Source organism: Hyperolius riggenbachi, chromosome 6, assembly GCF_040937935.1.
Source record: "Hyperolius riggenbachi isolate aHypRig1 chromosome 6, aHypRig1.pri, whole genome shotgun sequence".
Classification (NCBI taxonomy): domain Eukaryota; kingdom Metazoa; phylum Chordata; class Amphibia; order Anura; family Hyperoliidae; genus Hyperolius; species Hyperolius riggenbachi.
Genome location: NC_090651.1, coordinates 363,455,769 through 363,599,947, shown reverse-complemented (window position 1 = coordinate 363,599,947; position 144,179 = coordinate 363,455,769). Strand labels below are relative to the sequence as shown.

The 144,179-nt window shown below is 47.9% G+C and overlaps 2 protein-coding genes across 2 annotated transcripts in view; one reads left to right on the top strand and one right to left on the bottom strand.

Annotated features, from left to right (window-relative positions):
• LOC137522271 (proproteinase E-like) overlaps positions 1 to 21,630 on the top strand; it is a 97,976-nt gene extending 76,346 nt beyond the window's left edge. Inside the window, exons 4-8 of the mRNA XM_068242299.1 lie at positions 46 to 174; positions 10,323 to 10,459; positions 14,029 to 14,171; positions 18,179 to 18,331; positions 21,489 to 21,630. Coding sequence (XP_068098400.1) covers positions 46 to 174; positions 10,323 to 10,459; positions 14,029 to 14,171; positions 18,179 to 18,331; positions 21,489 to 21,506 — 580 coding nt within the window. The 3' untranslated portion in view covers positions 21,507 to 21,630. The remainder of the gene's footprint in view (positions 1 to 45; positions 175 to 10,322; positions 10,460 to 14,028; positions 14,172 to 18,178; positions 18,332 to 21,488) is intronic.
• Positions 21,631 to 28,164: 6,534 nt separating this feature from the next.
• On the bottom strand, positions 28,165 to 94,583 carry FXYD1 (FXYD domain containing ion transport regulator 1). The gene is made up of 8 exons (XM_068241788.1): positions 94,323 to 94,583; positions 66,840 to 66,901; positions 58,667 to 58,705; positions 53,750 to 53,824; positions 40,846 to 40,882; positions 38,737 to 38,780; positions 33,965 to 34,034; positions 28,165 to 31,434 (listed from the first exon to the last, which is right to left on the bottom strand). The coding sequence occupies exons 2-7, from the start codon at positions 66,892 to 66,894 to the stop codon at positions 34,012 to 34,014; spliced, it is 273 nt and encodes a 90-aa protein (XP_068097889.1). The 5' UTR covers positions 66,895 to 66,901; positions 94,323 to 94,583; the 3' UTR covers positions 28,165 to 31,434; positions 33,965 to 34,011.
• Between the last annotated feature and the right edge of the window lie 49,596 nt (positions 94,584 to 144,179).

Sequence of the window (144,179 nt, the reverse complement as noted above, 5' to 3'; positions counted from 1 at the left end):
CTTGAGATTGTTAGGTGAGCCTCATACATCTCTCTCTTCCTGCAGAGCCGGCCGGACGTACCAGGTGGTTCTGGGGGAACATGACCGCAGCACGAAGAAGGGAGGAGAGCAAGTTGTACCAGTGAACAATGAAGACATTTTTATCCACAAGGAATATAAGCATGTGCTCTATGGGTCAGTCCCCGGCCTATGGTCTCGTTCACAAGGCGACCATGACTACCAGTGGCGTAGCTAAGAAGCTGTGGGCCCGATGCAAGTTTTACAATGGGGCCCCCAAACTCTCAATACATAACAATTGATACGGCGCACCAAAACCTGCCAATGGCAACTACCATGTCAGAGCCTGAGGTGCAAGAAGGGAATGGGGAACAGTTTGTTAATGATTACCACTATTCAAAGTATCTATAGAAGTGATTATTATGAGCACAGGACCAATAGAGAGCTAATACTGTAGTTGAGGTAGGGCCCTTCGGGCCCCCGATGCGGTCGCAACCTCTGCAACCCCTATTGCTACGCCCCTGATGACTACACTATCTGTACAGTGCCAGTCCCCAGGTCCCACCCCAGGTGGGATACAAACTGCATGACGGTTGTATGATCGAGTACCAGATTTAGTGCTAGAAGGCTGCACATCCCTGACCTAATACTACAGTTGAATGGTTAATCGCTGTGGCGTACACCGCCCATCCTGGACTAAAAATGCACGCCCCGCATCCAAACAATGCAATACTGGTTTATGGAGAAAGTTTAGCTTCGATTATAGCTTGCATGCAAAATACAATTTACTGGACATCTGCACCAACGTTGAGGTAATTATCTAGAGCAGATGTCCTACACTATCTCACATAAGTTAAAAGCATATGTCCTTACCTTGGCAGCAGCTAAGCAAAAATGTGTAACTTACATTCAATATGGACAGCAGAGAATAAAGCCAGCGCTCACCGCATGGGTTGCATTTGAATGACTTATTGTAACGATTGGTGTAGCAACACAGACGTCTGATTATGTGTGATCTGCAGAATCACCAATAATACAGACGCTATACCCAGGGCCGGATTTGTACTTCTTACCGCCCAAGGCCGACTATTACCAGCCGCCCCAACCGAAACCGTATCCTACCACCTCTCTCCACACACACCCATCCAAAAATTTTTTGGCCGATGGTGTCCACTATTGGGGCTAGTGCCAAGGTCTCCATGGCAACGTGAAGTGAATCAATCAAGTCACACGGGGGAACTGGTCAATCAAGCGTCTACAGGTGATGGGCGTGGTGGGAGCGTTCCACCACACACACATAGTCAAAAGTGGCTCACAATTGGACATTGTGTGGGGTCAGCAACACGTAAAAGTGAGTCCTGTACCCACTGCTGTCTCCAGGGTAACAGCGCTGGCCAATCAATAATTAAGAAATGGGTACTGTGATAGGCTGCTGTAACGATCGGTGGGCGCAGAGAGTATCTGATTACTGGTGATCAGCAGTATCACCGGAAATACAGATATATACCAGATTATAAGTGATCTGCAGTCTCACCGATAATCCGATATACAAACTAACCTCTGTTCGCCTGAGTAGAGTGTAGTGTTTTGGTGTAACAGTAACACTAGGAGGCCTAGGCCTCAGTGCAGCAAGGAGAACTGCACGGATTCCTTCCGCAGACCTGAGCTCTCCAAGACGGGAGGAGTCAGACTGACAGTAGGAAGGAAAGTCCGAGAGTGACACTCAGGAAGAAGTGTCACTAACAGGACTGGGAACCGCCTCCAATCGTGAGGTCGGTTCTCGAGGTCGGACAAGCCAGGTCGTACACACACGGACAGATAAAGTACAAATACAGTAGGCAAAGGCGGAGTCAAAGTACAGGCAGGGTTCGGCAACGGGGTATCAGATATATCGGGGTACAAAATCAGGAGGCAGAAACAGAGTCTAGGAACGAGCCGAGGTTCGGTAACAGAGTATCAGAAATATCGAGGTACAAGGTCAGAGTTCAGGAGGATAGTCGAGGCAGGCAAAAGTCATAACAGATAATCACAATCAAACTAGTACTTTAGCTATCAATAATCTAGCTAAGTGTAGGATTACAGCTCCAGCTGGTCCCGGCACACTTAAGGATCTGACTACGGATCTGGGTGCTCCCACATATGTGATCGCACGCCAGACAAAGAGCAAGTGAACAACCAGCAGTATATATACTCTAGGACCTTTCCAGGACCTCCCTAATTGCTGGTCCAATGAGAGCAGTGGAATTTGTCAGCTGACCCCGCTGGTCAGCCGACACCCTTCTAACTGCTATTTAAACTCTGCCTCTCTGCTCGCGCGCGTGTAAGTCTGAATCTTGGTGGACTATCAGTCCCAGCCAGGGCCGGGCCGAGGCATAGGCTGAAGAGGCTCCAGCCTCAGGGCGCAGTGTGGAAGGGGGCGCAGAATTCATTCAGCTGTCATTCCTAATTGTGTTTGAAGCAAAAAGAAATAGGAAAAGGGGATACATGGCAGTGACTGAAAGCCATATAACTAGATATTAAGGTGTTGGTGAGGTTGTGGGCCCTGTGGCGCCTCTTAGTCTAATAGCAATCAGTGTGTGATGGCTGGGGTGGCAGGGATGGAGGGGCGCATTTTGGTGTCTCAGCCTTGGGTGCTGGAGGACCTTGTCCCGGCTCTGGTCCCAGCCACACCAGTACTGTCATGCAATGTATCTAGTGCGGGGGCCGCCTCTGATGCGGATTCCGCCGTTCCCAATGCGGATTCTGCCGCACTGCCTATGCGGCATGCAGCGTTTTTTCCGCGTTGTGACGCCATGCTGGACGCGGAAACAGCCGCCTTACCTTGAAAGACGGCGGCATTTCCGCGTTTCCTTACAGCTGCCTTCTGTATTCTGTACTATTTGCTGGTACTGCCCCTGGTCCTTTCATCCCCCACACCAAGTGTGTGAGACCCGGCCTTCTGTAACTGCCTGCAGCTGCTGCTATGTCATTGGACAAGGTCTGGCTTTTTGCTAGTCACACACTGTTCACAAACGTTTGGTTAACGGACTGCAGCTGCCTGTAGCACAGCACAGGCAGATGCCAGCTGGTACTAATAGTGCAGTTATCCTGACCACTTTCATTTGTTTGGACACTTGCAAATAATGCCCTGCATATAATGCCCACTGTCTGCAGGCTGCCCCTTGTTTATCTGGTGCCCTAGGCCATGGCCTATGCAGCCTTGCCAGAAATCCGGCCATGGCTATACCTGATTATGTGGTGATCTGCAGTATCACCAATAATACAAGTATAGCTGGCAGAATACAAGGTATGTAGTGCTTGGTGCAACAGTAACGGAATAGTTTTAGCTAGACCTCACCAGAGGAGCTGGTGGGCACTATTGGTACACAGCAACTGAATAGTTTGACTAAACCTCATCAGAGGAGCTGGTGGGTACAATACGAGCACTTTACCAGTGACAAGGGCTCACTGGTGAGTAGAAAGGTCAGACAGGCTAGGTTCAGCAACAGGCGGGCAGATACAGTACAGAATGGCAATGGACGGATGAAGCCTTTGACCAAGTTTTCTTTGATGTATTCCTGCATGGCAAGCTTTTCAGGCCCAGAAAGATTATATAAATGGCCCCTAGGGGGCATACAACCTGATCTCAACTCAATAGGACAGTCAAAAGCCCGATGAGGAGGAAGCTTGTCTGCGGCCTTAGGGCAAAACACATCTGCAAAGTCAGAGTACTGAGTAGGCAATCCCTCCACTTGAGGCAGGGAACACACTTGATTGTTTTCGTGCGCGTTTTCTGCACAGAAAAACTGAGAACTCATGTTAATCAATGGGCTAGTACACACTTACTGTGTTGTTCGCGCGCAGAAAAAAAACTGACATTCTGCATCCTGATTCTGCACATTTTGTCAGTTTTCTGTATCAATTACATCAGCTGCTATGAAAAAACGCGCGCGTTTTCATGCATGGAAACACACTTGGTGTGCAGAAAAAGTATGCAGAAAAACGCGCGCGGAAAACTGAAAGTCAAGTGTGTTCCCTGCCTGAACCTTGGTAGCCCATATCATTACTTTCTCCAAACCATGATGATGACAATAGGAGGACCACGATAACAACTGTCTGGAACGCTAGTCAATCTGAGGGGAGTGCTTTTGAAGCCACGGCATGCCAAGGATCACAGTGGAGGTAGCCATCTTAATGACCAGAAATTGTATTTGTTCTTATGCAGAACCCCAATCTGACATAACAATACAGGAGTCTGAGAGAAAGATCGCTTCCCCTGCAGTGGTGAATCGTCCACTGCAGTGACAACGAGCTGAGGTTCCAAAGACGTGAGAGGGAAACCAAACTTTACTGCAAAATCATAATCCATAAAATTAGCCACAGAGCCCGAGTCTATAAAGGCCTGAGTGGTCTGAACCCGATCTTCCCACGTAAGAGAACATGGGAGAAGTAGGCAACTATCCCTTAACCTCCTGAGCGATAATCCCGAGCTGAGCTCAGGGTACATCGCGCAGGAGGATTTCTCAGGCCCTGGTGGGCCGATTTGCATAATTTTTTTTTGTTACACGCAGCTAGCACTTTGCTAGCTGCGTGTAACTTCCGATCGCCGCCGCTCGCCGCCGATCCGCCGCCGCTCGCCGTGCCGTGCAGTCCCCCCCCTCCCCGACCCCTTGCGCAGCCTGGCCAATCAGTGCCAGGCAGCGTTGAGGGGTGGATCTGGACTCCCTCCGACGTCACGACGTCCATGACGTCGGTGACGTCATCCCGCCCCGTCGCCATGGCGACCGGGGAAGCCCAGCAGGAAATCCCGTTCTGAACGGGATTTCCTGCTTGCTCTGATCGCCGAAGGCGATCGGAGTGGGTGGGGGATGCCTCTGCGCTGCGGCTATCATGTAGCGAGCCCAGGGCTCGCTACATGATTTAAAAAATAAACAATTTAAAAAAATAGTGCTGCGCCACCTCCTGGGCGATATAATTGTATCGCCCAGAGGGTTAATGAAGAGCCTGGGTCACCTAGAGTGGCACTGCCGACTATCACTGAACGGTATAATTTCTCGGAAGCAGGAGATTTGGGCGCATGAGACAAGTGGACAAAAAGGGCGCCCCATTCACTCCCATTATAAATATCGTTTAATGGGCGCCGAACAGGGAAAAAAAAGGCGCCGGAGATTATTAACGTTTTACAAACGGCGCCCGGAGATTTTTAAGGTTTTATAACTGTGCTTGTGATTATTTAACTTTACAAAATGAGCCTGTGACGAATAACGTTTATAAAGATACTAAATCACTATTTGTAAAACATTTCTAAAACATTATTATCCACCCAAAAAAATTATTTACATTTTTTTATTTAATTTTTTTATTTATTAATGTTTGTAAAACATTATTATCCATAGGGGGTCTTAGGTTTAGGCACCACCAGGGGGGTCTTAGGTTTAGGCACCACCAAGGGTCTTAGGTTTAGGCACCAACAGGGGGGTCTTAGGTTTAGGCACCAACAGGGGGTCTTAGGTTTAGGCACCAACAGGGGGTCTAGGGGTTAGGGATAGGTACAGGGAGGGTTTTTAACAAATGTAAATATAAGTTTCAGTTTAGAAACAGGGAAGATTAACGTTTTAAGAATTGCCGATTTCATACACATTATTTAATGATTTATAAATTCTTAAAACACTATTTGTAAACGAAATTCTACACAATATTTCTATAAACGATAATACTGCTTATCATTTACACCACGCGCCCTTTTTTCCTGACGCCCTTTTTTGATGTACGCAATTTCTCTGTCTTGACGAGAGAATCTGGAACCATACATCCTGTCTCAGCACAATGTACCCGTTTCCCATCTTTCTTCACCTTCGTGAACCTAGCCTGAGCAACTTGCATCGGCTCCGCCTGAGGAGGGGAAGAAGCACGACAAGTCCTAACGGAAGATCTCTCAGGTACTTTACTGCGAGTCTGCTAATTTTGTAACTACCAGGCTAGCAGCTCCCATTGTGCTTTCCTGTTTGTATGGTAAGTATTTAGTTATGCATATGTTTTGCATCTGTCTGATTGCTGAGTGTGTATTTGAGCTGTATAAGTGGAGCACATGGGGTGATAAGTCATTCAGATGCAGCCCATGTGGTGATCGCTGGCTTTATTCTCTGCTGTCCAGATTTAGTGCTGCTGCTTTGGGGCCGGGTTGTGCCGCAAGAAAAAAACGTTGGTAATCCACATTAATGATATTTGTCTATGTACTTACCCCGGTATTCATTCTCACTTGAACCCTCCCCTCCTAAACCTAACCCCTCCCCCCACACTCCGAATTCCAAGCATTAACCCCTCCCCACCTAATGCCTTATGGATCATCCACCAGGCAACCTAGGCAATTCCCTGGGCCCTAGTAGGTGTTAAGGGGCCCATCTGCCACCTTATTTGACCTCTCTTCACTTCAGCTTATCAAAAAGGCCACAAGGGGGCCTTAAATCTACTACCTTGCTTAGGGCCCCATTGCATCATAATCCATCTCTGGGGAAAAAATAACTTGGGAACCCCACCAAACCCCCACCACCTCATCAAATTCACCCCCAGTACCCCAAGTGCTGCTGCTTCAGGTCTCCCTTGCCTAAAACTAAGCCTAAAACTAAGCTAAACCTCCTAATTTGTAACACTAACCCCGGGGCCCGTACAACCACTAGTTGTAGCTGATCACCCACGATCCACTATAACGATTATTTCATATGTAGCAGAGCAGGGGTACCCAAACGTTTTAGGTTGAGGGCTGGGTGAACATACTACAGACTGCTGGGGGGCCGGAGTATACATAAAATGATGTAGAAGTCTGCGGGCCAGACAGTGATGCGTTCCCAGGTGACAACCTGCAGTCCAATTGGACAGCAGTGTTACCTGATGTGGAATTTGATTGGGAACCAGCGAATTACTGCTTTCTGGCTTCCATGTGGATGGGTGGTGCCAGCACTGCTAAATCCATATTCGGACCACCAACATTTAAAGATGTAGCTGACCGCATCTATAAGTAATACATTTTGTGCATGGGGGGGCGGTAAAAAAGCCTCAGGGGGCCACATTCGGCCCGCGGGCCTTAATTTGAGGATCACTGTAGTAGACGATCAACGCGTACATAGAAAACGTGCACGTAAATTTGTGCGGCCAGTAATGCCGATAGTAAAATATCGGTATTTAATACCAATATTTTACTATAGCTAAACCTAACCCCACTCTCACACAGAACCCTCCTCCCTAATGCCTAACCTTAACCAGTTCAGGACCACAGGCTTACACCCCCCTAGTGACCAGGCTATTTTCATTTTTTAATTCAGGCCACTGCAGCTTAAAGGACTTACGAGGAGCTTGCCGCGGCTGCGCAGTCCGCATAGACAGGAGTGCAGCTGCGCAGCTCTAGGGCCTCCCTCCCCGATCCACTCGCGTCTATGCGGACTGCGCAGCCGCGGCAAGCTCCGGCGGCCATTTTACTGGAGGCATGAGAGCCCGACCCGGGCTGTGGGGTCGGGAGCCAGCCCGGGGGTCTGTTAAACAGCGAGGACCCGGCGGAACTACAAGGAGGGCGCGGAGGGGGGCGTCCTCCGAGGATTCTAAATTGATGCAGGTACTTAACTTGTTTTTTTGTTTTCACCTCGTAAGTCCTTTAAGTTGTCGTAAGTAGCTCACTGCAGAGCCACACAGCTTAGCAGTGAATACCCTCCCCTTTTCTGCCCACTTTCTGTTGGTGGGCTCTGATCGCTGGTGACATGTTTATTTTATGTTTTTATTAATTAATTAATTAATTAATTTATTTATTTATTTATTTTTAATAAATTGCTGAAGTCTCGTTTTTCACCTCTTTTCTTCATATAATCCTGTTCTGCATAAATGCCCCAATAGATTCGCCGCATCCCCGCGGCAGATGGGTGATTTATTACTGTTTTCACAGCCCTGCAAACCTCCGCAGCTTTTCTTCCTGGAGAGGCAGAGCTTTCAACTGTAGCTCTTCCTCCTCCGCAGTCAATCTCTGCGGATCGCCGCCTCTCACCGGCCCTCTCAGTCTTCTTTCACTGAGAGGGGCGGGGAGGAGGCGGAGATTGATTGCGGAGAGGCTGAGCTACAGCCTAAAGCTCAGCCTCTCCAGGAAGAGAAGCCCTGCATGTCAGGGCAGCATAATCTACGACCTGCAAAGTCGTAGAACTTTGCAGGTCAATTACACAGCAATAAATCGCCCATCTGCCATGGGAATGCAGCGATTCAAGGTGGGCATTCATGCTAAACAGGAATTTATGAAGAAAGCAGGTTAAAAAAAAACGAGACTTCAGAGTCTCTTTAAGCTTCGCCCTCACAAACGACCTGTCTGACTCCTACCCCTAAACCCTCCCACATATACAAACTACCTGTCTGACCCCTAACTAGCCCCCCCTCCCGCACCCACCACCTGCCTGAATCCTAACCCTCCCCCCCTCACACCACCTGCCTGACCCTCCTCCGCACACACTACCTGTCTGAAGCCTAAGCATCCCCCCCCCACACACACTATCTGCCAGACTCCTAAACCCCTGCACACACCACTTCTCCCCCCCCCCCCCCGCTCACACTACCTGCCTGACTCCCCCCCCCATACACACTACTTCTCTGCCCCCCGTGCACACTACCTGCCTGACTCCCCCCCCCCCCCCCCCTGCACACACTACCTCAAACATAACCACCCCCCACACACACTATCTGCCTTACTCCTACCCCCCCCCCCCCGCACACACTACCTACCTCAAACCTCAAACATAGCCACCCCCCACACACACTATCTGCCTTACTCCTAACCCCCCCCCCCCCCCGCACACACTACTCCCCCCCCCCCCTACACTACCTGCCTGACTCCTAACCCCCCGCACACACTACCTGCCTCAAACCTCAAACATAACCCCCCCTACCACACACACTACCTGCCTGACTCCCCCCCCCCCCCCGCACACACTACTTCAGCCCCCCCCCCCCCCCCCCCGCACACACTACCTACCACAAACACAACTATCCCCCCACACACGCTATCTGCCGGACACCTAACCCAAACCCCGCACACACCACCTGCTTAATACCTAACCCTTCCCTTCCCTCGCACAATCTACCAGCCTGACGACTAGCCACCCCCTTCCCCCCCCCCCCCCCCCAAGAAAAAGGGGAAAAAATTAAGTTCTCTGGTGCCGCCATCGGTGCCCATAGAAATATCGACATTGAAATGTAATTTGGGTGCCTGATAAATAGCGGGTGCTGTACCAGGTAACTTCCAGCGCTAGTGGGCACCCAAATTGCATGCTTCTGCCTACTGTCGGCACCTAACTCCCTGCTTGGGTGCCCGATTACCAATTATTAGCACAGATGTCTAGACACCTTTTAGACATATGCCTGCCAATCCTCATGTCCAAATGATCTCATCCGTGTATGATCTCCCAAAGCATGTGCGGGTTTCCTCCGGGCACCCCAGTCGGTGACCTCACCGATTGCATTCAGCACTGGTCCGTGACATTCAATAGGCTCTAAATAAAGTGCAGGGAATTTAGCAGAAGCAGAGACGGGAAAAGGTCCTCCAGCACCCAAGGCAGAGACACCAAAGTGGGCCCCTCCATCCCTCCCACCTCAGCCATCACACACTGATTGCTATTGGACTAAGAGGCTCCTCCTCCATCCCTCCCACCCCAGCCGTCACACACTGATTACTATTACACTAAGAGGGCCACAACCTCCCCAACACCTTAATCTCTAGTTATCTGGCTTGCAGTCACTGCCATGTATCCCCTTTTCTTATTTCTTTCTGCTTCATACACAATTAGGAATGACAGCTGAATGAATTGTGCGCCCCCTCCTACACTGCGCCCTGAGGCTGGAGCCTCTCCAGCCTATGTCTCGGCCCGGCCCTGCGGTGACCTCACCGATTACATTCAGCATTGTGACATTTAATGGACTCTAAATAAAGTGCAGGAATTTATCAGAAGCAGAGCCGGGAAAAGGTCCTCCAGCACCCAAGGCTGAGACACCAAAGTGGGCCCCTCCATCCCTCCCACCTCAGCCGTCACACACTGATTGCTATTAGACTAAGAGGGCCACAGGGCCCACAACACCTTCATCTCTAGTTATCTGGCTTGCAGTCTCTGCCGTGTATCCCCTTTTCTTATTTCTCTCTGCTTCAAACACAATAAGGAAAAGATAGCTGAGTGAGTTGTGCGCCCCCTCCTACACTGCGCCCCGAGGCTGGAGCCTCTCTCGCCTCTGCCTTTGCCCGGCCCTGAGCAGGAGTAAAGCTATTCTATCATACAAATGAGTGACTGTTGGTGGATTAATGTGATGTTTCTGTCCTCTCTTTACAGATATGACATCGCTCTCATAAAGCTGTCTCGTGCGGCTGTACTAAATGACCAGGTGCAGTTGGCCTGTATACCTTCGGCCGAGGAACTGCTGGCCAATAACTACCCCTGTTACATCAGCGGTTGGGGAAGCCTGTCCAGTATGTATGAAGGGGGTGCAGACTGGGGGACGTATGAATTTACCATAAGGCACTGTAGGCAGGGGCGTGTCTAGGTTCCTGGGAGATCCGGGGCACCAAGAGGGAATGAGTGTGCGGCGCGCCTCGGCGGAAAATGGGTGTGGTCGTGCCATGTAAAGTGGGCGTGGTCATAGGTGGGGCCAAATGTACATGAACATAGCAGTGGCGTAACTTAAATATATTCAATAGGCAGTATTTCACATATATAAGCCCCTCACCTGACTTCTGTCTTGTCTACGGCTGGCTGGCCTGTGCGCTGTACTCGGCTGGCGGTTATGCTGGGCTGCCAGGCTGGTGGTGATGCTGTGCTGGCCTGGCTGGTGGTGATGCTGTGCTGGCCTGGCTGGTGGTGATGCTGTGCTGGCTTGGCTGACGGTGATGCTGTACCAGCTTGGCTGGCGGTGATGTTGAGCCAGCCTGGCTTTGCTAGGTGACTTGCTGGGGGCTTTGCTGGGCTGGGCAATTTGATGGGGGCATTTTGGGGGGCTTTGCTGGGCTCTTCTTGGCTGTATGTAGATATCTTCCCCCAGTATAGGTTAGATAGGTAGGTGCCTCCAGTATAGGTTAGATAGGTAAATGCCCCCAGCATAGGTTAGAGTTAGATAAGTAGCTGCCCCCAGCGTAGGTGAGATAGGTAGCTGCCCCCAGCGTAGGTGAGATAGGTAGCTGCCCCCAGCATAGGTGAGATAGGTAGCGGCCCCCAGCGTAGGTGAGATAGGTAGCTTCCCCAGCGTAGCTGAGATAGGTAGGTTCCCGCAGCGTAGCTGAGATAGGAAGGTTCCCACAGCGTAGGTGAGATAGGTAAATGCCCCCAGTGTAGGTGAGATAGGTAGGTTCCCGCAGTGTAGGTGAGATAGGTAAATGCCCCCAGCGTAGGTGAGATAGGTAGGTTCCCGCAGCGTAGGTGAGATAGGTAAATGCCCCCAGCGTAGGTGAGATAGGTAGCTGCCCCCCAGCGTAGGTGAGATAGGTAGACGCCCCCAGCGTAGGTGAGATAGGTAGCTGCCCCCCAGCGTAGGTGAGATAGGTAGCTGCCCCCCAGCGTAGGTGAGATAGGTAGCTGCCCTTAGCGTAGGTGAGATAGGTGGCTTCCCCAGCGTAGGTGAGATAGGTAGCTGCCCCCAGCGTAGGTGAGATAGGTAGCTTCCCCAGCGTAGGTGAGATAGGTAGCTGCCCCCAGCATAGGTGAGATAGGTAGCTTCCCCCAGCGTAGGTGAGATAGGTAGCTTCCCCCAGCGTAGGTGAGATAGGTAGGTTCCCCCAGCGTAGGTGAGATAGGTAGCTTCCCCTAGGGTAGATTAGAAGATAGGTAGCTGCCCCCAACGTAGGAGGCGGGAGTAAGGAGGCTGGAGGGGGGGAGTGGGCAGTTAAAAACTCACCTCCAATCTCCGCAGATAGGTAGGTAGCTTCCCCCAGTGTAGGTGAGATAGGTAGGTAGGTTCCAGCAGCGTAGGTGAGATAGGTAAATGCCCCCAGCGTAGGTGAAATAGGTAGCTGCCCCCAGGGTAGGTGAGATAGGTAGCTGCCCCCAGCGTAGGTAAGATAGGTAGCTGCCCCCAGCGTAGGTGAGATAGGTAGCTGCCCCTAGCGTAGGTGAGATAGGTAGCTTCCCCCAGCGTAGGTGAGATAGGTAGGTTCCCCCAGCGTAGGTGAGATAGGTAGGTTCCCCCAGCGTAGGTGAGATAGGTAGCTTCCCCCAGCGTAGGTGAGATAGGTAGGTTCCCCCAGCGTAGGTGAGATAGGTAGCTTCCCCTAGGGTAGATTAGAAGATAGGTAGCTGCCCCCAACGTAGGAGGCGGGAGTAAGGAGGCTGGAGGGGGGGAGTGGGCAGTTAAAAACTCACCTCCAATCTCCGCATGTACAGCCTCCAGCTTCTTCCGCCTTCCTCCCCAGCGTAGTTCGCATTGGTAACAGGGCCCCCTGTGATGATATCACAGGGAATGCTGTAACCAAGGTGACGGACGCCGGGGAGGAAGTCAGAAGAAGCTGGAGGCTGTACATGCGGAGATTGGAGGTGAGTTTTTAACTGCTCGCTCCCCCCTGCCGCTCCGCCCAGTGCCCCTTCCTGCCAATCAATGGATCCGGGGCACCATGGCAACAGGTTCCAGGCCGGTGCCCTGGATCAAAGGCCCTAGTGACGCCGATGACTGTAGGCACATGCCTAAAGGCGCCTGATGATGAAAAGGCAGCTCACTCCCCTCCCCCAGTGCCTCCCTCCCTATGCAGAACTCCAAATGCTGGGGGCATTTTGGGGGGCTTTGCTAGGCTGGGGGCTTTACTAGGCTTTTCTTGGCTGTATGTAGATATGTTCCCCCAGTATAGGTTAGAAAGGTAGGTGCCTCCAGTATACTTTAGATAGGTACAAGAGAGGTTACTCACCCTGCTCTCGACATTCCACTGATGAGTTCTCCCTTCAGTCGGGGGCAACTCTAGCTACTTAATAGTGAGGGTACCTGTGGCTACATAATGCTAAGGGACACCTGTATCTATGATGGGCAATGGAAGTAAGGGAGTTTATAGGTTCATGGAGGGCCAAGTCTAGGCAGGGACGGATCTAGACCAAGTTTCCCCAAGTTGCGCCTGGGGCAAGGTCAGGTTTTGGCGCCTAAACTGCCATTCCCCATCCAAATTTTGCCGCCTTTTTAAGAATTTAAAAAACTGCGCCTGGGGCAAGAGACCCGCTTGCCCCCCCTAGATCCGTCCCTGAGTCTAGGGGGTGCCAGGACATCTGTGCCTATAGGCTCCTGTGAGATAAATCCGGGCCTGTCTATACTTGAAATAAGAAAGAGGGACATCTTAAAGCGGACCTGAAGCCACAACTTCATCTCTGCTCTAAAAGATACAAAGCAGCATAATAACCTTTAAAGAAAAAAAATGTATTTGTTACAGCTGGTGAAAAACCTGCAATAAATCTCCAGTGTGTATACTTCCTGCTTTCAAGGAAGCAGACATAGGGTTAACATCCTGTGTATCTAAAATTAGCTGGTCTGCCGAGGCAGCCAGCTGACACAGCTGAGAGATCAAATTACAACTTTTGCTTTAAAAAAGAGTAACACTGGTCTTTTGGACCATTCATTGTCCTTGATTAGAACTTTAAAATATATATATTTGCTTGCCTAGGGCACCATTTCACAATAATCCATCTTTGGACGCACAGGGGGGCACAGGTGGCACTGGGGAACCGAAGTGGGCACAAGGAGACAGAAGGAGGCACAAAGGGCACACAGAGGGAGACACAAAGGAAGACAGAAGGAGGCACAGGGGGACAGAGGGACACACAGGGAGGCAGAGGTGGCACAAGGAGACAGAAGGAGGTATAAACACTTGTGAGGGTGTGGCTTCGTGTAGGAGAAGTGGCTTGAATTGGGCAGGGGTTTAGTTCAAGGGGCGTAGCTTAATCAGGAGGACCAGGACCAATGGAACTCCAAGCACTGCCCTGCAATGCCTATGTCTTAAAACTCCCCTGGTTGTGGTGCTGAAGCGATAAATGTAAGTTCTAGAAATATCTGCTCTGTATTCCTTCTCCACAGCCGGCGGGAGTGACACAGATGTTCTCCAGCAGGCCCTTCTCCCAGCGGTGGACCACGCCACCTGCAGCCAGAGGGATTGGTGGGGCTCTACTGTCAAGGCCAATATGCTTTGTGCCGGGGGAGATACCAAATCTGCCTGCTATGTAAGCTCAGCCCATTCTCTGTCGAATTTCATAAGACTCCTGCTTTACATTCACTTTTTTTTACATTCAAGTGTACTGCTTTTGATCTCAGTCGGTAGAACTTCTTGTGCTGTAAATTCTTGGAATGCTTTCATTTCTCTCTACTAGCTGAAAATGCAGAAACTATAAGCAGAAGTCCTTTGTTATTGTCTCACACTGTCCCCTATGGAATACACAATACAACAGTGCTAATTAGAAGCAGGGAACTGTAACAAATAAGAAATAAAAATGTACTAAACTAAATTGGGTTGAAGCTCTTGCAAGCCTCTAAATCAATTGGCTGCTGAAGGGTGAAAAAGATCGGTTGTATAGAAAAAAACAGAATGTTTATTTATTGTGTTATTTTGAAATTGAAAAATGTGATCGCGTTATTTGTTTTTTCCCCCATTATTTGTCGATCAGCCACATTGGTAAATTCAGATTTTTATGGTCCCTTTCACACTGAGGCAGTGCGGTGTGGTAACTTTACTGCACCCCACCGCAACCTACTGAAAGTCTGTGGGGGAGTTCACGCTCCTGACGTTGCGGTACGCTGCGCGTGAAGTGCCCTAATGCGCGTCCATACCTAAGTTACCTTGCGGTGACCTGCGGCAATCTGCGTTGGACCGGAAGTCATATAAGTCTTTGGCAACGTGCATGTATTAAAAAAAACGCTGCAGTTTCCAGCCTCATGCATGCGCAGAAGCATATTTTAACAATATACTTCTGCGCATGTCATCGTTTGGCCAACAGGAAGTGAGTGCCACTTCCTGCTTGGCCGGATGCCAGACGGGGATTACCGCTTCCTATTGCAGTAATCCCTGAAGGCATGTTTTTGGCGCCAATCTGCAGTGTGAAGCCAGCCTGAGAAAGTTGAATGGTGTAGGACAGGGGTCCCCAAACATTTTGGGTCGAGGGCCGGGTCAACATACTTCAGACTGCTGGGGGGCCGGAGTATACATAAAATGATGTCTTTGCGGGCCAGACAGTGAAGCATACCCAGGTGACAACCTGAAGTCCAATTGGACAGCAGTGTCACCTGATGTGGAATTTGATTGGAAACCAGAGAATGACTGCTTTCTGGCTTCCATGTGGATGGGTGGTGCTTCTATATGCGGACCACCAATATTTAAAGATGTAGCCGACAGCATCTATAAGTAATACATTTTGTGTATGGGGGCCGGTAAAAAAGCCTCAGGGGGCCACATTCGGCCCGCAGGCCTTAGTTTGAGGACCACTGGTGTAGGATATATTGTAAATTTCTTGATTTAAAGGATAATGGTGGCCACACGCCATATATTTTTTTTTTTTACATTTCTTTTCAATTCAAGATTAACAATCACATTTTTTTCTGATTGATTGTAACACTTAAAAAATCTGACCAATGTACCACATACGTGTGTTCAATTTTTCTCTAATTATGAAAAAAAAAAAAAAATTCTGAAAAAAATGCTTTTCTTTTCATCCTTTTTCTAGCACAGGCGATTCTTAAAATTAAAATCGCCCACAGAACGCTTGTGCAATGAATCTATGAGAAGGTCCATATCAGCGCGGTTCGTGCGCTGTGCATGCAGCAAAGCGGTGCCTGCACCATTTTTGGGCGATTTTTGCCTCAATGGAAGGTATAGGAAAAACACAAATGCTCACAGAATCGCTTTGTGCAGCGATTGCGTTTGCATTTTTAAAAATAAATACATTGTGTTTGTTCCTTTCTGGGTCAAAGAGTTCACTTCCTGACTTGCGTCAGGGAGTGAATAAAAAAAAAACGCTTCGGAAAAGCGCTTTCAAAAGCGTTTTTCACAAAAAAGCAACACCCAGCCAAGCGCCGCTAATCAAAAAAATTGCTTCAAAAAAACCCTAACACAAACACTAATGCGAGCGGAACGCAATGTGAACGAGGCCTTACATTACACAATGGTCAGTCTACCACACACCATACAATCTTGCAAAAAATTGATCAGAAATTTACGCCACTCCCAATCGAGAGAAATTGAAAAAACAAAATTAAAATCCGACTGGAATTTTCACTTGAATAATAAAAAAAAAAGCTTTCGATTAATCTGTAGAGTAATTTTTATCAAATTGCTGTAAAAACACAATGGGGGAAAGAGGCGCCCTGGTATGATAAAAGCATCTAAAAACAGCTTAAAAACGATAAGTAATGTCAAGTAGCTTACCTCAATGACGAAATCTCTGTAAGTAATACAAAAGATTTTTATTTAGCACAGGCAACGCGTTTCGCAGGTCTGAGCCCGCTTCCTTAGGCCAATAGCAGTGCCAAATGATAAGAACCAAGCCAGCAGAGAGGCTCCCTATGCTTGACTAGCCTAGATGGGCTAGTCGAAAACCTGTCAGTTCTGTCAGATTTTAGCTGCTTAGTTTTTTTGTTGGAGTGGTCCTTTAAAGCTAGCGCGATTGTTTGTGGTTATTCCAGGTGAAAATCTAGTGTGTGTGCTGGTCTCCCACGACGTTGGTGACCTGATCAAGTTGGATAATACTCACCTGACAGCAATTGTAGTTCTCACTGCAGCTCATGGCGGGGTGCCTCCTGTGTGCCCCCCTCCCCCTTTCCATAGGACAGAACTGGCTGTCCAGAAGAGATTGCACTGTGCCCATAAAACTCTTCCACCCATCTGACCTGCCCTATCCTCCTGTTACCGCCTCTCAGATCTCGCTGCTGAGGACTGTAGTGAAGCGGCGCAGGCGCGCATGTGCGAGATCTGAGAGGCAGAGAAGGAGGTATATAGGATACAAGGGCGGGGCCAGACAGGTGAAAGAGGCGTGATCAGGGCCGGATTTATACTCGTTACTGCCCAAGGCCACTGCCACCAGCTGCCCCCCTTCAGTATAGATAGCGAGACGACCTCTCCCCCCTTCCCTCTAGTATAGGTAGCCTGATGACCCCTCCCCTGTCCCTCTAGTATATGTAGCCAGATGACTCCTCCCCCTTTCCCCTCTAGTATAGGTAGCAAGATGACTCCCTTAATCCCCCCCCCCCCCCTTTCAGTACAGGTAGCCAGTTTGCCTTCACACTGCAGCAGCCATCAGTGACACTCATTTGTCCACTCGTGTCCAGTGCAGAAGCTTCCTCTTCCTTTCCGTCTCCAATTCTGCCCAAGTCCAAAGCCACTGGCCATAATGTAAACGTGCACAGAGAGCAAGGTGGCTGCTGCACAGACAGCTAGCAGCAGAGTACCCAGGTCAGGCGCTCGCCTGATCTCCCTGCATTGCAGCATTTGCAAGCTTGCAAATGCTGCACCATTTTAGCCTGCTGCTTTGGTGCCCTTCCTCCCGTGGTGCCCTAGGCCATGGCCTGGGAGGCCTTGGCCTAAATCCGGCCCTGAGCGTGATCTAATCTTCCATACTGCTCTGATAAACAGGGAGAGCTGACCAGTCCACTTAGGGAGAGGGAGAGCTGACCAATCCAACCAGTCAATCGTCTGTATACTGTTATATATTGGGTATCAAATACAGTACAGCGCCAGTATCTGTTCATACAAAGCACCAGTTTATTATTTTTATTTTTTTTATTTGGTGTGTGTTAGAAGAAGGGTAGTCTTATACAGCTAGTATATCCCAAACCCTATATTTTAAATGGAAAAGTTGGGGGGTTGTCTTATACGCCCAGTCGTCTTATACGCCGGAATATACGGAACGTACAATAATATGTGTCAGTATCTTCAGTGGTAGTCAGCAAAGTCTGTGTGCGGAGTTCCCCCTGTATTGCTGCAGGTTTCCTCCGGGCCCTCCTATTACCCCCAGGGTCCCATAAACATACTGGTAAGCTAACTGACAGGTCCGATCATTTATTTTGATTGATTTTACGATCACTTCTATATAAAATCGATCAGAAAAACGATGGGAAAACAGATCAGACCTGTTGGGAATAATCAATTCGGCCCATCTATCTGACGGGAAGTTGCATGGTGTGTGCCAGGCATTAGTCACTGCAAATGAATCGGACTGACCCCTTCTCTTCTGGTTTCCAGGGTGACTCTGGCGGGCCTCTGAACTGCCAGGCTAGCGATGGTAGGTGGGTCGTACATGGCATCACCAGCATGTTGCCCGCCTTCGGATGTAACGTTCTGAAGAAACCGACCGTGTTCACCCGAGTCTCCGCCTTCAGCGACTGGATCAATGACGTGAGTACTACAGAGATACTACAACTCCGGGAACAGTGCTACGCTGGTGGACTCCAGTGTGCACCCAGTGTGCACAGTATAAGCTGTTACTTAACCACTTGAGGACCGTAGGCTTACACCCCCCTAGTGACCAGGTTATTTTTTACTATTTAGGCCACTGCAGCTTTAAGGCCTCGCTGCATACAACTCAGCACACAAGTGATTCCCCCCCCCCCTTCCCTTTTCTTCTTTTCTGCCCCCCCACCAACAAAGCTTTCCATTGGTGGGCTCTGATCCCTACCGGCGTGTTTTGCTTTTTGTTTTTATTTCTTTCTTTTTTTTATATAATAAATTTCACTATTTTTTAATTTATTTTCTTATACCCCTCCCTCTCCCTGGCAGCCAATCCCAATGATCAGCCTATGAGAGCCGATCGCTCTCTGAACCTCCTAGGAGGACAGCTGTGTCACTCGGCTGTCCCCAGTACAGTGCTGCCGTAGATCGCAGAGCTGTGCAGTGTAAATAGACAGCTGCTGGGAGACTGATGATGGAGCGGAGCATCGACGCGCGCGCAATCTTCTGCAAAACACGCGCCAGGACTGCACGCAAATTGGTGTTAGGCGGTCTTGGGCCTGCCGCTGTGTCCACGCCAATTGGTGTGGAGCTGTCTTTAGGCAGTTAAAGTGAACCTGAACCGAGTAAAATTATTTAAAACTAGCTGATGGCCCGGCATTGCTCGGGTAGCTGATTGGCAATGGCTGTGGCTCCACCCCCTTTTCTGAATTTGAACCCTAGTCACCCAATGACCAACTGTACCAGGTTTGAGGCTTGTGCCATTAACCGTGCAAGAAGGACAGCAAGGAAATATTCCCCTTGAAAAGAAATAGGTGAATTTTGATTGGCTTTTGTAGGCTCCACCCACTTTCCTGAATATTAATCCCAGTCACCCAGTTACTAACTGTGCAAAGTTTGAGAACCCTGCCATTAACAGTATAAGAATGGCTGCTGTTTACATTTTCCCAGTGAAATTTGTATTTGTCTCCGTCCACGTTTTAGTTATGGGAATAAAAAGTATCCTATATGTTATTCCAGGTAATGTACTATGTGTTTGCCAAATTTCATTCAAATCCGTTCAGCCAATGTTGCGTGATTGAGTAACAAACCTCCAAACTTTCGTATTTATAATATTAGTAAAATAAACACTTGATGTAGCTGCTAATGAATACTACATACTTACCTCGCCATCAGTTCCTCTCAGAACCTCACCATTTTCTTCTCATAACGATTTCTTCCAGTTCTGACAAGATTTTGTCAGAACTGAAATATATCAGTTGCTGTCAGTTATATATCAGTTGCTGTCTAACTGTAAGGGCAACTGATGAGCAAGGTAATGTCCATGTTTCCCTATGGTTCAAGTGGGCGATATTACAATGTGCTGACCCGCAAGCTGTTACGGGGTCATCACCATTTTCAAAATGGAGGATGGAGATTTCCATCGATCACAGTGGACACAGGAGAGGAAGACATTGAGGAGTAGACTACGCAGGAGGTAAGTATGACGCGTGTATGCTTATTTTGACTTTGACCTTTAAATTATTGACCGTCGATCTAAAGGTAAAGTTGCATGGTCTGTACCATATAAATTTTGGCTAATTAGCCCGCTGTAATTATTCTGGGAGGTGAGCTTACACTTTTTATAATTTTAATTTTTGGGCACTTCCTTCCTTTGTAGCAATTAGTTCTCCTCATTATACCTCTGTTGAGAAGAAAATGTATTAGTGACGTCGTAGGCACAACCGCCGACTTCTAGAACTCTTGTGTCCCCCTCCCCATTAGATTGTACGCTGACAGGGGCAGGGCTCTTTTGTTCATAATCAGGGATGGTCAGAAATGCTGATTACCGACTCGGGTAGCAGGAAAAAAGGACGCCGGCTGAGGGTGGACGAAGCAGAAAAAAAGGGTTAACAACATTAGAAAATTAAAGTTTTTGACGTATGTTATCGTTTTAGAAGATTGCAACGTTATAGTTTTTGTCATATTACTTTGTTTGTATGTACTGATTTTACGCTATAAAATATATTATCATTTCTATGTGTGTAAGGATGTTTGTGCAGGGCGAGTGGTTAGGCACCACCAGGGGGAGTGGTTATGGTTAGGCACCACCAGGGGGGTGGTTAGGGTTAGGCAACACCGGGGGGGGGGGTGCTTAGGCACCACCAGGGGGGGTTAGGGTTAGGCACCACCAGGGTTTAGGGTTAGGCACTACCGGGGGGTGGTTAGGCACTACCGGGGGGTGGTTAGGCACCACCAGGGGGGGTTAGGGTTAGGCACCACCAGGGGAGTGGTTAGTTTTAGGCACCACCAGGGGAGGGTTCTGTGTGAAAGTAGGGTTGGGTTAAGCTGTATTGTTGAATTATGTAACAATTTTTAAAGTTAATATCTTTTCGTTTTCATCTCCTGTCTGTTTTAAAATGGTATTTATCATTAGCCAATTTCGTTAACAATGTTTACCGTTATTGAGATTTCATTATCCACCGGCACCAACTTATTATCAAGCAGGGCCTTTTTTCCTGACTCCCTTTTTTCATGCATCCCCCAATTCAGATTTCCAATTTTGGTTTTCCAATTTCTGAAGAGTCTTTTTTTGGCCAAGTTTTGCATTCTTTGATTGGCTAAACAATTCCGAATTGCCTCCGCATTCTCTGATTGCTCCAATGCTTCCGAGTCCTGGGATTGGGCTAAAATTACCGAGTTGTGGTAATGCGGTATTTCCGCAGAAATCCCATTTCCGAATTCCATTTGGAAATGCCGATTTCCGATCGGAAATGCAGAAATTTCAATTCCGCCAAAAGCGAAGGAGCATCCCTATTCATAATACTACATTAGTCTCTATAATAACTGTCTGCCAATTCTGTATTATGTACCAGTGTCTATATTTGGTGTACACCATTGTCTGTACCCTTGTTTGTTTCTTACTGTGTACAGCGCCATCGAATATGCTGCCCATTATAAATTATTATAGTAATTCGAGAGAAAAACGTACCCACTCCCGCGAGGCACTCCCCTCAGAAAACAATTTATATTTCCTTCTATTGTAAAAGCTAGTGCATGTAATAATCCAGACTGCCGAAAACTGCACTAAACACAACTTGTTTATCTCATTTCCATGTCTTCACAGATCATCAGTAAGAACTGAGCGATGACGGCCACATGGAGGCGCCACTGATCCCACTGCAGGTCTCCAGCCCAAAGCAGACTAAATCACTGTCTGTATGTCCTGTATTGCTTCTTCCTGTAATAAAGTCATTGATTCTCATGAACATGGCCTCTGTATTGCCTCCATCACTAGAGGGCGCCAGCAGCTACGCTGGGATCTGGTCTTGGGGTTCAGGGATGTAACTGGGTGTGATGAGACCCCGTAGTGTTGGTCCATCTCATGTGGCGCACAAATCATCTGCTTTGTATTAGATTGTGAGCTCTGCTACACAGCAGATTTTACCTCTGTAATGTTTGTAGAAAACAGGAGGTGCCAGCAAGTATAAAATGAGCTAAGGTAAATAAAAATGAGAGACACAGACGACTCAGCAGATAGAAGTTGGTATAGCAATAATAATCTTTTTATCTCTTTACTCCATAAAAAGGGGGATATGGGAGGGGGCGGGCTGGTGTCGTACTTTGTTTTCTGGTTGAAATCGATGGACAATATATGAGCAGGAGGGCCCAGTGATTTCTAGTTACGCCACTGACCGGGGCCCACAGATTCTTAGCTATGCCACTGACCGTAACCTATCTTACTACACCATATTGAGATCTCGATATTGTCCCCCTTTTTGCCTTTCCCTCCGTAATGTTCTCTGTAAAGCAGCACAGAAAATGTGTCAGCAATCTCTAGAATGAATCATAAATAATAGCAGTCATTACGCTGCATGTCAACCTACTGTTTAAACACAAACTGCATCTAAAAATGTTAAAAGAAAAAAAGAAACGTTCTTACTACTTCAGAAATGCCGCAAAAAGAGAAACAGAATCGCACTGCTACCTGTATGGTGTGTATGGTTGGTTCCGTTCCACAATGGACCCCTGGCCGCTCTAACATAACCCCCCCTCAAAAAGGTGTGTATGCCCCCTGGAAACGTGGTGCGTGTTGCATGCTCACCTCACCTGTCATACTAGCATGAATGCTTGCCTCGTGCTGTGAGTCTTTTTGAAATGTCACTGCGAGCGTCTGTGCTGTGTGGCAGCACGGCCACGGATGTCACTACATGCCCAGGTGTCACATGGTGCTGGTGCTCGCAGTGGCAATTCAAAAGGACACCGCACACAGGAGGGGATGAGGAGTGACAAAGGGTGTCAGTTTTTAGGCAAACAGTCTGCAGTATTATGTGGCCATTGTATGTTTATCATTGAAGTGGTATTCGCAAAGGAAGATTCCACAGACAAGGCTCTCACCAGTGGCGTGGCTATGGAGCTATGGGCCCCGGTGTGAGTTTTTCATGGGGCCCCCTTAAGTACTCTATATGTAACACTTGATACGGCGCAACAAAACCTGCTAAGGACAGCCACAGTGTCAGAGGTGCAAGAAGGGGATGGGGAACAGCTTGTTAATGATTACTAGTATTCAAAGCAACAATCTCTACTTTGTTGGCACAGTAATTACTTAACTACAAAACAATCAGAAAATTGTGTCCCTTGAAAATGTGTCTTCAAGGGACATAATATCAATCTTTCACTGCTTTTTGTTATTTTTTTATTATTATTATTTGCTGCGTTTAATGTTTTAGAGCAAAAATGTATTTTTGAGTTTACGCATCAAGTGGTATAACCTACAATAGGGAGTACCTGGCCACTGCAATTATGAATACGGGGTAAGGGCAGAGCTCTTTCTGTTACTATCCTCCAGCCATCTGAACAGTGTATCGACAAGGCAAGAAATGACTCCACCCACATTACCTGCTGTTATTTCCTTCAGTTGAGCTGCTTCAGATCAATAAAACGGCATGTTAAGCACCAGATTCTTCATTTCTTCCCTCTCCATGTTAAACATAGCTGTTTTAAAGTGTACCTGAGATGAAGAGGGGGAAAAAATGTATACATACCTAGGGCTTCAAGCCCCCTCCTAACTTATCTCTCTCTCGCTGTCCTCCTCGGGAGCGCCTAACGGGGGCACACTGGGACAGGAGGCAAAGGAACGATAAGCCTGGAGGGAGCCTCAGGTATATATACACATTTTCCTCACCCCTCCAGGTTTCCTGTAGGCCGACTTCACACTGCTAACCGGTGTCTTTAGTGCGGTGTGTTGCCAGGGTTTCACCCCACCACCAAAAACCAGCCTGTTATCTGGCAGCAGACTAAGTAGGAAGTGAGGCTCTCTAGCACTCGAGGGTAACATAGGTATGCGCTCGCGTCGGGAATGCGTTGCAAACGTCACTTCCGTTGCATTGCGTCGGTATGAAAGGCCCATAGACCTTCATTGCTTAGCATTGGCCTGTGGCGAAAGTAGGCCAACGCAACGCGCCAGTGTGAAAGAACCCTTAAAGGACAACCGAGATGACATGTGACATGATGAGATAGACATATATATCGTGCCAAACACACAAATAACGAGGCTGTGTTCCTTTTTTTATTTCTCTGCCTGAAAGAGTTAAAAATCAGGTATGCAAGTGACAGTTTCTGTCCGGGTCGGGACCCGATCGGACTGGGTCAGACTATAGCATAACCCTCACTGATAAGTAATTACAGCCATAAAACACTTTACTGTCAATAAATGGCTTCTGAGAGCAGGAAAAAGATAAAGAGGGTCATTCATAGATTTGAGCTCTGACATACTTCAATCATGGCTGGATTTTTGGGCAGGCCCCATAGGCCCGGGACTAGGGCGAGGCTTGAGCTGGGGCGTTGTTACAGCTGTCGGCAGATCAGCTGTTCTATAAGTACATATTTGTGCAGCCCTGTCCTCTTCCTCCTCCAGTCTCTCATGCAAGCTCTGTAGTTGGTTCTGCCCCTTTCCTCCACTCCAACACTGAGGGGTGGGGCTGACAGCAGAGCAGAGCGGAGACTTTAACCTTCCTGGCGGTAACCCCGAGCTGAGCTCGGGCTATGCTGCCAGAAGGCACCGCTCAAGCCCCGCTGGGCCGATTTGCATATTTATTTTTTTTGCTACACGCAGCTAGCACTTTGATAGCTGCGTGTGCAATCCGTTCACCGCCGCTACCCGCCGATCCGCCGCTATCCGTCGCGCAGCAGCCGCCCCCCCCCAGACCCCGTGCACTGCCTGGCCAATCAGTGCCAGGCAGCGCTGTGGGGTGGATCGAAATCCCCTTTGACGACGGGGGAAGCTCTCCAGGAGATCCCGTTCTTTGAACGGGATCTCCGATCGGAGGGGCTGGGGGGATGCCGCTGAGCAGCGGCTATCATGTAGTGAGAGCTTGTCTCGCTACATGAAAAAAAAAATAATAAAAAAAAACGGCTTTGCTGCACCCTGGCGGATTTTAATAAACCGCCAGGAGGGTTAAGAGGGTATGAAGAGTGCAGGCATCTTAGACAGGTATTTACTGGAACTTTCTGTCCCGGGCTGTCTCTTCTTCCCTTCTCGCACGGCATCTAGAAGGAAGGCTGTCCTGATACTAGTAATTGCAATGGAAGTGTGGTGATTTAGGAGAGATTTTAGTAAGCTCTTGTGACTCACCTAGTTAAAGAAATGTATTACTGATTTGGAACCATTAAGAAATGTGAATACGTTTCCTTATCTGGAATGTGACGCTCTGAAATATATATATATATATATATATATACAGGATCTTCTCAAAAAATTAGCATATTGTGATAAAGTTCACTATTTTCTGTAATGTACTGATAAACATTAGACTTTCATATATTTTAGATTCATTACACACAACTGAAGTAGTTCAAGCCTTTTATTGTTTTAATATTGATGATTTTGGCATACAGCTCATGAAAACTCAAATTTCCTATCTCAAAAAAATAGCATATTTCATCCGACCAATAAAAGAAAAGTGTTTTTAAAACAAAAAAAAGTCAACCTTCAAATAATTATGTTCAGTTATGCACTCAATACTTGGTCGGGAATCCTTTTGCAGAAATGACTGCTTCAATGCGGCGTGGCATGGAGGCAATCAGCCTGTGGCACTGCTCAGGTGTTATGGAGGCCCAGGATGCTTCGATAGCGGATTAAGCTCATCCAGAGTGTTGGGTCTTGCGTCTCTCAACTTTCTCTTCACAATATCCCACAGATTATCTATGGGGTTCAGGTCAGGAGAGTTGGCAGGCCAATTGAGCACAGTAATACCATGGTCATAAACCATTTACCAGTGGTTTTGGCACTGTAAGCAGGTTCCAGGTCGTGCTGAAAAATGAAATATTTATCTCCATAAAGCTTTTCAGCAGATGGAAGCATGAACCAGAGGAGGACTGGCCAGGGGGGAAAGGGGGAGATTTCCCCCCAGGCTGCCTCTCATTTAATGATTTAGGGCTGGTACAGTGCCTGTTGCATTCAGGTTTTTGTATAAGGCAATGTGAAACATTAGGCTGGCTGAGAGAAATAAAGGTGCAATTACGGAGCAATTAGAGGACGGGTAAGCTGGTTAATGTTCACAGCAAGATGCAGAGCAGAGGCTTGCCTACAGGGTCCATAGAAAAAAAACCTCTGTCTCTGTGTGTGTGTGTGTGTGGGGGGGGGGATCTTGGGGAATTAATATGGCCATACATCTGTTGTCTCAGCGATCAACCAACTGTTTTGATAATTACTATCGGATTGGGTGAAAATCGGTGCAGCAACAAGCATGCCCAATTGACGATTTGACTGATTTTGGTCGGAAATTGGTTGAGTCTGAGATGCTGGGAAATCTCAGGCCGATGTGGTTGATTTGGTGCGCAGCGGTAACGACGTGCGGTAATCATGAACGCCGGACACAATGGAAACCCTTTGCTGTCATCCCTCCAAATGTATTATGTGACCCCCGGTGCCTGTGCAGTTATACTTTACCTGTCACACTGCCCTGAAAGTGTCCTTGCTGTATTTCCACATGGGCGCCCCACATGACTACCAGCATGTAGCACGTGGTGTGCGTGTATGATGTCATTTGGGCTGGGGCTGCTATGGAAATGGGCCTCTAGTTGGTGTTTTCCCCCCAGGCTGAAAGGTCCCAGTCCTCCCCTGGCATGAACCCACTTTTGAACCAGAAACAGCGGCAGTGGCGCCTGACCTGGGCTACAGAGAAGCAGCACTGGACTGTTGCTCAGTGGTCCAAAGTACTTTTTTCGGATGAAAGCAACTTTTGCATGTCATTCGGAAATCAAGGTGCCAGAGTCTGGAAGAAGACTGGGGAGAGGAAAATGCCAAAATGCTTGAAGTCCAGTGTCAAGTACCCACAGTCAGTCTGGTCTGGGGTGCCATGTCAGCTGCTGCTGATGTTGGTCCACTGTGTTTTATCAAGGGCAGGGTCAATGCAGCTAGCTATCAGGAGCTTTTGGTGCACTTCATGCTTCCATCTGCTGAAAAGCTTTATGGAGATGAAGATTTCATTTTTCAGCACGACCTGGCACCTGATCACAGTGCCAAAGCCACTGGTAAATGGTTTACTGACCATGGTATTACTGTGCTCAATTGGCCTGCCAACTCTCCTGACCTGAACCCCATAGAGAATCTGTGGGATATTGTGAAGAGAAAGTTGAGAGACGCAAGACCCAACACTCTGGTTGAGCTTAAGGCCGCTATCGAAGCATCCTGGGCCTCCATAACACCTGAGCAGTGCCACAGGCTGATTGCCTCCATGCCACGCCGCATTGAAGCAGTCATTTCTGCAAAGGATTCCCGACCAAGTATTGAGTGCATAACTGAGCATAATTATTTGAAGGTTGACTTTTTTTGTTTTAAAAACACTTTGCTTTTATTGGTCGGATGAAATATGCTAATTTTTTGAGATAGGAATTTTGAGTTTTCATGAGCTGTATGCCAAAATCATCAATATTAAAACAATAAAAGGCTTGAACTACTTCAGTTGTAGTGTAATGAATCTAAAATATATGAAAGTCTAATGTTTATCAGTACATTACAGAAAACAATGAACTTTATCACAATATGCTAATTTTTTGAGAAGATCCTGTATATATATATATATATATATATATATATATATATATATATATATGTACCACAGCCCCCCACTTCACCATCTTATGTCCTGTGTTGTATTTAATAATGTGCTCTACTATTGCACATGTGCAAGTTCTATTTAAATTTACAAGGGGCACTTGGTGAAAGTTAAAGGATACCCGAAGTGATAAGAAATTCCAACTATAAACCACTTTCCTAGCAGAAAATGGCTTCTGAGGGCAAGAAAGAGATAAAAAGGGGAATTTCTTATCAGTGAGGGTCACACTGTAGTCACTTCCTGTCTGAGTCAGGACTGAGTCAGCCACTTACATACCTGATATTTAACTCTTTCAGGCAGAGAAAGAAAAAAAAGGAACACAGCATAGTTATTTGTGTGCTAGGCACTGTACATACCCATGTCCATCTCATTATGTCACATGTCACTTCGGGTATCCTTTAGGCCTAGGGTAGTGAAAAGTACAAATCCGGCCCAGACTTCAATGCAGAGACAATGAAACCGTAAAAACTAGATTTAAATATAAAATAAAACTGTGGGATATCTAAAAAATTTCATTTTTTTAGGATAAGGAGGATCATGGATACAATTGTTTTTCTTATCAGTTTATTTTCACCTCGGGTGTCCTTTAAAGTCTGGCCTGATGACATCACAGTCCCAAAATAATGATTGACTGCGCTGCAAATATGACACTTTTATGTCAGCAAATGAAAACACAACACGCAGTTCTTCCAAAAAGAGATATGTGACTATATTGGATGCAGCATACTACAGGGTTTTGGCACGTTTTTCATCGTGAAGCGTGGTTGCGATATAACGGTATTTACTTTATCAAAACTTTTTCTTATAACAGTTCTGAATCTGCAGATTGCAAATTACACAGGATACAATCTATACATCAACACTATGGATACAGGAACCATATATATGAATTCCAGTCAGTAATATTTTTTATATATATATACACATACATTATATGACAGTTCCTAATTTTTTCTAACAATCACGATCTGTGAGATACTTTGGACGTACTTGATTGGGGGTTTGGGGGGAGTCCTAAAGATTTTTGGGACGTCTTTTGAAAGCAAAACAGAAAATTTGGGGTAACTCAAACATGGACGCTGATATTGCAGAACCCGTTTTTAAAGCATATGAACAGTTGCATAGAATATACCAATTTCTCAAAAAGCGCTCAACTTTTATGAAACATAATCTGCAATAAGCCACTAAATTAACTGGTTCGATCCCAAGAAACGGAATCAACCGTACATACCATGCAACCACCTCTTGCTGCACTAAGAGTAAAAATTCACAAAAAAATGGTATGTATGGTGGATTCTGTTAGAATACAAGTGGAACACTTTTTTTTAAAGGACTCCGAGCACCTCTCATGGGCATGCCTTTAAGACAGACGACTTCCAACAAAGTCATGCTATGACCCCTCTGGAGGAGCCTCTTGCAATGGCCATGTGTGTCACTTCCTCTTCCTGCTTCATTCAGTGATGCACTTCTCTAACAGAGAAAACCGGGGTGACCCGGAAGTTATAACATAGCCAAGATGGCAGCCGCGATTTTTAAATTGAAATCAAACGAAAACTATTTGGTGTACAACGGCAATTCAGGAATCCAATGAAAGAGGAGAGCACAAGCTACAGAAAGGTATGCATCTTTAAGTACTTTCTAGTACTGGTTGGAGTCTTAAAGGCATGCCCATGAGAGATGCTCGGAGTCCCTTTAAAGGGGTTCTGTGGGGGTTCCTGAGAAGAAAAACAGACCCTTACCTTGGGCTTCTATCAGCCCCGTGCAGCGGTAATGTCCCACGCCGTCCTCCTCCCATCTGCTATTCTCCGCCGCCGGCCCCGGTCTAAGCGGCATGGGATCCAACTGCGGCTGCGCTACAGTGGCCGCGCACCCACTCGCTTCCGCCTGCGTCATCGGAAGCTTACTGCGCAAGCGCAGTACAAGGCTCCGTTGTACTGCGCCTGCGCAGTAAGCCTCAGATGACGCGAGCGGAGGCACGGCAACGCGCATTATTCGTCTGTGTGACAGCCGAATAATAGCCCGGTGCCGGCTGCGGGGAACGGCAGATGGGAGCAGGACGGCGTGGGACATTACCACTGCAGGTGGCTGATAGAAGCCCAAGGTAAGTGGCAGTTTTTCTCCTCAGGAACCCCCACAGAACCCCTTTAAGCAAATTGTATTTTTAGCAGCCCCAGAAAAGCAACTCAGCAGGGTTTACAAAACATCTGCATGGGAGTGTACTCTTTCCTCTCTCCCTTTTCCGACTGTCCGCGGCTCAGGAACTGCACAAAAGGGGCGCAGGAAGTTTAGACGAGCAATGTTAGCAGTAAGGCCGTCAGCGCCTCCTCTTGGCTGGATATTTTCTAGAGTCTATTCATTATAAGCGTGGGCCATTTCTGCGCAAGGTAAATACGAAAAACGTCTCACCCTGCTCCTGCACAACCTGCTGGCCCGCGCTGATTACTATTCCCCTCTGAGTTGTAGCAACTCGGTGGGGGAAATCATTTGGGACCCAGCCATTGGGCTGGAAATCCGGGCGCCCAAATCAAGCTTGCAGCGAGGTGGGGAAAACAGCTGCCTCGATTTTCAAGACTGCAGCGGGGTTCTCACTTGAAATTTGAGCACTGTTTAGTCACATGAGCATGCAGGGTGATTGCTCTGTCAGCAGAAGCCACGCCTCTCTGGCTGGGAGTGGGCAGGCAGCTGTCTTTCGCTGAGGAGGAGATGAAGAGCTAGCTACGCATAGGGGAGGTTGGCATTTTGCTTTGCCTTTTTGCAAAAGCTACACCTTTTTTAAATGCAGCATTTATAAAAAAAAAGAATGATGTCCTACGAGTTGCAGTAAACATAAAAAGAAAACTGTGCATGAGGTGAAGCATCAGGTTACAAGTGGGCGGGGCAGAGACTGACCTCTCTGAGTACATTGTAGGCTGTGGCTGCAAAGGTCTGGTACACTGAACAGTTCATGCCAATGACTGTCTCTCTCAGGAGCATTTAGAACACTGTGAGATGGTGTCAATTGCGGCTTAAAAGTCTGGGATGCATTATTTCCTGTACTGCACTGATGCTTTCATAGCTAATTATAAACATACTTATAATAAAAGATAATCAATGAGATACTAACAGGGCTGTTTCGGAGCATAGGCCGTCTAGGCAAAGGCATATCCCAGCTTTCTATGGTTCCGCAATGTATTCCAGCATTCTAGAGTTTTCTGAAATTTTTCTGAAATCCTCAGCTGATGCTATTGTGCTTGTCCTCCGCCCCCTCCCCTCTCTATAGAGGGTGTGGTTATGTTGTGCTTGTCCTCCGCCCTCCCCTCTCTATAGAGGGTGTGGTTATGTTGGGGGAGGGGCACATGTTATCTTGCCTGGGACACCATATAGATCTGAATTGTCCTGGATGCTAAGATTTACACTTTCTTGCAAATGTTATGAAGATGGATTTGTGCCAATCAAATGCGTTTTCAGCCAATTTTGATCGGCCCAATTCCATTCTGCATAGAATTTGCATGTAATTTGCATACAAGCCAGGATAATTAGATTCGTAATGACAATCTCTGGCTGTGATCATGCAGGCACTATACATTTTTCAGCTTAAAATTCCTACTACATTAAAAAAAAATTACACCATTATTATATATCGAAAAATTAAAATCGTATGCAGATACAGGCGGGGCCAAAGACAAGGCCACAGACTTAGTGATAATGTCCCCGTGGCAGAGAGTCGGACGGAAGACCACCGATCTGAAATGCAGCATGGCCTCTATGGTTGAATGACTACTCTGTAGCACGCTATCGCTATGCGCTGCAGGCGGAGAGCTTGCACTGGCGGTCTCTGGTGAGTATTGTTGCGGCTGCTTTATCTCCGGTGAGACGGCGGGAGGGGTGGGGGGCGGGCACATGGGACCAGCGTGCGCTGTGAAAATGTGCGGCAGCGTATCTTATATTTTTCAAAGCCTGCAGCAAATCACACACCTGCCAAACAAAAACAAAAAATAATGTAAAAACAACTTTGGTTTAAAACCCAAATAACCCTAGGAAAAAATATACTGAAAGCAGTGCATAGAGGCATATTGCTTAATAGTCCCTTAGCTACACAGTTCACTGCCCACCTCATCTATACTTAGTTTTAAGCAAAAGAGATGCCCTAACAAGGCAAGAGGGATTACATATTCTGACATAACCCCGCTACATCCCAGGGGCATATAGAATTGGCTAAAGGCTTGTACACACTTGCAGCTTAAAGGATACCCGAAGTGACATGTGACATGATGAGATAGACGTGTATGTACAGTACCTAGCACACAAATAACTATGCTGTGTTCCTTTTTTTCTTTCTCTGCCTGAAAGAGTTAAAATCAGGTATGTAAGTGGCTGACTCAGTCCTGACTCAGACAGGAAGTGACTACAGTGTGACCCTCACTGATAAGAATTTCCCATTTTTACCTTTTTCTTGCTCTCAGAAGCCATTTTCTGCTAGGAAAGTGTTTTGTAGTTGGAATTTCTTATCAGTGAGGGTCACACTGTAGTCACTTCCTGTCTGAGTCAGGACTGAGTCAGCCACTTACATACCTGATGTTTAACTCTTTCAGGGAGAGAACAAAAAAAAGAACACAGCATTGTTATTTGTGTGCTAGGCACTGTACATACACATGTCTATCTCATCATGTCACATGTCACTTCAGGTATCCTTTAAAGTGGACCTGAACTCTTGCACAGGACAGAAGGAAAACAGAGAGAAATGCAGCCTGTATGTATTTAGACAGTTTAACCTCTCTAATTCTCCCTCATCTGTGACTAATCACAAGGTGTAATTGAATCTCTCAGCTTTGTCAGCTCAGGAATCACCTCTGCCGTGGCAGAGCAGCTAATTTGTAAACACAGGATGTTAACCCTATGTCTGCTTTCTTGAAAGCAGGAAGTAGACACACTGCAGATTTATTGCAGGATTTATATCAGCTGTAACAAGGAAATGTTTTTCTGTAAGGGGTATTATGCGGTTGTTTGCTTTTTAGAGGAGAGGAGGAAGTTCCGAGTTCAGGTCCACTTTTATGCAGGACCAACCACACAACATGATCAGCTGCACGACTTGTTTACATGACAATACGTAGACATGCGCTGATCAACTACACAACCAACCTAGGCAGGCTGATCCGCCGGGTGGTTCAGGCAAACCGCATGTATCAGTTGGACGTCTTGTCCTTTGCCAGCGTACACAAGCCCAACTATCGTCCAACAGACCAAGTTTAGACAATAGTTGGGCGGGATAGTTGTGAGTGTGTACAAGCCTTAAAGAGAAACTTCAGTGAAAATAATGTAATAAAAGAAGTGCTTCATTTTTCCAATAATTATGTATAAATGATTTAGTCAGTGTTTGCCCATTGTAAAATGTTTCCTCTCCCTGATTTACATCCTGACATTTATCACATGGTGACATTTTTACTGCTGGCAGGTGATGTCTGTGGAAGGAGCTGCTGCTTGCTTTTTAGCAGTTGGAAACAGCTGTTATTTCCCACAATGCAACACGGCTCCCACAGTGTGAGGTCAGGACCTCAGAGCTGTGAGGCGCTGACATCACACTGTGGGAGGGGTTTCACCACAAAATCAGTCATACAGCGCCCCCTGATGATCCGTTCGAGAAAAGGAAAAGATTTCTCATGGGAAATGGGGTATCAGCTACTGATTGGGATAAAGCTCAATTCTTGGATATGGTCTCTCTTTAAGAGGCCCCTGTCCAATACTGGGGCAAGGGTTCTTTAAGAGGAGGGGGTGCTTTGGTGCCCTCTCTTTACAAAGTAATAACGGTCTTGGTGCGTTCCCCCCCATAGCTTCTTGAAGGCTGCTTTCACAGTGAGACGTTACAGGCGCACGTTAGAGCAGCCTGTAACGCAGCCCCACCGCACAGTAATGAAAACTCAATGGGCTGTTCACAGTGCCCACGTTGCGTTAGATTGTAACACAGCACATCCGTTGAGAATGCTGCATGCTGTGCGTTATATTAGACTGTGCGCACATGCTCAGTAGTATTGAGGAGGAGCGGAGAGCGGCCAGGCACATGGCTGATTAATATTCACTGCACTCAGTGACGTGCAGTGTTTACTTCCTGGAGCAGCCGCTCTGTGCAGCGATTGGCCGGGCGGGACCACGTGATGCCGCATGCGTCCAAGAGTACGCATCACAGTATCACAGACGCCAGAGTGAGCTGCACAACGCGGCTCACTCCGACGTCCACATCAGAGAGCACCAGGTGTTGCGTTAGGGGCACGTTATGTGCCCTATAACGTCCCCTAAACGCAACGTCCTGGTGTGTAAGTAGCCTAAAAACAAAAAAAAACAACAAACAAATGTACACTGTAGCTAACATAAAGGGGTTTTAGGAGACAAGTGTGTTAACTATCAATACCATTTATGGACCATCTATCTGATCGGATTGTGTAGAATGACCTGCAGATACATGGTGGAGGGGCAATGAACAAATTCACCCAGCTGAAAGTTAATTACTCACTTTAATAAAAGACTGACAGCGACCCCTTTACAGCAGAGCTCCAGAAGCTATAATCTCCTGGTAGACAAGCCTGAAAGAAAGAAAAAAACAGAATCATTTAGAAAAAAAGAAAAAAAAAATATTCCTCCGTTCTCTTTTCTTTCTCCTCCCTGCGCTGTCCGCGGAAATGCTCGGATGCACCCGATCCTGACTAGTGGTTACAATCACGGCTCCACCCACTTCCGGATCAGCCGTGATCATAATTATGGATGGAAACAGCGTTCCGAATTTGAATGCAGTCAGGAGTCGAAATTACGCATTACATCTGTAATTACATCTGTGATCACGAGATGGAAACTGGCAATTTTAGTGGTTAATAGCAAAGCACCCGTATGTAGGAGAAACACCAACGTTGCAGGGTATGTTAAGTAGATTGTGTAGCTATTGGACAAGCAGCATGTACTATACAGACATGTTGTTTAGCTATTGGCCAAGCAGTATGTACCATACAAGCGACTCAATTTTACTCTACGTAAAGGCAGGGACGAATCTAGGGGGGGCGGGGGGGCAAGCGGGTATCTTTCCCCAGGCGCAGTTTGTTGAATTCTTAAAAAGGCGGCAAAATGAATGGCAGTTTAGGCGCCAAAACCTGACCTTTAGGCGCCAAAACCTGACCTTGCCCTAGGCACAACTTGGTCTTGATCCATCCCTGTTAAAGGGGAAGGTGGAGGACTAGGGGAAGTGAGTTCTGACTTTGTACAACAATAGCAGTTAGGCATAAGTTTCCAGCATATGCCCTATCGCTAGCCAGCATTACTGATAGACTTTAGGAGACACCAGTACACACTGGAAGAGGACACCTGAAACAATCACAGCTTTTTGGGGGGAGAGTTAGAGATGAGCGTAATGACCTAATTACGATTTTGCGAAATTTCACGTAATTAGTGTAATTACGATTATGGCCGTAAGTACATAATCGTAATGAAGAAGGATTTCGCGAAATTTCGCGTAAGCGTAATTTTCGCATTACAGTCGTATCATGCCGTAATTTCGCATTAAACGCTACCGTAATTTCGCGTTAAACCGTAACGCTCCGTATAATATAAAAAAGCCGCCGACTTTAAGGGTTAATAGCAAAGCCCCCTTAAATGCTAAGAGCCTCAAATTTGGAGAATATATTAAGGAGATCAGGAGGAATAAGTGGAAAATTTTTTTTTTCAAAAAGACCTTATAGTTTTTGAGAAAATCGATGTTAAAGTTTCAAAGGAAAAATGTAAACATTTAAAAACCCGCCGACTTTAACGGTTAATAGCAAAGCCTGCTTAAAGTTTAGGAACACCAAATTCCCAGGGTATATTAAGGGGATCAGTGGGAATAAGAGGAAAAATTTTTTTTTCAAAAAGACCTTATAGTTTTTGAGAAAATCGATTTTTACGTTTCAAGGGCGAAAATGTCTTTTAAATGCGGAAAATGTCAGTTTTTTTTGCACAGGTAACAATAGTGTATTATTTTCATAGATTCCCCCAAGTGGGAAGAGTTTTACTTACTTCGTTCTGAGTGTGGGAAATATAAAAAAAAAAACGACGTGGGGTCCCCCCTCCCAGACCTCTTTAACCCCTTGTCCCCCATGCAGACTGGGATAGCCAGAATGCGGAGCACCGGCCGCGTGGGGCTCCGCACCCTGACTATACCAGCCCGCATGGTCCATGGATTGGGGGGTCTCGGAAGGGGAGGGGCAGCCAAGCTTTCCCCTCCCCCTCCGAGCCCTTGTCCAATCCAAGGACAAGGGGCTCCTCTCCACCTCCGATGGGCGGTGGAGGTGGAGGCCGCGATTTCCTGGGTGGGGGGTTCATGGTGGAATCTGGGAGTCCCCTTTAAAAAGGGGTCCCCCAGATGCCCACCCCCCTCCCAGGAGAAATGAGTATAGAGGTACTTGTAGTACCCCTTACCCATTTCCTTTAAGAGTTAAAAGTAAATAAACACACAAACACATAGAAAAAGTATTTTAATTGAACAAAAAACATAACCACGAAAAAAGTCCTTTAATATTCTTAATTAACCATTAATACTTACCTGTCCCTTTAAATAAATGATCCCACGCAATATCCTCGGAAATGTTCTATCAGTTACAATGTAACAAAGTTATTATGTAACAACTTTGTTACATTGTAACTACGCCGCACCCGACGCCACTCGCCGCTCAGCCGCCGCATACGCGTCCGTGCAGGACGCTAAGGCCCCGTTCACACTTGCGGTTTAGTAAAAACCGCACCGGATGTCCGGACCGCACCGTATCCGGACCGGACCTGATCCGTACGGTTCCTATCCGGATCCGGTCCGGATCCGGTCCGTTTGCATCCGGTTTCCGTGCGGTGTGAACACGGTTGCGGTCCGGATCCGGTTTCTTAAGGAGATAACATCCTGTAAATACCTGGGGTCTGGGAGGTCAGCAGAAGGGTCTGGGGTCATTGTTGGAGACAGGTGGACGTGTGGAGACCATCCGTGGATACAGAGACTGCAGTTGGGACCATGGATCCAGGCATTTTTTACTCGTAAACCTGGGAATTCTCTCCTTCCTGTTGTTCGCCTCCTTGTCAGACATATCAGACATGTTGCTGCCAAAAAGAGCTCCAGCATGAAATCGCTGCTGCCCCACTCTTTGAACGCTGGGCCCATGTGGTCCCCATCCAAAATGCATAGGAAGTGGGGTAGAACGTCCGGTTTTTGTAGCCAGTGTGTTGTGCGCTCTCTGGCTCTCATTGCTTTGTATTGGCCGGATGGTGCAGTCCGGCTCCGCTCCGGATACGGCTGCCGGAGGAGCCGGACCAAAAAATAGCGCATGTTGGAACGGACGCCGGAGTCCGGATCCGGTCCGGCTCCGGTCCGGCTCCGGTCCGGCAGAACGGACGCATGTGAACGGACGCATAGGCTTTCATTGCTATGCCGTGCGTCCGTTCCGTCCGTTCTGCAAGCGGTCCGGCTCCGGCACGGCGATTCCGGACGGCCACCGCTAATGTGAACCGGGCCTAAGTCCCCGCAGCTCCCGCTGTCCACCCCGCCCACATCTGTCACCCACATGTCACCCACATGTGGGTGACATGTGGGTGACATGTGGGAGAGGCGGGGAGGGCAGCGGAGCCGGCGGGGACTTAGCGTCCTGCACGGACCCGACAGAGCTCTGAGCTATATAGCTCAGAGCTCTGAGAAGCATCTTTGTATTTGGGCTCCAAGGAGCCCCATTGGTCCTTAGCAGACCAATGGGGTTCCTTCAAATCAGAAGGAACCCCATTGGTCTGCTAAGGACCAATGGGGCTCCTTGGAGCCCAAATACAAAGATGCTTTCGAGAGCTCTGAGCTATAGCTCAGAGCTCTGTCGGGTCCTGCAGCGCAGACGCGGCGGCGGCGGCGGCGGTGAGTGACGTCGGGTGCGGCGTAGTTACAATGTAACAAAGTTGTTACATTGTAATAACTTTGTTACATTGTAACTGATAGAACATTTCCGAGGATATTGCGTGGGATCATTTATTTAAAGGGACAGGTAAGTATTAATGGTTAATTAAGAATATTAAAGGACTTTTTTCGTGGTTATGTTTTTTGTTCAATTAAAATACTTTTTCTATGTGTTTGTGTTTTTATTTACTTTTAACTCTTAAAGGAAATGGGTAAGGGGTACTACAAGTACCTCTATACTCATTTCTCCTGGGAGGGGGGTGGGCATCTGGGGGACCCCTTTTTAAAGGGGACTCCCAGATTCCACCATGAACCCCCCACCCAGGAAATCGCGGCCTCCACCTCCACCGCCCATCGGAGGTGGAGAAGAGCCCCTTGTCCTTGGATTGGACAAGGGCTCGGAGGGGGAGGGGAAAGCTTGGCTGCCCTTCCCCTTCCGAGACCCCCCAATCCATGGACCATGCGGGCTGGTATAGTCAGGGTGCGGAGCCCCACGCGGCCGGTGCTCCGCATTCTGGCTATCCCAGCCTGCATGGGGGACAAGGGGTTAAAGAGGTCTGGGAGGGGGGACCCCACGTCGTTTTTTTTTTATATTTCCCACACTCAGAACGAAGTAAGTAAAACTCTTCCCACTTGGGGGAATCTATGAAAATAATACACTATTGTTACCTGTGCAAAAAAAACTGACATTTTCCGCATTTAAAAGACATTTTTGCCCTTGAAACTTAAAAATCGATTTTCTCAAAAACTATCAGGTGTTTTTGAAAAACGTTTTTTCCCTCTTATTCCCACTGATCCCCTTAATATACCCTAGGAATTTGGTGTTCCTAAACTTTAAGCAGGCTTTGCTATTAACCGTTAAAGTCGGCGGGTTTTTAAATGTATACATTTTTACTTTGAAACTTTAACATCGATTTTCTCAAAAACTATAAGGTCTTTTTGAAAAAAAAATTTTTCCTCTTATTCCTCCTGATCTCCTTAATATATTCTCCAAATTTGAGGCTCTTAGCATTTAAGGGGGCTTTGCTATTAACCCTTAAAGTCGGCGGCTTTTTTATATTATACGGAGCGTTACGGTTTAACGCGAAATTACGGTAGCGTTTAATGCGAAATTACGGCATGAACGAAACACGAAATTTCGCGTTGAAAATTACGCTTACGGTATTTTCAATTACGATTTTAATGGCAATTTCGCTACGCTAATTTCGCATCGTAATCGCAAATTTCGCATGCGTAATTATAGTAATGCGAAATTACGAAAATTTCAGCTCAACTCTAGGGGAGACCTAAGATGCGAGTGTGTACAGGCCTGGAGAAGGACATTGTATTCAGAGGATACATACGTCTGATGGAGGCACGCAGGGATGCTGGGTCTTCTTCCCCAGTTCTGTAGAAAGGAAATTGCATTAATGAATGAATCACCATCACACAGAAAATATCTCATTCTCTAACACCTGCTACACTCATTCAATTCTGATAGGCCAATTATACCTCTTCCATGTAGCATGAGAGCTTACGTCCACAATTTGTTCGTATTATTCAAAGTCTGTTGCCCCTCATACTATATGGAGGTGGTAAAATTGGTCAGTGATTGGCCAATTAAAATTGGATGTGTATGCACCCTAGCTCTGATACCTGTGAGACAATGGACTTGATACAGGAACTTGCGGTAATATTGCATTACACAAACATCACACGTCTTACTACTCGGACTTTGTACCGTAAGTTGCTCTATGGTAGTGCACGTTAAGGTTACTAATGGTAACACTTGTTAGTAACATGCATAACCATAGCAACGGTCGCACTAGTGGAGAACGACGGGTTGCTCTAATGGAGTAACTCACAGTACACAATGCCGGTAGTAGTGGTAATATTGCCCCTGCTGAGGAGTGAGTTACCAAATGGCAAAACCCTATATGGAACAGTTGGCTCAAAATACAAACTTAGCGTTAGGCATGGGTAGAAGGTGGTCTTTGGGTTAGGCATCTATAGAGGGAGGTCTTAGGGTTAGGCATCGGTAGAGGAAGGTCTTAGGGTTAGGCATCGGTAGAGGGAGGTCTTAGCGTTAGGCATCGGAAGAGGGAGGTCTTAGGGTTAGGCATTGGTAGAGGGAGGTCTTAGGGTTAGGCATTGGTAGAAGGAGGTCTTAGGGTTAGGCATTGGTAGAGGGAGGCCTTAGGGTTAGGCATCGGTAGAGGGAGGTCTTAGGGTTAGGCATCGGTAGAGAGAGGTCTTAGGGTTAGGCATCTATAGAGGGAGGTCTGAGGGTTAGTCATCGGTAGAGGGAGGTCTTAGGGCTAGACATCAGTAGAGGGAGGTCTTAGGGTTAGGCATTGGTAGAGGGAGGCCTTAGGGTTAGGCATCACTAGAGGGAGGTCTTAGGGTTAGGCATCACTAGAGGGAGGTCTTAGGGTTAGGCATCGGTAGAGGGAGGTCTTAGGGTTAGGCATCGGTAGAGGGAGGTCTTAGGGTTAGGCATCGGTAGAGGGAGGTCTTAGGGATAGGCATCGGTAGAGGGAGGTCTTAGGTTTAATCATCGGTAGAGGGAGGTTTTAGGGTTAGGCATCGGTAGAGGGAGGTCTTAGGGTTAGGCATCGGTAAAGGGAGGTCTTAAGGTGAGGCATGGGTAGAGGGAGGTCTAGGGGTTAGGCATCGGTAGAAGTAAGTCTTGGGGTTAGGCATCGGTAGAGGGAGATCTTAGAGTTAGGCATCAGTAGAGGGAGGTCTTAGGGTTACGCATTGGTAGAGGGAGGTCTTAGGGTTAGGTATCGGTAGAGGGAGGGCTCTGTGTGAGAGTAGGGTTGGGTTAAGACATAGTAAAATATTGGCAAAGATTACTGAAATTTTACTATAACAAGTAGTAGAATACACAATAGGTAATTGTTCTGGTACTCTACCAGCAGCAATCCCCCACGCCTTTTTTTTTTACAAGTACCTGTTGAGATTATGCCCCTCTACTGTACACTCTGCAACAAATTTAGCTCATGCCACAACCCACATATTTACTCCCCTGGAAGGGGGAGACTTGGGGGTCCATAATGCTGGCTCTGGGGCCCTGGGCAGTTGCCCGGTTTGCCCCAATAGAAGAGCCGGCCCTGTTTACTCTTGCCAAAACATCCAAAATTATAATGGCACGCGTCTCTATCAGAGCAGGATCATTCTCACGGCAACCTAGGTGCCTGAGGTCTAGTTGGTGTCACAGGGCCCAATTGCTACTTTCTCTGCCCCCCCCCCCCCTTCCCCCCAACCTCCTATCTCAGATTACCAAAAGGGTCATAAGGGGGAACAGAAGGTACTATGTTGCCCAGGGTTCCTTAGTTCTGGCCTGTAATAGCGTATTCAGATATAATATTCCATATAGGACTCTCAGAATAGAAGCGCTGTCAGCGGCGCTCGGCAGGAAGTGGAAAATAAAACTTGCGTGGGTGGCGGTAATGAAATTATAACTTTACCTTGGGTGCTGATTGAATTTGCAGCGGCATTTCCTGCCTGGAAGAGAGAGAAGCAGCGAGAAACAGAGAACGTATTAGACAGGCAGTTTAGGAAGGAGGATTTGTAACTGTTCACGTTCGTAAAACGTTTCCCGCAGCCGGCGAGGCAGCGACTCATCGATCGCATAACGTTTCCTCCGAGGCTCGCTGCTAATAACCACGGTAACAAACAACGCTGACTGCTCACGCAGATGTCACTGTCACCTACACTGGCTGTTTATGATTGGAGCAGACATCCCCAGACGAAGCAGGAAAAAAGGGCACTTTCGGAAATAAACGGCGCTGCCATAAGCGTCTATAATAAAAGTGGCATTTTGCACCATGGCAGAGAAATTTGGGCACACCGTGGCGGCCGCTATCGAGCACCGAAATGTACCTTCTTTGCCGCAAATTGCAGCTTTTAGAATGGCCCCGATTTGCACCAAAGAAGGTAAATTGAGGAGCCTGATTAGCAGCAACGGGGTAAAATAAGGTAAATTTCAACTCCAGGAGGTGCCAGATTAGAAGCAAGAGGGTGAAATTTTGGTGCCCAGAGGTCGCTGATAGAATCACAGACGCCGGTGGCTTGCGGAAAACCAAATTGCGGCATTGCATAGCGCTACGAGGGGGGGGGTTAAGTTTAGGCACCTCCAGGGGGGTTTAGGGTTAGACACCACTAGGGGTGGTCTTAGGGTTAGACACCACTGAGGGGCATAGGGTTAGGCACCACCAGGGGGGTGGTTAGGGTTAGGCACCACCAGGGGGGTGGTTAGGGTTAGGCACCACCAGGGGAGGTCTTAGGGTTAGGCACCACCAGGGGGGTCTTAGGGTTAGGCACCACCAGGGGGGTGTTTAGGGTTAGGCACCACCAGGGGAGGTCTTAGGGTTAGGCACCACTGAGGGGTCTTAGGGTTAGGCACCACCAGGGGGGTGGTTAGGGTTAGGCACCACCAGGGGAGGTCTTAGGGTTAGGCACCACTGAGGGGTCTTAGGGTTAGGCACCACCAGGGGGGTGTTTAGGGTTAGGCACCACCAGGGGAGGTCTTAGGGTTAGGCACCACTGAGGGGTCTTAGGGTTAGGCACCACCAGGGGGGTGGCTAGGGTTAGGCATTACGAGGGGGTGGTTACATTTAGGCACCACCAGGGGTTGTCTTAGGGTTAGGCACCATGGGGGAGAAGGGGGAGGGGGAGAGTCTTAGAGTAAGCAACACCAGGGGGGGCTCTTAGGGTTAGGCACCACCAGGGAGGCTCTTAGGGTTAGGCACCAGCAGGGGAGTTAGGGTAAGGCACCATCAGGGAAGGGTCCTATGTGAGAATAGGGTTAGGTTTAGCCATAGTAAAATATCAGTAAATATTACCGATATTTTACTATCAAAATCCAGAAGCAGATTGTCACTAATTTTATTGATATTCTAATAGCGACAACCCTCTGCACCCTTTCTTCATGCACCTTTTTTTTGTGTATGCTCGCAGACGCCATTTTCTTGTGTTTTAGCAATCACAGGGATACCTCGATTATCGGTGTAATTGGGATACCCCCTTCCCCGTTCAGTCTGTAGTAATTCAACACAATGCGATTCTAAAATGAATGCAAATATTGTGCATACTGCAGTTTTCCTGCATTTGTGTTTACGTCTACGGGAGCGCTCGAAGATCTCCTAGCAACCATGGTACTATGTGATTTCTCTTGCTAATTTCCTGTGTTGCATGACACCCTTTCCCCATCATCAAAAAAAAAAAATCACAATTGCAAGGTGGACAATGAAGACTGCGGGGAATAACAGCACCCACAATGTTGCATTCATTAGATAGTTGCAAGTTGTAATCAGATCGCAGTTTGTAATCATGATCACAATTTGCAGTGAAAATGGCTCTTAGATTACAGGGTTATTTAAACTGTATTTAAAGGTGCCCAGCCGTTGACAGTCAGTACAATATTTTGCTCAGATCCAATCATTCGATCAGATTTGTACGATCAACTCAGGGCAGAGGGCGAGGCAGAGGTGAGAGAGGCTCCAGCCTCAGGGCGCAGTGTAGGAGGGGGTGCATGGCCGGGCTGAGGCAGAGGCGAGAGAGGCTCCAGCCTTAGGGCGCAGTGTAGGAGGGGGCGCACAACTCACACAGCCATCATTCCCCTATTGTGTTTGAAGCAGAGAAAAATAATAAAAGGGGATACATGGCAGTGACTGCAAGCCAGATAACTAGAGATTAAGGCCTCTTTCCCACTAAGACGTTGCGTTAGATGCGACGTTATGGTCGCATAACGTGCCCCTAACGCAATGCATGGTGGTGTTGAAGTTAGACGTCAGATTGAGCTGTGTTATGCGGCTCTTGATGCGTCCGTGATGCCGTGATGCATACTTTTTGACGCATGCGGACCAAGTGGTCCCGCCAGCCAATCGCCGCACAAAGCGGCCGCTCCAGGAAGTAAACACTGCACGTCACACAGTGCATTGAATATTAATTAGCCATGTGGCTGGCCGCAATAGCGGACTCTCCCCCTCCTCCTCCTCCAACATTACTGAGCATGTGCAAACAGTCTAACGCGGCTTAGTCGTGTATAACGTACTGCATGCAGTTCTTTCACTTAACGTGCAGCGTTACACTGTAACGCAACGTGGGCACTGTGAACAGCCCATTGATTTTTCATTACTGTGCGGTGGGGCTGCGTTACAGGCTGCTCTAACGTGCGCCTGTAACGTCCCACTGTGAAAGCAGCCTTAAAGGACAACTGAAATGAGAAGCATATGGAGGCTGCCATATGTATTTCCTTTTAAATAATACCGGTTGCCTGGCTATCCTGCTGATCTATTTTGCTGCAGCAGTATTTTGAACAACAACTGAAACAAGCATGCGGCTAATCTTGTCAGATCTGACAATAATGTCAGAAACACCTGATCTGCAACATGCTTGTTCAGGGGCTGTGGCTTAGGCCCTGTTCAGACTGTCAGCGTTTGTAGAATGCGTATAAATTCAAAGAAATGCAAGTTGAAAAACGCATGCGTTTTTCTTGCGTTCGAATGCGTTTTCTATTGCGTTTTGCACACACACGTGACCCTGGGGAAAAAAACGATGGGAACCGCAGAGGGAAACATACGCTAAAACGCAATAGTATGCGTTTTTGATACACGTCCATAGACTTTCATAGAGTCCGTTTCTGGGCGTGACACATAGAACTGCGTGCAGCAATGCGGATGAGAAACGTATGCGTCTCATACGCATACATGTGAACGAGGCCATTAGAAAACATTAGTAGCCGTTTCTATGCGTAAAATCTTTCTGTATGCGTTCTGTAAAAACGGCTAGGAACTCACATAGTCTGAACAGGGCCTAAAAGTATTAGAGGCAGAGGAGCAGCAGGACAGACAGGAATTCTGCATTGTTTAAAAGGAAATAAATATGGCAGCCGCCATATCCCTCTCATTACAGTTGCCCTTTAAAGTGAACATAAAGCCAGGCAAAAAAAAATGAGATGAACTCACCTGGGGCTTCCCTCAGCCCCCTGCAGCCGATCGGTGCCCTCGCAGCCCCGCTCTGACGCTCCAGGACCCGCCGGCGAACACTTCCGGTTTGGCCGTCACCGGCCGACAGGCATGGGAACGTGAGTGATTGTTCGCGTTCCCAGCCTGTATATCGCCCCCTATGCTGCTATTGCGGCCTCCTGCCTGGCTTTAGGTTCACTTTAAAGGATACCCGAAGTGACGTGTGACATGATGAGATAGACATGTACAGTGCTTAGGTATGTACAGTGCTTAGCACATAAATAACTAGGCTGTTTTCCTTTTTCTTTCTTTCTCTGCCTGAAAGAGTTAAATATCAGGTATGTAAGTGGCTGACTCAGTCCTGACTCAGACAGGAAGTGACTACAGTGTGACCATCACTGATAAGAAACCCCAACTATAAAACACTTTCCTGGCAGAAAATGGTTTCTGAGAGCAGGAAAGAGATAAAAAGCATCCCAATAGTTCATAGATTTTAGCTCTGGCATACTTCAATGAATGTGTCCTTGAGCAAAAACAATAAAACAGTTAAAAAACTTAAAAAGTAAATTTAAACATAACATAAAACTGTGGAATATCTTAAAAAGTTATTTTTAGGAGAAGGAAGATAGATACAATCATTTATTTAGTTAGTTTATTTTCGCTTCGGGTGTCCTTTAACCTCTTGACGACCAGCTAATGCCGATTGGCATAAACTGGTTGTCTGCGGGTTTCCATGTCAGTTCACGGAGGGTGTCTCCGTGAACTGCCTGCGAGCCTCCGATCGCGGCTCGCAGGCGAAATGTAAACACGCGGGGAAGAAATCCCTGGTGTTTACTCTTTACGGCGCAGCAGCGCCGTAAAGGAGATCGGCAACCCCCAGCCTCTGATAGGCCGGGGGGGATCGCCGCCGTCTGATAGGCTGAAGCCTATCAGAGGCGGTACAGGACGTATCGCCGTCCTGTACCGCCCACAGAGCCAGGGAGAGGGAGGGAAGGAGAGGGAGGGGGGAATAGAGCTGCGGAGGGGGGCTTTGAGGAGCCCCCCCCCCCCCCCCCGCAAGGCACAGCAGAGCGGCGGCGATCAGACCCCCCCCCCAGCAGGACATCCCCCTAGTGTGGAAAAAAGGGGTGGGAAGTCTGATCGCCCTGCCTGCAACACGATCTGTGCTGGGGGCTGAAGAGCCCACCCAGCACAGATCAATGGGAAATCACTTGGTCGGCAAGTGGTTAAGGTGTGGGGGGCCCTGGGGTGCCTCTAACAATCAGTGTGTGACGGCTGGGGTGGGAGGGATGGAGGGTGGATCAACTTGTACAGTATGCGAAGAAAATCAATGTGAAAATTCTATGGTAGGTTGGATGCAGAATTTAGGCAATTCGAATGTTGGATTTTACGATCGAATGTGAAAGTGAAAATGCCCTAATCAGCCAGATAATTGGAAAAAAATGATAATTACCTTCCGATTACTTACGATCCTTAAAATCCATTAAATGATCACGTCTAAGGAAAATATTGTACCGTTATTGGGCACCTTGAAGAGGAACTCCAGTGAACATTTTACTGTTGGCAGGTGATGTAGCTGCTGCATGGTTTTTGGCAGTTGGAAACAGCTGTAAACAGCTATATCCCAGAATGCAACAAGGTTCACAGACAGGAAACTGCCAAAAGTACGTACTTTTCTTGTTTCTTGTGGGAGGGGTTTCACCACAATATCAGTCATACAGCGCCCCCTGATGGTCTGTTTGTGAAAAGGAATAGATTTCTCATGAAAAGGGGGTATCAGCTACTGATTGGGATAAGGTTCAATTCTTGGTCGGAGTTTCTCTTTAAAGCGGGCCTAAGACCTCAGAACTTCCTTTCAGCTATAAAAGTTAAGCAACAGCTTAACAACTATTAAAGAAAAATATTTATTTGTTAAAGCTGATACAAATCCTGCAATAAATCTGCAGTGTGACTACTTCCTGCTTTCATGGAAGCAGACATTGGGTTAACATCCTGTGTTCATAAATTAGCTGCTCTGCCATGGCAGCAGAGATTCCTGAGATGACACAGCTGAGAGATCAAATTACAGTTGTGATTAGTCACCGATGAGGGGGAATTAGACAGGCTAAACTCTCTAAATATATACAGGGTGCATTCCTCTATGTTTCCCTTCTGTCCTGTGCAAGAGTTCAGGTCTACTTTAAAACTCTAATTTATTTTAAAAAAATGGTATAATGTGTACAGTATGTCCAGCTTTGGTTACATGTTGTGGCATTTCAATTATTAGACTTCAGCTCGACTTGAAAGAGGGACAAAATTAACCACTTGAGGACCACAGTGTTAAAGAGGAACTCCAGTGAAAATAATGTAGTAAAAAAAAGTGCTTCATTTTTACAATAATTATGTATAAATGATTTAGTCAATGTTTGCCCATTGTAAAATCTTTCCTCTCCCCGATTTACATTTATGACATGGTGACATTTTTACTGTTGGCAGGTGATGTAGCTGCTGCATGCTTTTTTGGCAGTTGGAAACAGCTGTAAACAGCTATTTCCCACAATGCAGCAAGGTTCACAGACAGGAAACTGCCAGGAGTACCACAGTCCTCAGAGTTTCTTGTGGGAGGGGTTTCACCACAATATCAGCCATACAGCGCCCCCTGATGGTCTGTTTGTGAAAAGGGATCGATGTCTCATGTAAAATGGAGAATCAGCTGCTGACTGGGATAATAGTAGCAGTAAGGCCCCGTTCACACTGCACGCGTTTCCAGCCGCGTTTTGGAAACGCGTGCAGGTGGCTGACACGCACGACATCAGACATTGCATGCAGTGCAATGTCTGATGTTCACACTGCATGCGTTCCGGACCTGTGCGGTCCGGGAACGCATGCTGCACGCATTTTTTGTAAAAACGCGTGGCTGTCCCATTCACTTTTCAGTGATGGGATCAGCCACGCAACGCATACGAACGCGGATGGCATGCGTTCGTACGCGTTGCAGTCCGCATGCGTTGCGGTCCGCGTTCTGCAGTCTGAACGGGGCCTAAGGATCATAGACTGAGAAAGATATTCCCTAAACCTCCCACTCTTGTCATATCGGCAACCACACAATCTAAAACAGATGATTGTCAGGAGTTCTTTGAATAGGCCTCAACAAAACAGAACATCACCCTGCCGACAAAAAAGATGTGGGACCTGCAGACACATTTACCTCACTGACAGGGTAACGATACCAGGTTCACAACAGGAGTACAGAGTACAAGGTACATTTTCCTGTGGGTCCACCAATCTGGTATATCTGATCATGTGTGCTAAATGCCCCAATGTTGTGTACGTGGAAAAAAATTGGCCAAACTCTGCGCAAACGTATGAATGGACACAGGCACACTATTAACGATACCAAATCTGAACTCCCAGTTGCTACACACTTTAGTTTCAAAGGTCACAGCATGTATGATCTTCGGGTCACTGCCCTGAAGGGTGGCTTCAAAACGTCAAATGATCGATTAATAGCAGAAACAAAATGTATAAATTGGTTCAAAGCAGTGGAGAAGGGCTTGAATAAGGACAAAAACTTTTTATATTGGTATGAGGCTGATGATATTTAAACTCTTTCTCAGCCTATATACAGTGGTGTGAAAAACTATTTGCCCCCTTCCTGATTTCTTATTCTTTTGCATGTTAATCAAACTTAAATGTTTCTGCTCATCAAAAACCGTTAACTATTAGTCAAAGATGACCTAACTGAACACAAAATGCAGTTTTAAATGATGGTTTTTATTATTTAGTGAGGAAAAAAAACTCCAAATCTACATGGCTCTGTGTGAAAAAGTGATTGCCCCCCCCTTGTTAAAAAATAACTTAAAGGTGGTTTATTACACCTGAGTTCAATTTCTGTAGTCACCCCCAGGCCTGATTACTGCCACACCTGTTTCAACCAAGAAATCACTTAAATAGGAGCTATCTGACACAGAGAAGTAGACCAAAAGCACCTCAAAAGCTAGACATCATGCCAAGATCCAAAGAAATTCAGGAACAAATGAGAACAAAAGTACTGTAATTGAAATCTATCAGTCTGGTAAAGGTTATAAAGCCATTTCTAAAGCTTTGGGACTCCAGCAAACCACAGTGAGAGCCATTATCCACAAATGGCAAACACATGGAACAGTGATGAACCTTCCCTGGAGTGGCCGGCCGACCAAAATTACCCCATGAGCGCAGAGAAAACTCATCCGAGAGGCCACAAAAGACCCCAGGACAACATCTAAAGAACTGCAGGCCTCACTTGCCTCAATTAAGGTCAGTGTTCACGACTCCACCATAAGAAAGAGACTGGGCAAAAACGGCCTGCATGGCAGATATCCAAGGCGCAAACCACTTTTAAGCAAAAAGAACATTAAGGCTCGTCTCAATTTTGCTAAAAAAACATCTCAATGATTGCCAAGACTTTTGGGAAAATACCTTGTGGACCGACGAGACAAAAGTTGAACTTTTTGGAAGGTGCGTGCGTGTCCCGTTACATCTGGCGTAGAAGTAACACAGCGTTTCAGCAGAAGAACATCATACCAACAGTAAAATATGGTGGTGGTAGTGTGATGGTCTGGGGTTGGTTTGCTGCTTCAGGACCTGGAAGGCATGCTGTGATAGATGGAACCATGAATTCTACTGTCTGCCAAAAAATCCTGAAGGAGAATGTCCAGCCATCTGTTCGTCAACTCAAGCTGAAGCGATCTTGGGTGCTGCAGCAGGACAATGACCCAAAAGACACCAGCAAATCCACCTCTGAATGGCTGAAGAAAAACAAAATGAAGACTTTGGAGAGGCCTAGTCAAAGTCCTGACCTGAATCCTATTGAGATGTTGTGGCATGACCTTAAAAAGGCGGTTCATGCTAGAAAACCCTCAAATAAAGCTGAATTACAACAATTCTGCAAAGATGAGTGGGCCAAAATTCCTCCAGAGCGCTGTAAAAGACTCATTGCAAGTTATCGCAAACACTTGATTGCAGTTATTGCTGCTAAGGGTGGCCCAACCAGTTATTAGGTTCAGGGGGCAATTTCTTTTTCACACAGGGCCATGTAGGTTTTGAGGTTTTTTTTCTCACTAAATAATAAAAAACATCATTTAAAACTGCATTTTGTGTTCAATTATGTTATCTTTGACTAATAGTTAACGGTTTTTGATGAGCAGAAACATTTAAGTGTGACAAACATGCAAAAGAATAAGAAATCAGGAAGGGGGCAAATAGTTTTTCACACCACTGTAGCTAAACTTGTGAACTCAGAATTTATGATACCTCTGTTTCAGTCCAACTCCCAGGTCTGTGAGCATGGTGTAAACAAGGATCCTTATCTCTGCTACCCACCTCCCACCCCATTTAGATGTTCTGTTTCACTTAAGACATCTTAATGACATGTATTTATGCTTGAAAAAAAAATCCATGTTTTCCCTTTTGATGTTGCATGTATAAAGCTGTCTGTACCATCAGCTTGCAAGCATACAGGATTGTAAGCCCGACGAAGGCTGCAAGGCCGAAAGCTTGCTTATTCTTATTCTTTTTAGTTAGCCAATAAATGGTATCATCCTGATTTAAAACTTCTTGATTGGGATAAAGTTCAATTCTTGGTCGGAGTTTCTCTTTAAACCCCCCTAAAGACCAGGCCGTTTTTTACTAATTAGGCCACTGCAGCTTTAAGGGACTCGCTGCAGGGCCGCACATGTCACATGTCAGCACACAAGTGATTCCCCCCCCTTTTCTCCCCACCAACAGAGTTCTCTGTTGGTGGGGTCTAATCGCGCTTCCCAGATGTTTGTTTTTTTATCAATATTTATTTGTTTTATTTTCGAATAATTGTGCTTTTTTTGTATTTATTTTATATCCCTCCCTCCCTCGCCAGCCAATCAGCGTGATCGGCTGTCATAGGCTTTTCAGCGCTGTACGGCAATAAAAGACAGCGGGGTGGAGCTCTGCCTACTAAGTGGAGATGCGCACGCCAATCGGCGTTAGGCGGTCCTGTGGCTGCCGCCACGCTCATCGGCGTGACGCGGTCAGCAAGTAGTTAAAAAACAGAGAGCCAGTAATATAAAATGTTAGAGCTGCCACGATTGGCAGTTGTCAGTGGCAATAACTCAACCGCTCACCCATTGATTATTGGAAGGTTCCACACCCACCCCATCGGCAAAACCGCCATAGCGTTTTTTCCGAAAGTATACTGAAGCTGGTGCCACTCCCACCTATCGCCTCCAGCTCGGTAGCCACGCCCTAATAGGCAGATACTAAGCTGGGCGGGCTGCAGCAACGCAGGTGGGAGTGGCCACAGCTTCGGAAGATTTTGGATAAAAATGGCGGTCTGCTGACAGGTCCCGCTTCACGATGGGGGATCTTCTGCCCTTATTTATAATCTTTCTTCCTCTTTCTGGCGACCTCTCTAGCCCAGGATATATTAATGCTTTTCTGTGTTTATTATACAGCTCATAGTTTACGCAATCCGACACCAAACGATACATTGTATAAATAAAACTGACAACTGCAATAAACACGGGAGACAAACTCACTGCAAAAAGCTCAAAAGGAAGAAAAAACAGCCATGAAAGTGATTTTGGTGAGAACAATTTTGGCAAAGTATAAACTATTTAGTGAGACTGCACATATGGATTCCTTTGAGTACACCAGGGGTCCCCAAACGTTTTGGGTCGGGGGCCGGGTCCACATACCTCAGACTGCTGGGGGCCGGAGTATACATAAAATGATGTAGAAGTCTTTGTGCTCCAGACAGTGAAGCATACCCAGGTGACAACGTGCGTTCCAATTGTACAGCAGTGTCACCTGATGTGGAATTTGATTGGAAACCAGCGAATTACTGCTTTCTGGCTTCATTCTATATGCAGACCACCAATATTTAAATGATGTAGCTGACTGCATCTATAATACATTTTGTGTGTAGGGGGCCTGTAAAAAAGCTTCAGTTGGCCACATTCGGCCCGCGGGCCTTAGTTTGAGGACCACTGGAGTACACAGTATACATTTGTGGAAATAACTGCTTTGGGCATAATGTTTCTCTTCTTCTGGGTCCCAATTAATTAATTATGAACCTTAAAGGACACCCAAGGCAAAAAAAAAGAAAAACTATTGAAATAAACAGTTGTATCTATCTACCTTCTCCTAAAAATGACTTTTTAAGATATTCCACATTTTTATTTTATGTTTACATCTACTTTTTCAGTTTTTACTGTTTTATTGTTTTTGCTCAATGACACATTCCTTGACGTACTGTATGACACAGCTAAAATCTATGAACTATTGTCCCTTTTTTTCTCTTTCCTGTTCTCAGAAGCCATTTTCTGCTAGGAAAGTGTTTTATAGTTGTAATTTCTTATCAGTGAGGGTCACACTGTAGTCGCTTCCTGTCTGAGTCAGGATTGAGTCAGCCACTTACATACCTGATATTTAACTCTTTCAGGGAGAAAAAAGAAAAAAAGGAACACAGCATAGTTATTTGTGTGCTAGGCACTGTACACACACAAGTCTATATTATCATGTCACATGTCACCTCGGGTATCCTTTAAGGCTGGTTTTTAGACCTGGCCGGTGCTTTGTGTTTGGTGCCCTGCCCCTGTCGCATTGCACCGTAACACACAAAATGATAATCGTATGACCCTGCTGCAGAGTGCGGCGGCAGGGTCACATGCATAGCGCCGCCCCTTCCCCTCGCCCAGTTACATACTCTCTGCTGGACAGGAAGTACCTCACTGGTATTCCCGGGTTTCCCTCTCGTATTACCGTCGTTCTGCGCATGTTTTAAATTCTTGCATCGCCCATCGACTTACATAGCTTCCACCGCTGTGGCACCGCAGTGTAAGTCCGACGGTAACGCGCTGTTGATTTTGCGGCAGCTCGGCAGCCAATCGGGTTCCATTGCCTTTGCTTTACCTTGTGGCAAAGTAAGGTAATGCAATGCAGATTTCTAAGGCAAGCGTAAAACGGGCCACAAAGCAATGGTGTAACTAGAAATCACTGGGCCCCCCTCAAGCCAACCTGGGGGCAGGGCACTGTACAGAAGAGCCTTCTGCCCACTGAATAGGGATGGTCTACAAATCTTTGCACCACTTTGGATGACTCCTGCCTGCCGTATGGATTATGCAGTAATGCAAGTCAATAGGAGACGCAGGCAGTGTGCGCGATGGGAGCGTGGTGCGACGCAGCGTGCATGCACGGACCTACAGGAATCCCAGTATCCTACTTCCTGCCCAGCAGGGATTAGATCACTAGCCGGGGGGGCGGGCCCATGTATATGACCCTGTCGTTGCACAGTGGCGCAAGGTCATATAAGGCTCATATCTGCAGTGTGATGCACAAATCTAGTGTAAAACTTGGTCTCAAGTACACCTGAGATTGAAGTAAAAAGTTGACTTTCACTGACCTGAGTCTTCTTTCAGCACCCCCATAGTCTTTGAGGTCCCTCAGTGTATTTTGTACCCCCTCTCTTGTTCTGCTGTCACCAAAATTAAAGCCTGCAACCCGCCCCTGTCAATCCTTGTGGCGCATGCGCTGTCCCGGCCACGCACCTCCTTAATCGTGCCTCCACTCCCGGGTAGTGTTCAGCACATGTGCAGTTATAAGTCTTTCATAACTGCACATGCGCAGAATGCTCAAGGCCACGGGAGCGCAATCGAAGAGGCGTGCAGCTTGGACTGCGCATGCTCCATACTGCGTGTCTCAGCCTTTTATTGGGGTGACAGCAGAACAACGGAGGGGACACTAAGGTCCCGTTCACACTGCACGCGTCGTCCGTATTTCGGCAACACGCGCGGGAGGCAGAAACACACGACATCAGAAGTGCATAGACTGCACTGTCTGATGTTGACACTGCATGCGCTCCGGACCAGTGCGGTCCGCGAACGCATGCTGCATGTATTTTCTAACAAAACGCATGCTGACCCATTCAGTATAGTGGTCCCCAGCCACGCAACGCATGCAAACACAGATGGTGTGCGTTTGTACACATTGCGTTCCGATCGCACGGCCATCCGCGTTTCATATTGTGAACGTGGCCTTAGGTCTCAAACACTACCGGGAGCTGGCAGATCTGGCACCCAAATTTGTGCGCACCTCTTTAGATATACCCTTCTGATGGGTGGGGAAAGGAGGGAACCAAAGCACTTATGGGTCTCTGTCATTTAATAATCTGTAATGCTTGTACGCATGCTGGACTTCCGACCGAGAAGGCCACGAACACCCGCAGCATGGAACAGTCAACTCAGCAGTAGTTCTTAGCACTGTGGCTTTATCAGGATCTGTGTTATAAGCTAAGTACCCACCAAAGCCAGAGCACAGAATATCTCAGCCCTCATCTGTGCCTGTCTCCGGTGACAGACGCCAACGCGCGCGGCCACCGCCACCCCCCTCCTGCCACCAACCTATCACTCACTCAGGATGATGAGAATTCCCAGAATGAAGAGGACTCCGGCAAAAACCAGACCGCCGATCCTCAGGGTCTTGTAGTCTGGGGGGAGAAGAGACAGCAGCGGTTGTCATACTTGTAACTCCACAATAGGCTGAAATCACATACAGTAATATTATCACTATGTTAAGGTCCAAGCTCAGACTTTTTTGTAACCATATTTTAAATAACGTTGTATATAGATTAAAAAAAAAAAAGTTACAGCCTTTGCAAAATAGAAAAAAAATTACTCCTGCAACACTTCTTTGGTCTCTTTATCATGAGCAGCTGACAGGCGGTGAATTCACCACCTGTCAGCTGCTCCCGTCCAAATGGCAGTAGGGCAGGAGCAGAGGGCAGGTGAGTAGGAGAGGAAGGTAAGGTAGATGGAACCTGAATGCCAGTATGGTTGGAACAGAAGGCAGGTGAGTATGAGTAGCAGGTAAGGTGACTGGTGATGGAATGCCAGTAGGGCAGGAACAGAGGGCAGGTAAGTATGAGTGGCAGATAAGGTAGATGGTGTCAGAATGGCAGTAAGGCAGGGACAGAGGGAAGGTGAGTATGAGTGCAGGTAAGGTGGCTGGAGTCAGAGTGGCAGTAGGGCAGGAACAGAGGGCAGGTGAGTATGAGTGGCAGGTAAGGTGGCTGGAGTCAGAATGGCAGTAGGGCAGGAACAGAGGGCAGGTGAGTATGAGTGGCAGGTAAGTTAGATGGAGTCAGAATGGCAGTAGGGTAGGAACAGAGGGCAGGTAAGTATCAGTTGCAGGTAAGTTAGATGGAGTCAGACTGGCAGTAGGGCAGGAGCAGAGGGCAGGTGAGTATGAGTGGCAGATAAGGTAGATGGAGTCAGAATGGCAGTAGGGCAGGAGCAGAGGGCAGGTGAGTATGAGTGGCAGGTAAGTTAGATGGAGTCAGAATGGCAGTAGGGCAGGAGCAGAGGGCAGGTGAGTATGAGTGGCAGGTAAGTTAGATGCAGCCAAACTGGCAGTAGGGCAGGAACAGAGGGCAGGTGAGTATCAGAGACAGATAATGTAGATGGAGCCTGATTGGCAATAGGGTAGGTGAGTATGAGTGACAGGTATGGAGGCTGCCATACTAGGCGTGACACGAGACTTATTTCGCTGCTGGGTAAACCGTATAAAATGTTACCAAACGCTGCCGTTCCGCTGCATGTAACCACACCTGAATGGTGCTTGTGGCCGGCAGCCAGGCTTGCTCAACAAAAAGCAGTTCAGCCATCCGTGGAAGAGAGGCCTAAAACAGGCTAAATCTGCTACATTGCTTTCTTCAAAGTGATCTTCATAGAATTCAGTTCCATTATCTCTGTGAAAAGCAACCAAACCCTCAGATCCTCTTTAAGCATGCCTGAATCTGATTGGTCAACATGAGTCAGCCCTGATGACAGGGGACTCAGTGGATGGCATCCTCATGGGCCCGGTGACATCTCTCCTCCCGGTGGTCAGTGAGGGGTCATGTTTCCTCCCGGTGGTCAGTGAGGGGCATCTCTTCTCCCGGTGGTCAGTGAGGGGGCATCTCTCCTCCCGGTGGTCAGTGAGGGGGCATGTCTCCTCCCGGTGGTCAGTGAGGGGGCATCTCTCCTCCCGGTGGTCAGTGAGGGGGCATGTCTCCTCCCGGTGGTCAGTGAGGGGCATCTCTCCTCCCGGTGGTCAGTGAGGGGGCATGACTCCTCCCGGTGGTCAGTGAGGGGGCATGTCTCCTCCCGGTGGTCAGTGAGGGGCATCTCTCCTCCCGGTGGTCAATGAGGGGGCATGACTCCTCCCGGTGGTCAGTGAGGGGGCATGTCTCCTACCGGTGGTCAGTGAGGGGCATCTCTCCTCCCGGTGGTCAGTGAGGGGCATCTCTCCTGCCAGTGGTCAGTGAGGAGCATCTCTCCTCCCGGTGGTCAGTGAGGGGCATCTCTCCTCCCAGTGGTCAGTGAGGAGCATCTCTCCTCCCGGTGGTCAGTGAGGGGCATCTCTCCTCCCGGTGGTCAGTGAGGGGCATCTCTCCTCCCGGTGGTCAGTGAGGGGCATCTCTCCTCCCGGTGGTCAGTGAGGGGCATCTCTCCTCCTGGTGGTCAGTGAGGGGCATCTCTCCTCCCGGTGGTCAGTGAGGGGGCATGTCTCCTCCCGGTGGTCAGTGAGGGGCATCTCTCCTCCCGGTGGACAGTGAGGGGCATCTCTCCTCCCGGTGGTCAGTGAGGGGCATCTCTCCTCCCGGTGGTCAGTAAGGGGCATCTCTCCTCCCGGTGGTCAGTGAGGGGGCATGTCTCCTCCCGGTGGTCAGTGAGGGGCATCTCTCCTCCCGGTGGTCAGTGAGGGGCATCTCTCCTCCCGGTGGTCAGTGAGGGGCATCTCTCCTCCCGGTGGTCAGTGAGGGGCATCTCTCCTCCCGGTGGTCAGTGAGGGGCATCTCTCCTCCCGGTGGTCAGTGAGGGGCATCTCTCCTCCCGGTGGTCAGTGAGGGGCATCTCTCCTCCCGGTGGTCAGTGAGGGCCATCTCTCCTCCCGGTGGTCAGTGAGGGGGCATGTCTCCAACCGGTGGTCAGTGAGGGGCATCTCTCCTCCCGGTGGTTAGTGAGGGGCATCTCTCCTCCCGGTGGTCAGTGAGGGGGCATGTCTCCTCCCGGTGGTAAGTGAGGGGCATCTCTCCTCCCGGTGGTCAGTGAGGGGCATCTCTCCTCCCGGTTGTCAGTGAGGGGCATCTCTCCTCCCGGTGGTCAGTGAGGGGCATCTCTCCTCCCGGTGGTCAGTGAGGGGCATCTCTCCTCCCGGTGGTCAGTGAGGGGCATCTCTCCTCCTGGTGGTCAGTGAGGGGACTGCGGACCATGTGTGGGAATTTTATGGATCCTGACAGAGCTGCTGGCAGGACTTTCTCTGGAAGGGCTTCACAGATGTGGGGAAATGTTTGCAGATGGAAAGACTCACGCGGGAACGATTTGCAGGATGGGATGAGCTGTGTCTCTATTTTTCTGGAACAGACGAGAGAGAACTCTTCCCAGTGGGTGTCTGCAATAAAAATCTGAGCTTCCAGCTCTTGCCAGCACCACCCAAAACCTAAAGCTGAAAACATAATGTCTATGGAATAGGTTTCTGCTGCAACGGAGTGTAAAAGTGGCCCTGGAGTGAGGCTGAGTAATCCAATCAGAGCTGGACATGTGCTTCCCACCCAACTGTGGGATAACTCTTTTGTGCCACCCCCCCCCCCTCCCCCCCCCCCCCCCACACACACACACACACACTCACACACACACACACACACTTTTACATATAGCAGCCCCAGTCTGCCCATGTGCAGCAGCCCCTTTTCTCTGCCCTTTCATGATTCCGTGTGCAGCAGCCCAGCCCCCATCGTATCCACCATGGAACAGTCTTCCCCATGTGTAGCAGGGCTTCCTCCATGCAAAGGTGGGGAGGGATGAGGTTAAGGCTAGGCACTTACAGGGAGGGATAAGGCATTAGGTAAGGGGGGGGGGGTTATTTTTAGGTACTTGTAGGGGGGGGGGGGGTAGGATTAGACACCTACAGTGGAGGGTTCACATGAGGATGGGTGCCAGGTAGTGCATATTACCATATTTTGATCTGCATACAACATGCATTCAGTTTGCATACAAGTTGTAATGATTTGTATCATTGCGAAAGAGGTGCTTTCAGCACCCAGCAATGGCTGCGTAGCACCTGGCCACCGTTATAGTGCTATAGTGCGCTCCCCGCGATCACCGGAACGCAAATTACTTCTCCCTCCCAGTTGCTATGACTCGGAGGGGAAATAGTATTGCCGGGAATTTGAGAGATAACAGCCTAATTCTGCTCACTGTGCGCCAGACTCACCGATGGCGTACATGTACCTACATTCTCATTGACCATCCCTACAACTTAACAGTCAGTAGCAGCAGCCCAAACATAAGCTCACATCTCTCCTATATATAACACGATTCTCTCACCGTAGTAAGAGTGTAAAGGTGGGTACACACAGCAGATAAAAGTCTTTGGAAAATGAAAGCTCACAGACCAATTTTACCCCCTTTCATGTAGCATGAGAGCCATACTCTACACAGTCTATTCTATTGAGCTGAACTCCCCATCAGATAAAAATCCCAAAGATGCTGCACACATGCAACAGATCTGTATCTGCAAAAGATCACTTCCTGCAAAATATCCGTTCCTGCAAATTTCATTCATAGTCTATGATATCTGCAGATCATCATACACACCTTGTTTAACTGACATTCATCTGCAGATCAGATCCACCAGGATGGATCTTCAGATCTGCAGATGATTGTCAGATCTGCAGATAAATGTCTGGTCGTGGATTTTGCTGCCCGAGGAGGCAGAGCTTTGAGCTGCAGCTCTGCCTCCATGCGCGTCAATCTCCCGCGGATCTCCGCCTCTCCCCCACCCCTCTCTGTGAAGGCAGATTGAGAGGGGCGGGGAGAGGTGGCGATCAGTGGGGATTGACGCGCATGGAGGCAGAGCTACAGCCCTAAGCTCTGCCTCATCAGGAAGTGCTCCCCTGACTTTGCAGAGGAGATTCGGAGGGGGTATAAACCCCTTGTTTTGCCAGCGGGGATGCACTATCTATAGTGCTTTACAGTAATTACATGCTTTAAGACTCGCTTCAGAGAATAGTGGGCACTAGTCAAAAAAAAAAATCTCAAAAAGATCTTATAGATCTTGTAAGTCGGCACAAAATTATGCGAAAATTACACGAAAATGTATGCAAAATTACGAATAATTACAATTACAGGCAAAATTAATTAAGATTTTTGCATTACGATTTTGGCATGGTTATTGTGAATTTTGAAGCGAAATTAGGTCTACATGAAATTTGTGCTCATCACTAATGCATAATATGTAAGCACTTTATAAATAAAGTTAATAATAATAATACTAATGACAGTCTTACCATAGTAGAAGGGATCGTGCTGTTCCTCCGCATCAGATCCTGACAAGACAGAGGTTGGATGTTAATGAAACCAGCCTGCCAACAAACAATATTTCCAATATAAAGCACTTTAACCCCTTCACGGCTCCTGACAGAGTACCGGCTGCTAGCAGCGGGAAATTACGTTTACCCCGTTGTTGCAGATCTGACCCCAAACTCCGCAAGGTTCTATGAATGGAGGATTTGGACTGGAAAGCGGTTTAATAGCTTTTTTAACGGGTCAGTTGACGTGGCTAGGTGGTGACCCGCTCGTGCCGGTAAAGCGCTGGGAATGAGCCTGTTGTGCGTTCACCTGACACACGGCTAATAGCTGGTCACTGACATCAATATGTGGCAATGAATACAGCTCTGGCCAACTGCTGCCTTTATCAAGTCCTGGAGGGACTGTAGCCATTTTTGTAACGTCCAACTTCCTAACTGGCTAATGCTTTCTGGGTAGTATTATGGTGGCCATACACGGTACAATAAAAACATTTCATTTTCCCCTTTAATTCAACCAAAGGCATCGAATTAAATGAAAGTTGAAGATAATCTCTTTTTAGGATCAAGAAAAACAAACAATTGTTCCATTTGTTGTTGTTTTTTTTTTTGGTAATTTTTTCAATAAAAATCCGAGCGGATATGTTGGAGAAATCTTTATTTTCGAACAGAATAATTAAATATTAAAAAAAAGGGAAAATTGTACCATGTATGGGCACCATTAAAGAGACTCTGAAGCGAGATTAAAAAATCACTTTTCACCTTATATTCAACATGGGCATGTTTGCCCCAGCTAAAACGCCGCTATCCCGCAGCAGAACGAGGGGTCTTTACCCCCCAAATACCCTTCGTGGTGCCCGGGGAGCGCTTCCTGTTGAGGCAGAGCTAATGGCTGTAGCTCTGCCTCTCAGTGCGTCTATCACCTGGCGGATCTCCGCCTCTCCCCGCCCCTCTCAGTGAAGGAAGACTGAGAGGAGCGGGGAGAGGCGGCGACCAGCGCTGATAGACGCGCTGAGAGGCAGAGCTACAGCCATTAGCTCTGCCTCAACAGGAAGCGCTCCCTGGGCACCACGAAGGGGATTTGGGGGGTAAAGACCCCTCATTCTGCTGCAGGATGGCAGCGTTTTAGCTGGGGCAAACATGCCCATGTTGAATATGAGCTGGAACCCACAGGAGCGCTTTTGGCAGCGTTTTGGCAGCGCTGCGATACGCTAGCACTTTGCCAAAACGCTGGGCTAATGTTAATGGATGGGGCAACTTCCACAGGAGCGTTTGCGTTTCCCAGAAACGCAAACGCAGGACCTGCAGCATTTTGGGAGCGTTAGCGCTTCAATGTAAAGTATTGAAACGCTAGCGGAAACGCTCAGTAAAACCTAAACTGAGCGGTTTTGCTAGCGTTTTGCGGTTCAACACACTGTAACAAAATGAAAAATAATTCACAGGACCAATCAGGATAAAAACGCGAAACGCAAAACGCTACGCAACCGCTGAGCAAACAAATACAATGTTGCAAAACGCGACCGAAAACGCGCATGAATCCGCTTGCAAACCGCTCAGACAAAACGCTAGCGGTAGCGTTTCGCGTTTGCTGATTTCAGTGGGTTCCAGGCCTCTAAGGTGAAAAGTGATCTCGCTTCAGAGTCTCTTTAAGGTTAGTTCATCGTGCTCACAGAATAATTCTGCATGTCAGCTCACTACCCATACAACTTTATGGGCCTGTTCACAGTACTGTGTTGTAACGGATCGCATTATTCTAACTTGCTGCATGCAGGCTTTGTATTAACCCCCTTGGCGTTGTGGTTCTTTCTGGATTTCAGGGTCTAAAAGCGGTGAAGTTTTTTTGCAGGCTTTTAGATCCTAAAGCCTGGAAAAAAATCATGCTGCTATGGAGTTCTGCAGCAGCCCAGCACTCACTCACCTCCCTGGGATCCAGCGCTGCAGTTCTCCCTCTGTCCTCCAGGTGGCGCTGTAACACTATAGTGAGATTGAGAATTATTATGCAACGTAAATGACCAGAGCCTCAGGCTACGTTCACAGTGCCAACGCACGTTGCGTTGCTACAAAAGGAATCTAAAACGCAACGCAAAGTAGCAAGTAATGTGGTTGCGGTGGGAAGTGATGTAACGGAGGCATAGGAATAAAAATTGCATCATAGATGTGCGCCATTTGTGTCACACATTTGAGAGTATAAAGCCCCGCCCATTTAAAAACAGATGTGCGCATGTGCAATGGCTACAACGTAGTGTGACGCAGCGCAAAAATTCAAACATGCCAGCGTTATCACAGATTAACATTAAGCGCATCAACAAATAATTTTCATAAACGCAGAGCAGGATCTGCATTATTTTGCGTGCCACGTTGACGCGCATCGCACCGCATGCACTGTGAACGTCGCACCGACTTTTCATTGCTGTGTTATTCTCCATTAAAAAACCTCCGTCATGACGCAACGTAACTAATCACTGCGAGCGCAACCTAAGGGCTCTTAACACTTAATGCTTCTTAAAGGATACCCGAAGTGACATGTGACATGATGAGCTAGACATGTGTATGTACAGTGCCTAGCACACAAATAACTATGCTGTGGTCCTTTTTTTACTTTCTCTGCCTGAAAGAGTTAAATATCAGGTATGTAAGTGGCTGACTCAGTCCTGACTCAGACAGGAAGTGACTACAGTGTGACCCTCACTGATAAGAAATTCCCTTTTTTACCTCTTTCTTGCTCTCAGAAGCCATTTTCTGCTAGGAAAGTGTTTTATAGTTGGAATTTCTTATCAGTGAGGGTCACACTGTAGTCACTTCCTGTCTGAGTCAGGACTGAGTCAGCCACTTACATACCTGATATTTAACTCTTTCTGGCAGAGAAAGAAAAAAAGGAACACAGTATAGTTATTTGTGTGCTAGGCACTGTACATACCCATGTCTATCTCATCATGTCACATGTCACCTCGGGTATCCTTTAACCACTTAACGACCAGCTAATGCCGATAGGTGGCAGCTGGTCGTTTGTGGTTTTGCATGGAAACAGATGCTCGTTCGAGGGTGTCTCCGTGAACAGCCTGCGAGCCTCCGATCGCGGCTTGCAGGCTAATTGTAAACACGCGGGGAAGAAATCCCCGCTTTTACATCAATACGGCGCTGCTGCGCATTAAAGGAGATTGGTGATTCCCGGCCTCTGATTGGCCGGGGATCGCCGCCGTGTGATAGGCTGAAGCCTATCAGAGGCGGCACAGGAGCGAAGGGGAGGGAGGGAAGGAGAGGGAGGGAGGAATTGCGCTGTTGCGCTGCAGGGGGGGGGGGGCTTTGAGGAGACCCCCCCGCTCGGCCATATAGAGCGGCGGCGATCAGACCCCTCCAGCAGGTCATCCCCCTAGTGGGGGAAAAAAGGGGGGGAAGTCTGGTCGCCCTGAACAGGATTTCCTTTAGGGCTTCCCCCGTTGCCATGACGACGATCGTGATGAGTCCCGATCCACCCCTCAGCGCTGCCTGGCACTGATTGGCACAGGGGTCTCGGGAGGCGGGGGGGCCTTACGCGGCGGGTAGCGGCGCATCGGCAGCGATCGTTCACAACACGCAGCAAGCAAAGTGCTTGCTGCGTGTTTTACAAAAAAAATTATAAAAATCAGCGTCCTCCAGTGGTCATGGACGAGCTGAGCTCGTCAATACCGCCAAGGAGGTTAAAGTCTATGTCCAGTCTCCATTGCGATTCACATACATTTTAATGTTTGCGTCATGCATTTAACCACTGTGAATCTAGGTTGCTGAGAGGAGGGGGGTTGCACTAAGGGGGAGTGATTTCCAGGCGGGGCCAGTGCCCCAGCATGCTTCAGTGTAGTGCCACCACTGCCTGGGCCATTGTCCATCTGACCTTTGTACATAACCTGATCTGTCTGAACTTTGCATTGGGCAATCATAGAGCCAGCTGGAGCTGCAGGAGAATCTCCTGTGTAATGTCTGGCTGTTCAGAAAACCCACTCAGGGCTGGTGCCCACGAAAGCTGTTCTGGAGCGTTTTTAAAAACGCGAGCTGTTTAAAAACCACTTGGCTAATATATTTCAATGGGCTGGTGCACACCAGAGCGGGTCGTTTTTTTTCCACAAACACAAACTCGGGGGCTGCAGCATTTTTTTGATTTCTGAGGCGTTTCTCAATGTTAAAGTATAGGAAAGTGGAAAACCGCTCTGAAAACCGCTAGATTAGAGCGGTTTGCCAGGCGTTTTTGTTACAGAAGCTGTTCAGTAACAACTTTACTGTAACAATATCTGACATCTGCTACACAAAAATGCTCCAAAAACCGCTAGGCCTTTTTAGAAAACCTCTCTAAGGCCCCATTCACACTTGAGCATTTTTGCCGGCGATTTCGGCAAAACGCTCAAACGCTAGTGCTTTTCAAAGCGCTAGGGTAATAAAAGTCTATGGGCCCGTTCTCATTTGGGCGATTTGCGCTAATCTCCACAAATCGCCCAAAAACGCTAAACGCAAACGCGTAGCCTGCACCATTTTCAGGCGATTTCCCAGCGATCGCGTTTTAGTGCTATAGAAGCGCAAAACGCGATTGCTAAAAAATTGCCAGGTGTGAATGGTGATTTTTTTTGGTGATAATCGCCAAAAACTGCCAGAGCAAAACGCTTGCAAAATCGCTTTGCGATCAGCAAGTGTGAATGGGCCCTAAACATGCCTAAAATCGCTCTGAAAATCTGCTACAAAAACCTCTAGCGGTTTCCGGATCTGCTAGAGGTTTTTGGTGTGCACTGGGCCTCATTACTGAAAGCGTTGTTTGAATGCCCCCCCTCCCCCCTTGCGGGGAGAGGCCGGCCAACAGGAAATTAGTGGCCTCTCTTTAGTTTTGGCTCCTTAAACAATTTGCTGTCCTGAAATATGATTCATGTAAGCTGCTAATTTTTTGCAGATGAATTTGCTGGAGAAAAATAAGAAAAAAAAAGGGGGTAATTAGATGTCAAGTGACTTCTGAGCCTTCAGATATCTGCCATTGTGTGTGGGGTTTGAGGGCTTTTTCAGGACAACTGTAGTAAGAGTTATATGGAGGCTGCCATATTTATTTCCTTCTAAGCAATACAAGTTGCCTAGCAGTCACGCTGGTCTATTTGGCTGCAGTAGTGTCCAAATCACACCAGAAACAAGCATGCAGCTAATCTAGTCAAATTTGACAAAAATGTCAGAAACCCCTTATATGCTTGTTCAGGGTCTTAACCACTTGCCGACCGCACGCTTATACCGTGCGTCGGCAAAGTGGCAGCTGCAGGACCAGCGACGCAGTTCTGCGTCGCCGGCTGCAGGCTAATTAATCAGGAAGCAGCCGCTCGCGCAAAAGGCTGCTTCCTGTCAATTCACGGCGGCGGGCTCTGTGAATAGCCTGCGGGCCGCCTATCGCGGCTCGCAGGCTAAATGTAAACACAAGCGGAAATAATCCGCTTTGTTTACATTGTACGGCGCTGCTGCGCAGCAGCTCCGTAAGGCAGATCGGCGATCCCCGGCCAATCAGCGGCTGGGGATCGCCGCCATGTGACAGGGGACAGCCTGTCACTGGCTGCACAGGACGGATAGCGTCCTGTGCAGCCCGGATCACCAGGGGGGCCAGGTAGGAGAGGGAGGGGGGGGGGGATTTCGCCGCGGAGGGGGGCTTTGAGGTGCCCCCCCCCTGCAACACCCGGCAGGCAGGAGCGATCAGACCCCCCCAGCACATCATCCCCCTAGTGGGGAAAAAAGGAGGGCGATCTGGTCGCTCTGCCTGCACCCTGATCTGTGCTGGGGGCTGCAGAGCCCACCCAGCACAGATCAGCTAAAACAGCGCTGGTCCTTAAGGGGGGGATAAAGGGTGGGTCCTCAAGTGGTTAAGCTTCAGATACAAAGGATCAGAAGGATAGCCAGGGAACTGGTATTGCTTAAAACGAAATAAATATGGCAGCCTCCATATAACTCTCACTACAGTTGTCCTTTAAGGGAACCTAAACTGAGAGGGATATGGCTGTTTCCTTTTAGGGCCTCTTTCCTCTACTGCGGAAACCGGGCCGAATCCGCAGAGTTTCCCGCGGGCGAATCGCACGGGGTAACTCTGCCATAGGGAGTAATGGAGCTTACGCTAGTGATTCGGCCGGCTTTTCCATCCGAAGTTGTGTGGGAGGCTGCGAATCCCATAGCCGGATTCGTCAGTGTTAACCGCAGATCCGGAAGTACCGCCACACGTCTCGCAGACGCGTGCGGCTGCAGTGGAAACAGGCCCTTAAAGGGCAACTGAAGCACGAGGGATATGGAGGCTGCCATATTTATTCCCTTTTAAGCAATACCAGTTGCCTGGCTATCCTGCTAATCCTCTGCCTCTAAAGCCTCATCTACACAAGTACATGAGGCTCCGATCCGGCGGCTAAATTAGCCGCCGGATCGCCTCTTCCGCATCCCCGCGTGTACCCGCCGCGTCCCCACTCGCTGCACGTGCGCCGGATTCGATTCCCCGCTCGTCCCCGCCGGCGCCGCTTATCTTCCGCTCGATTTCCTGCCATCGTCCCCTCGCGGGGAGCGAGCAAGGAATCGGCGGTGGGGAGATCCGTCCTGTCGGATCTTATCAATCGAGCCGCATTAGCGGCTCGATTGATAAGGAACATCGCCGCCGCATCTACGCGTATAGATGCGGCTTAATACTTTTAGCCATAAACCCTGAACTAGCATGCAGCAGATCAGGTGATTCTGACATTATAACCAAATCTGAAAGATTAGCTGCATGCTTGTTTCTGGCATTATTCAGACACTACTGCAGCCAAATAGAGCAGCAGGGCTGCCAGGCAACTGGTATTGTATAAAAGGAAATATGGCAGTCTCCATATATTTCTCACTTCAGTTGTCCTTTAACCACCCTGGCGTTCTGATTAAATCGCCAGGGTGGCTGCGGGAGGGTTTTTTTTAAATAAAAAAAAAACTATTTCATGCAGCCAACTGAAAGTTGGCTGCATGAAAGCCCACTAGAGGGCGCTCCGGAGGCGATCTTCCGATCGCCTCCGGCGCCCAGAATAAACAAGGAAGGCCGCAATGAGCGGCCTTCCTTGTTTTGCTTATATCGTCGCCATAGCGACGAGCGGAGTGACGTCATGGACGTCAGCCGACGTCGTGACGTCAGCCGCCTCCGATCCAGCCCTTAGCGCTGGCCGGAACTTTTTGTTCCGGCTACGCTGGGCTCAGGCGGCTGGGGGGACCCTCTTTCGCCGCTGCTCGCGGCGAATCGCCGCAGAGCGGCGGCGATCAGGCAGCACACGCGGCTGGCAAAGTGCCGGCTGCGTGTGCTGCTTTTTATTTCATTAAAATCGGCCCAGCAGGGCCTGAGCGGCAGCCGCTGGCGGTGTTGGACGAGCTGAGCTCGTCCAGACCGCTCAGCTGGTTAAACAATACCAGTTGCCTGGCAGTGCTGCTGATCTCTTTGGCTGCAGTAGTGGCTGAATCACACACCTGAAACAAGCACGCAGCTAGTCTGACTTCAGTCAGAGCACCTGATCTGCATGCTTGTTCAGGGGCTGCAGCTGAAAGTATTAGAGACACAGGATCAGCAGGAGAGTCAGGCAACTGGTCTTATTTTATTTGATTCATACACACAACTGGCATTGTTTAAAGTGTACCTGAGATGGGAATAGTTGTGTATTTATACTTACCTGGGACTTCCTTCAGCCCCATAAGGTGTGTGGGTGCCCTTGCTGTCCTCTAGGGGAGCTCTGTTCTCTCGTTATTACCGCCGATAATGTCGCGGACAGTAGTGCTCTTATGCGCATGAACCAGCTGCGAGTCAAAACCCTGGATCAAGCATATGACTAATCCAATAAAAGCTGAGTCAGAGTACCTGATCTGCTGTAGTGATGGTCAAGTAAAGTCAATGTTTATGCAAATGTATGGGGCTTGAAAATAAACCAATCAAATTTTACCTCAGCGGGATTTGATTGGTTCATTTTTAAGCTGTATAAATTTGCATACAAATTTGCATATATCTGCATCAACTCGAAGTTATTTGCATCTACTTGACCATCACTAATCTGCTGCATGCTTGTTCAGGGTCTGAAATAAAAGTATAAAGCTACGGACACACATACGACTACGATCGTTTGTTGTGAACGACAAACGATCTTTTAATTGATGAAAGAACGACTTTACCACATACCAAACGCCGTCCTGATTACAGCGGAGCAGCACACAAGGAAGAGCGCAGTCTCCATCGCTGGGCTGTGGGGGGGAAAAACACACACGTAAGAGGGTCGGAAGGGGGTGTCACTCGTTTCTGGTCATTTTAGTGCCCCGGACGAGGATTTTTTATTCCACCCTCCCCTCTCCCAATCCCCCCCCACCAATCAAAATGAAATGATTTTGCTGGCACCATTAACAAATTGATAAATGATACACAGGAATTATGTTCTTTCTCCAAATAGGTCTACAAAGGATACATAAATAATTACCTTGCTCTCTGCTTCATCCTTCACTGCTCAGCCTGCTTGTTATCAGCCCTGATAAAATCCCCGACTGAGCATTCACTCTGGCTTTGCTCAGGAATCATTATAGCTGACTCATTATACCAGAGCCAGAAGGGGGCAGGCTTGGGCTTGAAAAGACATCAGAGAAGACAGACTGAGCTATAATGATTCCTGAACAAAGCCAGAATGAATGCTCAGTCAGGGATTTTATCAGGGCTGATAACAAGCAGGCTGAGCAGTGAAAGATGAAGCAGAGAGCAGGGTAGGTGTTTTTCTCTAATGTTCCCACTGATATATATGGTAAAATACATGAGGATGCTTCATCTCTGGTTCACTTTAAGGGCCAACCATTTTGAAAATCACCCTAAAAGCTCTTGTGCAATGATTGTTTACATCTGCGCGTTTCGATTGCTTTCCGCTTACCAAAGCGATGCCTGTACCATTTCCTGAGTGCTTTGGCTCAATGGAAGGTATAGGGAAATCGCTAAGCGATTGAGAAAGCACTTTGCATAGCGTTTTCCCGAGCGCTTTTAGGAATAAAAACATTGTATTTATTCTTTTCTGGGTCAAAAAGTTCACTTCCTGACTAACGCCAGGAAGTGAAAACCGTCATCGCTCATCAAAAGTGCTTAGAAAAGAGCTTACACAAATTTGCCCAATGCTCAGGAAACGCCGGGAATCGCTAGAAAATTTTGCGCACAAAAACGCTTGTGAAAGCGCTGGCCAATTCATAATGTGAGCTAGGCTTTACCAAATCCACATACAAACATTGCCTATACAGTGGGATGCGAAAGTTTGGACAACCTTGTTAATCGTCATGATTTTCCTGCATAAATCGTTGGTTCTTACTATAAAAAATATCAATTAAATATATCATATAGGAGACACACAGTGATATTTTAGAAGTGAAATGAAGTTTATTGGATTTACAGAAAGTGTGCAATAAGTGTGCAATTTTTTTTATCGTAACAACCAACGATTTATACAGGAAAATCATGACGATTAACAAGGTTGCCCAAACTTTCGCATCCCACTGTAATTACTATTAGGTGTGTACCACTTTATAAAGGCATTAGACTGTTTACGTATAGCCTGGGGCTTTATAGGTCGAGAATGCAAAAATAAATACAGACTAGACTTAAAACAATTACTGCTTAAAGGACATCCGAGGTGACGTGTGATATGATGAGACAGACGTGTATGTACAGGGCCGAGCATAAAAATAACTAAGCTGTGTTCCCTATTTTCTTTTTCTGCCTGAAAGAGTTAAACCTCAGCTATGCCGGAGACAGTTTGAGTCCGGACCAGATCAGACTATAGAGTAAACCCTCACTGATATGGAATTAAAGCCATAAAACACTTCCCTGGCAGTAAATGGCTCCTGAGAGCAGGAAATGGATAAAAAGTGTCAACAGTTCATAGATTTTAGCTCTGGCATACTTCAATGAATGTGTCATTGAGCAGTGCAATTATAGTTGCTCAAATTGAACAAATCTAGTCCACACTAAATTAATATTGATGTATTTATATGGCACTGGCATCTTCCACAGCGCTTTACAGAGTACATAGTCATGTCACTGACTGTCCTCAGAGGGGATTGGCACACACTGCAGTTAGTTTACTATCAGTACAGACACAGTAACAGCTTATAATGTGTATACAGGGGGTAGCAGAGATCAGCACCAGAGGCGTATCTAGAGGGGTACAGGCATGGCTCATGCCATGGGCGCCACAGCAACATGGGTGCCAAGCTTGCTCCTGTGCTGCGCCCCCATGCTGCACCACCATGCCTGCCCCCATGCCTCCCTATCACTCAGGCCTGAGATTAGATTACTTCTGTAATCTGAGGAGCATGGCTACTTAACTTATGTATGTAAGGTGCACTTGGCTTAGTGTTAGTAAAGAGGACAGATTGGGAACAGAGATATTTCCATAAAAGTACCTTCAGCAATATCCAAGCCATAAAACACAGGCAACCATAACACATGTAGGAAAAAAGGATGCTGTGTTTAGAGGGGGAGGGGCTTTTTAGAGGGGAACAGGGCTCTGACTGGGAGGGGGGGTGCAATTTTAGTGTATGCCATAGGCTCTGTATTACCCGGATATGCCCCTGATCAGCACACACTACTGCTAGTTTACTATCCGTACAGGCACAGAGTAACAGCTTATACTGTGTATACTGGAGGCAGCAGGGAATCAGCACACATTGCAGCTATGCAGCTAGTTTACTATCAGTACAGGCACAGAGTAACAGCTTATACTGTGTATACTGGGGGTAGCAGAGATCAGCACACACTGCAGATAGTTTACTATCGGTACAGGCATAGGGTAATAGCTTATACTGTGTATACTGGTGGTAGCAGAGATCAGCACACACTGCAGATAGATTACTATCAGTACAGGCACATAGTAAGAGCTTATACTGTAAATACTGGAGGTAGCTGGGATCAGCACACACTGCAGCTAGGTTACTATCAGTACAGGCACAGAGTAACAGCTTATACTGTACATACTGGGGGTAGCAGAGATCGGCACACACTGCAGCTAGTTTACTATCAGTACAGGCACAGAGTAACAGCTTATACTGTGTATATTGGGGGTAGCAGAGATCAGCACACACTGCAGATAGTTTACTATTGGTACAGGCATAGGGTAATAGCTTATACTGTGTATACTGGTGGTAGCAGAGATCAGCACACACTGCAGATAGATTACTATCAGTACAGGCACATAGTAAGAGCTTATACTGTAAATACTGGAGGTAGCTGGGATCAGCACACACTGCAGCTAGTTTACTATCAGTACAGACACAGAGTAACAGCTTATACTGTACATACTGGAGGTAACAGAGATCAGCACACACTGCAGCTAGTTTACTATCAGTACAGGCACATAGTAACAGCTTATACTGTACATACTGGAGGTAACAGAGATCAGCACACACTGCAGCTAGTTTACTATCAGTACAGACACAGAGTAACAGCTTATACTGTACATACTGGGGGTAGCTGGGATCAGCACACACTGCAGCTAGTTTACTATCAGTACAGGCATAGGGTAACAGCTTATACTGTACATACCAGATGGTAGCAGTGATCAGCACACAGTGCAGATAGTTTACTATCAGTACAGGCATAGGGTAATAGCTTATACTGCACATACTGGGGGTGCAGAGATCGGCACACACTGTATACTGGAGGTAACAGCGCACACACTACAAACTTTTAATTTGCCTTGTTTTCATGTAGCTCCCCCAGCCCTCTGCCCACTGGGACCACAGACAGGAGCCCGGTTTGGCTGATTAATGGCGGGTGAGATTGCGGAATAATAAGAGCCTGTATGAGTTAATGTTCCTCTCTCTGCGCAGTGTCTGTATCAGAGCGTACCAGGGGGTGTGCGCGCAGAATTAATGTCCCCCCAGGCACAACTGTTTATTGTACAGAAACAGGAGGGAGCCGGTTTCACCAGCAGAACAAATGATAGCTTTTTCTCCTGAGGATGGCTTGTTGCTTATGTCACAGCGAAACCAGGCGATCATATATCTTCCTGACATTAATCTATGTTACTGGCCCACATATAGCGCAGATTAGGATTCACGCCGCATTATATCATGCTTATTTCATTAAATATTACTGTTAAAGAGCCATTATATAGATTGACATGTACCTAATCATCTCTAAACAGGGAGGGCTTGTCTCGGGACCTCCCATTGAGTACACTGTTAAAGGGAACCAGAGGTGAGAGAAATATGGAGGCTGCCATATTTATTTCCTTGTAAACAATGCCAGTTGCCTGGCACCCCTGATGATCTTCTGGCATAAGAAGAGTCAGAACCCTGAAACAAGCATATGGCTAATGTAGTAAAACCTGAGGCAGCTACCTGATCTGCTGGCTACATGCTTGTTCAAAGTCTATGGCTATAAGTATTAGCCATAGGATCAGCAGGTCTCCCAGGCAACTGGTATTGCTTAAAAGGAAATAAATATGGCAGCCTCCGTATACCTCTTACTTCAGTTGTCCTTTAAGCAACCAAAAAGCATAATTATCCGTCATCATCAGCCAATACCCATCAGTGTCGTATTACCAAGACTCTACTGTATAATGTAACATAAGGCGTGTGGCTGTTCCTCTCTACCTGTATGTATCCTTGTGCAATCTGGGCCCTGGATACCTGAATGACTTGTTCCAACTGCATCAAACCCCCTCCCCCCCCCCACCCACAATCTTCGATCAAAAGGATGTAATACAGGGGTGAGCCTGGGGTGCCTGGCACCTGGGTGCAAGATTTTCTCTGGCGCCTATGGGAGTGGTTAAATTAACCACGCCCAACCACATAACCACACCCATGTCCTTCCTAATCACACCCACACCTTCCACCTCTTTATGCATGCATGTGATACCCCATTCCTACCCCTCTTCCATGGGCTTGCTCCTGGCTGGCTTTGGCTTCCTGTGAGTCTGCTAGTCTCTGGACTGACTCAGGCTGAGAGGCTCTGCGAGTGCGATGCAGTCACACACTCCATATTTATGGCTGCCTGCGACCACCCTACTCTCGCTCGCTGACGTCGGCTCCTCCCCCCTGCCAAGCCCAAGGTGGGCTGCCTGTATCTTTCCCGTTGCGCCACACAGCCTGCCAGTGTTGCCAACCTTTCACGTTATTTTTTACTGACAAATACCTAAAAATTTACTGACAAAAGATTTTTACTGACAACAATTCCCCACTAAATGCACATAAGAGACAGCTTTTCCCCATGTAAATGCACATAACGAGAGACTGCTTTTCACCAGCAAATGCACATAACAAGAGACTGCTTTTCACCAGCAAATGCACATAACAAGAGACTGCTTTTCACCAGCAAATGCACATAACAAGAGACTGCTTTTCACCAGCAAATGCACATAACAAGAGACTGCTTTTCACCAGCAAATGCACATAACAAGAGACTGCTTTTCACCAGCAAATGCACATAACAAGAGACTGCTTTTCACCAGCAAATGCACATAACAAGAGACTGCTTTTCACCAGCAAATGCACATAACAAGAGACTGCTTTTCACCAGCAAATGCACATAACAAGAGACTGCTTTTCACCAGCAAATGCACATAACAAGAGACTGCTTTTCACCAGCAAATGCACATAACAAGAGACTGCTTTTCACCAGCAAATGCACATAACAAGAGACTGCTTTTCACCAGCAAATGCACATAACAAGAGACTGCTTTTCACCAGCAAATGCACATAACAAGAGACTGCTTTTCACCAGCAAATGCACATAATGACAAACAGCCAGTGTCCCCAGGATATGTGCCCGGGATAGGTAGCCAGGGGGTATATGTGCCCGGGATAGGTAGCCAGGGGGTATATGTGCCCGGGATAGGTAGCCAGGGGGTATATGTGCCCGGGATAGGTAGCCAGGGGGTATATGTGCCCGGGATAGGTAGCCAGGGGTATATGTGCCCGGGATAGGTAGCCAGGGGGTATATGTGCCCGGGATAGGTAGCCAGGGGGTATATGTGCCCGGGATAGGTAGCCAAGGGGTATATGTGCCCGGGATAGGTAGCCAAGGGGTATATGTGCCCGGGATAGGTAGCCAGGGGGTATATGTGCCCGGGATAGGTAGCCAGGGGGTATATGTGCCCGGGATAGGTAGCCAGGGGGTATATGTGCCCAGGATAGGTAGCCAGGGGGTATACGTGCCCAGGATAGGTAGCCAGGGGTATACGTGCCCAGGATAGGTAGCCAGGGGGTAATATGTGCCCAGGATAGGTAGCCAGAGGGTAATATGTGCCCAGGATAGGTAGCCAGGGGGTAATATGTGCCCAGGATAGGTAGCCAGGGGGTAATATGTGCCCAGGATAGGTAGCCAGGGGGTAATATGTGCCCAGGATAGGTAGCCAGGGGGTATATGTGCCCAGGATAGGTAGCCAGGGGGTATATGTGCCCAGGATAGGTAGCCAGGGGGTATATGTGCCCAGGATAGGTAGCCAGGGGGTATATGTGCCCAGGATAGGTAGCCAGGGGGTATATGTGCCCAGGATAGGTAGCCAGGGGGTATATGTGCCCAGGATAGGTAGCCAGGGGGTATATGTGCCCAGGATAGGTAGCCAGGGGGTATATGTGCCCAGGATAGGTAGCCAGGGGGTATACGTGCCCAGGATAGGTAGCCAGGGGGTATACGTGCCCAGGATAGGTAGCCAGGGGGTATACGTGCCCAGGATAGGTAGCCAGGGGTATACGTGCCCAGGATAGGTAGCCAGGGGGTATACGTGCCCAGGATAGGTAGCCAGGGGGTATACGTGCCCAGGATAGGTAGCCAGGGGGTAATATGTGCCCAGGATAGGTAGCCAGAGGGTAATATGTGCCCAGGATAGGTAGCCAGGGGGTAATATGTGCCCAGGATAGGTAGCCAGGGGGTAATATGTGCCCAGGATAGGTAGCCAGGGGGTAATATGTGCCCAGGATAGGTAGCCAGGGGGTAATATGTGCCCAGGATAGGTAGCCAGGGGGTATAGGGTCCCCGTTTAGGTAGTGACAGGAGCGCACCCAAACCTCCCCTCCCGCCGCTGCTGCCTCTGCCGCCGCCGCTCCCCCCTCACCTTGCAGCAGCTTCAGACCTCAATCAGCGGGCGACCCGACCAGTAAGAAGGCGCCAGGCGCACCCGCTCTATATGCGGAAGTGATGTCACTTCCGCATATCAGTGCGGCGTGCTAGGTCCTAGCGCCCGCCCGCCTGATCGAGGTCTGACGCGGCGCCGGCGGCTAGAGGGAGAGAGGGAGGGAGCGAGCGAGCGGCGGCGGCGGCGGCGGCGGCGGCGGCCACAGGGGGGAGAGCGGCGGCCGGGCGGCGCCTCTCAGAGGCAGGCGCCTGGGTGCATTGCACCCGCAGCACCCGCCCAGGCTCGGCCCTGATGTAATACCTTGGTCACCCCCAGAGTCCACCTCAAAACCTTTGAAGACAGAGCCTTCTGTCATGCTGCCCCTACACTTTGGAGCTTCCTTCCACAACAAATCAGGACAGCTCCATCCCTGGAAGCATTTATGTTCAAATTAAAAAGCCACCTCTTTAGTCTGGCATTCATGAACACCTGATTATTTCCTCTGTAACACAGTCCAGCCTGCAACCCTGTATTAATCTGAGCTATATCTATGCGCTTTGAGTCCTATGGGAGAAAAGCACTTTACAAATGTAATTGTATTGTATTACTATTGTATTGTATGTATGGAGGAGGACATGGTGTGATCAGTGCGGAGTGATAGGTCCTCTTCAGCTTCGCAGATCTCTCTGCTCTCAGCTGCTGTGATCAGTGTGGGGTGACAAGTCCTCTTCAGCTTCGCAGATCTCCCTGCTCTCAGCCGCTGTGATCAGTGCGGAGTGACAGGTCCTCTTCAGCTTTGCAGATCTCCCTGCTCTCAGCTGCTCTGATCAGTGCGGGGTGACAGGTCCTCTTCAGTTGCACAGATCTCTCTGCTCTCAGCCGCTGTGATCAGTGTGGGGTGACAGGTCCTCTTCAGTTTCCCAAATCTCCCTGCCTCAGCCGCTGTGATCAGTACGAAGTGACAGGTCCTCTTCAGCTTTCCAGATCTCCCTGCTCTCAGCCGCTGTGATCAGTGTGGGGTGACAGGTCCTCTTCAGTTTCACAGATCTCTCTGCTTTAATCCTCTGTGATCAGTGCGGGGTGACAGGTCCTCTTCAGCTTCCCAGATCTTTCTGCTCTCAGCCACTGTGATCAGTGCGGGGTGACAGGTCCTCTTCAGCTTCCCAGATCTTTCTGCTCTCAGCCACTGTGATCAGTGCGGGGTGACAGGTCCTCTTCAGTTGCACAGATCTCTCTGCTCTCAGCCGCTGTGATCAGTGCGGGGTGACAGGTCCTCTTCAGTTGCACAGATCTCTCTGCTCTCAGCCGCTGTGATCAGTGCGGGGTGACAGGTCCTCTTCAGTCTCACAGATCTCTCTGCTCTCAGCCACTGTGATCAGTGCGGGGTGACAGGTCCTCTTCAGTTTCACAGATCTCTCTGCTCTCAGCCGCTGTGATCAGTGCGGGGTGACAGGTCCTCTTCAGTCTCACAGATCTCTCTGCTCTCAGCCACTGTGATCAGTGCGGGGTGACAGGTCCTCTTCAGTTTCACAGATCTCTCTGCTCTCATCCGCTGTGATCAGTGCGGGGTGACAGGTCCTCTTCAGTTTCACAGATCTCTCTGCTCTCAGCCACTGTGATCAGTGTGGGGTGACAGGTCCTCTTCAGTTTCACAGATCTCTCTGCTCTCAGCCGCTGTGATCAGTGCGGGGTGACAGGTCCTCTTCAGCTTCCCAGATCTCTCTGCTCTCAGCCACTGTGATCAGTGTGGGGTGACAGGTCCTCTTCAGTATCACGGATCTCCCTGCTCTCAGCCGCTGTGATCAGTGCGGGGTGACAGGTCCTCTTCAGTTTCACAGATCTCTCTGCTCTCAGCCGCTGTGATCACTGTGGGGTGACAGGTCCTCTTCTGTTGTACAGATATCTCTGCTCTCAGCTGCTGTGATCAGTGCGGGGTGACAGGTCCTCTTCAGCTTCACAGATATCTCTGCTCTCAGCTGCTGTGATCAGTGCGGGGTGACAGGTCCTCTTCAGTCTCACAGATCTCTCTGCTCTCAGCCGCTGTGATCTGTGCGGGGTGACAGGTCCTCTTCAGTCTCACAGATCTCTCTTATCTCAGCCGCTGTGATCAGTGCAGAGTGACAGGTCCTCTTCAGTTGCACAGATCTCTTTGCTCTCAGCCGCTGTGATCACTGTGGGGTGACAGGTCCTCTTCAGTTGCACAGATCTCTCTGCTCTCAGCCGCTGTGATCACTGTGGGGTGACAGGTCCTCTTCAGTTGCACAGATCTCTCTGCTCTCAGCCGCTGTGATCTGTGCGGGGTGACAGGTCCTCTTCAGTTGCACAGATCTCTCTGCTCTCAGCCGCTGTGATCTGTGCGGGGTGACAGGTCCTCTTCAGTCTCACAGATCTCTCTGCTCTCAGCCACTGTGATCAGTGCGGGGTGACAGGTCCTCTTCAGTTTCACAGATCTCTCTGCTCTCAGCCGCTGTGATCAGTGCCGGGTGACAGGTCCTCTTCAGTTTCACAGATCTCTCTGCTCTCAGCCACTGTGATCAGTGTGGGGTGACAGGTCCTCTTCAGTCTCACAGATCTCTCTGCTCTCAGCCGCTGTGATCTGTGCGGGGTGACAGGTCCTCTTCAGTCTCACAGATCTCTCTGCTCTCTGCCGTTGGCAGCCCAGCACCGGCGGTATTTTTAGCCGCTGGCAGAGGCGGTGAGGCCTTTATATTTATATAAACTTGTTCCTGACTAAGAATGTGTGCCCTTCCCATCCCCGACGCCGAGAATCCCCCCTCTCCTCTCCGCAGGGATCGCCTCGCTCTCCCCACCCCCCACCACAGATTCCGGCCAATCCAGGCGCTCGTCATACATTCCCAAATATTAAAGCGTCTTCTGATAGTGAATATGAGTATGTTAAAGAGGAACTGTTGCAAAAATCTTAAAATGTAAAACAAACACATACATACTGTATAAGAAGTAGGTTTCTTCCAGAGTAAAATGAGCCATAAATTACTTCTCTCCTATGTTGCCGTCACTTACAGTAGGTAGTAGAAATCTAACATTACCGACAGGTTTTGGGCTAGTCCATCTCTCCATGGGGGATTCTCAGCATGGCCTTTATTCTTTATAAAGACACTCCCTGAAAAAGATTTACATAAAGATGCTGGCCAGCCTCCCTGCTCACTGTACACTATTTGGCAGTTGAACAAAGCAACTTCCATTCACTAAGTGCTTTAAAAAAAAAAAAAAACTGAGATTGCCCCATGAGAAGATGGGCTAGTCCAAAATCTGTCGGTAATGTCAGATTTCTACTACCTACTGTAAGTGACAGCAACATAGGAGTAAAGTCATATATGGCTCATTTTACTCTGGAAGAAACATACTTCTTATTTGTATATGTTTTAAATGGTAAGATTTTGGCGACAGTTCCTCTTCTGTCATCTGTGATCAGGGTATACACAGTTAGGCCTAGTGCACACCAGAGCGTTTCCGCTGCTGTTTGCGATCTGCTTGCAGGTGCGGAGCGGCTAGGGTAATGCATTTCAATGGGCTGGTGCACACCAGAGCGGGAGGCGTTTTGCAGAAACGCATACTCCCGGGCTGCTGCAGATTTTGGATTGCGGAGGCGTTTCTGCCTCCATGTTAAGTATAGGAAAATCGCAAACCGCTCTGAAAAACGGCAGTTCAGAGCGGTTTTGCAGGCGTTTTTTGTTACAGAAGCTGTTCAGTAACAGTTTTACTGTAACAATACATGAAATCTACTATACCAAAACCGCTACACAAAACCGCAAAACGCTAGCTGAAACGCTGCAGAAAAATAAGAAAAAGCGTTTTAAAATCTGCTAGCATTTTGCGGATCTGCTAGCGGTTTTTGGTGTGCACCAGGCCATACAGCACACAGTGCTGCCTTCCATGAGGCCGCGGGCGGAGATGTAATATTGCTAGAGAAACGATAGGATTACTTCAGACAATGAAGTTCTCATCCTCAGGATGCTGCACAGGTTTCCTCCCTCCTCCCACCTGACAGCAATTGCTGCCTTGGCTATTTTTCAAAAGATGAGGTTAAATCAGAGGGACACCCTTCTAGCTTCATCTCTGAGCTTTATCTCTTGCCTGAACAATTTTCTGCAGGGCTTATACACAGGGCTGGATGCCAAGGGCACATAGGCCATGGCCTAGGGCACCACAGGATCAAGGGGCAGGTGGGTGGCAAGCTATACTAAGGACACCTGGCTACTTATACTGGAGGGAGGCGTGGTCATCAGGCTAACTTTATGGAAAGGGGAGCGTCATCTGGCTTCTTATACTAGAGGGAAGGGGGAGGGGTCATCGGGCTATCTAACTGGAGGAGGGGGGGGGGAAGGTTATCTGGCTGTCTATAATAGCTGGAAGGGTCAACGGGGTACTTATGCTAGAGGGAGTGGAAAGGGTCACCTGGATACCTAAATTGGCCGCTGGTAAAGGTCGCAAGTCGCAACCCCATTGGCGGGTCAGTCCTTATGTGCCTGCTTAGGCATTCATCCACATCATCTGGCGCGTACTGCGCATGTGCACAACTCCTGTGCTCTGCCTCTAATACGCACCAGGTGACGTGGACAAGCAGGCATGTATACCTGTGCAGGCGCAGTACGCACCAGGTGACGTGGACGAGCAGGTATGTATACCCGTGCAGGCACAGAAGGGCCAACCCGCCGGAGGGTCGCAATCGTTACCAGCAGCCAGCGGGACAACGCGGAAGACCGGGGCTGCGGCGAGGGACTGAGACTGTTGCTGGGGGGCTGGGAGAAGCCCCAGGTGAGGAAAATCTGTTTTATCAGTTTAGCATCTGAAGTTCTTTAACCTCCTTAGGGGTAATCCTGAGTCAGGCTCGGGGAAGAAATCGGCAGCTCAGAGTGGTAATCCCGTGCCTCAGTGAGTTATATGCAGGAGATGCTGCAGATCTCTCTGTGGTATGTTTTTTTTTTTTACTTGTTTTTAGGGTCTAAAAGCTTGTGAAAAAATTGCATGGCTTTTAAACCCTGAATCTGGAAATAATCATAATGGCCCAGTGCACACCAAAACCGCTAGCAGATCCGCAATACGCTAGCGGCTTTGGGAGCTGATTTCAGAGCGATTCTAGGTATGTTTAGAGAGGTTTTGTAAACATACCTAGCGGTTTTGCGTGCGGTTTTGTGTAGCAGATTACACATATTGTTACAGTAAAAGCTGTTACAGAACAGCTACTGTAACAAAACTAGCGTTTTTTCAGAGCGGGTTGCGGCTTTCCTATACTTTACATTGAGGACGAAACGCTTCCGAAAACCGCAAACGTGCAGCAGGAGGCGCGTTTGCGGCTTGGCAAAAACCTCAAACCGCCGGTGTGCACCATCCCATTGCAATACATTAGACAAGCGTTTTTAGAGGCGGATGCGGCCGGCGGATCGCTCCAAAAACCGCTCGGTGTGCACTGGGCCAATGTCAGGGAGGTTAAAGGACAACTAAGGAGAGAGATATGGAGGCTGCCATATTTATTTCCGTTTAAAGGGGAACTGAAGTAAGAGGTATACGGAGGCTGCCATATTTATTTCCTTTTAATCAATACCAGTTGCCTGGCTGGCCTATTTCTCTGCAGTAGTATCTGAATAACACCAGAAACAGTCAGATATGACTTTAAAGTCTAAAACACCTGATCTGCTGCATGCTTGTTCAGGGGCTATGGCTAATAGTATTAGAGGCAGAGGATCAGCAGGGCTGCCAGGCAACTGGTATTGCTTAAAAGGAAATAAACATGGCAGCTTTCATATACCTCTCTCTTCAGTTACTCCTTTAAGCAATACCAGTTGCCTGGCTGTCCTGCTGATCCTCTGCCTCTAATACGTTTAGCCATAGCCCCTGAACAAGCATGCAGCAGATCAGGTGTTTCTGACATTATTGTCAGATCTAACAAGATTAGCTGCATTCTTGTTCCTGGTTTGATTCAGACACTACTGCAGCCTAATAGACCAGCAGGGCTGCCAGGCAACTGGTATTGATTAAAAGGAAATAAATATGGCAGCCTCCATATACTACTCACTTCAGGTGTCCTTTAACTCGAACGTCAGGGCAGTACAGTGCTTTTGTGTCGCACTCGTGGATGACGTGTGCGCGCCAATTGAGTTAACAGCCAATTTGGGGGTGGGGGGGGAGGAGTGTTGGGATTTCAATGAAAACGTATTACAAAAACAGCTACTTTATGATAGTGGCTTTCATTCAACATATTGCAAAAATACAATGTATTTTTTGTGATATATTTTCAGAATCAAAATAGTTTTTTTTTTTTTAAATGCAAAAATAATTTTGGTGAATATTCGCAAACAACACTTCTATTCAGGAGAGGGGGGTGTCGCAGTGCAGGAAATGGGGGCGCTTGGCTCTAGTGTCAGAGAACTGCGAGATAAACGTTCAGCCATTCACCTCCTTATCAATCAGCCGCATCCACACCCAGCACTGCAGCGAGGCCAGGTCATGTGACCTCCAGAAACAGCTCCAGCCTCATCTCTGTTATCTTCAGAGGAAACCAGAGTGGATGAGCAGGAGGGGCTCTGAGTTATGGGAGGAAGAATCTGGAAGTCGTTTTTTGGGAAGATTTTTAATATGTGGGAATGTTAGCTCTGTCACAGTCCCAACTTTTACTCCAACAGTGATGCAGTCCCAACTTTTACTCCAGTGGTCACCTAGGGCTTGATTCGCAAAGCGGTGCTAAAACATTTATATATCGCTTTTCTCCTGGCGGACTCAAAGCGCTCAAGAGCTGCAGCCACTATGGCACGCTCAAGAAGCCACCCTGCAGTGTTAGGGAGTCTTGCCTTGAACTCCTTACTGAATAGGTACTGACCCTAGCCAGGATTTGAACCCTGGTCTCCCATTTCAAAGGCAGAGCCATTAACCTATACTTACACTAACCCCCCTCCTAATAAGTAACACATAACCTCCCCCCTACTTCCTAACCCACCTCCTAATATGTAACACTAACCTCCCTCCTAATTCCTAACCCCCTCTCCTAACGCCAAACATGACTATAGTATAGATTAGATTATGAGCTCTTTTGAGGACAGTCAGTGACATGACTATGTACTCTGTAAAGTGCTGCAAAATATGTCACTGCTATATAAATACATAATAATACTATGGTAGGATATTAGATTATGACTATGGTAGGATTAGATTGTGAACTCCTCTGAGGACAGTCAGTGACATGACTATGTACTCTGTAAAGTGCTGCAGAAGATGGCAGTGCTATATGAATACATAATAATAATATGGTAGGACGTTAGACTATGACTATGGTAGGATTAGATTGTGAGCTCCTCTGAGGACAGTCAGTGACATGGCTATGTACTCTGTAAAGTGCTGCAGAAGATGTCAGTGCTATATAAATACATAATATTAATAATAATATGGTAGGACATTAGACTATGACTATGGTAGGGATTAGATTGTGAGCTCCTCTGAGGACAGTCAGTGATGTGACTATGTACTTTGTAATGTGCTGCAGAAGATGTCAGTGCTATATAAATATATAATAATAATATGGTCGGACATTAGACTATGACTATGGTAGGATTAGATTGTGAGCACCACTGCGGACAGCCAGTGACATGACTATGTACTCTGTAAAGTGCTGCAGAAGATGTCAGTGCTATATAAATCCATAATAATAATATGGTCGGACATTAGACTATGACTATGGTAGGATTAGATTGTGAGCACCACTGCGGACAGCCAGTGACATGACTATGTACTCTGTAATGTGCTGCAGAAGATGTCAGTGCTATATAAATCCATAATAAAAATATGGTCGGACATTAGACTATGACTATGGTAGGATTAGATTGTGAGCTCCTCTGAGGACAGTCAGTGACATGACTATGTACTCTGTAATGTGCTGCAGAAGATGTCAGTGCTATATAAATCCATAATAATAATATGGTCGGACATTAGACTATGACTATGGTAGAATTAGATTGTGAGCACCACTGCGGACAGTCAGTGACATGACTATGTACTCTGTAATGTGCTGCAGAAGATGTCAGTGCTATATAAATACATAATAATAATATGGTCGGACATTAGACTATGGTAGGATTAGATTGTGAGCACCACTGCGGACAGCCAGTGACATGACTATGTACTCTGTAAAGTGCTGCAGAAGATGTCAGTGCTATATATGAGTGATTTGCAGTGATTATCATGTGCTTATTACGATTTCACAACATTTTGCATAATTTATTGAATTAAATTGCGATCATAATAGAAACCGTAAACGTGAAAAATTATGCAAAATTTTGCATAATTATGACTACATGTGTGATTTTTGTAATTACAATGATTTTCATAATTTTGATTATTTTAAGGTTAGCTAATTCCTAATTATGCACAATTTCTCGTAATTATGATGTATTTTTGTGTAATTTCACTAAATGACGATTCATTTTTGTGTAATTATGCAAAATCGCCTGAAATTACGATTAAATGCGAAATGACACTGCAACATAACAAATGACTATTAAATTATGAATTTTCTGAAAATTATGAATTTACGATTTTGTGTCGTGATTGAAAATTGCAACGTGAAAATGACACATACGTGAGATTTCTGCGTGCAGCACTATACATGCAGGGTTTGTGTAGGGGCTGATGAGAAGGGAGGAGTCATGATGAACAATGATCAGCTTAATTAAATTACTGCAGCTTTATGACAATCAATACCATTTTAAGCAATGAATGAAAAAGGACTTCCTTGCTGTCTGCAAAGTATTAAAGTGATTATGTGTGATAGCAGCATTACTTACATAGCAATCAAGGAATGGAATACAGAGAGGAGTGATCAGACCTGATGTGCAGATCACAGAGTAGGAAAGTAAGCACTACAGACCAACGTAAGCAATGTAATAATGGTACACTCATCAGTTTTTCCATTGGATTCCCTGCTGATCCGATTTACGGTATCTATTAATATTGGTATATACTGTGTTTATAAAGTGCCAACATATTATGCAACGCTGGACAGTAAATAGGGATACATGCAATGTTAACAAGAGGTGTCAGACAGAGAGCTAGCACGGTGAGGGCCCGTTTCCACTCTCGCGGAAACGGCCGCGAATCCGCAGAGTTTCCCCGCAGGCAAATCGCGCGGGGAAACTCTGCCATAGGGGATAACGGCGCCGCCGGCCGAATCGCTTGCAGTAGCGATTCGGCCGGAAACCCCCACAGAATTCGCGGCGGAGGCTGCGATTCCCATAGCCGTGCATGGCACGGCTGATGGGAATCGCCTGCGATCCCGCCCACCCGCTCAGTGCCGGCGTGCGTCTACGAGACGCACGCCGCACTAGTGGAAACGAGCCCTTATACATGCAAACAGGGTATAAGATACACGATCATGTGATTTAACAGAGACACAGAAATTCAAGTTTGAGTTAGGCCATGGAAAAGGTGTCATTGGTGGGGTCACAAGATCAAGAAGGACACATGGGGGGGGGGGGGGGCTGCCAAAGGCTTACAATCTAAAGGGGAGGGGGAGGGACACACTAAGTAGGGCTGCGGAAGACAGTTAAGGTGCGGTAGATGGGCGCCCGGAGGTAGGCCATCTTAAAGAGAAACTCCGACCAAGCATTGAACTTTATCCCAATCAGTAGCTGATACCCCCTTTTACATGAGAAATCTTTTCCTTTTCACAAACAGACCATCAGGGGGCGCTGTATGGCTGATATTGTGGTGAAACCCCTCCCACAAAGAAATTCTGAGTACGTACTCTTGGCAGTTTCCTGTATGTGAGCCTTGCTGCATTGTGGGAAATAGCTGTTTACAGCTGTTTACAACTGGCAAAAAAGCATGCAGCAGCTACATCACCTGCCAGCAGTAAAAATGTCACCATGTAATAAATGTCAGAATGTAAATCAGGGATTAAAATATTTTGCAATGGGCAAACACTGACTAAATCATGTATACATAATTATTGTAAAAATGAAGCACTTTTTTTTATTACATTATTTTCACTGGAGTTTCTCTTTAAAGCGGTATCGTCACCATAAAAATCAAATTTCAACAGCAACTGGTCTGAGTGTATTAAGTAATAAAGATGCTAATCCTGCATTCAAAACTTTCAAAACTTGATTTCTGCTGTTATGATTTGGAGTTATCACAAACTTTAGGAGCACTGGCCCTTTAGTAGTCCGTGCCAAAGAATTGCATGCTGGAGGTTCTTTTTATCTATAATGTATTCCTCATCTTTCCTTTATTTCCCTGCCAGCTGCTTATCTGAAACCTAATCCCCTACTCACTTGTTTTTACAAGCAAGGCTGAGGCGACTCAGCGATTGGAGGAGACAAGAAAAAAAGTAAAGGGCAGAAATGACATCACGAGTTAGCCTTAACTGTGGGCAAAACAGAATTCTCGTCATTTACTATATAACATTCACTGAAATCAAAACGTGGACAGTAGAGTTGGGCCGAACGGTTCGCCGGCGAACGTGGTTCGCGCGAACTTAGGTGGTTTCGCGTGCGGGTACCGCACGCGAACGTTTTGCGGAAGAAGTTCGGTTCGCCCCATAATGCACCTGAGGGTCAACTTTGACCCTCTACATCACAGTCAGCAGGCCCAGTGTAGCCAATTAGGCTACACTAGCCCCTGGAGCCCCACCCCCCTTATATAAGGCAGGCAGCGGCGGCCATTACGGCCACTCGTGTGCCTGCATTAGTGAGAGTAGGGCGAGCTGCTGCAGTCTCTCATATAGGGAAAGATTAGTTAGGCTTAACTTCTTCCTGGCTGCATACCTGTTCTGTTCAGTGAGCCCTCAGCCCACTGCATACCTGTACTGTGATCCTGCCACTGCATACCTGTTCAGTGATCCTGCCACTGCATACCTGTTCTGTGAACCCACCCACCACCACTGCATACCTGTTCAGTGATCCTGCCACTGCATACCTGTTCTGTGAACCCACCCACCACTGCATACCTGTTCAGTGATCCTGCTGCCACTGCATACCTGTTCTGTGAACCCACCACTGCATACCTGTTCTGTGAACCCACCACTGCATACCTGTTCAGTGAACCCGCCACTGCATACCTGTTCTGTTCAGTGGACCCGCCACTGTATACCTGTTTAGTGAACCCGCCACTGCATACCTGTTCTGTTCAGTGCAGTTTGGTGTGTCAGTGTGAAGCAGTACCTTAATTACACTACCTGATTGATGTATACACATGCAAGATGTTTTAAAGCACTTTAGGCCTGTCATTTAGCATTCAATGTGATTTCTGCCCTTAAAACGCTGCTTTTCGTCAAATCCAGATTTTTCCCGGGGACTTTTGGCGTGTATCCCACTCCGCCATGCCCCCCTCCAGGTGTTAGACCCCTTGAAACATCTTTTCCATCACTTTTGTGGCCAGCATAATTATTTTTTTTTTTCAAAGTTCGCATCCCCATTGAAGTCTATTGCGGTTCGCGAACTTTAACGCGAACCGAACCTTCCGCGGAAGTTCGCGAACCCGGTTCGCGAACCTAAAATCGGAGGTTCGGCCCAACTCTAGTGGACAGTATAATACATGTGTTATGTAAGCAGATCAAGTATTTATCTACTTATATATGTGTTTTTTTCCCTGGCATAGTATGGCTGATCCTACTGCTTTAAGGAGGTGTGTTTTGAGGGCTTGCTTGAAGGTGTTGAAGGAAGGGGTGAGTTTGGGGTGAAAGGGGGTTGGGGCAGCTCTTGAGAAGTCCTTGGATGTGGGCAGTGAAGGAGAGAGTACAGTACCGGGCCGAGGCATAGGCTGGAGAGGCTCCAGCCTATGAACGCAGTGTAGGAGGGGGCGCACAATTCATTCAGCTGTCATTCCTAATTGTGTATGAAGCAGAAAGAAATAAGAAAAGGGGATACATAGCAGTGACTGCAAGCCAGATAACTAGATATTAAGGTGTTGGAGAGGTTGTGGGCCCTGTGGCACCTCTTAGTCTAATAGAAATCAGTGTGTGACGGCTGGGGTGGCAGGGATGAAGGGGCGCACTTTGGTGTCTCAGCCTTGGGTGCTGGAGGACCTTGTCCCGCCTCTGCTTGGGAGGTAGGGCGGATGGTCGTGCTGTTGATTGTGACGGGAATATTTGGGAGGGGTGGTGCAGTGCAGGGTAGGAAAGCTAGGAGCTCAGTTTTATCCAAGATAAGTTTCAGGAACCTGGCTGGCATCCAGGAGGAGATAGACAAGAGGCAGGAGGAGACCTGGTGGTGGAGGACAGACTCGGGGGTATGGAGATAGATCCGGTGTCATCAGCATATAGGTGGAATTTGAAGCCCAGGGAATATCTGCTGAGAATCAATTTCCCATTAATGTTAGATCAATTGAATGTTGATTGATTTTGACCAAAAATCAAATAAAACAAAGTATTAATTAACCTTCCTGGCGGTAAGCCTGAGCTGAGCTCGGGCTATGCCGCGCAGGAGGATTTCTCAGGTCCTGCTGGGCCGATTTGCATAACTTTTTTTTGGTACATGCAGATAGCACTTTGCTAGCTGCGTGTACTGCCCGATCGCCGCCGCTCCACGCCGATTTGACGCTACCCGCCGTGCCGCCCCCCCAGACCCCGTGCGCTGCCTCGTCAATCAGTGCCAGGCAGCGCTGAGGGGTAGATCGGGACTCCCTTTGACGTGATGACGTCGGTGACATCATCCCGCCCATCGCCATGGCGACAGGGGAAGCCCTAATGGAAATCCCGTCCAGAGGCGATCGAAGAGGGTGGGGGGATGCCGCTGCACAGTGGCTGTCATGTAGGTAGCGCTAGGCTAACTACATGATTTAAAAAAAAAAATAGTGCTGCGCTGCCCCCTGGCTTTTTTAATTGACCGCCAGGAGGGTTAAACAGGATGAAAAATCAGTTTGATCGATTTTCAATAGATTCCCTGCTTCAACAGGGACGTAACTAGAAATCACTGCCCCCGCCTGCAAAACTTTGGATGAGGCCCCCTCCCACCAACCTGGGGGTGGGGCACTGTACAGAAGAGCCTGCTGCCCAGTGAATAGGGACTGTCTACAAATCTTTGTCTGCAAAACTTTGTATGATTCCTTATCAGTGGCTGAGCAGATGCAGTCATTAGAACCATTGTGCAGAGAGCAGAAAGTTTTTTTTCTTCATGCCCTTAGTTGTCTGTTTGTCAGGACGGGGCCCCATACGGTTTCTGGGCCCCCCTGCGGATGCATCCCTTGCAGGGTCTATTGTTACGCCTCCGACTGCTCAAATCTATTGTAAAAACGATGTGCTATGTGTGGTAGTGAAATTGATACCTTCCAGAAAAGGAAAATCAATTGTTTTGGAACATTGGGTAGAAATCTATATGTGTATGGCCTACTTTAGGCAGACAGGGGGTTGTCAGGTCCAATTACTAGTGCAACAAAATAGCAATGTTTTTTATTTTTATTTTGTTTTTTGTATTTTTTAAAGGACAACTGAAGAGAGAGGTATATGGAGGCTGCCATATTTATTTCCCTTTCAGCAATACCAGTTGCCTGGCAGCCCCGCTGATCCTCTGCCTCTAATACTATTAGCCATAGCCCCTGAACAAGCATGCAGCAGATCAGGTGTTTCTGACATTAATGTCAGATCTGACAAGATTAGCTGCATTTTTTTTTGTGGTGTCATTCAGACACTACTGCAGCCAGGGCTGCCAAGCAACTGGTATTGTTTAAAAGGAAATAAATATGGCAGCTTCCTTATTATTCTGACTTCAGTTGTCCTTTAAAGGGGGTGGGATGTAAATTGGAGTGGATTTATTTTATTTATACATAAGTACACCTGAGGGCTGTTTCAGTAAGCAAGCACCTATTCAGTAAGGAGACCTCGGACAAGACTCCCTAACACTGCTACGGCCTATAGAGCGTGGCCTAGTGGCTGCAGCTCTGGTGCTTTGAGTTCCCCAGAGCTGCTGATCTTTCTTGCATTCTTTATGTTTGAATAAGACACCTGAAACAAGCATGCGGCAAATCTAGTCACACTTCAGTTAGACACATCTGATCTGCTGCACGCTTGTTCAGGGTCTGTGGCTAAATGTATTAGAGGCAAAGAATAAGCAGGGCAGCCAGTGCATTGTTTAAAAGGAAATAAATATGGCAGCCTCCTTATCCCTCTCACTTCAAGGGGAACTGAAGAGAGAGGTATACGGAGGCTGCCATGTTTATTTCCTTTAAGCAATACCAGTTGCCTGGCAGCCCTGCTGATCCTATGTCTCTAATACTATTAGCCATAGCCCCTGAACAAGCGTGCAGCAGATCAGGTGTTTCAGACTTTAAGGTTCCTCCCCCGCAACAAGGATGTATTGGGGGAGGGATGTCTGCTGAAAGCCATCAAAGGCCTTCAGCCCGCACCTGGGTTACACCAGACTGCAATGAGGGCTGAAGTGAGAAGAATATGGAGGTTGCCATATTTCTTTCCTTATAAACCATACCAGTTGCCTGGCAGCCTAGTTGACCTATTTGGCTGCAGTAATGTCTGAAGCACACCAGAAACAAGCATGCAGCTAATCTTGTCAGATCTGACAGTAATGTCAGAAACACCTGATCTGCTGCATGCTTGTTCAGGGGCTATGGCTGAAAGTGTTAGAGGCAGAGGATCAGCAGGACAGTCAGGCAACTGGTATTGCTTAAAAGGAAATAAATATGGCAGCTTCCATATACCTTTCGCTTCAGTTGTCCTTTAAGAGGTTTATGAACCGGCGGTGGTGAGATTTCAGCACCTGCTGAGCAGGATATTTACAGTCACTCCAGGTCATTTTGGACGTATCACAAAATATCCTCACTGAAGGTCCTGCACAGGACTTTAAAGGGAACCTTAACTGAACGGGTGGTAAAGAGTTTTACTTACCTGGGGCTATTACCAGCCCCCTGCAGCAGTCCTGTGCCCTCGGCGCCGCTCTGCAATCCTCTGGTCCCCCGCTGTCACTTAGTTTCGTTTTTGATGACTCACCAGTCGCCGGCCGCCATGCGTATTATTGGACGCATTCACCAATGCAATTAGCGCTATTGCGGACCGCAACGCGCACAAAAATACGCGTTGCCGCATGTCTACGCGTGCGGAATGCGGCAACGCGTATTTTTGTACGCGTTGCGGTCCGCAATAGCGCTAATTGCATTGGTGAATGCGTCCAATAATACGCATGGCGGCCGGCGACTGGTGAGCCGTCAAAAACGAAACTAAGTGACAGCAGGGGACCAGAGGATTCCAGAGCGGCGCCGAGGGCACAGGACTGCTGCAGGGGGCTGGTAATAGCCCCAGGTAAGTGAAACTCTTTACCCCCGTTCAGTTAAGGTTCCCTTCTCACACAACAGCTATTTTCAGATTTTTAGGACTCCTTCATGATACAAGCAGTGAATGCAAAACTTTGCCTCCAAAGAGCCAATCATTTTTCAACAGCACAGCCGCAGAGATGGTGTATGAGAGGTTAATAATTACAGCTGGCATGCAAATATAATGCAAATATAAAGCAGCTTTAGGCCCCATTCACACTTGCAAAACGTCAGTGCTTTTGCTAGCGTTTTGCTCTGGCGATTGTTGGCGATTAACGCGAAAAAAATCGTTATTCACACTTGGTGATTTTTTTCGCGATCTCGTTTAGCGCTTCTATAGCACTAAACACAATCACCGGGGAAATAGCCTGAAAATGTTGCAGAATACAAATTTGCGTTTGGCGATTTGCGTTAATCACCGGCAATTAACGCAAATCACCCAAGTGAGAACGGCCCACAGGGTATTATGGCACTAGCTCTTTGAAAAGCGCCAGCGCTTGAGCGTTTTGCCGAAATCAAGGGCAAAACACTCAGATGTGAACGGGGCCTAAAAGTAAATCTGAAGCAAATAAACAAACATACAAAAAAAAGATACTTACCTAAGGAGGGGGGCAGGCTCTGGTCCTATAGAGCCTTTCAGTTTCTCTCCTCATCCTCTCGTTCCCCTGCAGGCTCCTCTGTTCAAAACTCCCTCCGCAGGAGGCTTTGTAAGACTTCGGGAGCCCGAGTGCTCCCGAGGTCTCTCTGTACTGCGTATGCGTGAGCGCAAGAGTGAGTGTTCTTGCCCATGCGCAGTATGGAGTGGCCCGTCTTCGGGAGCCCCAGTGCCCCTGAAGACTTATGAAGCCCACCCACAGCGGAAGAGAGAAATCTCCAACCAATCAGTCAGAGACTGCTAAAGGGGGAGCCAGCGCAGGGACAAGGAGAGGAACAGGACGGCTCTATAGATCCCAGAGAGCCTTCCCTCTCCATAGGTAAGTATCTTTTTTTTTTTTTTTTTTTTTTTTTTTTTTAGGTTTTCTTTGGCTGCAGACTCCCTAAGTATAGTTTTTACCAGGTATAGTACTGTATTAGGGATTGTTCACACCTAGGGGAGTTTTGGGGGTTTTTTTTTTCAGTGCCGGCGATTTTCAAAAAGCGCTTGTGCAATGAATCCCTATGGGAGTGTTCATATCAGCGCATTTCCTCTGCTTTCCACTGACCAAAGTGCTGCCTGTACCATTTTTTGGGCGATTTCCCTATAATGGCAAGTATACGGAGATCACACAATGCTTGAAAAAGCACTTGGTATAGCGATTTCCCCAGCACAATGTATTTAATCTTGATTTGGGCCTTCCTAGGCACTAGGCCAGGCATGGGCAAACTTGGCCCTCCAGCTGTTAAGGAACTACAAGTCCCACAATGCATTGCTGGAGTCTCACAGCCACAGTCATGACTCATAAAGGCAAATGTATTGTGGGACTTGTAGTTCCTTAACAGCTGGAGGGCCACGTTTGCCCATGCCTGCACTAGGCTGTAACCCTGCATACATAACATAGTTAAAAATAGACAACGTACATCAGTATTATGTTACAATTATGTTACAATGTTTACAAATACACACAATAGTATTTTCTTAGGGCTCTTTCACATTAGGGCAGATTTTCTGTGTTTCAACGTAAGGGGTAAAGTTTGCGTTACCCAAGGTGAAATGAAAGTCCATAGACTTTCATTTTAGCTTTCACATATAACGCAGCCTTTTTGTGCGTTGCGTTACACTGCACCCAGGTGCAGTTTTTCGGCCGACGCTAGCTTTATGCGTTACAATGTTAGTCAATGTAAAATGCACACTATGCATTTTTTAATCCGTTAACGCAGGCAATCAGCCCCAGAATGCAACAGAGGAACAATGTAGAAAGTTGAAAGAAAAAAAAAATTACCTGCTTTTTCCTATGTGCTGTAACGCATTGAAAACGCATTAAAACGCATACAACAAAACGTATGCTTTGAGCGTTCTCCAACGCAAGCTCTGATGTGAAAGAGCCCTCACTATGCAAAATATTTTCATTTTTTATTTTGTTTTTAACAATATTTTGGTTATCTCATGATTCATTTTGTTGTGAGCGATAAACTGGATTGAATGTGTCTTCTTCATCTTCACTGTCATTGTTGTTTTGTTTTTGTGATTTTTGTACAGTTGTAATTCTAGTATTAATTATGGTACAGCCCAGTCTAATATGTTCCAGCAAATTCATAATAATTTGGGGGATAATACATTTACTTTCTGTACTGTTTTCACATTTTAACCCTTTAGCAGCCAATTTATATAGAGGCTTGCAAGTGTTCCAGGCCAATTTACTTTAGCCCATATTTTTTAATTTCTTTATTTGTTACATTTCCTTGCTTCTAAATAGTACTGCTGTAATGTGTGTGTATGGCAACTTGTCACTAGGGGGCAGCGTGAGACAATAACAGAGGACTTCTGCTTTCAGTTTCTACATGTTCTGCTAGTGGAGAGACAACAAAGCATTCCAAGAAGTTACAGCACAATAAGTTCTGCCAGCTGAGGTCAAAAGCAGGGCACTTATCTCAAACGGGATAACTCTATTGAAGCTGCTAATGGTTTAAAAAGCTGATTTCTGGATGCTTTATTTTCTGCAAGGCCTCCCTTTGGGGAAGTTAAACGTATGGGGGGACTTCATGCGTTTTAAAGAGACTCTGAAGCAAGAATAAATCTCGCTTCAGAGCTCAAAGTTAGCAGGGACATGTGTGCCCCTGCTAAACCGCCGCTATCGCGCCGCTAAACGGGGGTCCCTTTACCCCCCAAACCCCCCCCCTGCACGACTTGGTCGTACATTTGGTCGCTCCTGGAGGCAGGGCTAACCGCCGCAGCCCTGCCTCCAGTCGCGTCTATCAGCGGCGCATCGCCGCCTCTCCCCCGCCCCTCTCAGTGAAGGAAGACTGAGAGGGGCGGGGGAGAGGCGGAGATACGCGCTGACAGATGCGCGTGGGGCAGGGCTGAGGCGGTTAGCCCTGCCCCAACCAGGAAGCGCTCCCCCGCTGCACCGAGGGGATTTGCGGGATCAGGGACCCCCGTTAAGCCGCAGGATAGCGGCGTTTTAGCAGGGGCACACATGCCCCTGCTATCTATGAAGTAACAAAATGCACACAAAAAAAAAACAGCAAATCCATAAAACGTGTCGATTTTGCAGATTGCAACTGTGATCTCGGCCTTACTGTCATCCAATCAAGGCTGGCCGATATTTCTGGCAGACATGAGCACTTTGATGAAATGATGCATTTTGGACAGTTTTAGTTATCAGGCATGGTGGTCAATTAACCTCGAGGTGTGGGAAGGGCTGGGAAGGAGGGGCTGACACCCACATCGATTTGTCAACCAATCAGATTTCTGTTGTAGTTAAGCCACTTACACATGCTCGAAGCATGTCACATGGTGAGGATAGGGACCTGAACCCTTTGGGCAACATTGCAGGCCTGAGGCTCGGGGGAAGGGTCGACCTAGGAGTGATGTCATGCAGCAGGCAGGGTGAAAGGGGTGAAACAATGCTCTCGGGTGCTGGTTGGCCAAATGGATCCACTGGACTGATCAACGCGTTAGACAGCAAAGGGGTAGCACTGTACGAATGCTATATTCTCATTATCAGTCACCTTGGCCAGACTTTAGACTTTTCATTATTGTGTTCCTTTCATATAGTTTATAGGGCATTCCTCAAGCCAAATACATTTTGTGTTTTGTTTTAATACTTTAATACCATATAAACGAAACAAGCCTCGCCCACAGCGAGCACTGTAGCAAGGGCTTATGGGAGTTCAGTCTGGGCAGGAGGAGGAGGAGGTTACTAGCCAGAGATTTCAGAGGCAGAGGGGAGGAGGGAGGAGGAGAGGGGACTGAATTTACACACAGGCAAGCTAATAGCATCTCCAGCCCTCAGCATGTGACAAACAGAACATGGCTGCCCTCATTGTATCACAGGAATAAATAATCATAAACTATTGAAGCTGTTTGCAGCTAGATTTGCTGTGTAAACTATCTAAACTTTAGATAAGATATATAGACAAGTTACTTGTTACAGTTAGTTTTTCATCTCGGATCCGCTTTAAGATGCCCATTAACTGTGCAATCTCCTGAACTATCAGTACCGTTAATGGTGGCGATCTGTCAATCCAAATTTTGGTTCCATTCGGTTAGTTTGATAATTTTGTTTATGATAATTCACTCTGTTGGTGGGCTCAAATGGCCGTTTCTGATTAACGCAACGATCAGATCAAATGGTCTATTGTTCTGGATATTGGACCATTAATGGGCACTTTTAGATCGAGTGGAAGAAGGAAATAACACTGATCACCCACATTCCAAAAACATACAGATAAGTTCATTGGCTTCCCCCTAAAAAGTTCCCTAGACTACAATACAGTACATACACTTCACGATGCATATATATATATACATAGGAGAATGATAGGATTAGATTGTAAGCTCCTCTGAGGACAGTCAGTGACATGACTATGTACTCTGTAATGTGCTGCAGGAGATATCAGTGCTATATAAATACATAATAATATGATAGGACATTAGGCTATGACTATGGTAGGATTAGATTGTGATCTCCTCTGAGGACAGTCAGTGACATGACTATGTACTCTGTAAAGTGCTGCAGAAGATGGCAGTGCTATATGAATACATAATAATAATATGGTAGGACATTGGACTATGACTATGGTAGGATTAGATTGTGAACTCCTCTGAGGACAGTCAGTGACATGACTATGTACTCTGTAAAGTGCTACAGAAGATGGCAGTGCTATATGAATACATAATAATAATATGGTAGGACATTAGATTGACATGACTATGTACTCTGTAAAGTGCTTCAGGAGATGTCAATGCTATAGAAATACTAATATATATATGCAGTATACACAGACACCACGGCTGCCGTTAGATCACTGTCACATCCCAGGATCCAGTGTCACTCTCTGCATTTAGCTCTGCAGCCCTTGTTGGCAGCAGTAACTTTCCCTGAACTATTAGGAACATTTATTAGGAACATAAGACAGACAGGTTGCTACAGCAGCAATCAAGCAATCAACAAAGAAGGAATCTATCTGGTCTCCTGTGAAGGAGACACAGGGAGGGGGTCCTGTGAAGTGAACCGTTATTCATGCAAATAAAAACAAAAAAGTTATTGTACCACCCAGAAGTATCATTAAGTTATCAGCTGAGGCACATGCAGGCTTCTGCAGCAATGACCCCCCCTCCCAATCCTGGGGGGGGGGCAGCCCAGCCCAGTATAAGGGCCACTCCATATACTTACAGGAGTCCTCAGACACCAGCTGGGATCCTCTGCTCCTCCAGGGTCTCTGGGTGGGTGTCAGTAGGGGGCTGTCAGTCACTCTTCCTCTGCATTCAGGACACTCAGGGGTGACTGTTTACACTTTCCTAACTTTCCAAAGTTTCCAAACTTCACAGGCAGTGGCTCCACCTCCTGATCCCCGCTATCCTCAGACTATCCCACCCCTCCCTGTGTGCTGAGGCTGGCTGGGATATCTCATGCTGTCCCTGGCTTCCCCTGCTCTGCCTCTCTCCCTCCTTCCTACCCCTCCCTAGTCCTCTGTGCAGTTTCTGGAGCTGATCAGTTACCTGCAGCTCTCTCTATCTCGCTTTCCTTTCCCTCCTCTTTGTCTTTCTTCCCCCACTTTCTTCTTCCCTCTCTTTCTCTTTGGTCTCTGTCTTTCTCTTACTCACTCCCCTTTTTCTTCCTCTCTCCCTCTTCCCACCTCTTTACCATTTCCCTTCCTTCATTATCAGGGTCTATACTGGATGTTCCTATATATACAGGGGCGTAGCAATACGGGGTGCAGAGGTTGTGACAGCATCGGGGCCCTTGGGCCAGTGGGGCATCCAAGGGGCCCTCCCTCAGCTGCAGTATTAGTTCTCTATTGGTCCTGTGCTCATAATAATAACTTCTATAGATACTTTGAATGGTGGTAATCATTAGCAAACTGCTCCCCATCCCCTTCTTGCACCGTATCAATTGTTATGTAGAGAGTGCTGCTGTATGTAGAGAGTGCTGCCCTTAATTATTCATACCCCGGGCAAATTTTGACTTAAAGTTACTTTCATTCAACCAGCAAGTAACCTTTTGATGGGAAATGACATAGGTGTCTCCCAAACGATAATTAGACGATGTACAAAAGGCATTATTGTGGGAAAAAAAACATTTCTTAGCTTTTATTTACATTTGATCAAAAAGTGTCCAGTCCAAAATTATTCATACCCTTCTCAATAATCAATAGAGAAGCCTTTATTGGATATTACAGCAATCAAACGCCTCTTATAATTGCAGACCAGCTTTTTGTAAGTCTCCACAGGTATTTTTGCCCATTCATCTTTAGCAATGAGCTCCAAATTGTTCAGGTTGAAGGGTCTTCTTGCCATCACCCTAATCTTTCCCTCCCTTTACAAATTTTCGTCTCAACTGGATTCAAGTCAGGACTCTGGCTGGGCCACTCCAAAATGTTAATGTTGTTGTCTGCTAACCATTTCATCACCACTTTTGCTGAGTGTTTTGGGGCATTGTCATGCTGAAATCTACTGGTGCCCAAGGCCAAGTTTCTCTGCAGACTGCCTAATGTTGTTATTGAGATTCCTTATGTATTGCTCTTTTTTCATGGTGCCATGTGATTAAGTTCCCTGGTCCATTGGTTGAAAAACACCCCCAAAGCATTAGGTTCCCACCACCATGTTTGGCAGTAGGGATGGTGTTCTTTGGGTTGAAGGCTTCTCCTTTTTTACGCCAAATGAAGGAAACATCATTGTGAGCAAACAATTTTTGTTTCATCCGACCATAACACAAAAGGCCAGAAGTCTTCTTCTTTGTCCAGATGAGCATTGTCAAAGGCCAAGCAAGCTTTTGTGTGCCTTATCTGGAGAAGTGGCATCCTCCTTGGTCTGCATCCGTGGAACCCAGCAGTGTGCAGTGTCCGTTGGATTGTCTGCCTTGAGACATTGCCACCAGCAGAGCCCAGATTCACTAGGTTGGCCTTGGTGGTGATCCTTGGATTCTTTTTCACCTCTCTCACTATCCTCCTGGCCAGCACAGGTGTCACTTTTGGCTTCCGACCACGTCCTATGTGATTATCCACAGTGCAGAACATCTTGTATTTTTTATAATACTTTGCCACTGTAACTTGAAAACATTTAGAAATTCTCTTGTAGCCCTTTCCTGACTTGTGAGCAGCCACAATGTGCAGCCGCAAGTCCTCACTGAGCTCCTTTGTCTTAGCCATGGCTGTCCAAAAACCAACTGCAGAGAGCTTCTGTCTTTCACCTGTTAAGTTGATTAAAACAGCTGTTCACAATTATTCAGGGTAATTAGAATGCTTTAGAACAGCTCGGACCATTTGGAATGGTATAGAACTTTTTTTTTCCCACAGACTGTGACAGTTTGTGAAGGGAATGAATCATTTTGGACTAGATACTTTTTGCTCAAATGTCAATAAAAGCTGAGAATTTTTTCTTCCCCCACAATAATGCCTCTTGTACATCATCTTACCCATGTCATTTCCCATCAAAAAATGACTTGCTGGTTAAATAAAAGTACAGTACCTTAAAGTCAAAATTTGCCAGGGGTATGAATAATTATGGGCAGCACTGTAGATATAGATAGATAGATACGGTAGGTAGGTAGATAGATACATAGATAGATAGATAGATAGATAGATAGATAGATATGAACATCCAGTATAGAATACAGTAGATAGCCAGATGTGCCCCCCTTGTTCTGCTGCAGTTAACACTTCGGCACTCCTCTGTAGAGGGAGGGAGAGAAGCAGGGGCATTTTCGGGCGGCCAGCGACCTGCCTCTCACTCACTTGTGGGTGTGGTGGCCATGCTCTGCACCCCCTTACACTGCTGCGCCTGTGGACACGTGTTCCCCCTTGCCCACCCACATTGTGGACACTGCTTGGAGTTTTCACGCAATCCAACTTTACCTGTTCTTAGGATAGAAAGTTCTACTGCTTCTTATAACGTGAGGCACAAGTCACCACCGACAATAGTCAGTTTACCAATTATATCAACAGCCACCCTCAGGAATGGCTCATAACACCGGCCTTTGTCACTCTCTGGGAGACAACACATCACTGGTAGTAGTTGGGCACATCCACTTTCATGCTAGGTCAGAAAAAGCATTTCTTAATACAATCAAAGTTCTTCATAACACCTAAGTGCCTTTCAAAAAGGAATGCTATGTGCTGCTTTCTGCGTCTGTCCTCTGTAGTCTGAACTCACTGGGTACAATGAGTCACCAGTTATTCATAAGAGTCTTATCCTTTTTATTCTACACAGACTCACTGTACAGTTTGCTATGGTCCCAAACACTTTACACCTTGCTCCCTCTGCAGGAGACTTAGAAGTTTGACCTCTAAGGGCTCGTTTCCACTATAGCGAATCCGCATGCGGGCACTGCATGCGGATTCGCATACTCAATGTTAGTGGATGGGGCTGTTTCCACGTGTGCGGCGGCATTTTTCGGTGCAGGAAAAATCTGCACGACAGGGTCGTCAGATTTCGCGTGCGGCAGGAATGCGGGCGAATCGCCGCTACTGCATTCAATAGGGAAATCGCATGCGGCTTTGTCATGCGGATTTCCCCGCGATTTCGCATGCGATTTCGCATGAAAGGCAATGGAACTTTACACAGGCAGTGACATGGTTAATTTCGCCTGGCTCCTTGCCATGCGAAATCGCGGGTAAATCCGCATGGGGAAACGCAGCCGCATGCGATTTCTTCAGCGGTGGAATCCAGGCGATTCTGCACCGCTACAGTGGCAACGAGCCCTAAGTGACTCCAATCTAGGATCTCTCTGCAGTACTTACACATACAGAGAACTACAAGTCCCAGACAGCTGCCCAATCTTTGGGGTCTCTGTGGATAGCTGCGGTCTTTTTAGTTTGTTTTGAATTAAGGGGCCCATTCATTACTAGATTTTTCCTGCACAATCGACCATTCAATTAGATCATTGGATCGGGAGAGACTCAGTTATGTTCCATTGCTCGATTGATAGAAATTGGACGATTATCTGGTGGAATCGACCAGTTTTCTGGATCAGGCAGGATAGAAAATATTGGTTGATCGTAAATGAATCGGCAACTGTTCACATGAGTTGCGGGTGGGCCCCATGTCATTTGTGCCCAGGGCCCCATGGTGGCTAGTACTGGTCCTGGAACTGGAAAGACAACTGCTTCAGCAAACTCAGCTTTTAATAGACCACAAAGTGTTAGTTAGTGAGGAGTCGCTGGGCAAACAGAGTAGGCGGGAGAGAGCTTGATCATTGCATTTTGCTATTCTAACACAAGATGTAAATGACAGTATTGTATGTATCATTTGTATCAGTGAGTGCAGCAGACATGAGAGTGTCAAACTGCTATTTTAATTGCTTAATTAACCAGTTTCTGCATTTGATACAGTATATCTATGCCCACAGAGACTTCATCTTAGCTACAGGGGTGTAAATATACGAATTTCACCGTTATCGCTGCTGTGCATGCTCACGCTCGCTTGAGTGCATTCCCAGGCGCGTTCTCATCACCGCTCGTTAGTAGGGAGATCATTCAATAGGAATGCAGTTCCCATTCATTGATCTAAGTCCCCGTGTCAATGATCACCGGCATCAATGAGATGCCTGCGGTCTTTGTAACAAACACAGTAACACATACACGTGCTACTTCCTGTTAGCATATTAACAGTATGCTCAGGAAGAAAAACTCTGAGGACATCTTGTGGCCAAATAGTAAAATTACACCTACATACATTTTTTTTTTCAATAAAAACGCATACATATACCATTAAAATTAACCCCTTACCTCCCCCACTCTCCCATAATTACACAAATAAAACATTTGCATATTGAAAGAAAAAAGACAATAAATAAAAAGTAACCTTAGGGACTGAAATTTTTTAATGTATGTCTTGAGAGTATGTTACTGTTATTTTTGCATAAATGGACTTGTAATCGGTGATGGACGCAGGACAGAAAAAATACACCTTTCCAAATGAAGAAACATGTGCACATACCGGTCCCGGTGGGCAGTCAGTGGATAGTGGGTGCTGGGCACAGCTGTCTGACGGCCGTGTTGCGCAACAGTACGCTTCTACAGGGGCTTAGTAATGTTTCCCTTCTGTCCTGTGCAAGAGTTCAGGTCCACTTTAAATCCATGAATAAGATCTAAGAATTTTTTTTGTACTATATTTTGGAATATTGAGGATCCAATTGTTACTTGGCTGGTTGCAAAATTGTTCCAATGCCAGTATGATAGAACTGGCAATGCTGGAAAACAAACTAAAAAAGACCTAATTGTTGACTTGTACCAGAACACTCCACTGCACTGCACTGTCAGCACTGCCACCAAAACTAATTACACGTATCAAAGCTGGAATTCTGATAGTCAATTACGCCATTTATATCTCCCTGTTATTTACCCCTCTCCCTCCCCTGATATGGACTACAATTTTAAATGGCTTTGTCCCCTGCCCCATTCCATGAGAATGCAGATAATCAATCATTGTTATAGAGTGGCAATAGAACGAGCCATACCCTTCAAAAAAATCATATTTTACCTTTTGACAGTGTCTTGCCACCCATAGTCAACTGTTTGCTTTCAGTTGCACTTCCAAGCACTAGAATGCTCGAGCAATATGCTGAACTAATCAAAGTGATTACAGTTGAACACAGGTGGAGCAGGTTAGCTGGCTGTGCAATGCAGGAGGTAATTAGTCACACCTGGTTCAGTTTATAAACGTCTGGAGGAAAAGGGTGGGGGGTGTTATTAACTGCTGCCATTATATCTTAAACTTGCTTTTGTTTCCAGGTGGTCTTTATGCATTGCCTGCACCACCTGGAAACCCTGTCATGAAATTCACTGCTCTTTCTTGTGATATATGTAGATTTATGCTACCGATACGTTGATACATTATCTGTCATTTAAAGGGAATCTGAAGCGAAAATAAATTTATGACATAATGATTTGTATGTGTAGCACAGCTAAGAAATAAAACATTAGGAGCAGAGACATAAGTCTAATATTGTTTCCAGTACAGGAAGAGTTAAGAAACTGCAGTTGTTATCAATGCAAAAGAACCATTGAGCTCCACAAAGTCACAGAGAGCTCTGTCTTCTGAAGCTTGTTATCTCAACTGTCACTGTATTTTATTTTTCTTCGCAGAGGACAGTTCAAAAGTTCACTAGTCTGCTCTGTAAAATCATTTAGAATGCTGAGTAGTGTGTTAACCGCAAATATTAGAGAATGATTCATATGTTATATAAAACACTATATAACTGAAAATAAAAACATGAGAATATTTTCTTTGCTATTAATGTTCTAGTAGTTATCTGTACTACACAACCAATTCATTATTTCATAATTTATATTTTTTGCTTCAGTGTCTCTTTAACCGCATTTAAAGAGACTTTGTACTAAAAAAAAAAGTCCCCTGGGGGGTACTTACCTCGAGAGGGGGAAGCCTCAGGGTCCCAATGAGGCTTCCCCCATCCCTGTAGCTGTAAGCAATCCAGCGCTGGCTCCCCCGAAGTCTCCCACAATCCTGGCTCGACAAGGCTTGAAATATTTATCTTCCCTGGCTCCAGCGGGGGCGCTGTTGCAGCTCTCAGCATGGAAATAGCCGATCTCTGTCAGGCGCAGGAGACTTGCGCTTGCGCAGTAGAGCGGACCAACAGCGACCGGCTATTTACGCCTATCTCCGAGCGGAGAGCCGATACTGCGCCTGCGCTGGACCCGGGAAGTGCGGTTACACAGGTGCAGTTAACAGGTATGCACGGACTGGAATATAAAACAGCATGCGAACACACAGGTGCAGTGAACAGGTATGCAGTGACTGGTATTACAAATGTGCAGCTGTCACACACACACAGGTACCATGAACAGGTGCAGTGACACTGCATGCAGTCACGTAGGTAGGTAGGTAGGTGCACTGAACAACAGGTGGGTATGCAGTGATTGGTATTACAAATGTGCAGCTGTCACACACACAGGAAGTCACTGGATGTGCTGGGCCTGGCAGTGGCACAGTAGGAATTACCAAGGCTGTATATGCAACACTGTGGGACACACACACACACACACACACACACACACAAAATCACAAGCACAACATTAGCTCTCAAAAGAGCTGTTGAGGATGAGGAGTGCTTTTAAGCAATAAGATCAACAAGAAGGAGCAAGCTAGCAAGCCTAACACAAGAGCCTAACTAAGCTTTCCCTATGTCAGCAGCAGCAAGGTTCTCTCCCTTCTCTAATTACTGCAGCCACACGAGTAAGTGAGTGAAAAGGCTGACGCTGCGTGCGTTTTATAAGGGGGGGGGGCTCCTGGAGGGAGTGTAGCCTGATTGGCTACCCTGTGTCTGGTGACTGTGATGTAGAGGGTCAAAGTTGACCCTAATGATGTAGTATAGGGGGGGCGGGTCGAACTGCCATAAAGTTCACGTTTCATCGCGAACGGGAACCACCGAAGTTCGCGCGAATAAGTTTGCATGCGAACCGTTCTGGCCATCTCTACTATTTTATAGATTTTGGCCCCTTATGTGATTGAGTTTGACACCCCTGCTTTATACCCACTGTTTATTAGGGCCGTTTCTTGGGCAGTGCGGGCAGGGTGACCGCCCTGGGCGCAGACCGGCAAGTAGAAGAAGGGGGCGCAGGCAGAAGGACATAACCGCTAGGGAGCTGGCGACCCATGGTGCAGCCAAATGGAAGAAGATGATTACCAGCGCGATCACCTTTTTTGACTCCTCCTGGGTTGCCTTCGTCCGACGTCAAGTCATCATCACGGCACCACCGCGTGATGACACCTGGTGTCCTGTAGCGGTACTGCAGGCTGTCAGTGCACGGCGCCCATGGAGGAGTCAGCTTTCTGGGCTCCCTTCACCTGTGTGTTTTCTTGGTCTCTGCTTCCTTCTGGATGAGCGACTGGTCACTAGTAAGTAGGCAGATCTACTTGTGACCTGTGGCTGTGTGACTGTCCCTAAAGAGTAATGGTTCGCGTGTCCACGGGGGTGGGGGGAAGGGGGTGCAATTTTTACACCCTTGCCCTGGATGCAATTTAGCTTAGAAACTGCCCTCCTGTCTATGTATTTGCAGTTGTCCTGCATTTGCAATTGGTCTAAATTCATTTTTTTCCCATTGGTAGTCATGGATGCAGTTGCGCAGTTGGAATGTTGGGTGCGCGTGCAAATCACACCGAAGCGTACCCATTGTAAAAGGAGAAAATCGTGATTGTATTGCAATGTGCTTGTGTTGCTAATAGCAGTTTTTACTGTATAAGGGTCAGAGGTTGCGACTGTACCGGGGCCAGAAGCAGAGCTGGGACAAGGTCCTCCAGCACCCAAGGCTGAGACACCAAAGTGCGCCCCTCCATCCCTCCCACCCCCGCTGTCACTAGAGTTGGGCCGAACCTCCGATTTTAGGTTCGCGAACCGGGTTCGCGAACTTTCGCGGAACGTTCGGTTCGCGTTAAAGTTCGCGAACCGCAATAGACTTCAATGGGGATGCGAACTTTGAAAAAAAAAATAATTATGCTGGCCACAAAAGTGATGGAAAAGATGTTTCAAGAGGTCTAACACCTGGAGGGGGGCATGGCGGAGTGGGATACACGCCAAAAGTCCCCGGGAAAAATCTGGATTTGACGCAAAGCAGCGTTTTAAGGGCAGAAATCACATTGAATGCTAAATGACAGGCCTAAAGTGCTTTAAAACATCTTGCATGTGTATACATCAATCAGGTAGTGTAATTAAGGTACTGCTTCACACTGACACACCAAACTCACCGTGTAACGCACCGCAAACAGCTGTTTGTACTAGTGACGGCCGTGCTGGACTGGTGCGCACCATGGCGAGAGTGCAGGTTTTGGTGGCTTTACAGCCCATATGGTCGGCCTGGCTGATGTAGCTGAATGACAGAACAGTGACTGTCCAGCTGATCAAATTTGGTCTGACCACAATGAAGCAACGACCTTATTATCTTTTGTGTGCCCCCCGAGACACTCATCTAGGCGCCGGTCATTGCTTCATTGTGATACGCAAGCCCCTTCACCACGGCAAGGTAATGATCACGAAGGGGAATGGGCGCATGTACATGCCTTTTCTTTTGTTGTTGCAGCTGCCCTCAGTGCAGCCAGAAAAATTAGGCAGTCATGTACACGCACCATAAAAATTATTACAGCGGCCGCTGCTAGCAGCGGCCTAAAAAATTCAGCAATCCGCCTGGAGTCCCGGACCCTGTTGGTGGTGGCGGAGAAGGTAGTGAAGCGGCCTGCAGGCAGACATGCTGTGTGGAGGGACTGGGAGCGACTTAGTCTTTTTGGGGCAGGCCAGGCAGCCAGTCACACGGCGTGCAGGCAGAGATGCTGTGTGTGCGGGGACTGACTTAGTCTTGGGGCGGGCAGCAGCCCTCCGGGATCCATGCCTCATTCATTTTGATAAAGGTGAGGTACTTAACACTTTTGTGACTTAGGCGACTTCTCTTCTCTGTGACAATGCCTCCAGCTGCGCTGAAGGTCCTTTCTGAGAGGACGCTTGCGGCAGGGCAGGAGAGAAGTTGGATGGCAAATTGGGACAGCTCTGGCCACAGGTCAAGCCTGCGCACCCAGTAGTTCAAGGGTTCCTCATCGCTGTTCACAGCAGTGTCTACATCCACACTTAAGGCCAGGTAGTCGGCTACCTGCCGGTCGAGGCGTTGGTGGAGGGTGGATCCGGAAGGGCTACGGCGAGGCGTTGGACTAAAGAACGTCCGCATGTCCGACATCACCATGAGATCGCTGGAGCGTCCTGTCTTTGACTGCGTGGACACGGGAGGAGGATTAGTGGCAGTGGTACCTTGCTGGCGTTGTGCTGTCACATCACCCTTAAAGGCATTGTAAAGCATAGTTGACAGCTGGTTCTGCATGTGCTGCATCCTTTCCACCTTCCGGTGAGTTGGTAACAGGTCCGCCACTTTGTGCCTGTACCGAGGGTCTAGTAGTGTGGCCACCCAGTACAGCTCATTCCCCTTGAGGTTTTTTATACGGGGGTCCCTCAACAGGCAGGACAGCATAAAAGACGACATCTGCACAAAGTCGGATCCAGTACCCTCCATCTCCTCTTGCTCTTCCTCAGTGACGTCAGGTAAGTCAACCTCCTCCCCCCAGCCGCGAACAATACCACGGGAAGGTTGAGCAGCACAAGCCCCCTGCGACACCTGCTGCGGTTGTTCTCCTGCCGCTGTCCCCTCCTCCTCCTCCTCCTCCTCCCCCAAAGAAACACCTTGCTCATCATCCTCTGAGTCTGACTCGTCTTCTGCACACGACCTCTCTTCTTCCTCCTCCTCCCCCCTCTGTGCTGCCGCAGGTGTTGAGGAAACAGCTGGGTCTGATGAAAATTGGTCCCATGCCTGTTCCTGCCGTAACGGTTCCTGGTCACGCTCATTCGCAGCTTCATCCGCCACTCTACGCACAGCACGCTCCAAGAAGTACGCGTAGGGAATTAAGTCGCTGATGGTGCCCTCACTGCGGCTCACCAGGTTGGTCACCTCCTCAAACGGCCGCATGAGCCTGCATGCATTTTTCATCAGTGTCCAGTTGTCGGGCCAGAACATCCCCATCTTCCCAGACTGTTTCGTTCTACTCCAGTTGTAGAGGTACTGGGTGACGGCTTTCTTCTGTTCTAGCAGGCGGGAGAACATGAGCAGGGTCGAGTTCCAGCGAGTGGGGCTATCGCAAATGAGGCGTCTCACCGGCATGTTGTTTTTACGCTGAATTTCGTGCCATGGCTGTGTAAGAGCGCCTCAAATGCCCACAGAACTTCCTGGCCTGCTTCAGGACATCCACTAAGCCAGGGTACTTTGCCACAAATCTTTGAACCACTAGATTCATGACATGTGCCATGCAGGGTATGTGTGTCAGCTTCCCCATATGCAAAGCGGCAAGCAGATTGCTGCCGTTGTCGCACACCACGTTGCCTATCTCCAGGTGGTGCGGGGTCAGCCACTCATCCACCTGTTTCTTAAGAGCAGCCAGGAGAGCTGCTCCAGTGTGACTCTCCGCTTTGAGACAAGCCATGTCTAAGATGGCGTGACACCGTCGTACCTGGCATGCAGCATAGGCCCTGCGGAGCTGGGGCTGTGTAGCTGGAGAGGAGAACTGCCACTCAGCCAAGGAGGAGGAGGAGGACAGCGAAGAGCATGTAGCAGGAGGAGAGGAGGTGGCAGGAGGCCTGCCTGAAAGCCGTGGAGGTGTCACAATTTGGTCCGCCGCTTTCTGCTTGCCATCGTTCACCACCAGGTTCACCCAATGAACTGTGTAGGTAATGTAGCGGCCCTGCCCGTGCTTGGCAGGGGGTGACTGGCCAAAAGTGGCTTCTTCCGCTCAAACATTTCCTTCACGGACACCTGACTGCTGCTGTGGGCAGAGGAGCAGGAACCGCTCAAGGGCAGAGGCGGAGTGGAGGAGGGTGCCTGTGAAGGTGCAAGGGAGAAAGCGGCAGAAGCAGATGATGCACCTGAAGGAGGAAGAGGAGAAGGAGGGTGACTTTTCTTTTGTGTGCTGCTGCTGCTTTTGCTCAGGTGGCCATCCCATTGCTGTTTGTGCCTTTTCTCCAGGTGCCTTCGTAAGGCACTTGTCCCTACGTGAGTGTTGGCCTTTCCACGGCTCAATTTTTGTTGGCAGAGCGAACAGATGGCTTTGGTCCGATCTGAGGCACACACATTAAAAAATTTCCACACCGCTGAGCCACCCTGGGATGTGGGCACTATGGGGACCTCAGCAGCTGATGCTGAAGGGCAAGTTGGCTGGCTGTACATAGGTGGCGATACATGGTGCCGGACTCTGCCACCAGCTGTTTCTGACGAAGAGCTGCCCCAGCTTCTTTCAGCAACTTCTCTCCTCCTACTACTCTCTGACTCCCCCTCTGAACTGTCCCCCTCTTCATCTCCTCTATTGGGAACATACAGAGGATCCCTATTACCGTCATCATCGTAGTCATCCTGCCCAGCTTCGCTTGCCTCAGACAAATCCAAACTTGCACCATCAGTAGGTCCTTCATCCTCCTGACACGTTACATCCATAGTGTTGCCGCGTAACTCAGACATATTAGCTGGTGAAAATTCATCTGGCTGTAACAACAATGGCTGTGCATCAGTGATTTCAACACTAAATAATTCTTGCGAAGTGTCAAATGCAGCGGAAGTGGTGCTAGTAGTAGCGCTGGTGGCTGAGCAAGATGAGGTGTTCTGTGTCGCTAAATACTCAACCACGTCCTGACAATCTTGGGAGGTGATGGGACGTGCCTTCTTCCGAGCACTGTACTGTGGGCCAGGTCCACACGAAATTACATTTACACGACCTCGCGCAGACCTGCCGGGTGGCCTTCCTCTGCCTCTGCCACTACCTCTTCCTCTTCCTCTACCTGTTTTGTCCATATTGGGTATGCACGGAGTGGTATATCACACTGCGTGCACTCACGTAGGTAGGTGGGTTCACTTAACTGCACAGGTATGCGCACTGATGCGGTGGGTTCACTGAACAGAACAGGTATACAGTGGCGGGTTCACAGAACAGGTATGCAGTGGCAGGATCACTGAACACAATAGGTATGCAGTGGCGTGTTCACTAAACAGGTATACAGTGGCGGGTCCACTGAACAGAACAGGTATACAGTGGCGGGTTCACAGAACAGGTATACAGTGGCGGGTCCACTGAACAGAACAGGTATACAGTGGCGGGTCCACTGAACAGAACAGGTATACAGTGGCGGGTCCACTGAACAGAACAGGTATACAGTGGCGGGTCCACTGAACAGAACAGGTATACAGTGGCGGGTCCACAGAACAGGTATACAGTGGCGGGTCCACTGAACAGAACAGGTATACAGTGGCGGGTTCACAGAACAGGTATGCAGTGGCAGGATCACTGAACACAATAGGTATGCAGTGGCGTGTTCACTAAACAGGTATACAGTGGCGGGTCCACTGAACAGAACAGGTATACAGTGGCGGGTCCACTGAACAGAACAGGTATACAGTGGCGGGTCCACTGAACAGAACAGGTATACAGTGGCGGGTCCACTGAACAGAACAGGTATACAGTGGCGGGTCCACTGAACAGAACAGGTATACAGTGGCGGGTCCACAGAACAGGTATGCAGTGGCAGGATCACTGAACACAATAGGTATGCAGTGGCGTGTTCACTAAACAGGTATACAGTGGCGGGTCCACTGAACAGAACAGGTATACAGTGGCGGGTCCACTGAACAGAACAGGTATACAGTGGCGGGTCCACAGAACAGGTATGCAGTGGCAGGATCACTGAACACAATAGGTATGCAGTGGCGTGTTCACTAAACAGGTATACAGTGGCGGGTCCACTGAACAGAACAGGTATACAGTGGCGGGTTCACAGAACAGGTATACAGTGGCGGGTCCACTGAACAGAACAGGTATACAGTGGCGGGTCCACTGAACAGAACAGGTATACAGTGGCGGGTCCACTGAACAGAACAGGTATACAGTGGCGGGTCCACTGAACAGAACAGGTATACAGTGGCGGGTCCACAGAACAGGTATGCAGTGGCAGGATCACTGAACACAATAGGTATGCAGTGGCGTGTTCACTAAACAGGTATACAGTGGCGGGTCCACTGAACAGAACAGGTATACAGTGGCGGGTTCACAGAACAGGTATACAGTGGCGGGTCCACTGAACAGAACAGGTATACAGTGGCGGGTCCACTGAACAGAACAGGTATACAGTGGCGGGTCCACTGAACAGAACAGGTATACAGTGGCGGGTCCACAGAACAGGTATGCAGTGGCAGGATCACTGAACACAATAGGTATGCAGTGGCGTGTTCACCAAACAGGTATACAGTGGCGGGTCCACTGAACAGAACAGGTATACAGTGGCGGGTTCACAGAACAGGTATACAGTGGCGGGTCCACTGAACAGAACAGGTATACAGTGGCGGGTCCACTGAACAGAACAGGTATACAGTGGCGGGTCCACTGAACAGAACAGGTATACAGTGGCGGGTCCACTGAACAGAACAGGTATACAGTGGCGGGTCCACAGAACAGGTATGCAGTGGCAGGATCACTGAACACAATAGGTATGCAGTGGCGTGTTCACTAAACAGGTATACAGTGGCGGGTCCACTGAACAGAACAGGTATACAGTGGCGGGTTCACAGAACAGGTATACAGTGGCGGGTCCACTGAACAGAACAGGTATACAGTGGCGGGTCCACTGAACAGAACAGGTATACAGTGGCGGGTTCACTGAACAGGTATACAGTGGTGGGTCCACTGAACAGAACAGGTATACAGTGGCGGGTTCACAGAACAGGTATGCAGTGGCAGGTTCACTGAACACAACAGGTATGCAGTGGCAGGTTCACTGAACACAACAGGTATGCAGTGGCGGGTTCACTGAACAGGTATACAGTGGCGGGTCCACTGAACAGAACAGGTATACAGTGGCGGGTCCACTGAACAGAACAGGTATACAGTGGCGGGTCCACTGAACAGAACAGGTATACAGTGGCGGGTCCACTGAACAGAACAGGTATACAGTGGCGGGTTCACAGAACAGGTATACAGTGGCGGGTCCACTGAACAGAACAGGTATACAGTGGCGGGTTCACAGAACAGGTATGCAGTGGCAGGATCACTGAACAGGTATGCAGTGGCAGGATCACTGAACAGGTATGGAGTGGCAGGATCACAGTACAGGTATGCAGTGGGCTGAGGGCTCACTGAACAGAACAGGTATGCAGTGGCAGGATCACTGAACAGGTATGGAGTGGCAGGATCACAGTACAGGTATGCAGTGGGCTGAGGGCTCACTGAACAGAGCAGGTATGCAGTGGCAGGATCACTGAACAGGTATGCAGTGGCAGGATCACTGAACAGGTATGCAGTGGCAGGATCACAGTACAGGTATGCAGTGGGCTGAGGGCTCACTGAACAGAACAGGTATGCAGTGGCAGGATCACTGAACAGGTATGGAGTGGCAGGATCACAGTACAGGTATGCAGTGGGCTGAGGGCTCACTGAACAGAACAGGTATGCAGTGGCAGGATCACTGAACAGGTATGCAGTGGCAGGATCACTGAACAGGTATGCAGTGGCAGGATCACAGTACAGGTATGCAGTGGGCTGAGGGCTCACTGAACAGAACAGGTATGCAGCCAGGAAGAAGTTAAGCCTAACTAATCTTTCCCTATATGAGAGACTGCAGCAGCTCGCCCTACTCTCACTAATGCAGGCACACAAGTGGCCGTAATGGCCGCCGCTGCCTGCCTTATATAAGGGGGGGTGGGGCTCCAGGGGCTAGTGTAGCCTAATTGGCTACACTGGGCCTGCTGACTGTGATGTAGAGGGTCAAAGTTGACCCTCAGTGCATAATGGGGCGAACCGAACTTCTTCCGCAAAAGGTTCGCGTGCGGTACCCGCACGCGAACCACCTACGTTCGTGCGAACCACGTTCGCCGGCGAACCGTTCGGCCCAACTCTAGCTGTCACACACTGATTGCTATTAGACTAAGAGGGCCACAGGGCCCACAACCTCCTCAACACCTTAATCTCTAGTTATCTGGCTTGCAGTCACTGCTATGTATCCCCTTTTCTTATTTCTTTCTGCTTCAAACACAATTAGGAACGACAGCTGAATGAATTGTGCGCCCCCTCCTACACTGCGCCCTGAGGCTGGAGCATCCCCAGCCTATGCCTCGGCCCGTCCCTGGCCAGAAGGGCCCTTCTTCACTGCAGTATTAGCGGTTTATTAGTCCTGTGCTGGTAATCAGGGATGCTCATCACGAGGTCGTGATCACGAGCAGTTTTTTGCAATCACAAGGTCGTAATCGGCATTAGTGATGATTGGCTCTCGATCACAAATGCACTCATGATTGCACTCGTTACCCGATTTGTGATCACTAGTCGTTATTCGTGATTAAAAACCTGCCGACTTTAGCGGTTATTAACAAAGCCCCCTTACACGCTAGAAACACCAAATTTATCAGATATGTTAAGAAGAACAGTGGAAACAAGAGGAAAAAAAAATCAAAAAGACCTTATAGTTTTTGAGAAAATCGATTTTAAAGTTTCAGAGGAAAAAAGTATACCTTTAAATGCGGTAAATGACAGTTAATGTATTTTTATCGCATTTAAATGTATCATTTTTTCCTTTGAAACTTTAAAACGTAAATTAACAGTTAAAGATGGCGGGTTATTAAATTACGAATACCGACTAGTGATTCGGGATTACATTCAGGTTATTCGACTCAAAACCGCAGTCAAGTCGGATATCCCTTTCTATTGGTGATCATGAGTCAATTCATAAGTGGGCGGAGTCTAATTCGTGATTGGGGGTATCCGAGCAGAGCACCACTGCTGGTAATAATCACTTCTATAGACGCTTTGAATAGTAGTAATCATTAACACACTGTTCCCCAACCCCTTCTTGCACCTCTGACACTGTAGTTGCCATTGGCAGGTTTTGGTGCACCGTATCAATTGTTAGGTATAGAGAGCTTGGAGGGCCCATTGTAAAACTTGCACTGGGGCCCACAGCTCCTTATAGGGGAACTTCACCCTGAACAAACATACTGTCATTAGGTTACATTAGTTATGTTAATTAAAATAGATAGGTAATATAATCTCTTACCCACCCTGTTTTAAAAGAACAGGCAAATGTTTGTGATTTCATGGGGGCAGCCATCTTTTTGGTTGAAAGGAGATGACAGGGAGCATGAGACACAGTTCCAACTGTCCTGTGTCCTGATCACCCCTCCCAGCTGCACGTGCTAGGCTTCACAACTCAAATTCAAAATTAAAAAAAAAAATTGCGCCAAAACAGCAGAACGAGAACATCAGAAATCCCATCATGCTTTTCACAGCATCAGGGAAAAAATGCCCAAGCAGTTTTCTTCTGTGCAGCTAAAAATGAGGCTTGGGTAAGAAAAACAAAGTTCTGATGCTGTGAAACTGTTAAAGAAACACCATGCCTTTTCAGTTCTGCTGAGTACATTTTTAGTCTAGAGGTTCACTTTATCTATGCCACCGGTCCTTATCACAAGTCCCTCTCTGTCTGTATCTCAGGTTCTGTCATTGGAAAGGCCTATCTCTCCCTCTCTCGCATCCTTCTCTGTCTGTCCTTATATGGCAGCAGTTCTCTCCTCCACCTTTATCGCTGCCTTTTTCCATACTGTATCTATATTCTGTCTTCCCTTCTGAATTCCTTTCCCAGCCAGCATATGTAGCAGGCAGGATCTGAGCAGCAACCCCCCTTCCCCTGAGCTGAGGAGAAGCATGCAGCGGTCACATGCTGTGCGCAACACTCTCAATCTGGCCTGAAAACAATGACAGATTATCACAGTCTAACACCGAAAATTAAACCGCAGAGAATCAGAGGCCGCGGGAGCTCGGGGATAAATCCCTTCCTGTGCATCGGCTGCACGGCAGGCCTTAAAGAGAGTCTGAAGCCTAAAAAATACCTCTTCTTACTAGGCAGTCCTGTTCAGCAATAAGGCCATAGCTGAAAGCTGCATCGCGATTCGCCGCGGCAGATCGATCAATTACTACCCCCAAAATCCTCTGGGCAAAATTCGGGGCTCCTTCCAGGTAGAGGCGGAGCTTTGTGCAGTATCTCTGCCTCTGCTCACGTCAATCTCCACCGATTTCCACCTCTACCCGCCTCTCTAAGTCTTCTTTCACTGAGAGGGGCGGGAGAGGAGGAGATTGACTGGACTGGAGGCAGAGATACAGCGTAAAGCTCTGCCTCCCCCGGGCAGCAGAATCCATGACATGGAAAGTCGTGGAATTTTGCCCCGGGGGTATTAATTGATCGTTCTGCCACGGGGATGCGGCGGTTCAGCTATTGCCTTATTACTGAACATGACTGCCTAGTAAAAAGAGGTATTTTTTTAGGCTTCAGACTCTCTTTAAAGGAATACTGTAGGGGGGGTCCGGGAAAAATGAGTTGAACTTACCCGGGGGTTTCTAATGGTCCCCCGCAGGCGTCCTGTGCCCAGGGCCGGGCCGAGGCAGAGGCTGGAGAGGCTCCAGCCTCAGGGCGCAGTGTAGGAGGGGGTGCAAAATTCATTCAGCTGTCATTCCCACTTGTGTTTGAAGCAGAAAGAAATAAGAAAAGGGGATGCATGACAGTGATTACAAGCCAGATAACGAGATTAAGGTGTTGGGGAGGTTGGGGGCCCTGGGGCACCTATTAGTCTAATAGCAATCAGTGTGTGACAGCTGAGGTGGGAGGGATGGAGGGTGCTGAAGGACCATGTCCCAGCTCTGCCTGTGCCCATGCAGCCACTCACCGATGCTCCGGCCCCGCCTCCAGTTCACTTCTGGAGTTTCAGACTTTAACTACTTTAAGACCGCCTCACGCCAATGGGTGTGACCGCGGCAGAAGCCCCAGGTATCCAGATGCTTCCTCCATCCTCTTCACCTCCACTGATCCAGCGCTGGGACCCTTTGAACGTATTCGGCTTGTTGAGTATGTTCTCGCAGCCGCGCTCCCGCCCATGTACGGCCCACGCGGCAGCACAGGGCTACTCTTGCACGGCTTTCTCCTCCCTGCATAAGCAGTTTTGTGCGCCTGCTCTCATACGCAGGCTAAAGCGCGTTCTCAAAGAAGAGGGTCCTGGTGTGGAATTAGAGATGCCTCTGGGTCATCCAGGGGCATACATAAAAAAGGCGCCTGGAAAAAGGGCGCAGGGGATTGCCGCTAGAAGAATATCTCTTTAATTAGCGATACTACTGCTACTGCTGGATTCTGATAGAAACATATCAGTTATGTGTTCACCGATATTTTACTATGCTACAAAACCTAACCCTACTCTCACAGAACCCTCCCTCTACCGATGCCTATCCCTAACCCCACCAGGTGGTGCCTCATCCTAAGACCCCCCCCCCGGTGGTGCCTATCCCTAAGACCCCCCCCCCCCCGGTGGTGCCTATCCCTAAGACCCCCCCTGGTGGTGCCTAACACGAAGACCCTCCTGGGGGTGCCTAACCCTAAGTCCTACCTGGTGGTGCCTAACCCTAAGACCCCCCTGGTGGTGCCTAACCCTAAGACCCTCCTGGTGGTGCCTAACCCTAAGACCCTCCTGGTGGTGCCTAACCCTAAGACCCCCCTGGTGGTGCCTAACCCTAAGACCCTCCTGGTGGTGCCTAACCCTAAGACCCTCCTGGTTGTGCCTAACCCTAAGACCCCCCTGGTGGTGCCTAACCCTAAGACCCCCCTGGTGGTGCCTAACCCTAAGACCCTCCTGGTGGTGCCTAACCCTAAGACCCCCCTGGTGGTGCCTAACCCTAAGACCCCCTGGTGGTGCCTAACCCTAAGACCCTCCTGGTGGTGCCTAACCCTAAGACCCTCCTGGTGGTGCCTAACCCTAAGACCCTCCTGGTGGTGCCTAACCCTAAGACCCCTCTGGTGGTGCTTAACCCTAAGACCCTCCTGGTGGTGCCTAACCCTAAGACCCTCCTGGTGGTGCCTAACCCTAAGACCCTCCTGGTGGTGCCTAACCCTAAGACCCTCCTGGTGGTGCCTAACCCTAAGACCCTCCTGGTGGTGCCTAACCCTAAGACCCCCCTGGTGGTGCCTAACCCTAAGACCCTCCTGGTGGTGCCTAACCCTAAGACCCCCCTGGTGGTGCCTAACCCTAAGACCCCCTGGTGGTGCCTAACCCTAAGACCCTCCTGGTGGTGCCTAACCCTAAGACCCTCCTGGTGGTGCCTAACCCTAAGACCCTCCTGGTGGTGCCTAACCCTAAGACCCCTCTGGTGGTGCTTAACCCTAAGACCCTCCTGGTGGTGCCTAACCCTAAGACCCTTCTGGTGGTGCCTAACCCTAAGACCCTCCTGGTGGTGCCTAACCCTAAGACCCTCCTGGTGGTGCCTAACCCTAAGACCCTCCTGGTGGTGCCTAACCCTAAGACCCCTCTGGTGGTGCTTAACCCTAAACCCCCAGGTAGTGCCTAACCCTAAGACCCCCCCGGTGGTGCCTATCCCTAAGACCCACCTGGTGGTGCCTAACCCTAAGACCCTCCTGGTGGTGCCTAACCCTAAGACCCCCTTGTGGTGCCTAACCCTAAGACCCCCTGGTGGTGCCTAACCCTAAGACCCTCCCTCTTCCCCCTGGTGGTGCCTAACCCTAAACCCCTCATGGTGCCTAACCCTAGCTGCCCCCCCCCCCCCACACCTACACCTTAATCCCTCCTGTGATGTAGCGCTGCTTGCAGATATACAAGTTGCGTCATTGCATAGCACGCTATTTGCATATCCACAAGCCCCCAGCGCCAAAGATTCCAGATTGCATGTAAGCACACCTCCCAACTTATGGAGATGAGAAGGAGGGACACTTTAAGACATGCCCTTGCCACACCCCTAATCATGCTCGACCACACCCCTAGTCAAGCATTCCACAAAAAATTCATAAGCAAAGATGTAATTTTAGAATTTGAACCACACTGCTCCTTTCTATCATCACTTGTTTTTCTTCATGTTAACATTTGAAAATAAGAAATATGGTCTACAAATTTAAATTATGGGAATGAATTAGGAGGCAATTACAGCGGACCTGAACTCAGGACTTTCTCTCTGCTCTAAAAGATACCCAACAGCATAATCACCTTTATAGAAAAACATTTCTTTGTTACAGCTGATACAAATCCTGCAATAAATATACAGTGTGTCTACTTCCTGCTTTCATGGAAGCAGACATAGGGTTAACATCCTGTATTTGCAAATTTGCTGCTCTGCCGAGGCAGGCAGCTGACATAGCTGACAGATCAAATTACAGTAGTGATTAGTCACAGATGAGGGGGATTTAGGCTAAACTCTCTATATACATACAGGGTGCATTTCTCTTTGTTTTCTTTCTGTCCTGTGTAAGAGTACAGGTCCACTTTAAAGACCTGAATTCTTCGGTGAGCCCTGTATAAAGACACTATTCGCCTTCTTGCTATAGCACGATCCTTAGGCAAGTTATGCAGCTCAGTGCTGGTCGTAATGGAAAAATCTACGCTTACGGATCATTACGCGTAATTTTACGCTATTACGCATTACGCAATTACGGTTACGGCGTAGGAAATTATCTACGGTACATCACTGTAATTACGCGTAAACTTACGCAATTACGCGTAAGGATACCGTAATGAAGGCGCTTACACTACGATGTTACGCGTAGTGCCGTAATACCCATTAATGCGTATTTTTTGACGCATGCGGACGATATGTACGCAATAGCCGTCAATGTGACAGTTATTGCGTACATATCATTCGTATGCGTCAAAACGTACGCTTACACTGAAGGGCGGGAGAAGATACTATTGGTTGCTTAGGATGTTGACTGATTGGCTACTCTTAGAAAATGGGAGATTTTACGTTAGTAATTACGCGTAAAATTACGCGTAAGTGTTCGTAAAATTATGCATGCCTAGCAATTACGGTAGACAGTGTAATTACGATACCACTTACGGTCTTACGCGTAAATAATTACGCGTAAGACCGTAAGTTTCGCGTAACGCTTACGCGTAAATTTACATTGAATTACGATGCGTAATTACGCTCATGCGTAATTTCGGCCCAGCACTGATGCAGCTGTTTCGCACACTACGCTGTGACCGGTTCCCTTTGTGCGGTTATATGAGAGAAATACGCTCCTTTTTCTCATAACACTCCCTCCACTGCGGCCACAACACAAAGGTGATAATAAACGATTCTGGGCTGCAGGGAGAGCAGATTACACACAATGGATTCCTGGCACTGCTCTGCAGCCTTAATGTGTTTTTCAGGCACAGCCCAGCCAAGTTTAAATGACCCATTTGTTCCCAGAGAATTCCAACTCTGACGCTTAACTCCCTAATCGCCCCAACAATTCCTGCGCTCGGCTGCTTGTCACCCCAGCACCCCCACCGCTCTCCCCCAAACACCACCCCCCCAACACCCCCGCCCCCTCTCCTCCAAACACCCCCACCGCTCTCCCCCAAACACCACCGCCCGCGTGTAGAGGGAGGGACTATTCCGCAAATGTCTCATTACAGAGATTACTGCTAATGCAAAAACACAACGGTTCAGCGACCGGCACTCTCGGTCTGCAGCGTCGGAGTTCAAGTCCCGGCCAACACGGGATCTGCACATAGTTTGTGAGGGTTTCCTCCCACACCCAGAAACATACTGGCGTGCCCTACATTGTGGTAGAGGGAAAATATACCGTGAGAGGCTAATATTTCTTATGTGCAATTGATATGCTGCCTGAAAATGGGCCAATCAATTACCAGAATGTTTTTAAGATTTTTGTTGTTGCTGATCAGCAGACACGGAAGCTAGTTTACTATCAGTACAGGCACAGAGTAAAGGTGCCCATACACTCGTCAGATTGGCAGCAGATAGATAAGAAATGCATCTGATGGTCTATCTGATGCGTTTTTAGAACATTTTTTACCAGGATAGAATTCCAACAGATTTCAGTTTGAAATCTATTGAAATTCGATCTGATGGCATTTTTTTGCCATCAGATTTCCATTAAGGCCAATGCAAACTGATAAGCAATCTCTTCAGATCGACCTAAATTTTCCACCCTGCAAGTTCGATGGAAATCCATCGAAATCGATCGAAATCGGCCATCGATCGGTCGATTGGCCAACCGATTTGCAATCGATCGATCAGGATCGATCGGTCGGCCACAAAATCGGCTGAGTGTATGGGCTGCTTAACAGCTTATACTGCACATACAGTACTGGAGGTAGCAGAGATCAGCACACACTGCAGCTAGTTTACTATCAGTACAGGCACAGAGTAACAGCTTATACTGTACATACTGTAGGTAGCAGAGGTCAGAACACACTGCAGCTAGTTTACTATCAGTACAGGCACAGAGTAACAGCTTATATTGTACATACTGGAGGTAGCAGAGATCAGCACACACTGCAGCTAGTTTACTATCAGTGCAGGCACAGAGTAACAGCTTATACTGTACATACTGGAGGTAGCAGAGGTCAGAACACACTGCAGCTAGTTTACTATCAGTACAGGCACAGAGTAACAGCTTATACTGTACATACTGGAGGTAGCAGAGATCAGCACACACTGCAGCTAGTTTACTATCAGTACAGGCACAGAGTAACAGCTTATACTGTACATACTGGAGGTAGCAGAGATCCACACACTGCAGCTAGTTTACTATCAGTACAGGCACAGAGTAGCAGCTTATACTGTACATACTGGAGGTAGCAGAGATCAGCACACACTGCAGCTAGTTTACTATCAGTACAGGCACAGAGTAACAGCTTATACTGTACATACTGGAGGTAGCAGAGATCCACACACTGCAGCTAGTTTACTATCAGTACAGGCACAGAGTAACAGCTTATACTGTACATACAGTACTAGGGATAGCAGAGATCAGCACACACAGCAGCTAGTTTACTATCAGTACAGGCACAGAGTAACAGCTTATACTGTACATACTGGGGGTAGCAGAGATCAGTACACACTGCAGCTAGTTTACTATCAGTACAGGCACAGAGTAACAGCTTATACTGTACATACTGGAGGTAGCAGAGATCCACACACTGCAGCTAGTTTACTATCAGTACAGGCACAGAGTAACAGCTTATACTGTACATACAGTACTAGGGATAGCAGAGATCAGCACACACAGCAGCTAGTTTACTATCAGTACAGGCACAGAGTAACAGCTTATACTGTACATACTGGGGGTAGCAGAGATCAGTACACACTGCAGCTAGTTTACTATCAGTACAGGCACAGAGTAACAGCTTATACCGTACATACTGGAGGTAGCACAGATCAGCACACACTGCAGCTAGTAGTTTACTATCAGTATAGGCAGAGAGTAACAGCTTTTATTTTACATACTGGGGGCAGCAGAGATCAGCACACACTGCAGCTAGTTTACTATCAGTATAGGCACAATGTAACAGCTTATACAGTACATACTGGGGGCTACAGAGATCAGCACACACTGCAGCTAGTTAACTATCAGTACAGGCACAGTGTAACAGCTTATTATGTACATACTGGGTGCAGCAGAGATCAGCAAACACTGCAGCTAGTTTACTATCAGTATAGGCACAATGTAACAGCTTCTCTGAGCATCCAGGCCCCTTAAAGGATACCCCAACTGAAATGTGGCATAATGAGATAGACATGTGTATGTACAGTGCCTAGTACACAAATAACTATGCAGTGTTCCTTTTTTTCTTTCTCTGCCTGAAAAAGTTAAAAAGAAGGTATGCAAGTGGCTGACTCAGTCCTGACTCAGACAGGAAGTGACTACAGTGTGACCCTCACTGATAAGAAATTCCCCTTTTTTTATCTCTTTCTTGCTCTCAGAAGCCATTTTCTGCTAGGAAAGTGTTTTATAGTTGTAATTTCTTATCAGTGAGGGTCACACTGTAGTCACTTTCTGTCTGAGTCAGAACTGAGTCAGCCACTTGCATACCTTTTTTTTTAACTCTTTCAGGCAGAGAAAGAAAAAAAGGAACACCGCTTAGTTATTTGTGTACTAGGCACTGTACATACACACGTCTATCTCATTATGTCACATTTCAGTTGGGGTATCCTTTAAGACATGCACAGCCTGTAAAATGGAATAGTAAGAAAAAAAGTAATTACATAAAAATTATTAGCAGCACTAATACGAGTCATGTGTTGTTTTTTCTTTCTTTTTTTTTTCTCTTTAATTCTTTAATGTAGCAGATCTCAGACAGACACATGTATATGTATAGATAGCGAGGGAACACGGAGGAAGGTGATTGGTAGCGGTGTAATTTCCAGCAGATTGTGTGTTTTCACATCGCAGCAAGGGTTTGGGCCTGGCTCAGAGCAGAGCGGAGGGACGGTGGAGTCGTGTGAGGTCACCGTGCATCTGTTTCCCCGCAGGACATCGGCCAATGACACCTCCGTGTTCTGTCAAACACAGCCAATGTTTGCTAAAGGCGACCTTCAACTCTCCTCCTGACCTGATGGTCCAGATCAGCCGCCAAAGGCAGGCGAGCAGCGTCCCCCCTACGTCTAATGCTACCAAATGCAGCATGAAAATCCTGCCAAGAGCCCGTCCACAGCTCAGCAGTGTGCCAACGCAACTACAGGCCGCCCCAGCAACTACAGGCCGGCCCAGCAACTACAGGCCACCCCCAGCCACTACAGGCCGGCCCAAGCAACTACAGGCATGCCCAGCAACTACAGGCCCTCCCAGAAACTACAGGCCACCCCAGCCACTACAGGCCGACCTAGCGACTACAGGCTGGCCTAGCCACTACAGGCCGGCCCAAGCAACTACAGGCAGGCCCAGCAACTACAGGACGACCTAGCGACTACAGGCCACCCCAGCCACTACAGGCCGACCCAAGCAACTACAGGGAGGCCCAGCAACTACAGGCCGGCCCAGCAACTACAGGTCGTCCCAGCAACTACAGGCCGGCCCAGCAACTACAGGCCATCCCAGAAACTACAGGCAGGCCCAGCAACTACAGCCCGGCCCAGCAACTACAGCCTGCCCCAGCCAGGGCAGCCATCAGAAATTTTGGGGCCCATCATACATCATCAGGCCTGCCACCCTCCCCCCCCCCTGGGCCCACCCACTGGTTGTTGTGCCCGCCCACTAGCCACCCCACCCCCGTGTCTGTATGCGAAGTGCACTGTGGCGAAAAAATGTGCATGGCTCCGATACTGAAGAAAGCAGTATGCACAGCGTGATGCAGCAAAAAGTGGGCGTGACCATGACATGTTGTGGGTGGAGCCAAATACTAGCAAAATACAGGTAGTACCCGGTTAACAAATGAGATAGGGACTTGTAGGTCTGTTCTTATCCTTTATCCATTCTCTTTTGTCCCCCTCTTTTCTTCCTGTGCCTCTTTTGTCCACCTCTGTCTCACCTCAGTTTGTGCCTCTTTTGTGTCCTTCTGTGTGACCTCATGTTCCCATCTCATCTCTTTTTTTCCCTGTGCCTCTTTTTTCCGTCTCTGTTCCCCCTGTGCCTCTTGTCCCCTTCTGTCTCCACTCGTCCCCCTGCCCTAGCCAGGCATAGGTGCCCCCAGTATAGGTATCCAGGCAGAGGTACCCCCAGTATAGGTAGCCAGCTATAGGTGGTGCCCCAGTATAGGTAGCATGGTGTAGATACCCCCAGTATAGGTAGCCTGGTATAGCTGGTGCCCCAGTATAGGCCAGCAAGATACAGGTGCCCCAGAACAGGTATTCAGCTATAGGTGGTGCCCCGGTATAGGTAGCCTGGTATAGTTGCTCCAGTATAGGTAGCCTGGTATGGGTGGTGCACCAGTATAGGTTAGGCAGGTACAGGTGCCCCCAGTATAGGTACCAAGCTTTATGCAGCCCAGTATAAGTAGCCAAGTATAGGTGGTGCCCCCGTATAGGAAGCCAGGTACAAATGGTGCCCTCAGTAAAGGTAGCCAAGTATAGGTGGTGCCCCAGTATAGGTAGCCAGGTACAGGTGGTGCCCTCGGTATAGGTAGCCAGGTATAGGTGGTGCCCCAGTATAGGTAGCTAAGTATAGGTGGTTCCAGTCCCAGTATAGGTAGCCAGGTATAGGTGGTGGCCCAGTATAGGTATCCTGTAGCCAGATATAGGTGGTGCCCCAGTATAGAAAGTCCGCTGTAGCGGGCTCACTTATCTGCTCCTCACGTTCAAGAGCTGATGTCACTCTTCTCTCAGTGCTGGAACGCGTTGTGCTGGTTAGTGAGCCACAGGCCCGCAGCAGGCACATGTGGCCCTTCCAGTGCTCTGGGGGGGCCCCCAGAAACCCTGGGCCCCTCACTGCAGTGTCAGCTGTCTCCCCCCCCCTCCCCCCCCCCCGATGGCTGCCCTGGCCCCAGCCACTACAGGCAGGCCCAGCAACTACAGGGCGGCCCAGCAACTACAGGCAGGCCAAGAAACTACAGGCAGGCCCAGTAACTACAGGCAGCCCCAGCAACTACAGGCCAGCCCAACAACTACAGCCTGTCCCAGCCACTACAGGCCACCTCAGCGACTACAGGCTGGCTCAGCAACTACAGGCCGTCCCAGCAACTACAGCCTATCCCAGCAACTATAGGCCGGCCCAGCAACTACAGGCCAACCCAGCAACTACAAGCAGGCCCAGCAACTACAGGCTGTCCCAGCAACTACAGGCTGTCCCAGCAACTACAGGCTGTCCCAGCAACTACAGGCAGCCCCAGCAACTACAGGCAGCCCTAGCCACTACAGGCCTGCCCAGCAACTACAGGCACACCCAGCAACTACAGGCTGCCCCAGCTTCTATAGGCAGACCCAGCAACTACAGGCAGACCCAGCAACTACAGGCCACCCTAGCAACTACAGGTCGTCCCAGAAACTACAGGCTGCCCCAGCAACTACTACAGGCTGCTCCAGCAACTACAGGCCGGCACAGCAACTACAGCCTGTCTCAGCCACTACAGACCGCCCCAGCAACTACAGGCAGGCCCCACAACTACAAGCCGTCCCAGCAACTACAGGCAGCCCCAGCAACTACAGGCAGCCCCAGCAACTACAGGCAGCCCCAGCAACTACAGGCTGGCCCAGCAACTACAGGGCGTCCCAGCAACTACAGGCAGACCCAGCAACTACAGGGAGGCCCATTAACTACAGGCAGGCCCAGCAACTACAGCCCGGCCCAGCCACTACAGGCCGGCCCAGCAACTACAGGCAGACCCAGCAACTACAGCCTGTCCCAGCCACTACAGGCCACCACAGCAACTACAGGCTGGCTCAGCAACTACAGGACATTCCAGCAACTACAGGCTACCCTAGCAACTACAGGGTGCCACAGCAACTACAGACTGCCCTAGCAACTAAAGGCAGGCCCAGCAACTACAGGCCGCTCCAGAAAATATAGACCATCCCAGCAACTACAGGCTGCCCCAGCAACTACAGTCCACCCCAGCAACTACAGGCAGACCCAGCAACCACGGGCCGTCCCAGAAACTACAGCCTGTCCCAGCCACTACAGGCCGCCCCATCAACTACAGGCCGCCCCATCAACTACAGGCCATCCCAGCAACTACAGGACATCCCAGCAACTACATGCTACCCTAGCAACTACAGGCCGCCCCAGCAACTACAAGCCACCTCAGCAACTACAGGCCGGCCCAGAAACTGCAGGTCGTCCCAGAAACTACAGACAGCCCCAGCAATTACAGGCTGGCCCAGCAACTACAGGCCCTCCCAGCAACTACAGGCCGGCCCAGCAACTACAGGCCCTCCCAGCAACTACAGGCCGGCCCAGCAACTACAGGCAGCCCCAGCAACTACAGGCCGGCCCAGCCACTACAGGCTGCCCCAGTAACTACAGGCCATCTGTGAGGAAACGCGGAAAAGCCGCCGCGTGTACTGACGGCAGGGCGGCTGAGTACGCGTCCAGCGCAGCGGCTGGCTTACGGAGATGTACGCCTGGCACCACGAGAGGACGCGGAAAGGTCGTCGCATTTGCCGACAGCAAGGAAAGGAAAATGAACCAGGAAAGAAAGGACCAGTGTGGTTTGAATTATAAAACCACATATTTTTCTCATGAAATCTTTATGGTATGCGTGGCTAGGGGTGTGATGGGGGCGTGCCAGGGGCGTGGCTTAAGTGTCCCTTTTTCTCATCTCAAAAAGTTGGGAGGTATGACTACAGGCTGTCCTAGTAACTAGAGGCCGCCCCAGCAACTACAGGCCATCCCAGCAACTAGAGGCCGCCCCAGCAACTACAGGCTGTCACAGTAACTAGAGGCTGCCCCAGCCACTACAAGGATCTTAACAACTCCAGGCCCTCCCAGAAACTACAGGCCCTCCCAGAAACTACAGGCCGGCCCAACAACTACAGGCCCTCCAAGAAACTACAGGCTGTCCCAGCAACTACAGGCCCTCCCAGAAACTACAGGCTGTCCCAGCAACTACAGGCTGACCTAGCGACTACAGGCCCTCCCAGAAACTACAGGCTGTCCCAGCAACTACAGGCCCTCCCAGAAACTACAGGCCCTCCCAGAAACTACAGGCCCTCCCAGAAACTACAGGCCCTCCAAGAAACTACAGGCTGTCCCAGCAACTACAGGCCCTCCCAGAAACTACAGGCCCTCCCAGAAACTACAGGCTGTCCCAGCAACTACAGGCCCTCCCAGAAACTACAGGCCCTCCCAGAAACTACAGGCTGTCCCAGCAACTACAGGCCCTCCCAGAAACTACAGGCTGTCCCTACTTACACACGACTTGAGTTACAACTTTCTATACAAACAAAGGCGTCTTCATGTCAAAAATATACATGGCCATGTTTGTTGTTACATGGCACTGTATTATTATTATTTAGTATTTGTATAGTGCTAACATCTTCCGCAGTACTGTGCAGAGTATGTTGTCTTGTCACTCAGAGCCTCTGTCCCTCAGAGGGGCTCACAATCTAATCCCTACCATAGTCCTATGTCTATGTCTGTATCGTGTAGTTTATGTATCGTAGTCTAGGGACAATTTAAGGGACACCAGTTAACTTATCTGTATCTTTTTGGGGTATGGGAGGAAACAGCAGTGCCCTATTGTATAAACTGTTATAAGTAGTTTAGAACACACTAAAAGCACATTGAAAACAACCAAAAAATATAGTTTGTGATATACAGTATGTCAAAATCTAGAGTTGGCAATGAACCTGTAACAGCTTCTAGATCAACACACTGTTAAACTGTAACATCTCCCACTTGAGCCATGGAGAAACATGGACACTACCTTGCACATCCGTTGTCATTTCAGCTATAACTGAAAGCAAAATGTTGTCAGAACTGGAAGGGGCCATTGGTAGAAGAAAATAGCGAGCTTCTGAGAGGAACTGACAGCTAGGTATATATTAATGTTCAGGTATTTATTTTAAATAGCTTTACTCAGTTCAGGTTCACTTTAAGGACAACTGAAGTGAGAGGGATTTGGAGGCTGCCTGGTTATTTCCTTTTAAGCAATACCAGTTACCTGGCTGTTCTGCTGATCCTCTGTCTCTAATACTTTCAGCCATAGCCCCTGAACAAGCATGCAGCAGATCAGGCGTTTCTGACATTATTGTCATATCTGACAAGATTAGCTGCATGCTTGTTTCTGGTGTTATTCCAACCAAACAGACCAGCAGGGATGCCAGGCATCTGGTATTGTTTAAAAGGAAATAAATATAGCAGCATCTGTATACCTCTCACTTCAGTTGTCCTTTAGTTAAGCAGGTATCATAGTGACATATAGTAGAATATCTGGGGTTTGGCTGATAGCATGGTTATCATAGCTCCTAGCTGTCCCTCTTTTGGAGGGACTGTCCCTCTTTGGGAGCCCTGTCCTTCTTTCCTCCTCATTTGTCCCTCTTTCTGGACTTTGTCCCTCTTTCTATGTAAATATATATATTTCTCTACTTAAAAATGTGTTTGACTCTAAACGTTATTCCCATCCTTTACATTGATACATTACTAATTTTAAAATGTTAATATGAAGGAAAATGAACCAGGATAGAAAGGACCAGTGTGGTTTGAATTATAAAATAACATATTTTTCTTATGAAAGCTTTATGGTATGCGTGACTAGGGGTGTGACGGGGGCGTGGTCAGGGGTGTAGCTTAAAGGGACCCTAAACTGAGAAGGATATGGATTTTTCCTTTTAAAATAATACCAGTTGCCTGACTCTCCTGCTGATCCTGTGTCTCTAATACTTTCAGCTACAGCCACTGAACAAGCATGCAGATCAGGTGCTCTGACTGAAGTCAGACTGGATTACTGCATGCTTGTTTCAGGTGTGTGACTCAGCCACTACTGCAGCCACAGAGATCAGCAGGAGAGCCAGGCAACTGGTATGGTTTAAAATAAAACATCCATATCCCTCTCAGTTAAGGTTCCCTTTAAGTGTCCCTCTTTCTGATCTCAAAAAGTTGGGAGGTATGTGTTAGTCTTTCCCTTGCAAGGCGATTGGCATTGAACTGGGACTGGTTTAGGTTGGGGCGGGGCAAGCATTCAGCAATGCGAGAGGAGGCGGGGTTGGGAGTTTCTAGAGAAATGTGGGGTTAGAAAATGGTGTTTTGCCCTTTGGCCTTAAGCTGATATTATTTACACTATGTATCTATTTATTTACAAATGTTTTCTTGTTTTCCTTCTAGAGAGAAGCACATCAGCTCATTGCTGCCTATCGGCGCTTCGCCTTGATCCGTTTGGTGAAGATCCAGGAAAGTCGCGGCCGTCTATATATAGATGATGTGGCGGAGGCAGGTGTCCCTGAAGGACAATTACTTGTCAGCATTCCACGCACTTTACATGGAGCGGCCTCTTAAAGGGGAACACAAGATCAGGGCCGGGCCGAGGCATAGGCTGGAGAGGCTCCAGCCTCAGGGCGCAGTGTAGGAGGGGGCGCAGAATTAATTCAGCTGTCATTCCTAATTGTGTTTGAAGCAGAAAGAAATAATAAAAGGGGATACATAGCAGTGACTGCAAGCCAGATAACTAGATATTAAGGTGTTGGGGAGGTTGTGGGCCCTGTGGCGCCTCTTAGTCTAATAGCAATCAGTGTTTGACGTCTGGGGTGGGAGGGATGGAGGGGCGCACTTTGGTGTCTCAGTCTTGGGTGCTGGAGGACCTTGTCCCGGCTCTGCACAAGATTATTTCATTAGACACTTTTTCTACTAAGTGTTCCTAAAAATAAATGTTGTCTTGGTTCGTTAATACTCAGGGGAGAAGCAAGATGACAGCCTTGTCACTTAAAGTGTGCCAGAGCTGAAAAAAATAAAAAGTTTTATACATACCTGGGGCTTCCTCCAGCCCCATCCACTCCGATCGCTTCCATGCCACCGTCCTCTGCTGCCCGCAGCTTCGGGAACTGGGTCCAGTCACTTACGTCAGTCGCGGTCAGCTACGCAAGAGAAGTGCGCCCGCTACGTATCTCTCCAGCAGCAGCAGATACGCAAACAGCGCACTTCTCTTACGTCAGACTGGCTCCGCCTGACGGAAGTGACAGTACCCGGTACGGAAGTTACGGGCAGCGGAGGACGGTGGTGGTGTGGGAGCAATCGGAGCGGATGGGGCTGAAGGAAGCCCCAGGTATGTATAAAACTTTTCATTTTGTTCAGCTCTGAGTCCCTTTAAAAAACAACAACTCCGAGACAACGGAAGCCTCGTTTTGCAGACTCTTGCCCACTTCTTTAGACCCAGAGCCGGGACAATAAGAGATATTTCCCAAAAAGCAAATTCAGCACTATCCCGAGCCAAAAACAGCAGGCAGCCATAACACATATACGGGAGAAAGGATGCTGTATTTAGAGGGGAAAGGGGCTCTGACTGGGGGGTTGGGCTCAATTTCAGTGTTTGCCATAGGCTCTATATTACCCAGAAGGGGTTCTTTCGCGAAAAAAGTAGGCAGTTAAAAAATGTGACAGATGACAGGTTTTGGGCCAGTCCATCTTTTTAAGGGGGATTCTCAGGGCTTTCTTTGTTTTCAACAGCATTTCCTGAACAACAGTTGCAAAATCTAACTGACATAATAGTGTGCAAGTGATTAGGGAGGCCGGATGGTATCTTGCTATTTTGGCAGTTAAACTGTTGTTCAGGAAATGCTGTTGAAAACAAAGAAAGCCCTGAGAATCCCCCTTAAAAAGATGGACTGGCCCAAAACCTGTCATCTGTCACATTTTGTAACTGCCTACTTTTTTCGCGAAAGAACCCCTTTAAGCCCCCCGGGTAGTGGACAGTTGAGAGTCTGCTACACCTCACGGCTTGGGGGTTGGGATGACAGGGAGACCCAACAGAATCTGTCTGCAGTGTGTGGAGGGAATCGAGCAGATCGATCCCTCTTTGATCAGATAACGATGGGAGATGAATCTATCCGTTGGCTATATATCAACCAGTGCATGGCCACCGTTACTGGTAGTGTTCTTCCAAGAGATGATTTGTCATGTGATCTTATAAATAATGTTTTCAGCAACTGGAAATTGAAAAGTGATAAAAAGTAGGTAAATACATAACTCCCAACTTTTTGAGGTGAGAAAGAGGGACACTCTAGGACACGCCCCTGCCACTCCTCTCATCACAACCCTGCCACACCCCTAGCCATGCACATGCTGTCTCAATGCATCTCAGTCATGACCGGTACAATAATTTCCTGTCCTGCAGCCACATTGCTGCATAGAAGGCAGGAGGACCGGTAGCTGCTGATGGGGGAACTGGCACGCTGACGCTGAACGGCGCAGAACGGCCTTCCTCTGATGTAAATCGTGAGACATAAATGCACGTTGCTTCTGGCAGTGACTCGAGCAGCTAATATTGTGCGCAGGAGAGGTAAGATGTGCAAAAGCGGTTTCCCTGCTAATATCCCTGGTTGCCATGGCAACCCTATAGTGGGAGAACTGTTAGATTTAATGTTTGACAAAAGGAGAAGACAAGGTGGGGGGGATCTCTCCTTTGTGGGGGGAAAGCGCTGTATGAATTGTCAGCTTGTTATTTCATTATTATTATTATTATTTTTTAAAGCAGACCTGAACTCAGAACTTCCTTTCTGCTCTAAATTAGCAGCAACAGCATAATACCCTTTACAGAAAAACAATTCTTTGTTACAGCTGATGCAAATCATGCAATAAATCTGCAGAGTGTCTACATCCTGCTTTCATGGAGGCAGACATAGGGTTAACATCCTGTGTTTACAAATTAGCTGCTCTGCCATAGCAGCCAGATGACGCAGCTGAGAGATCTAATTACAGGTGTGATTAGTCACAGATGAGGTGGGGGGGGGGGGGGGAATTAGGCTAAATTCTCTAAATACCTACAGGGTGCATTTCTCTATGTTTTCCTTCTGTCCTGTTGCAAGAGTTCAGGTCCACTTTAAAAGCAGCACATGAGAAAGTGCATTTGTCCCCAGTCGTCATTGTATGGTGCCCAGCGCCCACTAATGATACATTTTTTTCTGTACAATCTTCCCAAATCTATGCTGTAACAGAAGAGGAAACTGAGCAAATGTACTTTGTATGGATATACTCACGTATAAGCCTAATTTTTCAGCACAAAAAATTTGCTGAAAGGTTACCCCCCTCAGCTTATATGCGAGTCAGTGGAGCAGAACGGATGGTGGAGCAGGTTTTGTTACTGGCAGAGGAGCGTAAGGATTGTGCACTAGTGATCCTACTCTTGCCAGCTGCCTCCCTGCTGTGTCTGTGCCCTCATCCCCTGCAACATGGAGTGCAGAGTGCGCTGCTTAAGACTACCGGTGTCCCCTGGCTTGTGGAGTGGAGCGTGCCAGCAATGTGTCAGCGGTGCAATGATCGGGGATTCTTCCTGTGTGGCAGTCGCTGTGTCTCATATGTATGACGCCATCTAGTGGCTTCTTGAGACACAGCTATATCATCCTGGGGCACATCTGGCTAAGGGGAGGGGAGCTGAATTGTACTGAGGGCACATCAGGCTACTGTGGAGGGGGAAAGCCTGGGGAAAAGGCTTATATTCGAGTCACTCACTTTTCCTGGTTTCTGAGGGAAAAGTGGGCTCCTCGGCTTATACGTGGGTCGGCTTATATGCGAGTATATAGGGCACATAGAAATGGTAGGAGTGTACAAAAAGATTGTATCATTAGTGGGCGCCTTAGGGTGCGTTCACACATCCAGTTTTTATTGCCCAATCATAGGACAATTTTACCACCTCTATGTAGTATGAGACCATATCTCCACTATCTGTTTATAGTATTTAAATTCTGATTGCTCCCATACTACACAGAAGTGGTAAATTGGCCAGTCATTGACCAATCAAAAATTGTATGTGTATGCAACCTCAAGGTGGTCACTAACGATACAATTTGCTAAACGAACGTTTACGAATGATTCTTCGTAAGAACGATCCACTAATGGAGACAAATCTCCTAACCAATCCGATCAGAAATCAATCTGATTTTTTTGATTCATTCCATCAATCTGATTGGATTGGTTGACATTTTTTGTCCATTAGTGGTTCTAAATGACCATTTCCTATTGTTCATACAAAGAATAGTTCATACAAATTGTATTGTTAGTGGCCACCTGGTGGCCATACACAAATCAATTTCTGAATCGATTTTTCCACTTGATGGAATAATCAGAAAACTCGAGCCAAGATACCATACACTTGTGATCAATTTTAGTTTAGTTTTAATATTTTTGTCTTATTTTTCCAACACATCCAAAACAGAAATCGATTGTTTTTCTCGAACGGAAAAATATTATTTTCAATTTCTTATACAATTATTCGTTATCGGGAAAAAAAATGGAAAATCGAAAAAATGTGGGTGACCACGTGGGGCGAAGGACAGCGCCCGGAGCCAGTCAAGTCCTGGGACGGGGTTTTACAGGGGATCGCACGCGCCGATGCGCACACTTCCCCGCTTGAGTGACGGAGCTCTGCTTCATCATCAGTCTCTCAGTGGTGATCGCTGCTAGCAGACTGTTAGGCAGCGAAACCATGTTGCAGGGGATGGGGGCACGGACACAGCAGGGAGCCAGCTGACAAGAGCAGGATCACTAGTGCACAATCCTTACGCTCCTCTGCCAGTAACAAAACCTGCTCCACCATCCATTCTGCTCCACTAACTCGCATATAAGCCGAGGGGGTAACTTTTCAGCACATTTTTTTGTGCTGAAAAATTAGGCTTATACGTGAGTATATCCATACAAAGTACATTTGCTCAGTTTCCTCTTCTGTTACAGCATAGATTTGGGAAGATTGTACAGAAATGATTGCATCATTAGTGGGCGCTGGGCACCATACAACGCTCACTGGGGACAAATGCACTTTCTCACATGTTGCTTTTAAAGTGGACTTGGACTATTACACGGGGGGGGGGGGGGGGGGGGGTTCACTTGTGTACTAACTGATATTAGCTTTTTAAACTGCAGAGCACTGAATTATAAAAAATAGCCTGGTCACTAGGAGGGTGTAAGCCTGCGGTCCTCAACTGGTTAATGCCTGGGGGCAGCTCCGGGTAGTCTGTGTTGTAAACACATATTTGAGAGGCTTAAATATTAATCCTTTTATTGTAATCGGATATAAAGTAGAAAGTGAACAAATTGCCTCTGTGTGTTTGAGGATAAGCCTCAGCTGTTACTACTCCAACCCCTCCCCCAACCCGCAGTGACTCCCTGCTCTGTGCCCGCCAGCAAGGGTTATGTATTCTGGTACATTGTCCGAGTGAAGATAACAAGAGTATTTGACAGCTAGTAACCTGCTCAATTCATAAAGACTGTGCTATTTCCTCGCTGCAGGTATTCCCTGGCATGGCGGATTCTTTAGGCCTCATTCACACTGGAGCATTTTAGTAGCAATTTCATCTTGTCTGTAAATCGCTACAAGCAGGGCCGGATTTATCATAAGGCATTGTAGGCACATGCCTACAGGCGTCTGATGATGGAAAGGCAGCTCACTCCCCTCCCCTAGTCCCTCGCTCCCTCCTTCCCTATGCAGAAACCTGAGCAGAGCATAGATGAGAGATTACTCACTCAGCTGTCAGCATTCCACTGACCAGATCTCCTTTCAGGCAGGGGCACCTCTAGTTACTTAATACTGAGATTACTATAGCTACCTAATACTTGGGAGCACCTATAGCTACTTATATTGGGGGTACTTCTAGCTCCCTAATACTTAGGGGCACCTCTAGCTACTTAATACTGAGGTTCCTCCAGCTACCTAATACTTAGGGGCACCTCTAGCTCCTTAATATTGAGGTTCTTCTCGCTACTTAATACTTGGGGGACACCACTAGCTACTTAATACTGAGGTTCCTCTAGCTACCTAATACTTAGGGGCACCTCTAGCTCCTTAATATTGAGGTTCTTCTCGCTACTTAATACTGAGGTTTCTCTAGCTATCTAATACTTAGGGGCAGCTACTATTATTACCTTAATATTAAGGGTACTTCTGGCTGCCTAATACCAAGGGGCACCTGCAGTGCAGTTTGGTGGGGGTGCCTATAGGTTCCTGTGATGTAAATCCGAGCCCGACTACAAGCTCTATGGCTTGAATCGCAAACATGGTGCATGCAGCATTTTTTAGCCATTTTGGAGCGATTGCATTTAAATTAGCAGCATCCAAAGGAATTATCTTGTTTGAAATAAGTGTGCTGCTTTTGACTTTAGCCGGCAGAACTATTTGTGCTGTAAATTCTTGGAATGCTTTCATGTCTCTCTGCTAGCAGAAATTACGGAAACTGAAAGCAGACGTCCTCCGTTATTATTGTCTCACACTGCCCCCTAGTGACAAGTGGCCATAAAGACACATTACAGCCGTAATAATTATTAGCAAGGAAATGTAACAAATAAAAAATGTGCTAGCATAAATTGGCCTGGAGAACTTGCGAGCCACCAAATAAATTGGCTGATAAAGGGTTAAAGAATCACAAAATGCAATTGCTCCAAAATCAATTGCCTGTACAGTGAAAAATCACAAGAAAATCACTTCGCCAAACGCTAGTAATTCTGCTAGCGTTTTTCGATTCCTAGTGTGAATGGGGTCTAAAGGAAATCTGAGGTGAGAGACACCTGGAGGCTGACATATTTTTATTTCCTTTTAAACAATGCAGATTGCTTGGCTGTCCTGCTGATCCTCTTGCCTCTAAAACTTTTTTCCCTTCACCCTGAACAAGCATGCAGCAGATCAGATGTTCCTGACTGAAGTCTGACAAGATTAGCTACATATTAGTTTCAGGTGTGTGATCTAGATACTACAGATCATAAAGATCACCAAGACAGCAAGGCAACTGGTATTGTTTAACTGTTTGCCGGCCGTGTCACGCCGATGGGCATGGCCGCGGCGGCAGCCCCAGGATCGGCGTAAAGTCCTGCGGCTTCAGTTTGCAGGAGATCATGCCCAGCCTGGGTTCAATTCCCAGCAAATGTGAGTTGGCTTTTGAGTTTTGACATGCTACAAATCCTTATGCACGCTAATTTTTCTCTTGGATTGATCATAATGGTACATGCTAGGCTGGCTTCAGCATGTAGTGTTGGTGGTATAGTGGTTAAGTCAGTTACCTACCACACACTGAGACCTGGGTTCAATTCCCAGCCAATGTGAGTTGGGTTTTGACATGCTACAAATCCTTAAGCACGCTAATTTTTCTCTTGGATTGATCATAATGGTACATGCTAGGCTGGCTTCAGCATGTAGTGTGTTGGTGTTGGTATAGTGGTTAAATCAGTTACATACCACACACTGAGACCTGGGTTCAATTCCCAGCCACGGTATGTAAGCTGGCTTTTGAAATACTACAATTCCCTGGAATTGGAGGGAGGAAAGGGAAAGAGGGAATAGGGAGGAAAATAGATAGGTGAGGAAATAAATTTGAATTCCATAAAATTCCGTGGAATTAAAAAAATTTCCGCGGAATTCCGTTTTAGAGCTATAGCAATTCCGTTCCGACCGGCGGAATCAGAATTGGCACAATTCTAGCCGGAATTGCGGAATTTAGAATTCCGCGGAATCCAGCGACCATCCCTACCCCTGGGGCACAAGAGAGCGATCGGCTCTCATAGGCTGAAGCCTATGATAGCCCATCGCTATGATTGGCTGGCGGGGGGAGGGAGGGAGGCAGAGGGAGAAAAAAAAACGTAAATTTATAAATAAATAAAAAAAATACAATAAATATTTGTAAAAAATTAAATAAACAACTGGGGGGCAATCAGACCCCACCAACAGAAAGCTCTGTTGGTGGGGAGAAAAGGGGGGGGGGGATCACTAGTGTGCTGTGTTGGGCGGCCCTGAAGCTTGGCCTTAAATGACAACTGTAGGGAGGCAGCCATGTTTTTTTTTCTTCCTTTTGTGCAATACCAGTTGCCTGGCAGTCCTGCTGATCCTCTGTCTCGATTCGAATACGTTTAGCCATAGACCCTGAACAGGCATGCAGCAGAACAGGTGTTTCCAAGATTAATGTCGGAACTGACCAGATAAGCTGCATGCTTGTTTCTGGTGTAATTCAGACACTACTGCAGCCAAAGACATTAGCAGGGCTGCCAGGAAAATTGTATTGCTTAAGGAGGAATAAATATGGTAGCCTCCTTATACCTCTCCGTACAGTGGTCCTTTAAAGCTGCAGTGGCCTATTTTGAAAAAAAAAATAGCCTGGTCTTTAGGGGGGTTTAGAACTCTGGTCCTCAAGTGGTTTAAAAACTAAGTATGGCAGCCTCTGTATATTTCTCAACTCGGGTTCCTTTTAACCTGACTAGCAATATGATTACAGTATATTCTGGCGTATAAGACTACTTTTTAACCCTTGAAAATCATCTGAAGAGTCAGGGGTCGTCTTATACGCCGGGTGTCATTGATGCCGGGTAATTGGGGGCAAATCAAGCAAAGGAGAGTAAGGGAGGAAATGACATTAGGATTGGCTTCAAAATAGCCACTGCTAAAATGGGAAATGCTAAGAAGGATTTTCTCTTTTTTTACTGTAGAAAAATCACTAAAATCATGATGTGGACAGTGCAATACATATGTTATGTAAGTAGAGCAAGTATTTATCTACTGTAATGATCGGTGTCCGCACGCAGAGAGAATCTGATTATTGGTGATCTGCAGTATCACCAAGAATACAGATATATACCTGATTATTGGTGATCTGCAGAATGCAGACTCACAGATAATACAAGTATAACTAACTTCTGGACACCTGACAAAAGTGTAAGTGTTTGGTGTGACAGTATATGAGCCAGTGATTCCCTGATTGCTGGGAATCAGACTCTACTGCAGTCAAGGGACACCTAAGAGATGGAGTCCCTGACTGGATTGCAGAGAGGTCCCTTTAAGAGACAGGGAGTCTCTGCAGACAGTAAGAGAGGTCGTTCAGGCCAGGTCGGTAACACACGAGCAGATAAGGTACAGAGACAGAAGACTGATACAGTAACCAGGGACAGGCAGGGTTGGCAACAAGTAATCAGATATGCGTAGGTACCAAATCAGAGAGCAGAAGGAAGGTCAGGAGAGCAATAGGTCATAACAGATATCAAGCATAGGCCTAGTCTAGAGTGTGAGGTCCGTGTTCTCAACACCCAGGAACTGGTCTAAGAATAACACAATATTAACACAGTATCCCTAGTCTTGGGTGTGAGGTCCGTGGTCTCAACACCCTGGAACTAGTCTGGAGTATAACACAATATAACACAGTATCCCTAGTCTTGGGTGTGAGGTCCGTGGTCTCAACACCCTGGAACTAGTCAGGAGTATAACATGATATTAACACAGTATCCCTAGTCTTGGGCGTGAGGTCCGTGGTCTCAACACCCTGGAACTAGTCTGGAGTATAACACAATATTAATAATAATAATTGCAGTATTTGTATAGCGCCTTTTTCCTGTCGGACTCAAAGCGCTTGCGAGGCAGCCACTGGAGCACACTCAGTAGGCAGTAGCAGTGTTAGGGAGTCTTGCCCAAAGAGCTGCTTACTGAATTACTGGCTTACTGAACAGGCAGAGCCGAGATTCGAACCCAGGTCTCCTGTGTCAGAGGCAGAGCCCTTAACCAGTACACCATCCAGCCACTACTATTAACACAGTATCCCTAGTCTTGGGTGTGAGGTCCGTGGTCTCAACACCCTGGAACTAGTCTGGAGTATAACACAATATTAACACAGTAATCTGGCTAAGTGTGGATTCCCAGGTCCACCTGGTTCAACCACACTGAAGGATCTGACTATGGTCTGAGTGCTAACACGTAAGCATTTGCAACGGCAGACAACCGGCAACTGACAGGGAAGAAGTATATATAGTAGAGCGCTCCTCAGCGCCGCCCAGTCCCATTCAGCCAATCACCTGCTGCGCTGGGATCAGCTGATCATCCAGATCAGCTGATCCCTCTCCTATTGGCATAAAGGGCTTGCCTGTTAGCGCGCGCGTAGCTCTCCATCTGTGTGCACTACTAGGCTCAGACAACACAGGCGCACGCTGCTGCTGCTGCTGCAGAGAAACCGCCGGTCTGAACGTGGCTCCAGCCGCCTCGCTGTCAGACCGCGCGGCGGTGTCTCCGCAATCCATTACATCTACGTGTTGTTGTTTTTTCTGAGTTAGTATGGCTGACAGCTCCTCTTTAATGACTTCTGACGCCCGAGCACCCCAATCGCATTGTTTTTTCCCAAAAGTGTCACCTGAGGGATAATTTCCCAATCTCTGCCGGGCAACAGTAATCAGATGTGTGCGTAGCTTTAGGCGGCAATTACTGTCACCCGAAAGGATCGGGTCTCGATCCCTTGGGTGACAGTTCAGGCCTGATGCGGGCCAGCGAAGCATTCTGTTGCTATTTAGAGAGATAGGTGTGACAATGGAAGAGGGCGTGTCTTACAGTGGAGGTGTGAGGAGAGCAATACTCTCAGGGTCCGTTGGGCGTTGTTAAAGGGCAACTGAAGTGGGAAGAAAATGGAGGCTGCCATAGTTATTTTCTTTTAAACAATACCGGTTGCCCGGCAGCCCTGCTGGTCTATTTGGCTCTGCAGTATGTGCGAGCAACTCCAGTAACAAGCATGCAGCTAATCTTGTTAGCTCTGACATTAATGTCAGAAACACCTCATATGCTGCATGCTTGTTCAGGGGCTATGACTAAAAGTATTAGAGGCAGAGGATTAGCAGGACAGCCAGGCAACCTCCATATCCCTCTCTCTTCAGTTGTCCTTTAAATTATCACCGACACATTCTCCATCAGCCGCCCCTGGAGAGTTTAATCTAGCATGTGTATGCAGCTTTACTAAGCTAATCATTCCACCTCATATGCAAATTTCATGCAAATTGTATGCAGCTTGTAATTAGGCGAATCACAAGCACTTCCTGTCAAAATTGATTGGCCCAATTCCTAGCCACTGAACTGAGGCAGAGGTGTCAGCATCAGTGCGGAAAGTAACATCTGTGTCCCACGTGCGCAACAAAGCGCGACTTGGCCAGACTTGCAGGCTTAATTGCCGGGGACCAGAGCCACCAACGGAGACAGCGAGGGACTGAGCGGTCTCAAGGGGGCTCAACCTATTTTAGTTCCTGGACGTAGAAACTACGTCCAGGAACCATGCGCGCTCCCGCGGCCGATCGCGCGCGTGCACGCGTGCTCCCGGCCGCGGCTCGTTAGCCAGGTAATCAGTGAATCAGGCTATGGTGCCCGATCACTGTTTCCTCTCCCCCGCTGAAAAAGCACCAACTTCTCTCGGAAGCTGCACTTTTTCTGGCTGTAGCGTCCCCCATGTGTCTCTCTAAGCGTATGTTACGCTTAGAGTGACGTCATGTAAACAAACTCATGGCCGCCATCTTGTGGCCAAAAAGTAAAACTACAACTAAAAGTAAAAAAAATTAAACTCAAACACACATTTACATTATAAATCTATTGTTTACATCCCACCCTCCCAAAACTACCCAAATAAAATGTTTAGTATAAAAAAACAAAAAACATTACAATAAAAAAAAACATGTAAATATTTACCTAAGGGTCTAAACTTTTTAAATATCAATGTAAAGATGAAATATTTCTATACTTTTTTATTTTAAACTTGTAAATAGTGATAGATGCAAAACGGAAAAAATGCACCTTTATTTCCAAATAAAATATTGTCGCCATACATTGTGATAGGGACATAATTTTAACGGTGTAATAACCGGGACTTATGGGCAAATACAATACGTGAGTTTTTTATGGAGGCATGTATTATTTTAAAACTATAATGGCTGAAAACTGAGAAATAATGAATTTTTTCTGTTTTTTTTCTTATTCTTCCTGTTACAATGCATTAACAGTAAAGTGGCTCTTAGCAAAATGTACCCCCCAAAGAAAGCCTAATTGGTGGCGGAAAAAACAAGATATAGATCAGTTCATTGTGATAAGTAGTGATAAAGTTATAGGGTAATGAATGCGAGGTGAACATTTCTCAAGTGAAAATGACAGAACTAGAGATGTAGCGAACGGTTCCAGGTGAACTTTGGGGGTTCGCATTCGCCTGGACCAAGCAAACTTTTGCGGAAGTTCGATTCGCCCCATAATGCACTATGAGGGTCAACTTTGACCCTCTGCATCACAGTCAGCAGGCACATTGTAGCCATTCAGGCTACACTAAGCCCTGGAGCCCCCCCCCCCCCCCCCCCCCCTTATATAAGGCAGGCTTGCCGGCCATTGCACTCACTCGTGTGCCTGCTAGAGACAGACTAGGGACAGCTGCTGCAGACTTGTTCTCCTAGGGACAGATTAGTTAGGCTCTTGGCTTGCTCCTGGCTGATTGTTATTGCTAAAATAGCACCCCTCAACAGCTCGTTTGAGAGCTCTAATGTTTTCCTGATGTGTTTTTTTTTTTGTGTGTGTTGCTCACTGACATTATACAGCCCTATCTGTTGCAGCTGGACCTTGGTAATTGTTATTACTGTGCCAGCCAGGCCCTGCCTAACTATCTATACTGGGACACCTACCTATGCCTACCTAACTACTGGGGCACCTACTTACCTATACGGGGACACCTACCTACCTATACTAGGGGACCTACCTATGCCTACCTACCTATACTGGGTCTCCTACCTATGCCTAGCTAACTACTGGGTCTCCTACCTATGTCTAGCTAACTACTGAGGCACCTACCTATGCCTACCTACCTATACTGGGACTCCTACCTATGCCTACCTACCTATACTGGGACTCCTACCTATGCCTACCTACATACAAGAAGATAATAAGGTTGTTGCTTCATTGTGGTCAGACCAAATTTGATCAGCTGGACAGTCACTGTTGTTCTATCATTGAGCTACCACAGCCCGGCGACCATATGGGCTGGAAAACCGCCACGGCCTGCACTCTGGCCATGGTGGGCACCAGTCCAGCATGGCAGTCACTACACAAACAGCTGTTTGCGGTGCGTTACACAGTGAGTTTGGTGTGTCAGTGTGTAGCAGTACTCTAATTACACTCCCTGATTGATGTATACACATGCAAGATGTTTGAAAGCACTTTAAGCCTGCAATTTAGCATTCAATGTGATTTCTGCCCTTAAAACGCTGCTTTGCGTCACATCCAGATTTTTCCCGGGGACTTTTGGCGTGTATCCCACTCCGCCATGCCCCCCTCCAGGTGTTAGACCCCTTGAAACATCTTTTCCATCACTTTTGTGGCCAGCATAATTTTTTCTATTTTTCAAAGTTCGCCTCCCCATTGAAGTCTATTGCGGTTCGCGAACGGAAAATCGGAGGTTCGCGACATCTCTAGACAGAACAGGAATGGGTTAAGGAAGCTGCAGGTAAGTATGGAACCTGAGACGCTTCTCGTGTCCTGGCCCGGCTGCATATCATTTACACTACATTATTATTAGAATCATTAGCATCCCGTTGACCGTCTCGAGGTCATTGTGTCAGTGCTGGGACTTCTCTACTATTTACAAACATCATAGTAAGAGTTGGGAGTTGGGATTTCTTCTCAACAACTTTACATACATTCCATTCCTAAGAAGCTCTGCTGTGGATGTAACGCTGCTCCCTGTGCTGCGCTCCCTCTGCTGGCAGATCCAGGAACAGCAGCTGGCACCCAGCCCTGGCTGGCTGCCAAACTACACTCCAAATGGTAGCTGCCTGCAAATGTTTTAATTAATTATGGGAAATAATGACTAAAAACACTGCTGTTGGCTTCCTTATCCATATAGACAGGTGGTTATTTCGGTAGAGATTGGGGGGAATGGTGGGAAAACGGAACCCTATCGGCACAATGGAAGTGAGAGGTATATGGAGGCTGCCATAATGATTTCCTGTTAAACAATACCAGTGGGCCCCCGGGCTGTGTGGACCAGTGTTTGTGAAACAATGCCAGTTGCCTGGCAGCCCTGCTGATCTATTTGGCTGCAGTAGTGTCTGAATCACACCAGACACAAGCTGTCAATAATGTCAGAAACATTTGATCTGCTGCATGCTTGTTCAGGGGCTTGATCAGCAGGATAGCCAGGCAACTAGTATTGCTTAAAAGGAGATAAATATGGCAGCCTCCATATCACTCTCGCATCAGTTGTCTTTTAAATGTGCTAGTAATTTATTCTGTGGGGTCTTTGAAAATGGACCAACCAAATGTAGCAGCTGGTTTCATTAGCTCTGAAGGCCTAGGGCCCAGAAATGGATTAACATTTAATGCAATTTCCCATCGGACTGACAGGATCTGACAATTACTTCCTAAATGTCCGATCTGCAAAGTTTGGATACAGATATTAATGAGGACAGCCAACATTGGTAATGAAGGGGAAAGTGAAGGATTTACACAGCAGGGCACAGGGCTGTGCTCATACCTGACTCTGTTAAGTTGCTCAGAGCTGCTCCATGCTCTGTACATACGTTGCTGCTCCATACAAAGTCAACTGTAGCAGGGAAAGAAAGGGGGCGGTGCTGTAAGTTGCGGGATACCTGCAGATATTCTGGTGTCTCATCTTGTGCTGTCTCATGACTCTGCACCGGACCTGGTCTGAAGGGAGATTCTGGGCAGCTGTAATCGGAATCCCCCCTGCGTTTGCCTATGGGGTGGGCCCCTACTAGGCCCCAAGCACCTGCCTAGGTTGCCTGGTGGATTATCCTGCTCTGCTGGGGCCGAGTGCCTCCTGGAGCGCTTGCTGTCTCCCTGCTTTCTGCAGGGTGTATATAGGGGCCTCGCATTTCTCCTGAGGCCTATCTAGGGAGGTGGAGGGGTGGGTGGGGGTTCCTCTCTTCTCTGGTGTCCTGTGTCTTGATCTAGGAAAGGCTGTCTATAAACAGGGGCGTAACTAGAAATCACTGGACCCCCCCTGTGATACTTTGGATGGGAGCGCTGAAGGAGGGGCTCAAGGTGAGGGGGGTAGGAGTTTGCCCCCCCCCCCCCCACCCGCCACTGTGTGCCCACTGCCCTCTCTTGGTTGCACCCCTCTCCTGCTGATAAAAACGGCTTTGTGGGGGCCCCCTACTAGGTTCGGCCCCCCCTGCGCCTGCATCCCTTGGGGGGGCTATTGCTACACCTCTGTCTATAAGGTCCTTAGCCAGTGGGGTCTCCTGTGTGACATCTCTTCGGTGTTTCCTTGCTCAGGGGTCCATGTTCTCCTCAGGGGGTCTCCTAGCAGTGTTGCGGAATGTGCAAAGCAAGTTACACCACCTCATATGTCTGAGTTAGGCGACACTATGGAGGTAACGTGTGCGGAAGAGGATGATGAAGCACCTGCTGTTGGTGCAGTTTTGGAGGTGTCTGAGGCAAGCGAAGCTGGGCAGGATGATTATGAGGATGACGATGATACGGATCCTACGTATGTTCCCAATAGAGGAGATGAACAGGGGGAAAATTCAGAGGGGGAGTCAGAGAATAGTAGGAGGAGACAAGTTCCTGAAAGAAGCAGGGGGAGCTCGTCGTCAGAAACAGCTGGGGGCAGTGTCCGGCGCCATGTATCACCATCTATGGACAGCCAGCCAATATGCCCTTCAACGTCAGCTGCTGACGCCACCATAGTACCATCACCCCAGGGGGGCTCTGCGGTTTGGAAATATTTTGCGGTGTGTGCCTCAGATAGGAGCAAAGCCATCTGCTGTCTCTGCCAGCAAAAATTGAGCCGTGGAAAGGCCACCAGCCACGTAGGGACAAGGGCCTTACGAAGGCACCTGGAGAAAAGGCACAAACTGCAATGGGAAGAGCACCAGAGCAAAAGCAGCACACACATAAGAAAAGCCACCCTCCTTCTTTCTTCAGGTGCATCATCTTCAGCCGCTTTCTCCCTTGCACCTTCACAGCCACCCTCCTCCACTCCGCCTCTGCCCTTGAGTGGTTCCTGCTCCTCTGCCCACAGCAGCCAGGTGTCTGTGAAGGAAATCTTTCAGCGGAAGAAGCCAATTTCTGCCAGTCACCCCCTTGCCCGGCGTCTGACAGCTGGCTTGGCGGAACTGTTAGCTCGCCATCTGTTACCATACCAGCTGGTGGACTCTGAGGCCTTCTGTAAATTTGTGGCCATTGGGACACCGCAGTAGAAGATACCAGGCCGCAATTATTTCTCTAAAAAGGTGACACCCAAACTGTACGATGAAGTTGAGAGGCAAGTGGTGTCACCTCTGGCACACAGTGTTGGGTCAAGGGTCCTTCTGACAACGGATGCCTGGTCTGCCAAGCACGGTCAGAGCAGGTACATTACTTACACAGCCCATTGGGTCAACCTGGTGACCGCTGACAAGCAGGGAGTACGTGGCTGTGCAGCGGACCTACTTGTGTCACCTCCACGGCTTGCAGGCAGGCCTGCTGCCACCTCCTCTCCTCCTGCTACATCCTCTTCGCTGTCGTCGTCCTCCTCCTTGGCTGAGTGGCAGCACAACTCTACTGGTGCTGCTATCTCCTCTCCAGCTACACAGCCCCAGCTCCCCAGGGCCTATGCTGCATGCCAGGTACGACGGTGTCACGCCATCTTAGACATGTCTTGCCTCAAAGCGGAGAGTCACACTGGAGCAGCTCTCCTGGCTGCTCTGAACAAACAGGTGGATCAGTGGCTGACCCTGCACCAACTGGAGATCAGCAATGTGGTGTGTGACAACGGCAGCAATCTCATTTCGGCTTTGAATTTGGGAAAGTTGACACATGTACCCTGCATGGCAGATGTGCTCAATCTCATAATTCAGAGATTTGTGACTAAGTGCCCAGGCTTACAGGACGTCCTAAAGCAGGCCAGGAAGGTGTGGGCATTTCAGGCGGTCTTACACGGCCATGGCATGCTTTGCCAATACTCAGCGGAGAAACAACTTGCCGTTGAGACGCTTGGTTTGCGATAGCCCGACTCGCTGGAATTCAACCCTCCTGATGTTCAATCGCCTGCTACAAGAGTAGAAAGCCGTCAAAAAGTATCTCTACAACTACGATCAAAGGACACAGTCTGGGGAGATGGGGATGTTCTGGCCGAAGTACTGGACACTCATGTGAAATGCCTGCAGGCTCATGCGGCCGTTTGAGGAGGTGACAAACCTGTGAGTCGCAGTGAAGGCGCCATCAGCAACTTGATCCCATATGCCTTCTTTTTGGATCGCGCCGTGCGTAGAGTAGTGGATCAAGCTGTGCAGGAGCGTCAACGGGAACGGGAGGAAGAGTTGTAGGATCAATTCTCAGCAGAAGCAGATGATTCCTCAACACCTGCGGAAGCACAGAGGGGGGAGGAGGAAGAGTCGTTTGGGGAAGAGGAGTCAGATGATGAGGAAGGTGTTGTTTTGGAGGAGGAGGAGGAGGAGGCGGAAGAATAACCGCAGAAGGTGTTGCAGGGGGCTTGTGCTGCTCAACTTTCCCATGGAATTGTTCATGGCTGGGGGGAGGAGGAGAACTTAGCTAACATCACTGAGGAAGAGCAAGAGGAGATGTATAGTACGTCTGCATCCAACTTTGTGCAGATGGTGTCTTTCATGCTGTCCAGCCTGTTGAGGGACCCACGTATAAAAAAAAACTCAAGGGGAATGAGCTGTACTGGGTGGCCACGCTACTAGACCCTCGGTATAGGCACAAAAGTGGCGGAGATGTTTCCAAATCACCAGAAGGCAGAAAGGATGCAGCACTTGCAGAACAAGCTGGCAACTATGCTTTACAATGCATTTAAGGGTGATGTCCACGCAGGCAAGGACAGGACGCTCCAGCGATCTCATGGTGATGTCGGACATGCGGACATTCTTTAGTCCAAGCGCCTTAGCTCTTCCGGATCCAACCCTCCACCAACGCCTCGACTGGCAGGTAACCGACTACCTGGCCTTAAGTATGGATGTAGACACTGTGAGCAGCGATGAACCCTTGGACTACTGGGTGCGTATGCTTGACCTGTGGCCAGAGCTGTCTCAATTTGCCCTGCCTCAAGCGTCCTGTCAGAAAGGACCTTCAGCGCAGCTGGAGGCATTGTCACTGAGAAGAGAAGTCGCCTAAGTCAAAAAAGTGTTCAGTACCTGACTTTTATCAAAATGAATGAGGCATGGATCCTGGAGGGCTACTGCCCGCCCGAAGACTAAGTCAGTCCCCGCACACAGCATCTCTGCCTGCACGCCGCTTGACTGCCTTCTCCGCCACCACCAACAGGGTCCAGGACTCCAGGTGGATTCCTGAATTGCTATAATAATTTTTCTGGTGCGTGTACATGACTGCCTAATTTTTCTGGCTGCACTGCAGCTGCAACAACAAAACCAAAGGCATGTACGTGTGTCAATTTTCCTTCGTGATCGTTACCTTGCCGCGCAAATTCGATCAGCTGGACAATCACTGTTGTTCTGTCATTGAGCTACCTCAGCCCGGCGACCATATGGGCTTGAAAACTGCTATCGCCTGCACTCTCGCCATGGTGCGCACCAGTCCAGCATGGCCATCGCAACACAAACAGCTGTTTGCAGGGCCGAGGCATAGGCTGGAGAGGCTCCAGCCTCAGGGCGCAGTGTAGAAGGGGGCGCACAACACATTCAGCTGTCATTCCCAATTGTGTTTACAGCAGAAAGAAATAAGAAAAGGGCATACAGAACAGAGCTTGACAAAGGCGTGGAGACGCCGAAACGCGTTGCGAAGTTACTGCATCCAATAAACCTGAGGAGAGGCTTCCACCGTCCATGAACATCTAGGACTACCCCCGCTGCTGGCCACAGAGGAGGAACAGGTTGCCATCCAAGGTTTTCTTTGTGGGGTACTCACCCTTGATATGCTTGCTGTTTTTTACATTTTTGTAAGTGTTTTTAACCCTTGCGTGGTATCCAATTAAAAAGTTTAATACACTACGGAGCGCTCCTCCCTTTTCTACTTTTTTCTTGTGCTACAGTTATACCCTTCAGCCGGGGTCGAGGAGCAGCCAGTGGTCGTATTAAAGAAAACCAGAAGTGGTGGTCGGTTAGTGCAAGATTGCACATCGTTTTCCCATACATAACAGTGACTGCAAGCCAGATAACTAGAGATTAAGGTGTTGGGGAGGTTGGGGGCCCTGGGGCGCCTCCTAGACTAATAGCAATCAGTGTGTGACGGCTGGGGTGGGAGGGATGGAGGGGCGCACTTTGGTGTCTCAGCCTTGGGTGCTGAAGGACCTTGTCCCGGCTCTGGCTGTTTGCGGTGCGTTACACGGTGAGTTTGGTGTGTCAGTGTGAAGCAGTACACTAATTACACTCCCTGATTGATGTATACACATGCAAGATGTTTTAAAGCACTTTAGGCCTCCAATTTAGCATTCA

Excerpts from the sequence above, each read along its gene's own strand:
- FXYD1 (XM_068241788.1), bottom strand. The coding sequence starts at position 66,894 with ATGGAGACTGCGCTCTTCCTTGTGTGCTGCTCCGCTGTAATCAGGACG. Across the intron at positions 53,825-58,666 it reads GCACGATCCCTTCTACTATG|ACTACAAGACCCTGAGGATC; the intron begins GTAAGACTGTCA and ends TTCTCCCCCCAG. Across the intron at positions 38,781-40,845 it reads AAATTCAATCAGCACCCAAG|AACTGGGGAAGAAGACCCAG; the intron begins GTAAAGTTATAA and ends TCCTTTCTACAG.